Source organism: Heterocephalus glaber, unplaced genomic scaffold (assembly GCF_053883595.1).
Source record: "Heterocephalus glaber isolate CG9 unplaced genomic scaffold, H.glaber_assembly_v1.0 deba00001504, whole genome shotgun sequence".
Classification (NCBI taxonomy): Eukaryota; Metazoa; Chordata; class Mammalia; order Rodentia; family Bathyergidae; genus Heterocephalus; species Heterocephalus glaber.
This window is the reverse complement of record NW_028258324.1, coordinates 19,264,288-19,408,466: the sequence shown is the minus strand read 5'-3', so window position 1 is coordinate 19,408,466 and position 144,179 is coordinate 19,264,288. Positions and strand designations below refer to the sequence as shown.

Below are 144,179 nucleotides of genomic sequence, written 5' to 3'. Positions count from 1 at the left end.
TTCATACCAAATTACCCTTTTTGTTTATGTGAGGTCATGGGCCACATAATTTATTAGAGCCACTCTAAGAGTTCTTAAGTTTTGCTTCATTATAGAACTCAATGCCATAATAATCCACCAGTCACTAGCTTCTCTGTATCTGAGGGCTTTTGCTTACAGCTATGAAACCTAAAGCAGTTTCACTCATTCTGAATCTCTGGCTCCAGCTCACTGAACAAGCTCTTTGAGCTATTTTCTTATTAGTTTAATGGTAAACAGTTTCATTTTTGGCTTATGAGCATTGCAAAAGATGCTTGCAAACTATGAACACCCGAAGTCTAAGAATTGTTTCGAAATGTTTGTGTAAACAAGCTATATATACAATTTGCTCTTGTTGTTAAGGTTTATACTTAAGGAAGGACTTTTTAAAACATGCACTTTGCTTTGATCTTAAGTATATTTTCTAAATTCAGTGTCAAATAGGAATTATTCTGTTAGACTTGCTATAATAACAGACATCCATTCCTCGCCATTCAGAAGGCTGGGAAGTCCAAGAATAAGCTGTCGCCCAACTCGTTTCCTGATGAGGGTCTCCTTCCTGGCTTGCAGATGGCTGCTTTCTCTCTGTCGTCACATGGTTAAGAGAAAGCTCTCCCTTTTCTAGGAAAGCCATTATTTCCATCATAAGGGCCTCACCTTCACAATCTCATCTAACTCTAGTTATGTCCCAAAGGACCCTTTCTTAGAATATCACTAGATTGGAAGCTACTATTTGTTTTTGCTTTTTGTTTTTTGTGTTTTTGTTTGTTTGTTGTTTTGTTTTGTTTTGGTACTGGGGATCAATTGTTTTTTGGTTTTTTTGAGACAGGGTTGCACTAAGTAGCCCAGCCTGGCCTCAAACTCACAGTGATCCTCCTGCCTCAGCTGGGATTACAGGTGTGTACCACCACGCCTAGCTTGGAGGCTAGTATTTCAACACAGGTGTTTTAGGGAAACACAATTCATTCCATTGCAGGTATCATGTGTGCAATTATAAGGGAAAAGATATTCTGCTTCCCATCAGGCTTGGCATTTCTACTTACCCAGCAGCCAAAGCCTAATGTAACTAATAAATTCAGCATATGTTTTTTGAGAAGCTACTATCCCTAAGTTAAATCACAAACCATAGTGCATATATAGTTCCTTCCCATTCCCAATCTTCTTATAACCAATTCCTAATTCCTAGAAGTCCACATCAGTATCACCTTTGCTGTGGAGGACAAAATCCTTAAAGTTGTTTGACTCAGAAGGCACAAACCTGCTCATTCACATCAACATACTACTGACTATTTTATGTGAGGGACCAAGAAGAGCCAAGAGAACCTCAAAAGCAAAACAGTAGAAAGGCTTGCTCTTCCAGTTATCAAAACTTGGTAAAAGTCTCATCATTCAGTCTCATCAATCAGATAAATGGAATGGAATATGAAAAAAAGGAATGGAGTATAAACAAAACATGAATAAGTGCTGCTAAGAATGAGAGAATGACCGAGAAGTATCATCTCATTCCTATAAAGTTAAATAAGAGGTGAAATAAAACTATATGCTTTTGAGATATGCCAAAAGCAGTTTTTAAGAAGCAAGGAAATGCTTCCCACAAAAATCAGATCATGTTTTCCTGTGTTGTGGAAGAAAAAGCAAAGTATGATTGAGAAAGACAGACAGAGGTGTTTTGGGGAGATTCACAAAATTTTTCTTAGATAGTGGTACAAGATTATTTATCAGTATTCATTACAATGTACATTTTTGTATACTTATGTGCCATGTATTTCATAAGATAAAAGGAAAAAGAAGAAAGACAAGGAAATAACAAAGTAGAGAAAGAAGAAGGAAAGAAAGGTAAGGAAAGTCAGAAAGAAGGAAAGAGTGAAAACAAAGAAAGGAAAGAAAGAGGGAAGAGTAGGGAGTGAGAAACATTCTACTTGAAATCTGTGCAACAAAAAAACAAAGAATAAAGATGTATCCAAAATTTTAGCAAAGACAACATTTTCTAACAGCAAATAAATGGAATAACTTAAAAGTTCAAAAATAAGTATCAGTGTTTGGAGTCAATGTAACTCATACAGATGATATAATGGAACTATATTTACTAACATTATGAATCATTTAGTGTGATAGACATGGAGATGCACTTGCTGCCCAGCTGTAGGGGTGTGATCAGCAGGTCCCCTCCAGCTGTCAGCTACTTCAGGGTTGGCTTCAGCTGCAGAGGGCTCTGGAGCTCAGACAGGGTTGTGACCAACTTTGTGCAGCTAGAACAGTGCCCTACAGGATAGCAAAACAACAGATGGGAGACGAGCCTGGGACACCACCTTGTGGATGTAAACTGCTGTCATCTGAAAGCCTTTGTGTGTTATGGTATATTTGTTACTGCAGCTCTGCCTACCTAATATGGTTGTTTACATTTCGAGTCAGGAGCTTTCATATAAAAATTCAGATTTCTGACTTGTCTTGAACAATCTGGAGATCTAGAAACATTGAGTCTATATGTTCATAAAATAGTCTTCCAGAGCGGAGTAGCAATACTCATTTGGGGGAAGGGCAGATTTTTGGAAGGTAGCTTTTAAAAATCACACACAGTGTCATGGACACACATACACAGAGTTGTGGCTTGTGAGAGAATAGCGTAATATGATGGGACAAGCCCATTTCACAGATGAGGAAGCTAAAGTCCACAGAGTGACTGACAAGATCACAAGTTAAACCAGCTGTGAGCCAGGAACAGTCTTCTCAGCCAGTATCTTTCCCCCTCTGTAACTGCCAGCTGCATACTTTCAAAACATGCCCCCAGATGCCCACTCTACCTCATTTTGGATACAGTGGGTTACATTGTGGTTTTGATCACTTAATCATCTCTTCCTATTTTTATAAGAACTAAGTTGTCTTGTATTTGTTGCTGTTGTTGTTATTGTTGTTGCTTTTTAAATCTCTGACAACACTGATCTCTTGTAATGCAAGAAGTATTACCACACTCCTCGCCTATTTATAAGCAACTCTAAATCATGGCAATGGAGACGTTTCTCAGTGGTCCCTTCTGAATGTGTTACAGTGGCCATGTGAAATCATCTCTTCCCACCCTTACATTCACCCCATTTCATTCTGGAAATCAGAAAATAATCACAGAACCATTACACTATCACTGAGTCCCTGATGGGTGAGAAACCATGTCATATCATTGGCAGCTGGCAGTGCCGGCTCCCCGCTCCACCGAGAGAAATGCAGATATTTAGGCCATAAAGTCGGACTGGGCCTGGTTCACTCAGCTTGCAAAATGCAGGAGTTTCCCATATACTGGAGGCCAAACAATAGCTCAGGCTCAAAGTTTCTCAGCTTTTGTCAGTTTAAGTTAGTGCTTTAATGCAATTTTAATAGGTAGTGATTTTATTTTGTATCTAATGAATCCAATGGAGCATGAAAATAGACATCAGAATTTGAAAGATAATGAGTCTGTTAGCTCTAATGCCGGCGTAGCTGAGTGAGGTATAGTATTTAAGACACAAAGAATACACTGCTTCAGAAGAGGCTTTTATTAGCTTCATTAGGGTGGTCATCAAATGAATGATTTCATAGCAGATCTAATTAACCAAAGAACATGCAGGAGCTGCATCTTCTTCTTGCTAATTGGGAATCTAGACACCAAGGCATATTAGCTGCCTTAGAAATTCAGCGTATAGATACACTTGATAGATTCTCTGTGTGAAGGTGTTTCATGAGGGGGCATTTTGTAAGCAGAATTCTGAACAACACAAGATAAAAATCTTTTCAGACTTCTGGCTCCTGATGATGGACCCAAAGCATCCATCTACCTCAATCCCTGGCCACCAAGAAGAGCATCGTTCATCTGCAGCATACCAGAAATTTGGGGCAATCCCTAAGAAGGGTTCTCACTAAGGGGAAAGGACCTGAAAAAAAGGCAGAGGCAGATGGTAAAGCACAGGGTATAGGTCTGCCTTGGGGACCCTGGAGAAGCTGCACACTCTGTCAGCTGCTGAGGGCCACCAAGGAGCAGAGCAGCAGAGAATTCCAGACAGGCAGGGCTCTAGAGGTGCTGGAGCAGATGGGAGCTGTAACACGGAATCCCTCCACTCACAATGCAGCCCTCCTGATGCGAGCAAATGGGCTTCTGCCAGGGCCACCTGCCTGACTTTTCTTGTCAATACACCCAGGAACTTGGACTCTCTTCATCTTCCTCCACCAACATGGAAGCACAAGGCTCCTGCTTCAGGAAAAGTCGGGCCTATACATGTGAAGAAGAAACTCATGCCAGCTATGGAAAACAATCCACCAGAGGAAGAAAAGAGATCATAGCAGTTAAAATACGTATGTATGAAGCCAGGTAGAGTGTACATGTAATCACAGCTATTCTAGAGGCCATCATGGGTTAGCAAGATCCTCAAAAAAATGTGATCACCCAAATTTTTTTTTTTTAAAGAATACGGGCCAGGGATTTAGCTCAGTGGTTCTGCTGCCTGTCTTGAAAGTGCAAGGTCCCGAGTTCGATCCCCGGAACCAAAACACAAAAACAAAAAACAAAAAAGAAGAAAAAAGAAAAGGAATGGTGAGGTGGATTGAAGACCAACTTGTTCATTTTAAAGACAGAACAGAAATCTCCCAGAATATAGACCAAAAACCAAAGAAATAAGCTGGGCATGATGGCACACACCTATAATCCCAGCATTAGAGAGGCCTGGGCCACATAATGAATTCAAGGACAGCCTGAACTACGTGGTAGCACATGGCTATAATCCCAGCATTCCTGAAGGATGAGGCAAGAGTATCACAAATTCAAGCCCACGCTGGACAACTTATGACTTAGTGAGATCCTATCTCAAATTAAAAAATAAAAAAGGCTGGGGATATAGCTTAGTGCAAAGACCCTAGGATCAGTCTCCAGTATCACACACACACACACACACACACACACACACACACACAGCAGGAAAGCGGAGATGTCAGACAGTTTGACATCTATCAAATAGTAATTCCAGTAAAAGTGTACAGTCTTACTTGAAGAGAAGAAATAATCTAAATGATAAGAGGAGAAGATGCCTTGAACTTTCATGAAAAGATATTTTCAGTTTATATATCAGGGTTCACCAAGTTCTAAACAAGATGAAAGAAAAAGACACTCATCTGGATACACCCTGATAACACGCCCTGACTCCAAGGATAAAAAGAAAACCCTAAACTTCCACTAAACAGTCAGATTACTAAAATGGAACAAAAGCCAAGCTTTTCTTAAGCAGTACTAAACTCTAGAAGACAAGCCTGTAATAGATTTAAAAGTCTAAGGAAAAATTATTTTCTACTTAGAATTTTATATCCTGGAAAATATTGTCAGATAATAGAAGAAAATAAAGATATTCCCAGACAAATAAGTACTAAACAGTTACCCACATATCTTAGATGAAAGAGTTAAGCAAGTGAAATTAAATGAGATGTAACAAATTATATATTATGAAATTAAAGAATGATCATTGAATATCTTATAGAGGAGAAATAAACTGAGAAAATACATTGAGTTAAGATGATTGGAAAATTCTGCTTCAACGAGTGAGTTTTATTTTGTTTTATTTTGTTGTGTTTTGTTAGGTTATTGTGTTGAGTTCTGTTTTGTTTTGCAATGCTGGGGAGTGAATCCAGGGCCTCATGCATATTAACCAAGAATTCTACCACTGAGCTATATCTCCAGCCCTAAAAGATTCTTTAAAGGATTATGCCTTCTACTGTTTGGCTTAAATCACAGTTGCCTCTACAGTGACCAATACCCACATAATACCATCATTACAAATGCTGTTCATAGGTTTGGATTTTTAGAATTTGCCTGAAGACAGGATGGAAGGCTTAGTTATGAATACAAGAACATAATTTGGTTGTTCTGAACCATGACATTGTAACTACATCAGCCAGAAACGGAGAGGTGAAGAATGGGTGGAACGTGAGAGAATGGTGGGATGGTGGGAAGACAAAGAGAAGCAGAGAGAGAAGAGATGAAAGGAAGAGTAAGATAAAAGGAAGAATGATCTACTGAGGCAGTCGCTAAAAGTATTTGGCAACATGAACAACAAAGCAATAAGTAGTATAATTAAGCTAAAGACTTCATTCTCGATAGAGGGAAATAAAAAGTTTCCATTTAAAATTGATAAACCAAGAAACAGTTACAAACATAGAGTTGCATCCATTTATGATGGTAAGTGTTAGAAGAATCTAGCACAAAAACTATTGACAGTGGTTGTGTCTGGGGATAGACCCTGATAGTTAAAGGAGAATTTTAGTTTTGATTTTTTACTCTTTTATAAGTTTAAAATTTATTACTTTACCGTAATTTTTATGGAATTTTTAAATTTAAAAAATTCATATATATAGCATTGTATCATTCACCTCTGCTTTTAAGGCAGTTAGTAGGGCTCTCTGCAGGTAAGCCAAGCAGTGTGAATCTCCTTGGCTATGTTCCAGTTCCTGCCCATGGCACGGTGAGGTCCCAGGAGCGGCTTGGAGCCCTGCCTTCATCCGGTGCTCCACTTAGTCGCGCAGGTGCCGGCAAGGCCCAATTCCAACCACCACCACCCCCGCCTCCCCCCCCCACCTTCTGGCTCTTCTGCTACCTGGTCCCACACTACAGAAGCACAGGGGATTATACTTCATATAGTTAAATGTGAAAGATTAATAACTACCACAAATTGTCATTTTCTAAGCTACACTTGATGCTATGGTATTGCTGATTGTAACATTGTGCCTAACATGTTGTGATTGATCTAATCAGGTTTCCTTCCTGGTATAAGGAAAATAAAATAGCCTCAGAGTCATTAAAACCTCAAAATCTAAACACAAGTCATATCTGGAAGACACTTCTGAAAAGCAATCATTCCACAAGGATTTTAAACACAAGCAACAAAGATACCTGCATTAAGCAATTTTGAAATATCAACCCAGGAATTAAACCAAGGACAGTACCAAAAACAAAAATGAGAAGACATTTAAGCAAGGCACAAACACAGGCTTCCATGCCACAAAAAGGAAATTCTGGGGGAAATGAGGTGGAAAAGTTGGATAATCAACCACCTGGACACCCTGAACTGATAGCACAGGAAGTAACAAAGCAGATATATGAGGCCATAGAAAAATTCAAAGCAGAAATAATCTCCCAGATAAATACAGAGATGGTGAGTAGAGTGAAAGACATGATTAGAGGCTCTAGAGCAGAAACAAATAAGAAAATAGATGAGATCAGAAACATGCTGGAAGCCATGAATGCCCAGCATAAGAAAGAAATGGAAACCATGATCGCCCAACATAAGAAAGAAATGGAATCCATGAAACAGATTCAAACAGATATTCAGGAGATTAAAAACTCCATTGAAAGCATGAAGACAGAATATCAGATATAGAAAACAGGATCACAGTTAAGGACCATGAAAAGAGAGATTTCTTCAAGATAATAAGGGACTATGAGAAATCAATCCAACAGCTGCTAGATGATGCAAAGAAGAATAACATAAGACTGATAGGAATCCATGAAAAAACAGGAGAAAGTACAATTAAATTTAAAAAAACTGTTCACAGAAGTAATAGTAGAAAACTTCCCAGACAGAGGTGGAGAATTGGATACGCAGGTAAGTGAGGCATATAGAACTCCACCCAGCCACAATAAAAAACAATCTACACCTAGACATATAATAGTCAAGATCCCAAAAACCCAACAGAAGAACAAAATTCTATAGGCAGTTAGAGAAAAGAAACAAATCACCTACAAAGGAAAGTCCATCAGAATCACAGCAGACTTCTCAACACAAACCCTCAAATCAAGGAGAGCCTGGAGTGAAGTATTTCAAGCCCTAAAAGAAAATAACTTCCAGCCTAGACTGTTGTATCCAGCAAAATTATCTTTCAAAATCAATGGGGAAATTAGATACTTTCATGACAACACCTGAGAAATTTCTTGAACACTAAACCAGCACTCCAAACAATTTTATGCAATATCCTAGAAAAAGACAATGATGGTCACAACTCCATGAGGGCCAACAGAGAGAAGACACCACCCAAGGTAAGGCACTAAAGGGAAAGGGGAAAAATAAGAAAAGAGCCAACAACAATAAAACATCATGGCAAGAATGAGTCAATATCTCTCAATTATAACTATCAATGTTAATGGCCTCAATTCACCAATCAAAAGAAACAGACTGACAGAATGGATTAAGAAGCAAAACCCAGCAATATGCTGTATACAAGAAACACACCTAACTCAAAAGGAAATTCATAGACTGAAAGGAAAAGGATGGAAAACAGTTCTCCATGTGACAGGAACCCAGAAAAAAGCAGGGGTAGCAATCTTATTTGCAGACAAAGTAGATTTCAAACCAAAACTAATTAAGAGAGACAAAGATGGTCACTACATCCTTGTGAAGGGAAAATCCAAGAGGAAGAGATGACAGTCCTAAATATTTATGCACCAAATACGAATGCCCCCAACTATACAAAACAAATATTAATGGACATGAAAAACCAAATAAACAATAACATAATTGTAGGGGGGACCTCAACACCCCTCTATCACAAATAGATAGATCATCTAGGAAAAACATTAATAATGAAATTCTAGAACTGAACCAAGCTATTGAACAAATGGACTTAATAGATGTTTATAGAGTGTTCCACCCCACAAAATCAGAATACACATTCTTTTCAGCTGCACATGGGTTATTCTGCAAAATAGATCACATAGGGCAAATCTAAGTAAATGTAAAGTTATCCCCTGTATATTATCAGACCATAGTGCAATACAATTGGAGATCAATAACATAAGAAACTGCAAAACACCCACAAACACATGGAAATTGAATAACACTCTCTTGAACAACCAATGGGTCACAGAGGAAATTAAAGAAGAAATTAGACAGTTTCTACAAGTAAATGATAATGCCAGTACAACATACAGGAATCTGTGGGACACAATGAAAGCAGTTCTATGCGGGAAATTCATAGCAGTGAATGCCCATATTAGGACAACAGAGAGAACTCAGTTAAATAACCTAATGCCGAACCTCAAGCTCCTAGAAAAAGAAGAGCATAACAAACCCAAAGCTCATACAAGAAAGGAAATTATAAAGATCTGAGCAGAAATCAATGCAATGGCAACTAAGAGAATGATACAAAAAATCAATGAATTGAAGAGCTGGGTTTTTTAAAGAATAAATAAAATTGATAAACCTTTAGCCAACCTTATCAAAAAAAGGAAAGAAAAGGCTCAAATCCATTTTAAGAATGAAAAAGGCAAAGCCACAACAGATCCAGCAGAAATTCAGAGGATCATCAATACCTACTTTGAGAACCTGTACTCTAATAAAATGGAAAACACAGAAGAAATGGACAGATTCCTAGATACATATAAATTGCCAAAGTTAAATGAAGAAGATATGGAAATTCTAAACACCCTAATAACAATGAGTGAAATTGAAAATGTAATAAAAAATTAACCAACAAAGAAAAGCCCAGGTCCTGATGGCTTCACTGTTGAATTCTACAAGACATTTAAAGAAGAACTATCACCATTACTCTTTAAACTCATCAAGGAAATTGAAAGGGAAGCAAGGCTTCCAAATTCTTTCCTGGAAGTAAGTGTTACTTTGATTCCAAAACCAGGGAAATACCCAACCCAAAAAGAGAACTACAGGCCAATCTCCCTAATGAACATAGATGCAAAAATCCTCAACAAGATACTGGCAAACAGAATACAGAGTGTCATCAAGAAGATCATACACCCTGACCAAGTTGGATTTATCCCAGGGATGCAAGGATAGTTCAACATCCATAAATCAATAAATGTAATACACTATATTAACAGAGTCAAGGACAAAAACCACATGATCATCTCAATAGATGCAGAAAATGCATGTGACAAAATCCAACACCCATTCATGATAAAAACGCTACAGAAAATTGGAATAGAAGGTCTTTATCTCAACCCGATTAAGGCTATCTATGAAAAACCAACAGCCAACATCATACTAAATGGTCAAAAACTGAAAACTTTTACGCTAAAATCAAGAACAAGACAAGGATGCCCACTATCACCACTCCTGTACAATATAGTTCTGGAAACATTAGCCATAGCAACTAGACAAGAGAAAGAAATAAAAGGAATAAAGATAGGAAAGGAAGAAGTGAAACTGTCATTATTTGCTGATAATATGATACTTTACATAGAAGACCCAAAAAACTCAGTCAAAAGTCTTCTAGACCTAATTGACAGATTCAGTAGAGTAGCTGGATATAAGGTCAACACTCAAAAAACAATAGCCTTCTTATACGCAAATAGCAGACCCATTGAGAGGGAAATTCGGGAAATAACTCTTTTTACAATAACATCTAAAAAAATGAAATATCTAGGAATCAACCTAACAAAGGAAGCGAAAAACCTCTACACTGAAAACTACAGCTCTCTGAAGAAAGAGGTTGAAGAGGATATAAGAAAACGGAAAGATATCCCTTGTTCCTGGGTAGGAAGAATCAATATAGTGAAAATAGCCATACTTCCAAAACTACTATATAGATTCAATGCAGTACCGATTGAAATTCCAACAATATACTTCACAGAAATAGAGAAAACAATCCAAAAATTCATTTGGAAGAAGAAGAAACCTAGAATAGCAAAAGCAATTCTAGGCAACAGAGACATGGCTGGGGGTACCACAATCCCCAACTTGAAACTATACTACAAAGCTACTATGATAAAAACAGCATGGTACTGGCAAAGAAACAGACCCGAAGATCAGTGGAACAGATTACAAGATGCAGAAACAACTCCAGACATACTCAGCCACCTCATCTTTGACAATGGAACCAATTGCCCTCATTGGAGAAAAGATAGCCTGTTCAATAAATGGTGTTGGAAAAACTGGCTTTCAACCTGCCAAAGGTTAAAACTAGACCCATACCTATCACCGTGCACTAAACTAAGATCAAAGTGGATTGAAGAGCTAAATATCAAGACAGAAACAATAAACTTGCTGGAAGATAAATTAGGTGGAACTCTTAATGACAGTGGCATAGGAAAAGACTTTATGAACAAAACTTCAGTAGCACAGGAGCTAACACAAAGAATCAACAACTGGGATCACATCTTATTAAAAAGCTTCTGCACTGCAAGAGAAACTACCAGCAGAGCTAAGAGACAACCTACAATATGGGAAGAAATTTTTAGCAGCTGTACCTCAGACAAAGGTCTACTATCTAGAATATATAAAGAATTGAAAAAAATCAGAACCCCCAAATTCAAAGACCCAATTCAAAAATGGGCATCCAAAATGAACAGACATTTCTCAGATAAAGAAGTCAAAACAGCAAATAAATATATGACAACATGTTCAACATCACTGGTCATTCGAGAGATGCAGATGAAAACAACACTGAGATTCCACCTCACCCCAGAAAGAATGGCTGCTATCAAGAAATCAACCAATACCAAATGCTGGTGGGGGTGTGGAGAGAAAGGAACCCTTCTCCATTGTTGGTAGGAGTGCAGACTGGTGCAACCACTGTGGAAATCCGTAAGGAGATACCTCAAAGATCTAGGACTACAGGTCCCATTTGACCCAGCTATTCCGCTACTGGGTATCTTCCCCAAAATATTAAAAGAATCATACAACAGCGATATATGTGCACCTATGTTTATAGCAGCACAGTTTGTAATAGCTAAAGCTTGGAAACAGCCCAAGTGCCCATCAACTGGAAACTGGATAAAGATGTGTTTTTTTTATAAAATGGAGTACTATTCAGCCTTAAAGAATGAGAAACTAGAGACATTTATAGCTAAATGGATGCATATTGAGGCCATCCTCTTAAGTGAAAAAAATAGGACACACATGTATAAATACCAAATAGTATCTCTAGTGTGAGAAACTGAAAGTGTAAATAAGGATGAAAATGATTAAAATGAATAATTGATAATTTGAAATAGGAAGAGGTCCAAAGGGGTAGGGGTGGTGGAAGGGGAAGGGGAAAGGGAAGAAACGAAAGGAAAAATTATGAGAAAGAAAAATGGAAACAAAGTCTATGTAAATAAGGAAGGATGGTGGGGGTGAAGGGCACATAGGTAATGGGGGAAAAAGTAAGAACTAAGATACGTCATGTACAGGTACAAACACCCAATGATAAATGTAAATGTATTGTATACCTAAAATATACCAATTAATATATAAATTTTTTTTAAAAAGCAGTTAGTAGGAACATAGCAAACTGAACAGCTTTGTGGTCTTCACCAGATTGCAAACCCCACTTATCTTTAAAGAACTTTAATTAGCTGGATGGTAAAGTTCAAAACAAAATCTCAGCATTTTTTTTCTCTTTTTCTCTTAAAAGAAATAGCTGAGTAGCTCTTTGTGTGAGAATTCTATAGAAATATACACAATAATATACACTTTTAGGCTGATTCATAAGCATCTAGCTCCAGAACTATTAATGCTGTCCCAATATTTCCCGTTAATATTAGGGGAAAACACGTGCATTGCTTGATGCCTTTTCCTCTTTCTGAATGCCAAATTCTTCAGGAGATCAGTGGTGGCAATGAAGATAATCAATGGTGATGATGATTACATTGGGGTTGGATGGGGCAGGGGCAGGAACAAGAAGGGCGGGAAGAACAGGAAGAACCACAAACAAAATCTCAAATCTTTGTGGCTTCTAGGATCCTAGCAAAAACATCAGAAGCTCTAGTGCCAGTTCCACGTTCCTTTTGATGAAATCATTGGAATCTGGCACCTCTGTAGAGCAGCAATAAAAAGGTAGTGTCTTGCTATGTGTAGTGATTTCCTATACTGTTATATTACCACCACAGCCATCTTGAACACAGCCTGAGCTTTCTCCTATCAGAACCAGGGCTTAGACACCCTTGACACACTTTCCAGTTCTCTGGCTCCTCCCAGACCCTTGGTGTGGGCACTCAGATCTCTGATGCACACACAACCACCTCCTACTGATCACCTCCCCTGGGACAGCTAGATATGACCTCCTTAGCCCACCCCCAACCCCCACATCCTATAGGCACTGCATAGATGTGTGTGGTGACCACCCCTCAAACACTGTATGACTCCAGGGAACTTGTGCCCACCTGCTCTGAGTCCACCAATTAGAATTCTCTATGGGAAACCCACACAGGCAACACCTGCACCCCAAAAAAGGCTTTGGCCCACAGGTCCTTCATTCTCTTTCTTGCTCCCCACTCACTGGTTGAGTGCCCGTGTCCTGGACAGCTCTCTCTTCCATCTGGCCCTGACCTCTGGAATCTGTAAGTTATATGCTGCTTGTTATTTCATGTGTTTGTAAGGTTGCCTCCTCTGTCTCATCTAACTCACAGGCCTGAAGCTAACTCCCCTCCTGGTCAGGGCTCTCCCAGGAGGTGGCCATGTTGCCAGGCATAAACTCAGCCAGACAAGAGGCCTTGGCATCTGCAGTATGAATAAGTTTCCTGTGTCAGGGATATCTTCGCAGTCAGACAACTAGGAATTAGGCCATCAGCAGAAGAAAGAAATATTCCATGAAAGACACTCTATAAACAGCCATGACTAACTTCTCTGGAGCCATGTTGGGGCAGGATCATTGTTTACAGCCAGTCTCCAGAGAGAGGCCTCAAGAACAAATGCAAAAATGCAGCCCTGTTACAAGCAAGGATCTCTCCCTAGTGTCAGTGGCTTCTGACCTTTAAAACCTCAGCTCTGGAACCTAACTCCTCTTCCCAAAAGTGAAGCCAAGTTCATTTCTTCTCATTCAAAGCAACTGTTTAGCATTATTTAGTAGGCAACTGCAATCCTATATTAGGGACTGGAAGGGGAGAGTCATGTAGTTCAAAACATCTGCCTGAAAATCTAAATGTTTTATCTACTCCATTGATGGCATGCATGTGTGTTTGCAGAGAGCATCAGTCCAGCATTGGAGCTGTGGTTAGAAAAACAAAATCTTGTATTTTAGTTGGGAATGAAGGACAGCATCTGAGTGTGCTCTGTAGAAAGTTCAAGGCAAAGTGTAGTCCCAGTCATGCGTTCAAAGACCCAGGTTCTGTTGTCTAAAACCCAGTGGACCCTGAAAGCCTTCCTGGCAGCACCTCATGTGGATGGCACACTCTCTTCTCCATGGATATATGTTACCCAATACTTAACAGTGATCCTACAGAGCCAGTATCATTGTTAGTGTCCCTGTCTTTTAGATAACTGGAACACAGTTAACTGGCATACAGAGAGGAAAGTAACTTATCTGAAGTTACATAGCTGGAAAAATATGAGGTTAAGGTTTGAACCCACCCAACTACCTTCCTCTTTAAACTGTGTTTCCTCTAAAAGTAATGCTTTCACTTCCCCTCAGTGTTTTGCAGTTTGATTTTAAGACTCATAGTTTATGTCACCAGGAATTTTGGAGATTAGGTAGATTATTCAATAGTGCCCAGCCCCTCTGCATGATTCACACCCATGTCCAGGTCCTTACCCCTTTGCAATATGAAGTTGTCTCTTGCTTTGGCCAAGAGAATGCAGTTGGTGGAAGGGAAGTTATGCAGCCTCAGAGCCTAGCCCTAAAGAGAATTTATGGCTTCCAACCTCATCCTTTGTCAATGCCCTGTGACCAACATGGCATGATGAAGCCCAGAATGAAAGATTATGTGGAGGGAGAAAGCCAGCATCCCAGATGTCCCAGAATGAGCCCACATCTGCCTGATGCATCAAGGGCAAGATCAGCAAATAATAGTAGCCCAGTCAACCCATAAAACTGTGACATCATAAATCATTGTCACTTTAAGCCTCTAAACTGTGGAGTGGTCTGTTAGCAGCCATAAATAACGGATACAGAAACCAGATTGCATAACATTCTAAGTTCAAAGCTGAGAAACCAGAGGTAAAGCAATTTTCTACGTCCTTAATGACAAAATTAAGATAGGGACACTATTCTGGCCTTTGTCTTGCCGTGGACAGAACAATGTCTGTGCTAAAGAAGCCACTTGATGTTTTGAGTTTGCACTTACTGTGCCCTAGAAGAAGCTGACTCAAGGACTAGAGCCAGGTGCATAGAAGAGAATCCCAGCTTCAGCCCCCAGTGGTCAGATTGTTCCCAATCCCCAGCTTGGCAGAGGATCCAGGATAACTCAAGATTAGTGCATGGTGGTGGGCAGTGAGAAGTAGAAGAAAAAGGGCCCATGATAGATGCTGGAGGCTTTCGCACCTTGAGCATAGAGGCTGACAAAAGGGAGAGTGCAGAAAGCATCAAAGGGATTCTCTCCTGACAACCTGAGATGCACATGCCAGGCTATAGAATCACACATTCATCCCCTTGTTGGGACAAGGTGGCCTCCAAACACCTGCCACAGCCGCCACCCTGGGCTACCCAGCCAGCAAAATCAGACAAACCTTAGCTGGGATAGGAATGGTCAGGGGTCACTGAATGAGAAGGGAAGCAAAGGAAGTGAGGAAAAGTTTGGAAAACGAGAGCTAAAGATTTAAAATAACCGGCAGGGCTCCCAGAAGAGCCTTGGCTCTGCCCTGCCTCAATTGATTGCTGTAACACATGCAGTTCAAGAAGAAGGAAGATCGTCTAAGCATCTCAGAGCCATTCGGTCCCCTTCTCCAGCCTGTGCTGGACCACGCTGTGCACCTTCACACCTTGGGCCTGGCAGGAGGACGGTCTCCGTTCTGGCCACCCTCAGCCTCTCTTCTCTCTCACTCTCTCCCATCATGGTACAGAGTGAATCCAATGTCCTCTTTCCTATGAAAATGTGACAGTTCCCCATTTGCACATCACTTTTGAAATTCTTTCCCCATAACCACAGACACCTGTACTATCACTGTTTTTCTTTAAAGTGACTCACTTTTTGACTTAAATAAATGGATTTAAATCATTCTAAGCAATAATACCCATGACATTGTGGGTTTTATGTGCTGTTTATAGTTTTCTCAATGTGTGTTATAATAATTACAAAACTGAAAAAGGTAAATGTTTCTCAAGTGCCATCTAAAATCATCCCACTGGATGTGTTTCACTCTGAAACCCTATGGAAAGGATATCAGTCAGTATAGTTGTGTTGAAAGAAAAAAAAATTTTAAATGACCACCCATAAAGAGATGTTAAAAGAAAGCTGTAAGGCAGGGGTCAAGGTCGTCTCATAGAGTACAGAGTTAGAAAATCTAAGTTCGAAAAAGACAAGGCCAATAGGACTAGTCAGGAGATAGAGGGCCATGGAGAATGTGCCTCAGCTCCATCCACACACAAATACTAAGCATTGCCTGTCTTCGTATCTCTATGGTTCAAATTCCAGGGAGGGAATATGTGCCAGCCTGCCTACGTCCCTGCTCACCCCTCAGCCATCTGGTCAAGTGCATTTATAAAATGGGTACTGGACCCTCAAATACTCACTGCCCACAACAAAGGACTCTTGTGCCCCTCTCGACTGAAAGCTCTGCAATAATGTTTACAGGTGCAGTGTTTCATCAACTTCATATGGAAGGTGGAAATATGTTTGTCTTTTGGAAAGATTTGGTTCTTTAGGTGGGCATATTTAATTTATTTGATGTTGGAGCTTTTTAGTGGGAAGAGTGAGAAATAGAGGGCACTGATAGCATTATAATTGTCTAGCTTTTAAAAGCAAATCCAATTTAAATAGATGAGAAGTACTTTCATCGGCACAATCTATTGATTTCCTGGGCCCAAAAGAAATTCTTTCTAGCTCATATTCTAAGACCAGTGGGTTCTTCCTGGTTCAATTAGAAAGCTCAGAGCCAAATTTTGGCTCACTGATAGTAACCGTGGTTTTTCGCCTCATTCCATTTTTATATCCATATTTGTTTTTTCTTTTTTCAATCACTCTTGGGGTATAGCTAGGGTATAGCTCAATAGTAGAGCATTTGTTTAATATATGTGGGACCCTGAGTTCAATCCCCAGAACTGAAAACTCCCCCCACTCCTTTCCAAATTCTACCTACTTTCCTTTATTTTATATTGTTTGCTTTTAGAGCCTTGAAAGCAACCTTGAATATATACATGAAAAGTTGGTAGCTGTAGATGATAATGGTTGAGGTGGTAGTGGTGGTGGTGGTGAGGATGGTGTTGTATAAATACACATGTAATAGAATGCTAAAATGAGCTACTTTCCATATCAGTTCTGGTCAGAGCTCCGCAGGTCCAATACCAAATCAATTGTGGCAATTACTCCCACATCACACAGTGGTGAGCAGTAGTCCTATACGAGTAGTTGGACTCATATAGGGCTTACAAAATATGGGTTAAAAATTTCAATCCTTAACCCAGTGCCACCTTGAGGATATTTATGAGCCAAGTTTTAGAGGCTGGGAGGTTTCAGAGAACATTATTATTGAGATGTGAAATTTTTCCTCTCCCTCCATCTATGGGGAGAAGTAAGAGGTGGAAAAACTTTAAGGGGTTGGGGACTAGAGAAGAAAATTGGTTTCTTATGAGTTCTGAGAACTCCTTTCAACACATTTATTCTACTAACTCCCAATCTAACACACAGAGTTAAGACCACAGGAAGCAACTCTTCACACAGTGTTGGTCCCGGGGCGCCTGGATGCAAGCCTACATGATTTTCATTAGAAAACCTGTTACTAACTAAATGAAAGCCCTTGCTGGTGGTTGTACCATAGAATTATTTTAAATCTAGCAAAAAGCCACTTCATCCAGAAGCCTAAATTCCTCCTGTGGGTCTTAGGATTTTATTTCCTCGATCTTAAGAGTTTTTCATGTGTCCCCTCATTTTGTACTTGGCCAGCACTGGCCTTTTGATGCTCTAAGAACTGAACAAATTCTTCCCATGTCTCATAAAACATTTTAACAAAGGCCAAAGCCCCACGTCAGGTAGGCAGTCTGCATAAGGAATGGGTTAGTCAGAAAATCGAACGCAGACTGGTGCTGGGCCCAGGCAGCAGGGAAACCCCAAGAGCAGCATGAAGAGAGCTTGTGGAATATCTTCACTGCATTATCAAACCAGAAATCAAGCAGTGAGGCCCTTGCCTGACTTTTCAAAAAGCTAAGAGGTTAAACAGTTCTGCTTCTCCATGAAATGTCGTAGCTAAATGCAGTGCCCTCACAGGGAACCAACCCGCTTCACCTAATTGGTAAATGCTTCAAGACTGAGTCTTTCTATGTCTCCTTAATGATAGGCTGCAGTGAATGTTCAATACGTTTTAACAGATGTGGCTAGAAGAATGGATTGTGCAGTTTAAAGCAAGTGGGATGAAATTCTAGCAGATCAATGCATTCTAAATCAAATGTTTTTTATTACTACAGAAAACTTAACAGATTCAAATAATGGATTCAAAATAAGAAACTATTCCTTAGTTTTCTGAGGTTATGGGTTTAAAACATTATATTTTCTGAAAATCAAAACACACCAAATGAGATTCTTTTCTTCTTTAATTGTTTAATTATTTTTCATTCACTTCTCAGATTGTGACTGATGGCTAGAAAAGGGTTCCTCATTAATTCCACACAACAAACATTTCCAAATAACACTATATAACACACTGCTGACTATAAATATTTTAGTCTGAGAAATAAATACATTTAATGTTAAATTCATGGTTTTTCAATAAACTGGCTCTCGTTGTTTTCCAGAAATTTCCAAAGACAGATGTTGAAGAAAGGTGCTTCAGAAGGAAAATAATATTTGTTAATAAATGATCAACTCAAGAAAGTAATCACAAGATTTGAACAAACACTACCGGAAACCAGATCTGTTTCTTATATTTAGGAAACTTCCCCAAAAGAAGAGCAGAGACCACACCTGACCAGAGAAGCCAAAAGGGACTGAGACTCATATCCCCAGACTCCTCTGCAAGTAGGGGCCAGCCTAAGGTTACTCTGCAAGTAACCTCAGCCTGGCAGCTCAGCTGTGCAGAGACAGGAACAGATGAGATTCAGTCTGTTGGTGGCCGCTGGGGGTCTGGGCTGCTAGTGCCTGGGATTCTCCATTCTCTCAGCCTGGCTTGCTTCCCATTCCTGGGGTTTCCAGAAGATGCCCAATGACTCTTTTTCTCCTCAGTCAGCACAAACCAGTGATCAGTGTATGCCATATAATATTAAACCCTGTTTCATACAGCAGGGACACTGTGCTTGCATAAGATGCCAGGACTTCAAATGTGTACTTCTGTTTCCCACCTGAAATATGGTCTTACTAACACTAGCTCTATTTCACTGAATTCTTTCAAATAAACCACTTGTTTAAAAAATCTCTTAGAATTGTTAAGTAATTGGACAAAACAAATCTGTGTATATGTTTTTGTTTTGTTTCTGTTTTTTTGAGACAGGGCCTCACTATGTAATTCAAGCTGGCTTCAAACTCTCTACATAGCTCAGGCTGGCCTCATAGCAATGCTCCTGCCGCAGCCTCCTAACTGCCAGAATTAAGGTGTGTGCCATCACACCCACTGTATGTGTTTTTTGAACCAGCTTGTTTTACTAAAAGAATGCAAGTATCAGAGCCAGAGGAGAAAAAAGACTGTGCAGAAATGCACTTCCACTCCACATTCTAGTTCTTTCGGGTGGTAAATGGGAATCCAGCCCACATAAAATCCACCTGCTTGGATTTTAAGATTTATGGAGCCACCTGGGAGAAGTGAAGAATGTTTTCACAGACCAACATCCCAGGGAAAGCTCTGAAAAGCATTCCACTTAATTCTTCCACCTGTGTATCACAACTTCTAGGTGTTTCCTCCCCTGTATCTTTTTTGTGCTACTGAGACAAACACAGGATCCAGCTCTTTTAAGAATTCATCTTACAAGTTGTTTTCTTCTCATCAGCTGCAACTTCCAGTCATAGAATCTGAGGCAGAGTCTGGGGACATGGTTAATCATGTCACAGAGAATGATCCCAGATGGAGAAAAAGCTGCAAACACAAGAAACCTGAATGTCAGAGGCCTGTGCTCAGGAGAAAAGGTCACTCAAAGGAGGACAATAAAAAGAAATGAGGTAGTGTAACAAGAGTATTCCTTCATGAAGACTTTCTTTTTACTCTTACAATGTCAAGGTACTCGTAAGGGCTAGAGACCATCACATACTTACATTTGCAAATCCATCCACCAGTGTCACGCCCCTCCTCACTGCAAATATCTTGAAGATGAGCACGAAGTTGCCTCTGTGTGGGGACACAGGCAAGAAAAGGAGTCCTAGGGACTCCAGGGCATGAGACCAGAACAAGCTGCTCAGACTACGTTCACGTTTTCCTGCTTGCTTGTGTCAATTTTATTCCACCAAGCCTTTGTCATCTGCTGCCACCCACCTGCCCTTGTCATGTCACCATCAAGCATGGATGTGGCTGTGGCCAGCTCACCTAAGGACAACCCTGAGGTTCCTATCAGGGAAGATGTTATCAAAAAATATTAAAATAAGGCAGATGTGAAGGAAACCCATAGACTCCCTGCTGTCTCCAAGAACCGGCACTTCTTCCAGGGACCAGAGCAGAGAAAAAATGCCTGTGCTCTAGCTCTGCCAGGCATGTTTGTCCAACTTACTACCTCCTGGAGAGAGTGCCTACTAGTAGTACTAAAGAGCTACTCAAGTACCTGTAGAATTACGAGCTCATAACATAGCTATGGAATTACAGGGCAATCCATCTCCCATCACTCCCCATTGCACAGAAGATTCCAGTGATTCCCCCAGGCCAGCCTCAGGCATTCAGCAGGGTCAGGATGTCCCTTGGCCTGAGATAGGAGAGGCTAAGCACCTGCCATTTGCCCTCAGCCTGAATGGATTAACCCACTCATGAGTATAGCAGCCCCATGATCCAATCACCTTCCAAAAGCCCAGTCTCTGAATACATGAGACTTTAAGGGGGACATTTAAATCTAAACCACACCAAGGCATGCAGATCTGGATGCATCCACCATGCCGAGCATGTCTCTGTAACTGTCTTTCATTGAGCACCTCCACAACCCATTCCACCAAGCCACAGCCCAAAGAGCTAACTCCTCAGAGAGTTGCAAAATTTTGTGTTAGCATTTTTCAGTATTAGTCCTAGATGAGACACAACTTTATAACCATCTCAAGCTGCCCTTTTCAATTCTAATATTCTCATATTCTGTGCATCCCAAGAGGCCCCTTTCCTGACAAAGATATTTACCTTAGATATGTGTAAGTTCCGGGAGTCAAAAATATGATCATAAAGCCATTAGCTAACATAGTGACTTTTATCTTCTCTAAAGCAGAAGTCTTAATAAGTCTTTTAGGATATTCTTTGCATAGCTCTCTTTTATCCCCTTTATGTGAGGAGGACTTATTATAAACTATATCTTGGATCTACCAGGGGACCTACAGAATGAGGCCCTCATGGCATTTTATTAGCCCAATAGATTATATTCATGATGGAGAGAGAGAAAAAGCAAATTAACATCCCCTGGAGACTTGAAATGATCCAAAGGTTTTCTTTTAGACTGAAACAGAAAAGAGAAGCCCCAGCCTGAAAAAGTCAGGCTCCTAAGTTACTTCTGTCCTTGAGAAGCCAGAAAAAGTGACTTTCAGAAAATCAACTCTGAGAGGTCCCCTCTGGATTCTGGGTTATTCCAAAGACTGTGGGAACTTGAACATTTCTCAGAACCTGCCTGAAGGGCTCGCTCATTGAAATACAGATTGCTGGACCCCACCAGAATTCTGGTTCTGTAGCCCTGGGGTGGGAGTGGGGACAAGAATCTGCATTTCTAACCAGTACCTAGGAATGCTGATGCTGCTGGTTTGGAGGCTTTGCTCTAAAACCACTGGAGTCGAGGAGGAGTCACTGTTTGGGGACACTCTAAGGGAGCCAAAGTACAATAAGCTCTTGCTGGTACCTCAATCCAGCTGCCCCTGACCCTCACACTACACTGGCTGCACTGTGAGCAACACTTCCAGAGTCCAGCCCTCCCCGGAGGGGCCATAGGTCCATTTGCTGTGGTCTCAGGTCTAGGGTTGACTGTGCAGCTCCTTGCTCATGCTTGTTTCTGCCTCTGTTTTTGTCCCTGAAAGAATGGGCTACATAATTTATGGAACCTAGAGCAAAATGAAAGCTGAATCTGTTGTTCAAAAATTAAGAATTTCAATTCATGATAATAGAGCTTTAAACCAAGTATGTGCCCTTTTCCCCAGGGTGTGGTTCCCAAAGCCTATAAGTCAGATCAGGAAATCTTGATATTTTCATCCTTTCTCTGCCCTATCCTCCTATCTCCCTCATGTCTTTCTGTTTTTTTAGGTTTTGTTTTGTTTTTCCTTCTGTTGCTTTGTTTTTGTTGGTTGGTTGATTGGTTTTTCCTAGTACTGAGATGGAACTCAGGGCCTCTTGCTTGCTAGGCAGGTACTCTACCACTGAGCTACACCCCTAGCCCTCCCTCATGCCTTCATACAAGAGTCCATCCTCCCTCTACACCTTCCTCACCTCCTGACTCCACAACTCTGCCCCTCAAAAGAGGAATACCGGCATATTTGGTGAGGGAAATTTAAATACCTGTCAAAATGGTACAATGTTCTTCTTCTTCATATAGCAATTACACTCCAAAAGATTTCCTTCAGGACTTCCTTGAAGTGCTCTCACAATCTCACAGCCTATTCATTAGTACCATGTTTGTAATAAAACAAAGTAGAAACAACCTAAATGTTTGTCAGTATAGTGGTGCCTCAGTTCATCAATTCTCTCCACAATTTTGGTCTCAAACCAAATTGGACAAGAACCAAATCAAATTTCCCATAAGGTCAACATTGAGCCTAACCACTGAATTTGATTTGGTTCTCATCCAACTCCCTTGGTAATCACAATCATGGAAATAATCAAGTTTGTCAAAAGAGCATCATTGTAGTAGTTAAGAGAGCTAGGAAAATTTATAGTTAACAACAAGGAAGTACATCCAAGACATAGTTAAGTATAAAAAGCAAGTTGAAAGTGTCGGGGCAGAGCATAGAAAGGAATTCAGGAAAAATAACAAGCGTTAGCCATTAACCCTGGGAATTCTCACTTTACAGTGTATGCATCCTAAATGTTAAAAATTCCTATTACCCCTTTTACTATTTCTGAGAATGTATAGAAATTTACTTAAGATCTCCACTAAAACTATATTCTCCCAGAAACCTTGACCACCAGCCAGGCCTGCTCCCCAGCCCCCGCCCCAACCCTGCCCCCCGCAGCCCTTTACCTTTCATACAGTGACGTCTCATCCCTGTAATTCTCCACCCTGTTGCCACCAAGCTTCTCAGGTCCCTGCTCAAAACCTGACTACAGCAGAGTTTGCTGCATCTCAATATGTTCAGTTCTGCCAAAAAATAGGCTCCTAAGAAAACTCAATAAAAATATATATAAAAGAAAAGAAGAACTTATGGAATTATTTAAACCTACTGCCTTATTTATTCTGAAGTAATGAGTATATTTTATTTTCATATTGGGACTTTGAATATGAAACAGGATTCTCACCTGACACCTCAAGGTCAAAGTATATTCCAATTAATTCTGCTGAATTATAGGTCAGATTGTATCACTCCCATGCCAAGAAACCCCTGAGGTTCCTACGGAAGAAAATCTAAAATTCTCAGCCTGCCACTCCAAGTCCTCTGTAATACAGCTCTTATTTATCTTGCAACGCTAATGCTGCAGTGCCATCTCTCCTGTGAGTGCAGAATGCTGAAGTGATAAATGCCCTTAAGCAGATTCCATGAGGTATGGGTCATAGACTGGTATAGGTGCTGCCAGTCATCCAGGGGCTTCTCCCTTTCCTCCCCCTCAGCTTTGCCTCAGGTACCACCTCCTGTACAGAGAGAGAAAACCAGGGTGTGGGGTCCAGATGTTAAGAAGGGTTTGACAAAAGATGCTTTATAATACCAAGAAATACAACCCAGAGGAGTTTGTTCAAAATCTTAATCACTCAAAAACAAACCCAAATTTTCATTGATTCCCTTAGCTACCAAATTCCTTAGTATGCCAGGCTGGACAACTGTTCCCCACATCAATCCACATTGGTTGACACCACTGATGAGAGAATGAATCCAGAGTACTCCCCAGTGATGAAGTGCCTGAGAGACACAACAGGAAGATAGGAACTTCAGAAATTCCAAGCCTGTGCTTATAGCTGAAGCATTTATGAGCATGATGAAGACAAGCTTGGGTATAACCGAAGGGGAGGCAGAGTTCTGTCCACTTTTCACCCACACTGGCCCTTCTCTGCTCAGGGCTTCACATTCCTCTCCTATCCAGTTTCTGCCCAGGCAATGCCCATACTCTGGGCTGTACCTTATGCTCTGTGTCCCCTATCCTTAACCCCTGTTAATTCTTAATTACAAAAGATTGCAATCATGTAATATCACAGACTAACAGAATTTTAAAATACATCTTTAATTTGGGCACAAACTTTTGGAAAAGGAGGTAGGATAAAGAAAAGTCTCCTGGGGCCAGGGATTTAGCTCAGTGGTTCCACTGCCTGCCTCAAAAGCACAAGGTCCCAAGTTCAATTCCTGGTACCAAAAAAAAAAAAAAATTGATTTGTCGTAGAAAAGTCTCCTGTAAGTCTACTGACCTACTGTTACTGTTTTTATATACTCTGTTTTATACTTTTTCATTGCTTATTTTAATTTAATATAATAAATACAATTTTGTATCTGGCTGCATAGTCCTTCTAAGCGGCATTTAATGGTCTCATAGTATTGCTTGCAGAAAATTCTCAGCAATCCACCAAATTGATCCTCTTATTTTTAGATGTTTGAACCATGTCTAATTTTTTAGTTTGCAAATAAAGTTCTGATGCATGTATATTTTTCTCTTTTTTAAAATTATTTCCTTGAACCAGATTTCTAAAAATGGGATTTCTGGGTCAAAGTGTATTAAAGTATTCACAGTATGATATATTTGGCCAAATGCATTTTAAAAGTGTACCAATTTATAGTACAATAAGAAAAAGAAAAGAATATCAGTCATTGAAATATTTGTATTTTATACAACTATTTAAAATCATTTCAAATATATATTCACAACTTCAGTTGGCAGGAAGGGGAAAAACCCAGCATTTTGGAATGGAAAGGAATCTCACTTCTAAACTCAGTAGTTCTTAAACTTGGCTGCATATCACAATTACCCGAGGAATCTTTTAATAATATGTGTCCACTAAAGCTCCTTGGAGAAATGGCTGTTTTAGGTCTGGAGTAAAAAACATAAGATGAGCCTAAAGAATTTTTTTTCAGAAAATTAGGAACTTATGAAAAGGAGCACTGTTATCTTTCAAAATGATTTAGGAACAAACTTGAATAGGTTCTGCCACGAGCCAAAAAGAGGAATTCAAAGGTAAGAATTGTAATGGATTAAAGCATGTCCAACATATTAAAATCCATGAGGTTATAATGAGACTAAAGGTAAAAAATTTTCAGTGGCCACTTTGGAGAACAATAGTGATATTCCAGCATCAAAGTGACTTTAAAAACTAGAAACTAAAGGGAAAAAAATCAAGCATTCAAGCTGCTGTTCCTGTATTAACAGTATGTTAAAGTAGACCGACAGTAGCTGAAGGGAGCTTTCTCTATTAACCCTGCTAATCAGTGAAAAAGGAATGATAAATTGAGGATATCACCAGTTTCAACTCTAATGAATTAGTGGACTCAGGCAGTGACCATCAGTGGCTGCTAGTGTCACACACACACACACACACAAAGAGACAAGCAGGCATTATGTGGCCCTGAAGGAAATGCACACCATCTCCTGTAAAGCAGTCTTGCCAAAATGTTTGAACCTAAATCTAATCAAATGTCTAGATCAAATTACTGAATTTCAGAAAATAAACTTGGGGAGGGGTGCAGTCAGCAAAGTCCAGGCTGTGGGTAAATTTTAATGGTAAACTAGTTACTTCAAAAAAAGTAATGGGGGGAAGGGGAAGTGGGAGGGGTAGGGGAAAGGAAAGAAGGGAATGGAATTAATATGAGAAAATGAAAAAAAATGAAACAAAGTCTTTGTAAATAGGGAGTGATGGAGGGGTTGAAGGGAGGGCAGGGGAAGGGGGAAAAAATAAGAACCAAGAGAGTATGTGAAGGTGCATATCTCCAATGATGAATGTCATTATATTGTACACCTAAAATGTACCAATAAAAGGATATACAAAAAAACAGACTGTAAAAAAATTAATGGGAAAAAATGAAATTGAGGGGCATTAATAGATTAAAATTACTGAAGAGATATAATAACCAGTCGTAATGCATGAGCTCATGATTTAGGCTTCAACTGAAAAAAAAAAATGTTATAAGATAGTTGTGAAGTTGGGAACATAGACAGGATTTCTGACAATACTAAGGACCCACAGTTAATTCTTTTTCTGGTGTATAATGTTTTTCAAAGTCTGTATATTGTAGAGAAACAAACTAAAATATGAACAAATAAAATAATATGTCCAGGATTTATACAGGTTATAGTGGCTGGGGATGGAATGGGTTTACTATACTGTTATCTTTTGTACATGTTCGAATTCTCTATAATTAAAACCAAATAGATAAATATCAGGACCTAGGTTCCACCCTAGAATGCTGGACCGGAATTCAGAACTAGAGCACCAAAATTCTGACAGCCTCCTGGTGATTTATTTTTTTTAGGTAGATACTAGAGATTGTACCCAGAATCTTTGCACTGAACTATATTCCCAGCCCCCCCTTTTTCTTTGAAGTGTACACTTTTAAAATTTTTATGAAAAAAATTTCATAAGAGAATTGCAATAGTTATTACAGTGTATCATTATCTTCGAAGTAGTTACTCAGAGTATAAGACATAAACCAAAAAAATTCTAAAAAAAGAAACAAACAGTGACACAAAGCTTTCTTTACAATGAACTGAAATTAGTAGTATAAATGAAACAAATTAGCATATATATTGAAATATTTTTAAAACATGGAATATATAATTTGGGGAAGTATTTGAACTTCTCCCTACTTACTATTTATATCTGTTCTATTGTCTTTTTTTTTTTTTTTTTTTTTTTTTTTGGTACTGAGGATAGAACTCTGGTCCTTGTGCTTGTTATGCAGGCGGCAGAACCACTGAGCTAAATCCCTGGCCCTCTATTTTGCTCTTTATTTGTATAAATATATATATATGGAGAGAGAGTCCACAAAAAAAGTATACCTACTTCAGGAAAAGAAAAACTTGTAAAAATATTTTAATACACATCAGACATTGGCTCCCCGTAAATTGGCTGCCTTGTCCATATGCATGTTAGAATTTTCATGATGTCTCAATAAACTTGGTATTTGTATATTTATATGTGGGTAACTGAGACAAAATATCCATTTCTGAGACAAAATACCAGACACTCAAAGTTAAGGGCAAAAAGGGTTATTTAGCTCTTAATTTGTAGAGGTTTCAGTTCAGAGTTGGCTGGCTCCAAGGCAGGGTCACATGGCAGAAGGACATCACAGAAGAGAAACAATTCATGGCAGGCTGAAGGCGGCAAAGTAGTGAAGAAGCAACAGCACCAAGCCACAAATGACAAGTGACACCACTAGCCTTTTTGCTGTCCTATATATTTTTCCAGGCTACCTGCCCTAGGGCAGATAACACTCACCCCCAGGGTGAGGCACCCTCAATCCTCCCCAGAACTATGCCAAACCAATCACTTGACTAATTTAGTAATCACACACCCTTGATCTCAACGTCACATACTTAATCCTAGCATCATACACTGTAGATCCAGCCACATCTGAAAAGTCCCACCTATGGCTGCATGAGGCTGGGGTGGGGAGGAATCTAGATAAAATCCATAACATTGGGTTTCTCTTGATAACTGACATAACTTGGGATAAAGGACTGTGTCAATTCAGTCTTGGTGGATTATATGGACACAATGGCAAGAAAGATTGTGAGAAGCTCTGACAAGGAAAAGGAGGGAGGGTTGAGTGTCCATTTTTCTCTTGACCACTGTTTGATATGAGGACTTCTTCTTGACTTTTGGGTGTAGGTTTTAGGTTTTCCAAAAAACTGACCATTTTTGGGGAAAGGGAAAATCCACACCAAAAGCTCTGATACTCTCTGGCCCAGAGGTAGGGGTTTCTCCTCATCCATGATGAAAGAAGTAGGAAGCTTAGGAGAAATGATTTTCTCTCCCACATGGCCACACTTGACATTCAATAATATTTTCAATTCAACAAACTCAAGATAAGATTTGGAAGAATTTAAGGTTCAGTTTCTGATTAACTCCCAGTGCAGGGAGATCTCACAACATTCCATCTCAAAAGTCATTTGGGAGAAATATCTTTCTGACTATAAATCAGTATGCAGTAGAAAAATAGAAATCTGCCTGGGTTGTCTGGAAAAGGACACTGCATTGCTTGATTTTTTTTTAACTATCAGAAATGTCTCCCTTCTGTCTATCTCAATCCTCATCCTGATACACACACCTACATTGGTATATTTACAAACAAAAACTAACCTGGCAAAACTATACATAAAAATTGAAAATAGGTTAAGTCACCCAAAGACTTACATTTAAGTTATCATACATTTTCTGTCTTCTAAAAATAGCATAGTGGTTAAAAAGGGGAAAATAGGTTACAATAGATTAATATTGGGAGTCTAGCTTTTTGCCTCAGCTGTCAGAGGAAATCAGAGTGGATCTGGAGACATGGCTGCCACTCTGCATGGCTTATCCAAGTGAGACTGCTTGAGACTCACAAATTTTTCCAGATGACTAAAGCAGTTACTTCACTCAAAATCTCCCTCTCCCAAGATCTCCCTCTGTTTTATAGGTCCCAGAAATCTTCCCAGCTGGGAGCAAGTAATTTCATCCAATTTAAATTACTTTTTAAAACAATATGTCACAAATTCCTAGGGCTGGCAAAGGTGTGCTGAAATATTCATTTTCAAGTACTGGAAGTCTAAAATGGTACATACACCATATGAGCTTTAAAATGTTTATATTCTTTGACCCAATAATTCCATATCTGAGATTTACCCATAATTTTTTTTAAGTGTAGGAAAAAAAAACGTGTTAGGCATGGTAATATTCATCATAGCATTAATTTAAAAAACAATTTTTAAAGTAGAACAACTTAAGTTTCTAACAGGACACTGGCAAAATAAGTTATAGTCAGTGATCATTTGCAACCATTAAAGTTTGTAACACAGAAAGGTATATATTCATCAAGTGGTAAGTGAACCTCCAGTCAAAAGAGTTGAAGAAGGTTGAAGCTTCGATCCTTCCTGATGAGGGACAGACTGTTCCCCTCTGTGATTCTGGTTTCCTTTCTTTGCCTGCTGCTGTCTCCTCTCTTGCTGAATCTCACATCTGTCTTTCCAGGTACATTCTTAATTCTCTGAATCTTCAGAGGCGTCCGCTGGAGGCAAAAATATTTTTTTCTCAATTTAGCTAGAGATAAAGTCTCTATTGTTTTTATAAAAAGACCCTCTGAAAAAATCGTGTTGGCTAATTACAGCTCCAAAATATTTGCCGAACTACATTCAGTGGAACTTTATCCTTCTGAAATCAGTTAGGTTTCAGAAATACAGCGCATGTCTCCTGCCTGTGCATACTAATACTGTACATGCTCAAAGTTCCAAGTGAATCATCAGATTACTCATGTATGGACGATGAAGATGATAATGACTTTGATGTTTGCCATGTGAGCCAAAGTTCTTGTGACAGTGATGGAGCAAGAACTGACCAAAACAGATATAAGGAATGCAGATCTCTTTAATTTGGTTGATGAAGAAAACAGCAATATGAGTACATATTTGAAAAGTCAAAATGGTACAAAATGATCACACAACCAAATGGAACAATCCAATGTTAGAAATAGGTCTGAAAATATAGTGAGGATCTTGGCAGGGGTGAAACCTGTTGGACAGAATGCCAGCACTGCCATTCAATGTTGGAAATTGTAATAGACAAAATGCTACAAGATGTTGTGAAATGCTGAAATACAACTACAATGTTCTGTATGCACCAATAGCCATACTCAAAAATGTATTTATTATGTTACCTCACTAGCCGAATTGAAAGCATTCATAAGTCTGCTGTACTTAGCAGGACTTTCTCATGGTATTTGCAGGAATGTAAAAATCTTTTGGAGAAGTGATAGGTGTGGACTGGAGGTTTGTAGAATAACAATGACACTGAGATTTGATTTCCTTCAAAACTGCCTGAGGTTTGATGACAAAACCACCCAAGAAAGAAAAAAAACCTGATAATCTGGCTGCTATCTGCTAATTATTTGAGAGATTTGTGGTTAATTGTCAAACAATTTACACACCATCTGAATACATGACTATTGATGAACATCTTGCAGCATTTCATGGTTGCTGTAGCTTCAGACAGTATATGCCCTCCTCCACCAAAAAAAATCCTTCAAAATATGGCGTAAAAATTTATACCCTTGTAGATGTGAAGACTTAGTATGCTTTCAATTTAGAAATTTATACTGAAACTCAGCCACCAGGTCCTTATTCATATAGTAATAAATCAAATGATGTTGTGAACAGACTTGCTGCTCCCATCTCCCAAACTAATTGAAATGTGACATTTGACAATTTGTTTACCAGTTTCCAACTGATGTTACATTTGCTAACAGAGCACAAGTTGACCAGCATAGGAACTGTACAAAGGAACAAAACAGAAATTCCAAAAGAAATGTTGTAATTTGAAAACAAAGACTTGTATAGTACTATCTTTGGATTTCAGAAAGATATAATATTGGCCTTGTGTATGGCAAAGAAAAAAAAATGATACTGCTGTCGACATTGCACCATGATGGAAATATTAATAGGATAAAATAGAAGTCTGAAATGGTAACTTTCTACAAGAAAGCCAAAGGCAGTGTAGATGTTATGATGAGTTATGCAGCAACTATGATGCACTCGAAACACAAAGCATTGGCCAGTGTGTTGTGTTTTACTCGATCCTAAACACGTGTATCATAAGTAGTTTGGATAGTTTACAAAGAAAATAGCAAGTGCAAAATACCATGGAGAAATTTTCTTAGAGGATTTGGATTGGAATTCATAAAAGATCATTTACAGCACAGGAAAAACAAAATGTTTTGCCCAGGGAACTATGCAAAAAAATTGTGGAGCACACTGGTAAGCTGACAGGTGAACAGGACAGGAACAGCATCACGAAGACCTACTATGACAACAAGAAAATCAAAACAATGTCAATTGTCCACTACAAAAAAAGGACATGAAAACAAAATATACATGCTATCAGTGTAAGTGATACTTCTGTATGGAACATGCAGTTCTCAAAGTGAAGACTGCTTTAGGTGTGACAGCTGAAGCAAAGATTATTTTTGTGGCAGACTTTTGCTTGGATTTATACTGTAGTTCACATAGGGTTTTGGGGGTTTTTTTATGGCACCAGAGATTGAATCTGGAACCTCACACTTGCAAGGCAGGCGCTGGCACCACTGAGCTAAATCCTCAGCCCTACATAGGTTTTTATTTCTGATGTTATCTTTTAAGTTTTGTAACCAAGTAAACAGCTGATGTGAAAATGTTGAAGTCTATTCTAAGCATTCATTATATATTTGATATTTTATTTTATTATCTTATTTTCCTGCTAAGTGCACATTGTACAATATAGTAGTAAGCTCCTGACAAAACAGGAGGACAAGAGAGGTGATAAGATTGGCCTGCCACACAGGAAAGTAAGCACATGTGCTGTCAGTATAAGAGAAATGTGTACATGGAACATGCAGTTGTCATGTGTGAAGACTGCTTTGGGTGTGATAACTGAAGCAGATTATTTTGTTATAACATTGTATTGGTATTTTCATTGTAGTTCATATAGAAATTTATTTCTGATGTTATATTTTAGGTTTTGTAAGCAAGTACACAGAAGATGTGAAAATAATGTTTATTCTAAGCACGCAATACATATTAAGAATTTAACACTTTGTTGTATTGATATTTTATGTTCCTGTTAACTACACATTGTATTAAGAGCTTCCTGACAAAACAGCAAGACCAGTGAGATGTCAAGTATGTCCTACAAAAAGGTTAGGAAAGCAAGATATGTGCTGTCAGTTTAAATGATACATGTGGATGGAACATACTGTTGTATGAAGACTGCCTTAGGTGTGAAGTAAAATTTTTTTTTGTAGCATTCTATTGGGCATTGTCATTGTAGTTCACATAGGAATTTATTTCTTTTGTTATTTTTTAGAGTTTTTATGCTAAAAAAGTTGATACTAAAAATATTAATGCTTTTTGTAAACAAACATTAAAAATTCAAGATTTTTTATATTTTTCCAATTAAGTACGTGTTGTTTAATAAAACTCAAAATTAAAATTAATAATTCATCAATAGAAATATTCTAAAGAATAAACATGGATATTGTACACCCACAATGCATTTTATTACAAAATTGGCATTATGCCCTGCAGGAAGTGATTAAATCCCATACTTTGTAACAGGTGATAGCCAGAAGTCTTTGGGCCTTTGGAGTCCAGGCATTATGTTGTATGGTTGGTCAGGTCTTGCTGGACCACATAATTACCAAGAGCTAGGTTTGCAGGGAGGCACATGAACTACTAGAAAATTTCTGTCTCATCAAGCCCTGTAGGAGCCAATTAAAGATGATCGAGATCAGAAATTCACCTACAAAAATCGTATCCCAGGGCGGGGCATTTAGCTCAGTGGTTTCGCTGCCAGCTGCGCAAGCGCAAGGGCCTGAGTTTGATCCCCAGTACCAAAAAAAAAAAAAAAAAAAAAAAAAATCGTATCCCAGGCCAGGCGTGGTGGCACATGCCTGTAATCCTAGCACTCAAGAGTCTGAGGCAGGAGGATCGCCTTGAGTTCAAGGCCAGCCTGAACTACACTATTTAAAAAAAAAAAAAAAAAAATCTTTAAAAAAAACAAAATACCAGAGCGCAAAGGTCTTGAGGTCTGCCTGCCAGATTTAGTCATACGTGAAGTAAAGAAAGTGGTAATATAGCCCCACCAAGACGTCTGGGGGGTGTCAGGGAGGTGTTGGGCTGAAGGACTCTGGCTGCCTTGCATTGTGGGAGGTGTAGTCCCTCCTTCCTTACACTCTGTGCCCACTTGGTTAAGTGTAAAGTCCTTAAACTCCGCTTCTCAGAATGCCTGGAAGATTCCCAGGCTGCTTTGGGAAGGTATAGGGGTAAGGTGCGAATGTCAGCATGGGAGGTAATCCGGGCATTTTAATTCATATAACAAGAGGACAAAAGGAAGATGAACATTCTCTCAGGAGACTTTCTGTCAATATAAACCTAAAGCTCCTGTAATGCAAATGTGTGAATTTCAGTACGTGTCTGGCTGGGTGGTAAATCTTTGCTGAATATAGCTAGCATCGTCACTACGCAGAAGTTTTCTTTGAACATGATTTGTACTTTTTTACGAGCTACACAGTGTGCAGAAAAGCTGCACAGATCCTCTGGGAGAAGATTGTTGTTGCTGCACTTTGCGCTTAACAAAGCTTTCTTTACGACTGAGCCCAGTTTGAGATGGGGGCTTCGAGAGCAGAACAAAATGGTGCGACCTCGACCTATCTTTGAAGTCGCCCAGAAAACTATCTGGACGCCGGGACCGCAACCCCAGAAAGCAGAGGACAGCGGCAAGCAAGTGTCTGTGCACAGAAGTCAGAGAGGGGAAACCCGCTATCCCAACGACTCAGACAGTGAAAGAAGCTGGAAAAGATTTCACCTACTTAATAGTGGTACTCATTGGAATCAGCATTACAGGTGGCTTGTTTTACGTGATTTTCAAAGAACTTTTTTCTTCATCCAGTCCTAGTAAGATATATGGGAAAGCCTTGGAAAAATGCAGAACACATCCCGAGGTAATCAGTTTCTTGGGTGAGCCTGTTAAAGGCTACGGCGAGATGACAAGACGTGGTCGAAGGCGTCATGTCAGTTTTACCGAATATGTAAAAGATGGGCTGAAACACACACGTGTGAAATTCTACATTGAAGGGTCCGAACCAGGGAAGCAAGGAACAGTGCATGTGGAGGTGAAAGGGAATCCAAAGAATGTGAATATGAATTCCGGTACATATTTGTGGAAGTGAAATCCTATCCTGGAAGAACCATTATCATTGAAGATAATCGATTCCAAGATAATTAAAAGAATCAAGCAAGCATACTGTTTCCTGGTGGGTGTGAAATGGTCCAGATTCATTATGATCTTCACATCTCTCTTCCAGAATCTGTTCAGAAGAGTAAGACAGGAGTATATCACTCATAAAGGTGAATGTAATAGGATATTTGGTGCATTTAGACAAGCCTTTCCTGTGAAAAATCATGAAATAGATCATAGAACATATTTTATCAGTGAATTTTCAATTATGGCAGTATTTCTGCTCTAATATCATTCATGATGAGAATTTTTTGTTACTGAATGTTTTACAACATGTAAATAAAATAAATTTCAATATTTTGGGGTTTTTTTAATATTACATAATTACATAAAGCCAGCAGAAAAAATTAGAATTAAGAAAAATGTCAAGGGCCAGGGATTTAGCTCAGTGGCACCGTGCCTGCCTCACAAGTGAAAGGTCTTGAGTTTGATCCCCAGCACCGGAAAAAAAAAATGTCAAAAACATCTTCCATATAATTTGGAATCTCTTAAGATAACATATGAAAGTATTTGAGGACTATAATCAGTTAGATGGCAAATACATCATAGAAAGGTTGTGGAAATTGTATGACTTAGGAATCTATTTCCTGTTTCCCACTCCGTGATTGGAGGCACTGTCTACTATGGGAGAACACACTCCGCCGTCTGGTGAACTGGCTCTCACTCCATCTGTTCTAGCAGGTGTGTGGGCTGTGCAGGTCCTTCAGCCTCATCAGACCTCACCGTTCCCCGGTGGACTGGTGACTGAGATGATGGGTACAAGTGCCTTGACCATAGAGGCTCCAGGAGGTGTCCCCGGCCCCTTCAGAACTTATGCTGATACTTGACACTGCCAAGAGAGTGCCAGAAATAAGTGGGAGTTGTTCAAATGTGTGTGAGGCCCTTTTTAAAAAATATTTTAAAAATATGAACACTTTATTTGAGGTATTTGCTGGAGACCTATTAAAAAGTGGCTTTCACTTACAAGTCCTTATCACATAACTAAAGTGCTCTATGGCCCCTTATCTGTGGAGGCTTCAGAATGGGGATTCCCCAGTACTATTTCTTTGTTCTTTAGAACTGACAGTGGAGGGGTTTCTGATGAGTTTTTGAGATCATAGCATATTCAGGATAGAAAGATCTTCAGGAAATTTGTTTCCTTGCTTAGTTTATCTCCTTACTTAAGTGAGTTAAAGTTTTGGTTTAACTGCTGTCTTAAGTGTTTTATTACTTTAATTCTAAAAATTTCACACGTTTAGGAAGTACGGAAGTGTCACAGCAGAACTGTTCTCTCCCTGAGGGAACATGCTTTCAGTGATAGGGAGAACTCTTAATTTGGGTTAGGTCTCTCAGCCAGTTTTTCTGCCTTCCCAGTAGATTGTTTCTTATCAATTATACAAACTATTATTTTGTATGCATAATAAACCTTTAAAGTTTTTAAATGTGATCTGATTTTGTTTTTTGCAATACACATAGATTATCTGCATCTACCTAGCTCTACTAGTGAATCTCAATCTAGTTTGATTTTATTCAACTGCTCATTGACATAACTTTACATCCAAAGATGTAAATTATAAAAAGGTATTGCGCCTTGAGATCATAATGTTAAATGAAATAAATCAGACACAGGCTTAAATATCACATGGTTTCTCTTATGTGAAAAATCCAAAATAAAAATAAAGAGCAAAGTAAAAAACAGATAATAGGAAGTAGGGAGATAGATCTTTTTCAAACGAGAAGAGGATCAACAGATGGAAGGAGGGAGGGGAAAGGGATGGAAAAAGATTAAGATGTGTTATGTACATGTACCAACTCCCTACAATGTAATCAGCATGTACTACAAACATGTAATAATAAAAAGGCAAAAAAGTATTACTGCTTATCATTTTATAAACATTAATTGGTTATATCACAAAATTACTGAAACATGTTAGTATGACGAGAATTTAAAATCAAGGGGAAATAAGCCACCAACAACCAGAACACAAGAAAAAATACAAATAATTTATTTCTTGTCTACAGTTGTTAATGATGTTCCCTAAAACACAAAAACTTGAGATAATTATATATAAACATTAATCTACTTAAAATCACCTTAAGGAAAAATGTCTTATAGTCTACATACATGAGCAAAATAAGGTTCCTCTTGGATTTTTTTTTATCTTATTAGAAGCTTCACAAAATGACTATAAAGCAAATGAAACATTTCCCTGACAACTTAGTTTTCTACCCATAATTAATGAAGCAATTTTATATAAATCTTACAATAACAAGTATTTGTTGAGGCAATCATTTGATCAACTGCAACAATCAATGCTATGCAGAAAAGCACCTGATACTCTTGAAGCCCTGTATTTTAAATTAGTTGATTATAAGATAATTACAAAGATTTTTGTAATATGGCTTCTATATCCTTTTAAATTCTGTAAAATCTGTGGTAATGTCCTCTAAATTTTGATACTGTAATTTTAAAAATGTATAATTGATATTGTGTAATAGGAAGAAAAGGTATAAAGGAGCAGGGGAAGTGGGAGGGGTAGAGGAAAGGAAAGAAGGGAAAAATATGAGAAAAGGAAAAAAAATGGAAACAAAGTCTTTACAAATAGGGAAGGGTGGAGGGGGTGAAGGGAGGGCAAGGGAAGGGGAAAAAAATAAGAACCAAGATACTCATGTAATGGTACAAGATCCCAATGATGAATATAACTGTATTGTATACCTAAAATGCACCAATAAACTTAATGGAAAAACAAAGTGGTAATATATAGTATTTTATATCTATGTCCATCGTTCTTCTTGCAGGGCAGGGTGTGTATACATAATCAGGTAGAGAAATACCACTTTATCCAAGACCAGATAGTTTCTCATATCTACCTTATCTGCAACATATCTTGTAAGGAAAGAACTAAAAGCTGCAGAAAGTAGGGAGACAAAAAGCACTGGGAGAGGTAAGGAGGACAGGATAAGTCTTCCACTTCCTCCAAAAGTTCATTATATCCTCCATGTTCTTCAAAAAGGTCTGTCTCAACACAAGTAAACTATCTTCCTTCCAGTCTTTAGAGGAATTGCAAGGCCCTCAAGGATCCTTGAACCTTCAATAGGTGCTATGCAAGGACGCATCAAGAAAAAAATGACAAAGGACCAATGTGGGATCAGACACTAAAAATAGCACAAAGGCTATTTTCTTATAACCTGAGTTACATGAGATGTGAAGTACAAGGAAAGCTATCGGAGTGAACCATGTAGCTAAGGACTCTGAATTCTACTACAAACACTAGCACTTGAAAGGAATCATCTGAACTCTGGGTAGGGCAGTATATGTTATGATTATTAATCATGAATATTTTAAAGATAAGCTATTCTAGATAGTTCAATTCTACAACTTATGAATAGCTCTGAAATATAGTGGACAGAGTAACTCAACACCAAACCCCTCATTCCTTATACACTGTTACAGTTTTATCATATACTGATAAAATATATCGTTATAAAGTGCATGCAAATAAAAATACTGAGTTTTCTCATGTTTCATGTCAGTCATGAGAACAAGTAAGTAAAATGATAATTGCCTTTTCAAAGACTTTCTCTAATATACCTGCTTTATAAGTCAAATTAAGCATACTTTCAGGGCAGTCAATTCAGAATTAAACCAGTATTTTTAGATGTAGATGTCTCAAGAAATGCTTGATGAATGGTATTTCTGCTGTGTGGCACTTACACATATACAGTATTTGGCAGAGTTAGACATGCTGCTAATTTTCCTGGAGAGAACACGTTCTTAAAATACACTATGATGTAGCAGAAGTTGAGGGTAAGCATAATATGAAATATATAACCGAAACAATACGTGATATTGAGGCTTACAGGGTTTAGGTTCACATTAACTATATACTATGCAGTTAGAAAATATAAAAATATCTACAGTAATTAAGACACTTTCTAGTTTCTGATACCTCACTATGCCCCGAGAAAGCCTATATTAAGCCCAGAATATTTACTTACCCAAAAGTGAAGGATGTGACAGACCCTTCGACAAAACGTTAGTGTGGCCAAAAGCCAAATGAAAAGCATTTCCCTAAATGCTCTTCACAAACTGCTCATACCCAGTAGCTACTGCACAGGGCAATAAAACAAAATACACCAAAATAAGAAAAATCTTCCAATATTACTTCATGTAATAGTAATATTTAGCTAAGGTAGTCAGTCTAAAGTAGGTGTTTCTTCTTTTCAAATTCAATGTTTCTGCTATATGAAGGACTCAAATAGTGTTTTTAATCAAAGTTATGCTCCTCCAGACACTTTGCAGCTGAGAACTCCAAAGAGCTTTACAAATATCCTGAGGACATTACTACAAAGCCATTATTTCTGAATAGAATTTAAAGTATAATTTCCTTTTCAAATTCTATAGTTCCAGCTCTTTAGTCTAATAATAGTCTTAGGGTAATTTTTTACTGCTGCATAATATAAAAATATAAACCTTAAAAAAATAAACCTTAACTTGCAAATATACACAAAATGCAAGAGTTGAATTACACTCACATTTTTAAACCCACTCTCCCCCCCAGGATAGTTTTCTGTCCACTCATTTTGTGAAAATTGCTTGTTGCTCAGCCCTGGTAATCTGTATGGATTTTTTGTTTTTTACTTTGAACATGGACAAACAATCCATAAAATTCCCTATTATTCTCTAGGATCTTCCCACGTGTGTCCTATTTCAGCTGATTATGTTTTATGGGATTCCTTTCAAAACTTTGGTTAGTGAATTTCCACAATAATAAATAGCTCATAAGAAGTAGTTTTAAAAATCTACTTAAGAGTACCATGTGGTAATAAGTCCACAGTCCCAGTTACCTGGGAGGCCAAGGCTGGAGGACACCGAGAGCCCAGCAGTTCAAGGCCAGCTTGGGAAACAAACAGTGAGACTGGCTCAAATAAAACTAAAATATCAAAAACCTACTTAAAATATTTTTCTCAAAGATTAATACCTAAAGATGAGACAACAGGTTATGACATACTTAGTGTGCAATATGTCAACATACCACCAAATTTATAAAATGTTTAAAGGTATCTCTTAAAGGGATCAGTATTGCAGGATTAGTGTTTTCTTTTTAGACATGATAATAGCTTAAATAAGTACCACTATATGATAACCACGTGCCAGTATTTTGTGCTCTGCTCTCTTCTGTGGTTAATGAAGAGTGATTTCACATAACACTTCATAGCATTGGGTAAAAATACAACATCAAAGTAAATTCATTTTATAAGTGTAGTAAATTAATGTAAATGATCATACTCAAATACTTTTCTGGTTTCATTTATTGCCTGATGAAAGGAAAATTCTGGTATATAGTAAGCTTGCTTGTGTATTAATACTCATTTTTCCCAAGGGGGACCTTGTGATTTTTTTTTTAAAAATTAATTTCCAAAGTCTTAGAAAACAGTTAACAGATTTATAGAACGTTCTGATGTTTAAATGTGCTAGAACATGGTACAGTGGTAGAATAGGGAAAGCCTCGAGGCAAAGTTATACTTGGATTTGAATACTAGTGTTCCTCGAATAGGTGTGCAATCTTTTGGAATCGTATCTTCTCACTTAAATGTGGTTGTGAAAGGTTAGAAAAATGGTGAAATGTTTGGGAGCTGTTTCATAGGTACATTTTCAATTTTGCAAGATGAAAGTTCTGGAGATTGGCTGCACAACTGAATATACCCAATATCACTCAACTGTACATTTAAAAATGGTTAAGATGATAAAATTTTGTTAAAAACATTCACAATTAAATCTTTAAAAAGAACCAATGAATTATTACTTAATGTGACAATGATACTGTGGTTGTTTTTAAAACAGACACAAATAAACTGATACTGGATCCCTGTTGTACTATTCTACTTTTTGTATGTGTCTTAACATTTTCTTCAGTGAAATAACATAAGCAGCATAAAACTTCAGAATAAGAAAATGAAATTTTCGGGGCTGGGGATTTAGCTCTGGTTCCGCCGCCTGCCTCGCAAACACAAGGTCCCAAGTTCGATCCCCAGTGCCAAAAAAAAAGAAAAAGAAAAGAAAATTTTCTAGTCAAGAGAATACCAGGAAAATATGTGATTATCTGATTAGTTTGGACAGGTAAAATGTAACATTTTAGCCATGAGTGATAAATGCCACACATCACTGTTACTTTGGAGAAAGCTGCTATAAACTAGATATGGTTTCTGGGCTTCCATTAGAAGAACTATAAGAGAAAATTACATGAACAGTCTAAATTTACTATGAAAACAACATTTTTATTAAAGTAATTAAAAGTCAAAAACAACAACAAAAGGGAAATTCCACAGCCTGTTTGCAACTATATAATCTTTATGTAGAAAAAACTATAAAGTGACAGTCTGATCTGAAAAGCAGCTCCACAATAAACCTAATCCTTACATAAAAGTAACTAAACTATGGAATTAGTTCACCCAAAAGAAACTGTCTTACTGTAGAGTATTTCAGCTGAGCTGATTTCAACTATATAAATGTCTTTTCTGATATTTCAAATCGGGAGATACAACACACAAGAGCCTGTAGAATTAAAAAGATATAACATAAATACTCCAAGCACAATTACATGTGAAAATGAATGAAGGCATTTTTACCTATAGATCTGCAAAACTATACAAATTACCACTTATACATATAATCCATTTACACTGAAGTTATGTGAGGTGGTACTGAGTAAACACTGAGACATTGAATTTTCAAGTTGGACAAGGCTCACTCTGAACAGCAGCACATTCCCACCTTGCAGCCTATCATTACAGCACTTCCCCTGGGATCTGCAATCTAAGTCCCAGGAAGTTGCTAACAAAAATAGAAGATAAAAGGATAATAAGCACACTTTTAAATCTATTCCAAAATATGCATGTGAAATAAGAGACCAAGTACTTTGTAAATGTGAGATTTACATTTAACATGTTCCTTTAAACTTAAACTGGTGTCTTCACTAGTATCTGCACTGACTCTTCTATAATTAGCTTTTCCATTAAAATGTACTAGAAGAGAAAAACAAAAAAAGCTTATTTTTTCAATATACAGTCTTAGGTGATTACTAATTATTTTTAAACCCAATTTTCTCAGCTAAAGAAATCACTGTTGTAGTCATCTAGTTTAGGACATTTTTAGCAATAAATTTGTATTTGCTTTTTAAAAATAATAATGTTATTATCATAGCCATGTAACTTTTCAGAACTTATACCATGAAGGCAAGTGTATACAGAATATTTCTAAAAAATTTGACCCTGATCAAAATCTCTTTAAAATATTTTTAAGTACTGAAGAATATTAAAGTTTAGGGGAATACATGAATTATATATAAACATTTCATTCAAGATTCTTTAATTGGGAAAAAAAAGTCTCAGGGAAGCATATAGGAATGGTTACAATAAAGAAAAATTAGGTCAGTATAATTTCTCCAAACTTTAGCAGAAAAGCCAAGAACATTCCAAACCAAATAAAAGCATTCTTTTTGGACCAGGGCTATTTGTTGTGTTAGTTCTTTAATATCTTAACTTTTCAACAGGCTTCAGTTCAGATTCCCATATGCTTACTAAAAGCAATAAAATAAAATGTCAAAGAAAAGATTCACCAACGTGATCTTTTTGAGTTACAGATCTCTTGCTGTTACAAAAAAAAAAAAAAAAAAAAAGACTTACTCTCACGTGCAGAAAAGAGGCAAGTTAAATGGTATCAACCTGGTAAGAATCCCTGTGTATAAATGTTAGGTCAGAGGGTAAAGAATTTAAACTACACTCTTTTTAAGGGTAGACAATGGAAGACTTCCTCTTAAGTGTAGTGGTGGTAAAGGACAATAACCGTTTCTTACATAGCTGGAACAGTCTTTCCTTTAACTAGAATACCATAAACATTTCAGTCAACTAGAAATTATCTTATGTAAGTGTTCTTTAGATAAGAAACAGATTAATAAGCTATTATAAAAATATGGTAAAATGTCTTCTTCCTTACAATTCACCAATATCTGATCCCATAAAACTAAGCTTACTCTAGATGCTTCCTCATCAAATAAAATTGGAAAAAAATCTAACAATGCTATTCTAATTCAAGAAAACAAAAATCAAATACATACATTAACAAATCTCACAGAATATATTATTTTTGGGGCCTAAGCAATCCCCACTCACCTACAAAGAAGCCAGTTTTATCCAGGGCAATATAACCTACAACAGTTGTATCTGAACCAGATAAAGAAAACTGCTCAACCCCATTACAGTAGGAAAAGTACAGTACTACAAAAAGCACCCAAAATCAACCTAACATTTTTTACTTCCTTCTGCTCTGGGATAATTTTTTTTTAAATGAAAAAGACACAGGGCCAGGGATTTAGCTTAGTGGTTTCGCTGCCTGCTGCGCAAGAGCAAGGACCCGAGTTCAATCCCCAGTACCAAAGAAATGAAAAAGACATAAACACTCCTTGCAACTTGACTGGAAAAAATTATTAGTTGGCCAATTATTTCTAAGACTATACAAGATACTAGTGAATGGGCAATGCCAAAATCACCAGCAATTCAATACTATTATTACTGCAAAGAAAGGTAGATTCCAGGCAATGAACAGAAGAGAAAAACATGTTTTTTTAAATGACTACACTTCTAGGTTTCAAAACATTAGCACCAAATGTTCACATTTGCCCAGTTATTCTGGGCAACTTTTAGGAACTGATATTCCCTAACAAAATCAATAAACAAAAGAGTGAATGATAAGGGAATAACTTCCAAGCAATACTTGCTTCTAAGAAGCATGTAAGATAAGATGATTGGCTCATTTCCAAAGCTACTACAGATTTGCCTAGTTAGGAAGTAGCATGCCACACTGCTCAACTAATATAGCTATTTCTCAAATCATAGGTACAGAATATCTTATTTTCTGAGGGGCCAAGATTAAATAAAGCAAGTTGAAAAGGTTTTTTTTTAAACAAGGGAAATCAAAACAATCTATTATTAAAATAGTTTTCTACTTTTTCTATTAGAGGGGAAAAAACACAAAGGGCCTAAATGAAAAACTGGAAGATTGACAAATACTGTCAGTTCAATTCTCTGTAACCCTTTATTATATTTATAGCAATATTATCCTCAACATTACACAAGTTTCCTTATTTCTTCCTCAGACTGCAGCAATTTTATTCTCATAATAGAATCCAACTCTGTAAACGGTCCATATAAACTTTCTGCACCTTAATTTACAAACCATCCGGTGTTAAATTTCCTGAAAACCATTTTACTTTTTAACTTTACTTGAAACTAGAACTAAAACCAAATTTTTTTAAAAAGGTGTTTTAAACATAAATTTGTAGAAATATTGATACTAGTGTTGAAAGAGTCTACAGAAGATTATAAAAGGGCAACTATCATACAAAAGAATTTGAGAGCTAAATCTTGTTAGAAAAGTTTTTTTTTTATAAATAAACTTCTTTCATGATAAAGTCAAAAGATAGAGATTTAATTTTCTCCTAAAAATAAGTAGTTGCTCAGGACATGGGTAAAGTGTATTGAAATCATACTGCTTCTTGAAAAAAAAATGTTTTAACTAGGCATTCTATGAACAAAACACCACGCCACATCCACTTAAGTCTTTTGATCTCAAAGTACTGGCATTATCCAAGAAAACATTTTTTAAGAAATTGATTACCAAATCTATCAAGTAGGAATCTCAGGTCCCTTAATTTCAACAGTCATCTTTGTAAATATAAAACTTTAGCTACTTAAACATTGGAGATTATAAAGTGCATTATAAGAAACACAACAGTAGCGTCAAACTCAGTAGGACTTTAAGGGACTTGTATCATCAACTGGGCAAAAAAACAACATTATAGTTTTCTGTTCATATTTTATTTGAAATCTAATTCAAACTGTCAAAGCTACAAAAGGGGGAAAGACATCTGTATTATCTTTGCTAAGTCACAATATCCTAAAACAAAATACTACTACTGCCAGCAGATCCATTATACACATTTCTGATGAAATTCATTAGCACAGTAAAAATTTCATCTTGAGAAACAGCCACAATGAAAGTAATTTATACAATATAAAACAATGACAGGTCTACAGATGCAGTTACTCAAGAGTTTACACATGCATTCACCAACAACAAACAAAAAAACCAGGAATGCTCTTTCATTTGATTTTTTTGGTTTTGTTTTTTTTAAAAACAGACCATCAGGCACAAACAAAATCGCATTTCCAATAAGGGACAGCATCTTAAAAACGGATGTCAGTGTTTGTTTTTCTTTGACTTTTTATGAGACCTGTGTGGAGATCGAGACTGGGATCTGGATTTCTTCCCTGATTTTTTAGGGGATCTAGACCGTGACCGCCTAGACCTCTTAGGCGTCCTTGAACCAGATGGTGATCTGAGGAAATAACAAAATAAACCAAATTATCAAAGGTACTCATATAACCAAAACTGCTTATCTTTAATTGTTTAAAGTGATCTTTAAGAGAGCACAAGGAAAGTCACAAAAATAAAACTGTAAATTTCTCAAATGTATACTTGGCCTATTGTATGTGTACAAACACACACAGCATGAACTTATTTCATATTTACTATGTATTACATCAATGATCATTAGTAGAGCACTTGTTTGAAGTCAGATTCCAGAGCCCCCCACAGCTCTACTGAATCAAAATCTCGAGGTAGGGACTGAGAACTTGCATTTTTAACAAGCTCCTTAGTTAAATGGTACCCCAAAATTTGAACTTCTAATCTATAAGATAAATTTCAAGATGGCACCTAAGATCATTCACAAAACTTAAAAAATACAGCAGCTTTACAGCCTATCATCTTAAAAGAAAAAGTTATCAACTACAATATCCTTTAAGGACATCACTTAAAACACTGTAATTTTGTTAAGTGTTGTTCATGAAGAATTCTAAAATAAATAAATATGTACAACACATACATGCCTTCAAGCACATTTACAAAAAGTTATTTCTTATAAAGATTTCACTAAAAATACTTTATAATAAGGTGTTAGCATATAAAGCAGTCTTTAGCTCAGAAAATTTCTCTTTATTACCACATAAAACATTTTTTACATGATACATTTCTGAACCATTATAAAGCTAAAAGGAATATGACACTAAAATGAATATGATACTGAAGAAATTACATGAATTATATGAATGATATTGTCTGTTTCCACAAATCTCTATCCAGAAGCTTGCTAAACTCAATAGAAAAAAAATGTATTTGTCTTTCAGCTTTGACAAAATCTGAGAATATTAAGGACGACAATAAAAAGTAAACAATTATCCCCTTCCACAACAAAACACTAGATATGTTTAAAATTTCTGGCTGGTCTTTAACTTCTTAGGAGCCTTCTTATATTTTAGTCATGACAGAGATTGGACTAGGAATATGGGGAGGAATAACCTAAAATGAAAGTGTCTTGTAGTTTTCTAAAATCTTTTAAAAAGTATATGCCAACCAAATTATTTTCAAAAGCTTGCAAAATGATAAACTGATATTTGAAATATTATTTTAAAAGACAATTTACACATTTACCTTTTGGCTTTTTTGCTAACATCTCTAGGAGAATCTTTGTGAGATGACCTGGACCGTGAGCTTTCTTTATGAGATCTTTCTGAACGCTCTGATCGCTCCGATTTTGGTGATGGTGATTTTACTCGTCTACCACTGCTACTGCGAGATGGGCTGGGGGATGTACTGTGCCGTCTTTTCCTATGGAACAAAGCCCTCAAAACATTCCATAAGTGAGCAAAGGATTATTCATTTTCCATTTACTAAATTAGCTACTAGTTTACACTAACTTTAATCTCACTAACATGTTAATGTTATTTCCCAACAACATTTAAAGTCTTTTCTCTCAAAAACAGTCTCCGAGACAGACAACTGAATTCAACTAACCTGAATTTTCCTTTGCTATAAAAGAGATTATAGAGACAATTAACAAAATTTAGTTAAGGTTTCTGGGTTAGCTAACAATGAAGTTTTTAAAGTTATTTTTATGGTTTGACACTTCTTTTTTTTTTGATACTTTTACTGAGGTTAATTAAGAGAAAGGGGCACCATACTGGTCAATTACTCTTAAATGGAAGTAGAGTGGAAAAGGAAGAATAAAAGTAAAAATATTTTAATACTTGGGGAAATGTGGGTGAAGTATATCTAGGAATTGTTTATACTACTGCTGTAACTTTTCTATAAATCTGAAATTATGCCAAAATTAAAAGACAAAAAAGAGACACATTTTAAGCAATTGGTATAAGTAAGTATCTCTCAAGCCATAATTATTTTATTTGCTTTTTTTTTTTTTAATTTGGGAAACCTCAATTCTTTTTTTTTCTTGGTACCGGGGATCAAACTTGGGGCCTAGCGCTTACGAGGCAGGCAGCAGAACCACTGAGCTAAATCCTCAGCCCAGGGAAACCTCAATTCTGTTAAACTATTTTCTTAGGGATATTTGAATGGTGAAAATAGGAAATAAAAACTGAAACAGATATGCTTAGAATAGACTTAAAAGTAAGGAGCAAGTAACTATGGCCTATGTACACAATCTTTCTAGGTAAGACGGAGAGACTCAAGTTCACAGGTACACAGCAAAAAATGCCTATAACAGAGCCTACAAGAAGACCTAGCAAGCTGTTTTGTCATTTAAGTCTCAGATGTGATACTTAATACTGTAATTAAATTCTTACACTGAACTAAGGTTGAGGATACTGTATAAACCGTATAAAAGGATGATATCCTAGTTAATTAAACCCAGCAGCAACTCAGTACCTCATTTATCAGCTAATTTTGCCTCCTGCAGGCAGAAGTTAAACATGTTCATCATCAAAAAACACTTTCAGAAGTTTTCTGGTATCAATGATAAAAATATTATAAAACAAAGCACCATTCCAAATCTCAGAATTAGTATACATATTAAATGAGAAATACTGCACCTTTCCTTCCTTGTTGGAGTACATTCATCTTTTTCCTTCTTGTCTTTGGATCGAGATTCCAATTTTTCTTTATCTTTCTTGTCTCTTTCTCGTTCTCTTTCTAATTCTTTCTCTTTTTCCTGTTTTATTTTTTTAAAGAAAATATTTAGTTGTTTGAAAAATACCAGTCTAAGTTAACCCCACTTATATAACAATATTTTCTCTTTCACGAAACAGTATTTTAAATCACTACTTAAGGTATACTGCCATTTTCAAGAAAATATCTACCCTTCCAGGGAAACTACCCATTTCTCCCAACTTATAACTGAATAATAATACTAACAAAAGCAGCTAAATATTTATTGAATGTTTAGCATACCCTCACCAATGTACTGAACAATTTTCCATATACCATTTCATGTAATCTTTATGATACCCTAGAATAATACAATTATTCTCCTAGAGATGAAAAACAAGATTGAGAAAGATGAAATAAAATGTCCGTGGTTACACTGGATGAAGTCAGGATTTCAGTATAAGCATTAGAGCCAGACCTCTTCCTCCCCATGCCCCACCCACCAAAAAATCAGAAAAGCTAGTAATGTACCAATCTTTCCAATACATATTACAATAACTAAAAAGTGATTCCTCTCACTGCATAATAAATTGATTTAGAAGAAAAGAGCTCTTACCAAAGGAAGACTGAAAGGAGAATGAGCTATTCATAATAATCCTCCATAAAGATATTGTTGGTAAAAAGCAAGTATTATAATGGAAAATTTAAATATTAATTTATAAAAATATAATTATATAAACCAGAAAATTTGCTTATTATCTTCATATGCTATAACTACCACTTTTCATTTGAAATTCTGAATTGTGTTGATAACAGTATTATTAAGAGTGGTTATAGACATAAACCTATGAAGCCCATTTAGTTCTTCAATATCAAGAATTTCTCTATAAACTGTATGCATCAAAAAAGCTGACAGTTGACTTTTCTAATTTCTTTTAAAAATGAAAAAGGCTTATACTAGATGTAGGCAAACTTTTTTGTAGCGAGCCAGATAAATATTTTCTGCTTTGGGCTGGGGATGTAGTTTAGTGGCACCACACCTGCCTGGCAAGCGCAAGGTCCTGAGTTCGATCCTGGGTACCGCAAAAAATATATATTTATTTTTTCTACTTTGTGGGCTACATCATGTCTTTGTCACAACTACTTAACTCTGCCACTGCAGCATAAAAGTTTCCATATAGGCAATGCTTAAGGGAATGATTATGGCTGTGTTCTAATAAAATTTTATTTGAAAAAATCAAGCAAAGGCCATATTCTACTGCTCTCTGCCAAGTTCCTTCAAGAAACAAAATCTTTTCTCCCATTTACAATAGTACGCAAGGAAACTCAAGTGGTACTCATTTTGGGCTTGCTATCGTAAGGACTATGAGCATTTCAAGGTTCAGTCTTCCATGCCGGTCAATATCCTGTCACCATCCCCAAAGGGACATCCCCAAAAGGTACAGATAATTAGCATCTCTGAATATAACACAGACAGTATAAATTTAAAAAGTAGTGCTAGGAGAACCAGGCATAGTGATGCACGCTTGTAACTCAGCACTTGGGAAGCTAAGGCAGATTCATGACAAGTTTGAGCCCAGCCTGGGCTACACAGTGAGTTCAAGGTCAGCTGAACTACATAGTGAGACCCTGTCTCAAAAAACCAAAAAAGCAAAACAAACTACATAGTGAGACCCTGTCTCAAAAAAACAAAAAAAGCAAAACAAAACAAATGTGGTGCTTAGAGATTAGCTTCCTCTGATGATCTCTAAGATGCATTTTCCTGACTGATAATCAAAATTATTTCCTGACCGAAATGTGTATTTCAGAAGGCATACTAATGAACTTTTTAAATATCTTAAACACTCTAATTCAATAATAAAGAATAATTGTAGGATTCCCTAGGTCTGTGCAGAGACAGTCACTTTACTAGACTGCTCTAGATCACCTCTTTATATTAACAGCTTTGGAATAATCATAAGTTCATCTCTATAACTTTTTCCTATTTCTCTATGTAATTTCATTTATTATTACAGTTAAAACAGTAGTCCCAACAAAATTTCAGGGTTCCTTCAACAATTACCATGTGGAGTTCCTTGTTTGAAAAATTCTTTCATATTCCAAAATGTTGATATACACACAAGGATACAAAGTCCTTCAAAACTTTAGAATTCACTGATGAAGTATTCTACCACTCACTGTCCCTCCCTAGAAACAATGGGAGGAGTCCTAAATGAATTTCCCAACACCATTGTCAAACCCTGTCTCCACCTTTGTATCTGTGCCACTTCTCAGAGTTGTTTGTGTGTTACTGTCACAAATGTGACTTTGTCTACCAGTTTAGAATCATACTCTTAGCAGGATTAATCTTCCAGTCCACAGGTAGAATCCAGAGTACAATCATGTGCTGTTGCCTTAAAACCTCTTTTCCAAAATAAAATTGTTTTAAAATATCAAATTTCAAATGTTTCTAATTACCCAACAGTATTCAATATTCACACAAAGGATATAACTTAATATACTTTAAGTATGCGAATATACTAATATTCTAGGAAATCCAACAAACAGCTTTACAAAATGCATATTATTCCTTACTCGTTGAAGAAGTTTATCTCTGTAGTGCTCAACTTGCTCTTGGAAACTTTGGCCTGGTTTTTTAGGTCTTTTTCCAGATTCTAATTCATCCTGAAACTTCATAACTTTGAGCTGAGAAATAAGACATTTTCAAATTGAGTATTTTCTATTACCTATAGGTTCTGAAGCACTCTCCTATAAGCAAAGTGGTAACTGATTAGGACTCAGACAACATATAACCTCAACACAAAACTTTTATCTGAACTGAAGGCACTTGTCAGACAAACTCAACCATGCAAAATCCAAGTGATCAGACACCAGCCCACCTGCTCTATGGAAGGACTCAAAAACCATGAACTGTATGTTTCATATTTATAAGAACTTACTTATTTTTCAATAATAATGAATTTGGTATCTGACTCCAATTAAAAAGGATAGCACCTAAAGACATATTGTCATAAAAGGCTTTAAAAAAACAAAGGTGGTAGTATTCTGTTTATAGCTCGTGTAGGACTTGTGTAGGACCAAACACACAGCTGTTCAACCTGAAGATTTTACTACTTGTAACTTAAAATTGCTAGACATCAAAACACAAAGAAAAGATTAAAACATATTCAGAATGTACTTAAGACAGTAATAGACTTAAAAAAAGATCAGAATAACTTCTAATTCCACTTGTTATAATTTAGCCTTTACAATACCTATATAAAAGCTATTTTTACAAGAATATTCATTGAATAACTGTAAAGTCTTAAACTTCTGGCTAAAAATAAATAAATAAATAAATAAATAAATAAACTTCTGGCTAATCACACACAAACACATATTTGCAATGTATAAAGATGTTAAAGTGCATACAAAAACTGGTAAAATAAGTTACAGTGTGAATAGGAATAGGTGAGATTAATTTCACTTTTTACTCTGGAGATTTAAGTATTTTATTTTTTACTATTATGCAAAAATACAAAAAAGATTAAATTTATGATATATTCTGAACTTAAAGATTTCAAAAGGTGACTAATAAAAACTATTTGGAGGCTTAGAGGAGCTAAAATTATCCAAGAAATTTATAAACATGAGAATACATTTTTCTTGAACTAAGAGAAACAAAAAAAGTGAAAACCATGAGGACGTGGAGGATGTCAGAGGCAGAGGTGCAAATCTGGAGACTCTGGATGATACCACTGTGCTGCAGTCCCAAACCTGTCTAATCTTGTTTTATTTAAAGAAATGGAGTCATATCTAATGGAATTACTGCAGAGGGTAACATCTTACCCTATTTTATTCGGACACTAACACGTACTTTAAACAGGTTACACACTACTACAGCATGTTACTTATTTTAAAAAGACAGACCTCATTTGTTTTAGGCCCCCCTACTCCCCACACACACAACAAATGAAGCTTTCAACCACAATGGAAGCAAGCTACCACCTCACCAAATCAAAGTGGTATTTTTCTAATTTCAGTCTTCATGTAGAAGTTCTCCAATTTTTACCCTTTTTCTACCTAATTTCACTTATATAATCAGTTTTATAATCACAGCTATAAGGTTCTCTCCTTTCTCTTCCAAACATCTGTAGTTTTTCGTGTTTAAATGACTACATTTTAAAATTAAGCTGCAAGATTTAGAAAAAAGAAACGGGAATAGCAATGTAAATGGCTAAGCTTACCACTGTATGAAGCCTCTCATGACCAAAGTAATTCTGTTCTACAGAATGTATTTGTGCTAATCCAGAATTAAGTATCTGAGAGTTAGCCAAATTGAATGTCAATTACAGGAGACATTCCTAGAGAATCTTTGTAAAAATCATTATAATATCCCAACTTACATTTCTGTTCATATGGTCTAACTCAGGCTCAAACACAAGTCCAAGCCAGCCAGAAAAAAAAGAGAACTCAGGTCTCAATACCATAGGAAGCAGCACATGCAATGCAATGGCTCGCCAGCCAATAACACCCTGTGTTATCCTGAAACAATGGCCAGGTATCAATCACCTTCCTGTTGAAGTATTCATTCTTCCCCTAGGCACCATGGTAGAAAAGCATTTTTCTTCTCTAGCCAACACAGAAGACCCTCCATTGGAATCCTAATACATGTTGGTTTAAATGAAGACAAAAAAATAAGAAAAGACAACTCCAGCTTAGGCACTACTCTAGGAAGGATTTAAAAACTTAAAAACTAGCCCTGATCAGCTGTTTTTAGTGTTATTGCTGAGAAAGTCAGGATTCACAAATCCTTTGGTTCTGCCCACACTAAAAAATGTTTAGCTATGGGGATCTTTATTAGGACACATTTAGGGATGGGAATAGCTTTTTGAGAAAAAAAAACTATAGTATACAACTAATTAGAGAAACTAATTTAGAACTTTATTCTTTGCTTAATGGTTCTACAATAAGAGTTAACAGATTCTAAATCTAGAAACTGACACTGAAATTATGGGGCAAAGATAAGAAAAGCACCAAGATAAAGCTCAAGAGCCCTGAGTTCTAGTTCAAATTTGCCACCAACTATGGAACTTTATTCCATATGACTAAACTCAAGAGTAATGAAAAGAGAGAAGGATTAGATAATTTCTAAAATGAAGCCAAGATCTGTATCTTAAATTTGATTTACTTCATAGTCCAAATTTCACAAGAGTAAGTAAACTGGGCAAGGCAGGTACTTTGGGGGCAGAAGAAACAATCACTGAGTATTTAACAGATGGGAGAGGTCAGACTATAAAACAGCACATGTATACACATAAGGGTATACACATGTATATCCTATACATATATACAGAATGGAAATTATGTATAAAACCAGCCAAGTTAACAAAAAGCTGAATTATACAGTTTTGTTCTTTAACAATGAAACAGAACATTTAAAAAGAAACAGTGTGTTTGCATTTCTAAGGGTGGTGTGGCTTGAACTACCAAGAAAATATAATTTCACTGAACTCAGTCTTTATTTATACTCTTAATAGTTTCAATTTCATCAGGTCAGTAAGGTAGAGCACTAAGAAAGATGTAAGCAGTCTCAAAAGTTAAGAAGGTGAATGTATAGGATGAAAAAGGTCTAGAAGTTAAAAAAAAAAAAAAAGTCCAAAAGTCAATGTATATACACTATTCCCCTAAAAATCCTAATCTTATAAAATATATATATGAACACAAAGAAATGAATCAAATTTATGAATTCTGAAACTCCATAACTGACACTATATGTTGACTGTGTATAGAGTAAAAACAAAATGCTTTCTCTGTTAATATTTTGGAGAAAAGTAGACAAGAACTTGCCCAATGGTATGTGGTCTCTTCTGTACATTTCCCCTTAATGTTAAGATCCACTCAATATCTATTCCATTCCCACCATTAAACGTGCAGACATTTTAAAATAAGTCTAGTGTTATAAAAAGTAACTTGACCGAGTTCAATCCCCAGTACCAAACAAAACAAAACAAAAAAGTAACTTGAATGTGCCAGAAAATATTTTACGTTTTCCTAGTTACATATTATGTACATTCAAAATGTAATGGGCTGAACATGGCGGTGCATCCCTATAATCCCAGCACTCAGAAGGCTGAGACAGCAGGATCACTACGAGTTCGAGGCCAGTTTGGGCTGTATAGTGAGTTCAAGGCCAGTCTGAACTACATAGGGAGACCTAGTCTCAAAAAAAAAAAAGAAAGAAAAGAGAAAGAAAAAATAATCGATTTCCTACATGATCAGGTATAATCTATTAATTAGAATCCATTACTTCAGAAGATCTTCTATGTTCCATATACTAGAGATACAATCATGAACAGAAAACAGACATGGTTCTTTTCCCTCATGGAAACTACAGCCTAGTGGGAAACACAGACATTTAACAAATGAGGAAGTGAACAAAAGGACAAAACAAACATACCCATCCATACAGAAACATACACACACATGTAAAATCCTACACAGATAAACAAAAGGAAGCAAGCCTAGAAGAAAAAAATGGCTATCATGAAAGAAGGTATCCTTAAACTAAGAGGTCTGAAGGCCAGCAGGTAAGGTTTCCAAGCAGAGACAGAGAATGGCATGTACCAACATGTGATGGCATGACAGAGCTTAGTTTGGTGGAGAAAGTGAAAGGCCAGTGAAGGATAAACTTCACTGTAATACAAACCTCAATTTCACGAAGTTTTGCTCGTTTTTCCTCACTCATTTCTGAGTACTTAGAGAACTTGGACTCAGTCATTTCTTCTTTGATTGGATTAGAGTACAAATGATGTTCTTCAGATTTGGAACTTTGAGTATCTTCTTCATCTTCACTTTCTTCTTCTTGACTTTGGAAATAAGCAGAATACATTGTATACAAGTCAGCAAAACAAAATGTTACGTTTTATAGTCTGGGCATTGTTTTTTACTGCCTTAAAGTTTAAATAATGTTTTTAGCAAAACATATAAGGACTACATCTCTAAAACGTGTTTTACAAAATATCTGATGAAATAAAGATCATTTTGAAAAATTCTTTTTTCCTCCACGGAAAGTTTGAGCTTCAACATAAATCATATTTTACTAGACTCCTTATGTTAATGTCATGTGTCTTATTTTCTGCAACAAATTTTCTTTGCAGTAGTTATATGAAACAATTAGTAAGTTGCATATACTTCAGTTTAGAGTGATTTCATGAAGTTTTATGTTTAAAAAGTCAAGTGTTTACCCTTCCTTCAGCAGAGCCTATAATCTAGAAAATAAATTTGAGTTGGAATCACAGAATTACCATGAAACAATGCAGCATAATGAAAATCTCATATGATTAGCACATAACCCTAATAAATTAAATATTTAAGTATTAGTTAACATCAGTACTTATAAGAAAAAAAATTTGAATGACCACCATGAGTAAGTCACAGAGAATACAAAGATGAAAAATTCTTCTGTCCATGGGACAGGGATTTAGTACAGTGGCACTGCGCCTGCCTCACCAAGCACAAGGTCCTGAGTTTGATCTCTGTGGTACCGCAAAAAAAAAAAAAAAAAAAATTCTTCTGTCCTTCCAGGAACAATCTAGTGGGAATATACAGGCAAGGTAACTATGGATGAAGCTGGTCATGGTGCTAGACAGGATTAACAAAATGTTCTTGAAACACAAAGAATGAATGGTTTAAAAAAAAAACTTAAGGAGTTTTTTTTTTACATATATGTGTGCTATATGCAAATAAATCTGGGTAAAACAAGACATTCGTGTACAAACAAAATTTCCTACAAATAATATTGACTTGATAATTTATATTACTGAAATAGCCTAGAACATAAGCCATTTTGCCTCTAATATCTGAATTTGGTAAGCCCTTAGATGTTGATATTTGGGTACTAAAATACATTCTATGGTAAGAAAGAGAAGTCTTTTTAGGATCCATTTAAAATTATTCATAATAATATAAAGTTATAACCAAATTCTTTTGAAACAAAAATTCAATTATTTTAAGGTTTTATTAGGTTCACATGCTAAATTTAAAAATTTAAGCCAGACAGATAAAAAATGTTGGGAGTTCAGAATCAGTAAAGTTACAATACTAGGAAAAGACTACGAGGGCTGGGGATTTAGCTCAGTGGTTTCGCCGCCTGCTGCGCAAGCGCAAGGACCTAAGTTCGATCCCCAGTACCAAAAAAAAAAAAGAAAGAAAAGACTACGACATGAGCTTTTTAGTATCCTATTCAAAGGCTTCTAAAATGTATGAACTTCATATTTAAAACCCCACATATCACTAATAACATATACAGGTACAATTTAACACATTTCAACACTTAGGTAAGGAAAGAAAAGCTCAAACATTTTTGAAAATTTGTCTTTGGAAATAATCAAACTTTTTACTTAATATTTATTAATTTGTCATAAACTTCCTCTGCAGTTTTTAATTTTTGAAAACACAAAAAGTTCTTTTTACAAGTATTTACAAAACATTTTACAAGTGTTTAAAACGCTTTAAATGGTTAAAGTATATGTGTAAGTAGAGAGGCTTACCGAAGAATTACTCAAAATGGGTCAATCTAGAGGAAGTGGCTTGGCTAATTAAACTGTGGCATCTATACAGTGGAAATTACTTGACCAATTCCAGGCTTTTATCTTTTTTTTTTTTTTTTTTTTTTTGCAATTTAAAGTATTCTTTGGCATACATCCTTGTACATTTATCTGAATGTTTGCTTTTAGTCATAAATGAATACTGAACAGGTAAATATTTAGTGACATGGAATAATCACAACACTTGTGCGGAAACGGGTTACAGAACAGCGCATGTAGTAGTATTCTATCATTTATATTCATACAGACTAGCAAAGATCTAGCTTGCTGGCAATAAACACTGACCATATATTCAATATTTTAAAATGAGCTGTACTACCTTGAGAACTTTAAATACATACATATTTTTAAACTGCGATCATAATAATTTTTCAAGGCCTGAGCAATTTTAATTGGTTTTGGCTTTAGTTCTAGGATCAGATCTTACCACAGCTTCCTGTTGTACTTTTTTTAAAAAAATGGAAATTCAAACTCTAAATTCATACTGAATTCACTACAAATTAAATTCTTTGGGAATTTTTCTCCAAAGTATTAGTAATGCTCAATTAAAAAAAAATCACATTTCTACTACAAATGCAGTAATAACTAGTTATAAAAAGCAGCATTACATAAAAGGCACTTTTGAACTTAACCACTAGAGAGTAGTACTGAGGCATAAGAAAATTTCAAGGATCAGAAAATTGTACAGAATTTTTTCCTTGCCTTGTACTTTCATAAAGTTATTTTTATGATTGTTGTTTTTCGAGACAGGGTCTCGCTCTGTAATTTAGGCTGGACTTGATCTCATGGCAATCCTCCTGCTCAACCTCCCAAGTGCTGGGATTACAGGCGTGTGCCACGACACCTGGGTCATAAAGTTATTTTTATATTATGATTTATTTGGGGTTTCTAAGAAAAATCAAAAATACAAATTATGCTTCTACCAATGTACAATTATTCCAAAAATACTAAAATATTCATATTCCAACATTAGCAACTTTAAACCCCAAAAACCCTAATACTTGCAGATATAAAACCAAATGAACACTATATTTTGAGTCCTTTGATGGCTTTTATACTTTTTCTTCCCTCTAAATTAAATAACCATTTTATAAGTACAATAGGCATTTTGAAGTGGTGATTTCCTAATTATGAGATGTTACAAAGGACTATGGGCATAAAAAGGACAAAAGAAATTGAACTAAATTGTTTCTAATTCCTGTATTCTTAATCTCAGATACTCATCTCCATTTTGTAAAAATGTAATAATCACGGCTGACTTGTTCTGATCATACCAACATTTTGGAAAGACATCACTGTGACAACAGCTTTTTCTCATATCAAACTGTTTCTACAAGCTGCTAATTGATCATCATACTTCCTTAACAATCCAAAAACCTATTTATTGAATCCACATAAATACTTATACTGTGCTAAGACAAAAAGAGACTTTCTCTTTGTTCCTTCTTTCATCTGAGAACTAAAGAATACAAAAACAAAAAAGCTTTGTTTGGCATTCCTGATATGATCTCTTCCTATTTAAAAAACCAATTTCCTTTGCAGTGATTTTTAAAAAAGTGTCAAGTGCTTCCTAAAAACTACCAACATGAATTTACAAATTTTGGGAACAAAGATTCCTATACAGAGTCAAATGCAGAAACAATTTTGGAGTGATTTCAAAAGCACAAAATCAAAACTGTAACTTCTCTATACTGCAAGGAAAATGTTTCCTCCCTTTTTTCATTTTTAGTTCTAAAGAGTTTAAAGTTAACAGAATAGCTGTAATGCAATATTTTTCTTAGCAATATACTGCCCAAAAGGAAAGTATAATCTTCCCACTTACATTTTAAAAATCAGTTTTTGAGAAGCCCAAAACAATATCTGATGACAGATTTGAAAGGATAGTTGACCAATTAGTAACTAAAAAATGAGAATGTATACCTTGCAAAAGAAATAAACTCCAAAGCAAAGATGCAAGAAGACCACAAACCAGAAGCTCTTTATTCACTGCAAAAACACTAAAGAATTAAAATGATCCTCTCACAAGTTTAAGTGAAGTTTTCCTCTTCCCTATTATTTCAACTATACCTCTTAATGAAAAAAGGAGTGTACTGTACATGCAAAAGAAACTGAGTATATTCGAAACTTAGATTCTTACTTTTGATTTTCTTCTTCTTCCGATTCTTCATGCTGGTCAAATAACTCCCACTTAGAAGTTGTTACAGCTGAATAGAAGGGAAAGAGGATGTAATTTCATAAGGTAAATTAGTACTTCTGCAGTAGAAGCCCAGCTGTAGAACTGAAAGTTTATATTACAGAAGTTTTTAATCTATGTTTATTCTTTGAATAGCCAATTCTATGTGCTAAATCTTTCATTTTTCACATGTACACTGTAATTTTATTCAAATTTAAGTAACAAAAAATTTTATTCTCCCTGTGTGATCCTAAGATTTTATTTCATTATGACCTATAATATTAATAATTGAGCAACAGGATGCAAGTTCAAATGTGAAAGGCAAGTCTAAACTACATCTATTAAGACCTAGTAAGCATTATGGAAGGTCAAAGTTTGGTTTCTCTGAAACAGAACCCTTAAGTAAATTTCCAAACAGGCACAGCTTCCCATCTACATTTTCTACTGAAATGCCTTAATCTAAAAGGTTCTTAGTGATTTCTAATGTTAGTCTCAAAGCTTTCAAACCAAAGGATCTAAAACAATTATTAGAACACCAACCACAATGAAAGCTTACACTAGGCACTAAATATGATAACACTGGGCCTTAAAGCTGAAACACACAGTGTTTCATAAAACATAAAAGGAAAACACACACACACACACAGATACTCAAACATTAATTTATAAGTACTCAATTTATTAAAGCTGAATATTTACTTTTACTCACCCTGTGCTTCCAATTCAGATTCATCTACAGCTTCCCATTTTGATGGAGCAACTTTAAATATAGGCTCATTCTTCTTTGAGTCTTCAGTTGCATCCACTATTGGGAAAAGATGACCATTAAATGACTGTTATAGATGACCTAAATTAATGGGTTTAGGTTTAATTACTACGTTATTAAAAAGCAAATTAAAATGAGGTTAGTCATAGAAATACAATGAGTATATAATGAAGTAATATAATTTCATAGAAATATAATGATCCCCTCACCCATAAGGAGAAACATCCAAGATGCCTAGTGGATACCTGAACCCAGATAGTAAACCAAACACTGTTTACTATGTGTTTTCCTATACATGCATACTTATTAAAGTTATAGGTACAATAAGAGAGTAACAGATACAATCATAAAATAGGAGGACTATTTATTGTATGCATCAACTCAGAAAATACAGATTAATAACATTTTAAGCAAATGAAGGAGCTGAGAAGTAAAAAAAAAATCATAAAATACCTTTATCTAACCATTGTGTAAAATATAAAATTCATAATTTTTTTAAAACTTTAATGTAGAATTTTGGCCAACTAGGAAAACTCAGGTTGTATATTAGAAAAACTAATAAAAATACAACTGATAAAACCAGGAAGAGTACCTGGCATTGCGAATATACATGATGACAAGATTTTGCCTACAATTTCTGACAAGACAAAAAGAAACTTGCTAATATTATAGGAGGCTGACCCCGCACCCAAGAAAGGTAACCATATAAAAGCCTTTCTCTTGGCATAGTCAAATGTATTGCTCAGTATCTGAATTTTAAAGTCACAGCCAGGCATGGTGGCACATATATGTAATCCCAGCACTCTGAAAGCTGGGGACAGAAGTATCTCAAGTTCTAGCCTACCAACGTAGTAAGACTGCCTCAAATAAAAACTTAAAGAGCCAGGGATTTAGCTCAGTGGCAACACGCCTGCCTCGAAAGCGCAAGGTCTTAAGTTTGATCCCCAACACCAAAAAATAAATTTTTTTTTTAAAAAGGCAAAACTTTAAAAAGGTAGATGTTCGATCCCTGGTACACCCCCACACACACACAAAAAAAGGTAGGGATATAATTCAGTTCAAAAGCCCTGGATTTATCTCCAGTAGTACCAAAAAAAGTCACAAAAAATTTAATGACTTGACATTTCAAGCAGAAATTATAGTCTTTTTCCATATCAGCATGTGTAGAAATTAAAGGTTTTTGGTACACTATTAGCTAGATTTAATGCTTGAAATTTGGACTTACAAGGCACTCCATCCAGATCATCATCAAGACTTTTTATAGGAACACCATCAAGATCATCAATGGGAGTAGCATCAATGGGAATCCCATCCACATCCTCCAGAGGTGCACCATCAAGCTCTTCCTCAATGGGAGCACCATCAAGATCATCTGGTACATCCTATGGGAACATGTACTACTGTAACATTTTCCTTTGTTTGCTAAAGTCATATTGCTATTAGATTATTTTGCAATCCAGCACAAGCCAACTAGGGTGGATACCAACATTCTCAGATACAATGTAAGGACATAAGAATATTTTACCATCCAGTTTGCCAAAGTTATCTTTTTTTAAAATTTTTATTAGTACCTATTTACAGAACATGAAGTTTGCATTCATCTTAGGAAATAGGTACACATATTTAGCATAACTTGATTTTTTAAAAAATTTCTCTTCCCCTCCGTTTCTAGAACCCCTTTCCCCATTTTCATTATTACTGTTATTTTTAAGCAGTTATCTTTACATTTATTTATCTAATATTTGCCAAGTACTTATTGGTGTCAGGCGCTATGTGAGGCAATGAACAAACCCAGGCTTGGCTGGTCCTGGTCAGAGCTGATAGTAAAGGTATATAATCCTATCAGAGTGTTTAATAAGCAAGCCTCAGAAGGCTCCCTACAAAATCTGATGATCTGAGGTAAAGAGAAGCTTCAAAAAGAAGGAAGAACATGTGTAAAGGCCAATGGCAGGAGAAAATATGTACATTTATAAAACTGAAAGACTGAATGAGCTAGAGTAAAGAGACCAATTAGGAGGATCTTGTGGGAATAAAAGTGACAACACAATAGACTTGAAAAAGAAAATCAAGAATTATTTAGGAGATAAAAAAGCAACAGAATGGTGATGAACAGAATCTTACTACCTCTGTGCACTGTGCTGCACCTTTTCATGAACATAATATTGTCTTTAACAAAATGAAGTCACACTACATATAGATGGTCCGTAACTTACTATGTTTTGTTTGCTTTACAGGGTCTGTATGTTGCTCAAGATGTTTCTAAATTCCCCATTCTCCTGGCTCAGTCTCCTGAGTAGCCTGGACTATAGGAGTGTACTACTATGCCCTGTGATGGTTTTCCAAATTTATAATGGTGCGAAAGCAACATATATTCAGTAGAAACTGTTTTTCAAATTTTAATCTTTCCTGAGGCTAACAATATCCAGTATGATACTTTTGTGATACTGGGCAGTGGTAGCTAGCCATAGATCCCAGTCAGCCACTTGATCACGTTGAGTAAACAACCAATACTCTGTAGAGTACTATACTGCCAGCATTTCTTGAGTACAGGTATTTAATAAATTATGTGAAAAACTCAATACTTCATTTAAAAATAGGCTTTGAGGGCCAGGGATTTAGCTCAGTGGTTTCAACGGCTGCTTTGCAAGCACAGGGTCCCAAGTTCGATCCCCGGTACCAAAAAAATAAAAATAGGCTTTGTGTTAAATGACTTTGCCCAATTACAGAGCAATTTAAGTGTTCTGAGCATGTTTAAGGTAGGAGAGCTAGGTTATGATGTTCAACTGGTCAGGTATATTAATGTATTTTCAACTCACAATATAGTCAACTTCTAACGGGTTTACTGGAACCCAATCAGAAGTCAAGGAGCATCTGTATATTGCTTATATTAATAAAGTCCTTTCATGCTATCAAATAAGAAGAAACCAGCCATTAATTCTCACATAAGGACACAGAAAATTACTGCTACATGTAATTTTGACTGCGAGGTTCTAGCAATTCTAGCAATAAAAACTCATTATTTTGTGGTAAACAGAAGATATTTTTCACAAAGAAATATTACTCACATATGTAACAGAACACACCACAGTACTCTACTCCCCAAAACAAATTTCAAACACAGATAAATACAGAGCACCTACCTCTGTTTCCTTTTCTTCAATAATATTTACAAGTCCTAAGAAAATATTTTGTAGTTTGATCAAAAATGGTTCTGGATAAATTGCCCAATCTTCCCAGGCTCTGAAGCAGGTCATTACTCGTTGCTAAATAAATAGAAAATAAGACAATGAATTACTATTTTGGCTAATATGTCTCAAACTTCAATGCATAAGAATGATCATCATGATATGCTAAATTTTCTTTTAGACTGACAACCTTTTAAAATTTAAATGTTATCTTTTTTGGGGCAACACTGCAGATTAAACCTGATGAGCTACATCCCCAGCCTCTTGTAAGCCACTAAATTATCCAGGGAGGGTTTGAGCTTGAGATCCTCCTGCCTCAGCCTTCCAGAAGGCTGAGATTACAGGCATGTACCACCACACCCATTCATCACTTTATATTTTTAAAAAAATTAATGTCACTTTCCAATTAAGGGACAACAAAATCCTCAAAATAATTGGGGGTGGGGGAAGACCAGCAACTATTTCCTTTTTACCAAATAAGGTCAACTCCTATGATGTTTGTTAGTGCTAAATATGAGATACATTCTGGGAAACACAACAATACTACAAAAGCTGAAAATCAAAGTGACCAAGTTTTGACCTAAATCTCTATGGCCCAATGAAATACTTCCTGATTCTGGCTAACACTTTTCACTGCTCCTTCCCTAAACCTTTCTAGTTCTAATTTATCAACTTTTTTTTTTGTCCTGTCTCTCCCCCACCCACCATAAGGTCTCATCATGTAGTTCAGGATGGTTTTGGCCTCACTATGTTGCCCAGGCTGACCTCGAACTTGCAGCAATCCTCCTGCCTCAGCCTCCTGAGTGCTGGGATTGCAAGTGTGCACCACGTCTGGCTATGACCAAAGTCTAAGATCAAAAAAAATTTTACTGGATCTGTCTGAATCCCCTAAATGATGGAGTCACAGGTCATCTTTCCACACTGAAAAATTTTCTTAAAGTCTTCTTCCCATGAAAATATATTCATTCAGTTAAAGCAAGTTACTTTTGTGGCTTTGTTTGGCTTTTCTTAACATAGGTCTACACTACAGCTTAAGAGGTTATTAAAAATTAGAAAATGCCAGGGATTTAGCTCAGTGGTTTCACCACCCGCCTCGCAAGCGAAAGTTCCCGAGTTCGATACCCAGTACCAAAAAACAAAAAATAGAAACTGAACATACTTTCTAAACATGAATAACTAAAACGTTCCCTAATCCAGTCAACTGCATATACCATTACAAAACAGATCATCTTCTGAAAGTGTGTTGAAAAAGACTAAAACATTTAAATAAACACTTAAAACTAAAAATATATACCTAACACTAGTTAATATTTTTAATTTTCTTGTTATGTTTTTGTGATAAAGGTAAGATGGCAGAAGAAATGCAAAACAGTAATTTCTAAAGCATCCAAGGTTTTAAGCTACATCTTATTTGTCTTATGTACTTTTCTAGCCTTCCAATGCCCTCCCATCTCCATCTAATGGGGCAAAAATAGTAAAACATTTCACATACCTTAAAATTTTCAGATTGTAAATGGCCTTGAATTGTACGATAGGTAGCATTGAGGTCAGAAAATATCTGACATAACTTTGTTTCAAAACTGAAATTCAAATAATACATTCTTTAAAATGGCTGCTTAAAAATCCATACCCTCCTTAGCATGCTAGTCAATAAAAGCTCCTCTCTGACTTAAAATATTTATAAAATCACAAAATCCTTAAAAATCAAGAACTAGGTATTTAAATTCAAAAAACATTACTTAATTGCTTTAATTTCTATTATTCTGAATTTTCTTCAGTAGTGCCTTCAAGATTAAGTATTAAATCTCTTCATTAGCCAAAAACTTCAGGTATAAAATACTTTGAACCATCTAGTCCAACATCTTTGCTTTATAAAACAGGAAATTTATAAAAGTTAAGTGAACTTTCAGGGCAAACAAAACAAAACTAAACTAATAGCAGAGTTTAGAGTAGGTCCCAAATCCAAGTTTCAGAGTCAATTCCTTTTCCTGAGCCTAATCAATGAAATAAACACAAAAGGAGAACTCGAAGGAACCAAAAAAGAGTTACATATTAATTACAGCATACCAGCATAATTTTCTATTGCCTTAGAAAACATTAACAGTGAAAAACAACACACTGTTGATCAGAAGAAAACAAAGATGCTATAGTTAATGTTTTATCTTTGGTCTCTTCCTTTATATTTGCTATTTATACTTTTCAGTTTATTATACAGTAGCTATCTAGGCAATAAAAAGTTATTTTTTAATTCAACCTATCCGTTCTATTGTCAATAATTAAGAAACTGATACAACCCGAGTTCGATCCCCGGTACCAAAAAATAAAAAAACTGATATAAAATGAAAACTTTCCAAAAACTGGTAATTTAGCTTACAGATCAATAAAGCAAACCTATTTTTGAAAAAACTTCTACAAACCATGAATATATTTAAATTATTTATTAGTGGGGAATGTTGGCAAAAACAAAAAAATCCTCTTTTCTGAATACCTAACCCTTAAATATTCTGTATCAAGGGTATCAACCTACATTATCATACTTACAATTTTCTATAATATGAAGCATTGGCAACTTTGGCTGAAGAGTTGTACAAAACATCAGAAACCAAATATAACCTGGCAATCTATAATTCCAAAAAACAACACAAAATGGATTAAAAAGTAAAAAACATTAGCTAATAATATATGTAGAAAAACATTCTGTATTGTCATTTCTTGAAATCAGTGGCACACAGCTAGTGTTTAGCTGTAATTCAATAATCACTAATTAGAAGGGTTATAAGAAATTCAGTCACCACAACCATGACTTTGGCAGGGATAAAATGTTACCTCATTCACATTTCAACTTATTGATAACTTGTATATCTATGAACATAAAAGTTTCCTAGAAAGAAACAATTCCAATCCAAAGCAATGTCAACTATTAAATTCTCCCACTTTCCTAATTAAATGCTCTGAAAGAGAGATCATTTTCCATACCTTTTTAGGAAGAGGTGTCTTTAAGATAGACAATGACTCAGTAATGCAATCTACTATTTCTTCAGCAGCTTCAGCATTATTAAGACAGAAAACCATTGCATCTCCAATATCATTTTTCCTTGGAGTCAATCCTCGCAAGATTTCTTCTAATTTGTCCCTCTGTCTGAATATAAATTACTACCTTGAGTATTTAGACACAACTTTCGAATGGCATTATTAGATTCCCATTCTGAACACTGAATTGTCTATCTTTCAAAAATCCGTTACAATTTTTTTGAAGAATGTATATATGAATGAATGCTTTTCTTAGAACTAGAAGTTTTCAGTGATTTTTTAAGTTATAAGTTACATAAATTTAAAATTATCAGTATTTTTCCAGGTTTTCAAGAATGTCCCAATCCCATCCCATTACAATGAAGAACATTCACATTCTTTATTGTCCTTTGAAGGAAGTCTTATTATTTTAGCACTTCTTCATGGGATAAGGAGAGGCTAACATTTTCTATAAAGGATAAGATCATAAGTAGGCTTTGTTGGCCATCTGGTTCCTGTCACAGTTACTCTACTGTTATGGCACCAACACAGCTATAGACAACATGTAAAGAAATAGGCATGGTTGTGTTCCAATTCAATCTTATTGACAAAGCCAGAAGGCTGCCAGATATAGCCTGTGGACTGAGTTTACAGAAGCCTGAGCTAAAAGTAATGAATATATGTCTATAGAAACAGAAACAAATACACTCAAATACTATAGCAGTCCCTTAACAAATTCTCTCACAATGCATCAACGCAACAAGATTTATAGACTATGCAGTGAAGTATATAAATTTATATACTAAAAATTGTTTTAGCCACTTTATCTCCTGAGATATGCAGAACAACCTCTGAACATATAATGGGCAAATATGTTTCTGCTTTTTAAAACAAAGCTAATTGCATTTACCAGTGTTAAATACTGATAATGAAATGATTACATGACGGCCATCTCATTGCTCACCACATTAATGCCAATTCTTTAAGAAGGTTTTGCCTAATTAATGACAGACCCCACTAGCCATACAATAATTTTTCCCTCTTTAAGTTGCACTCAAAGAGGCAACAATTCTAAGGGTCCCTAGATAATTTCTGTAAGAATCTGAACTATTCTAATGCTATAGAAAGAAATCAATCATGTTTAAGAGATCATCATTAATTTTATCAGTAGGAGAAGGTCAAGGTAAACACATCAAGATGCTTAAAATTATAATGCATATGATAAATGATGTTATAATTTTAAATATTCACAAGTGAAAAACCATTTTTTTGGGTTAAAGTAATCTTTAATAAGATTATTAGTTAATTCAACCACTAAAACAACTTTTCTGAATGTACAACATAAAGGAAAAATATCTTACTCTTCTTTAAGTGCTCCCTTTTTACTAGGTTCCTCTACAAAAGCTTCTGTTTCCTGTTCTTCTGACATTCCATGAAGGTATGGATTTAATGGTGGTGGCCTCCAAAAAGATCCATTTTTGAACATACGAAAATCCTCTGTTCGCCATTTAGTTGGAGAATCTCCCTAATAAACATCCACAAAGTTATTAAAAATATGTAGTAACTCAGAATCAAAATAAACAAAGTAAATAATTCTACTTTACCTGCAGAATAGAATAAAGCTTCCACCTGTAGTAAACATGGGCTGGCGTCTGGTTTTCAAATAAGAACCTAAACAAAACACAAAAAAACCATTAAACAACATATGCTTTAAGAAAGGGCTACCTTCAATTACATATAATAAACAAATAAATGTTATTTGCCTATGCAATTCTAAAAAAACTGAAATTTCCACACACTGTCATCTACTACATACCCCTTCTGCGTCCCAGCCCCACGCTGCTTCAATAGCTAACATTAATACTCAGAGAACATGCATCTTGTTGAATCTTATGATTATTTTTAACAAACATTTACAGGTCAGATACTGTGTCTGGCAACAGAGAGATTTTCTTAACATATAATTTCAAAAGCAGTGATTTTACACTACTTAAGAACATTACTGTCTTAAATACCGTATCAATTAAGGCAATTTCCTTTCAAACTCATTTGTTCAACCTAGCATAATGAAAGCATTTTCTTCCTAGAGAATGCTAAAAGTAATGATATTTAATTATCTAAATCAAAATGTGATAGGAACACTGACCTAAGCACACTTTACTAAAACTAATTTCTCATCTCTCTGCAAAAATAATCCTGTACTTTTCTAACATTCTTGGAAATATTTTTAATTCCAAAACGTGAAGTTTGAAGCACCTTTAAATATCACACCTGAAGATAAAATATGATATATACATACAATGGAATATTATTCACCCTTAAAAAGGAAGGAAATTCTGGTGTATAGCTCCAACATGGAATGAAGACTTTTGGTAAGTAAAATAAGCTAGTCACAAAAGGACAAATATATGATTCCACTATATATCTATATGATATAGACAACAAGTTCAGCAGTAGTTGTGAAGGGCTCAGGGTAGGGAGTTCCGGTTTAATTGATAGAGAGCTTCAATTTTGAAGATTAAAAAAGTTCTCAAGATAGGATGGTTGTAGTAATAGTTACACGACAATGTAAATTTACTTACTGCCATTGAACTGTACATTAAAAATGGTTTCGGAACATTACCATAATTTTTTAAAATGCACACCTGAACATAGGATTGTTGATTTCTCTGTTCATAATCATAGCTTCAAACATCGGCCCTTCACGTACAACAAACTCTATCATTCGATGTATCAGGGCGAGCAAATTCCTACAACAACAACACAGTTAAAGAAAATGGATTCAGACCTACCACTACATAAAACTACACTGGACCTAAATTACTATAATTGTGCAGAAAAAGATTATTCTGCTGACTAATATAGAATTTAATACCAAAAAAATAACCTGGAGCATATGTTAACACCTTCTGCATTAAGAGGGAGTGGGATCATGAGGGTAGGGGAGTGGGAGGAAAGGGAAGGTGAAGAAGGGAGGGTGGGAAATGAAAACATAGCCTCATAGTAATAAAGATTTAATTTACTAAATGCCACTTAAATTTTCCAAATGCAAAACATCAAATTATGAATCACAACTAAATAGAAAGCTGTAAATATATAAAATCAGTAACTTAAGAGCTTGCATATACCCATCTAAATATTTACACACTATCTCAATTTCAAGAGAAAATATTTCTAATCCAAGTACTTTTGTAGTAGTACTGAAAATTTATAACCATGACTATAATTTATGAAAACACAAAACACTTAACAGATTTAAGGCCTGATTTAATTAAAAAAAAAAATCCATCCAATTCCTGTGCCTTTCTGGTACACATATACTAGATGGAGTTTTTATTAAATCTGACCTTTAATGAGGCAACATCCCTTTGGAACACACTTCAAACCAGTTTACAATTCATGACATATATAATTCTGCCTATATATTATGGATCATTGAAGAAATTGTATTGCCAAAGCTTAAATAAACGGAATCCTACTCTTTCCAAAGTATTCCAAAATGGAGGACATGGTGAGATGCCCTTCTCATTTTTTCATAACAATTATTTTTCGGTATTTAAGCCCCAAAAAGAATGTATGTGAATAACTTTTTAGTTACAGCCATTCTACTGGTTCAATTCACAGAAAGTTAATTTTTAAAAATTTGATGCTAAATTCTCTAGTAAGACTCAAAACACAATTTCAGACATTGAGTGTGGATTTGTCAGGCAAAAATGACTCAGTCTGCTTACAAGCTGCTTTTGATTTCTCATTTCACCAGTCCTCTAGCATACAGAATCAGCAAGTAACAATTGAAAAAAGCAAAAGGATATTGGCTCTTGGTATAAGGCATACACTAAACTGCATCTTTGCATTCCCAGCTCAAACTAAACTCATATTAATAGCTACTATATAAATATAGATATAGAGTAAGACTTTTTGGCTCTATAATGCCCTGCTTCAGAATAACTAAAAGTAAAATAATCTTACGTTGATTATAATTATTTTCTCCCAGTTTTCAAATAAACCTGCTTAAGCAGACACTAAAATCTCTACAAAGTGGAAAAAATTTAATTATAAAGGAGGTCAAAAATTATATGAAGGTTTAAGTCTTTACAAAGGGGAAGCTATACATTTTAAACTATTAATTCAATTTGTTAAAACAACATAATTTTAAATTTAAAAATTATTTTTCCCTCACAGAAATATTAATTGCTCTGCAAATGTGCAGTTCTTGGTATCCAAATGAGAATGTATTCTCACCATCCTGAGTTAATGACATTACTTTCAAGAAAGCATGACAGTGTAAAGGTAAGGTTGAATTCTAAAATTCCCATTAGTATGAGCCAAATTAAAGTCTGATATCAGAAGACTATTTACTAGGTGGACAAATGCTATACACCCAGAAACTTGTGTGAATTAAGTCAAAAGCAACTTGACTTTAGTATTAAAAGATACATGCAAAATGGTTTAGCAAGTTTAAAATCAAAGGATTCATTCTAATGGCCTGTCAAGACTTTTCAGCAAAATGTATACTCAAAATTTTGTTCAGAAATAATCTGAGCCACGTATAAAGCTACTACTGTATTTGTGTGTTTTGTATGCTACAAAAATACTTTCCTGTGAATGCTTTATCAGTGGGAAAAAAAATAACACTATAGTTTTAAACAGGCTTGTAACTTATAAAATCTATTTTTACAAAATTAAAAGTTTAAGTTTTTAAATGCTTTATGATTATTTAAAATCAAAATCTGACAATTAGTTGTTGCTAACTTGCATTCAAGATTATTAAAGAATTGTAATCACACTCTTTAAAGATTGTGTAATTTTCTTAGTTAAAAAAATGGTGACTTTTCTATCAGAATAAAACAGTGTAGTACAAAAAGATGATATATTTTAGAGTGCATTATTTTATTTTTAAATGGTAATTATCTTATTCTGGGCAACCACAACAACAACAAAAAAAAAAAATTGTCTCTCAAGCTATAATAAAACCACATTTATTGGAGTCGATCGTACCAATGTCTGGTCAAAAACTGTATACTTTCCCAATCCATCCCATGATGTTTTCCTGGTCCCCCGCTGCCGCAGACAGTTCAGCTGGTGTTGCTCACCAAGGCCAATGTCAAAGAGAATTTTGGTATCCTTTTGTGTTCATTTATTATTCAACCAGTGTTGTGTTCCTGTGTTTGGGAAAAGGCTTAGCTTGACTGAGCAAGAGCATACCTAGAGCGTGAATTCTTCTGCATTAACAGTATGTTGAAAAAGAAACAGAAAGAAAAATAAAAGAATTCCAAACACCTCTGTAATCATAAAAAAAAGTTTCTAGTATGTCCAGGGTTCATGAAAATGGGAATTTGTTCTTAAAATCAAAACTCCCTTCAGTAAGAACTCAAACCAAGGTTGTGTATTAAATGTGGACAGTTCAGAAACCAGGGGTGGGGGACAGATTAGATCAAATTACAGCATTATCTAAAATTTAAGGTACACTTTTTATTTAAAATGTCTATTTTTTCATCATAAACCATTATTATACCAACAACTCCACATTAACTCTATTAAACATTCTAACCACTGAAGCTATAAAAATTCCCTACATTAACAATAAAAACAGAAAAGATAATGACATAAAATTGCAAAGTATACTAAAATCAGTTAAATTTCACATATCCCCCCAAAAAGTACTGGGAAGGAACCATTGCTCAGTCAAGATATTACCTTTTCCTCAACACCATTTTTTTTTTTAATTCAGAAGGGGATATTGTCTATATTTAGATCAGTAATAATAAAGAAAAACATGTACCTTTCTGTTGGGATAACCACTTTGACTATGGCTTGCGACAGAGTCTGTATATGAAGTCACATCAGATAATAAACATAGAATATGTGAGTATTGTTAACAAGTAACAAGCAAAAATATACATATGCATTGAAAATACTACACATCTAATCACAAGTTTTGCAGGCAATCACTGCATTTGAAGTAATTATACACTAAGCAATTACATAAATGCAAATGGATGTGTTCAGTGAACAATAAATGTTCACCAAATGCAAAGAATCAGAACATTCCTGCCAGAATGCACATCAATGCACTGAAATAGGTACTACACTGAAAATTATCAGATAAAGATTTTAATTTGTGAAATAATTAGCTGTTTGCCTCTGACCATACAGTTTGCTACTTTGTTCCCAAGCCTTTAAAACCAGCCCTGTCATTTTAAGTGTAATTCATAATAGAACCAACAAATTCTTATAACTCAAAATTAAGTTGGTTTTATTTAATAAAAAGAATACTCACCCTTTGCATTTACTAGATTACTTGCTTTTTTAAATACCACATATGCTCTTATCAAATATTGTAATACCTCAGGCTCTGAAAACTAAATTAGCTAGTTGCGATCCAAACAATTTAACTATTTAGGTGGTCTAACTGAAAAGTCACTAAACCAGATACAAACTACCACTTTTCAGAACAAAATAAACTGAGATACTACACTTAAGCAAACCTGAATACAACACTGGACAAAAGAAAAAAAAATTTAACAAGTGGTCAAAAAAAGAATGGTAGCCACAAATAAAAATATGACCTAGTATTTCCATAAAGGGTTTCCATGGGCTAAGGCAGGGAACACATCTACTTATATAAGAGTTGCCAAACAGAATTACACACACATTTTTTATAAAATTGTTGAAAAGAAATACTACCACAGATTTAGTATTTACAAATTAGATGCGGCCCTATGTACATTTTTTAAATTACCTTCTCAAAATCCTCCTTGTTTTTAGGTGGTGGTAACATGGGAGCATTGGGGTTTTTTAACCGCTCTCTAGGCTGCGCATTAAAAGGCAGTCCGGATGGAGGTGGAGGGAGCGTATGTTCCATCATAGAAGGAGGAATGTATATTGGATGTGGCGGAATCGGTACGGCTTTACCCCAACCTAACTTCATTTCAAAAGACATAATCATTTTTCCTACAAGAAAAAAAGGTCACGTTAGTCTCAAATGAAAATAACATATTTCTGGTGGTTTTCATTAAATTCATTTTTAATCTATTTTGAGTCCAATTCCTCACCAGAGGTTTATAAATATTCTTGTGAGCCAAAAAAAAAAAGGTCTAAATTTAATAATGGACAATAAAATTTTTCTTACCATTTAAATTTTTTAAAGCTCTTTCAGCATCTCGCCTATTCATAAAGGCCACAAAGCCACAATTTCTCTCTCTTGCTCTTTCTTCATCAGTTCTAGGCCACATAATTTTCACACTAGCCAATGGCCCAAATCTTCCAAATTCTTGGCACAGCATTTCTTCATTCATCTACAACAATGCATGAGTTTTTTGACATGAAATAAAAGACAAAAAAAAAAAAAACTTCTATGCAACAGAAAGCTAAGTAGTTTTTAAAAAATGAAAAGCAACATATTGCTTTTATAAATTCCAAGTACTAAGAACTCTGTAGAAAATCCTGGCCCTCCTGGGGCATTCACAAGTATTTCTTATAAGAAAAATTCTGTTTTACTTAAAATATAAGATGCCAGGATGGGGAGTCTGGGTGGCTGTAAAACTCAAAAGAACACTTTAACTCCCTTCTTCCTGTTTCAAGACCCTGGTTTCTAAATAAGTGGTTCTATAGAGATGCTTTGTCTAGCCTTTTAAGCAGGATGTGAGGGTGACCCATTAATTGCCAGGGTTGATTCAGCTGATCTGGCTGGCAAGGCAGGTGTCCTCTTCCTCCTTCACCGCTCCATGTGTGTCCTTCTCGAAGCTGCGTGCTCGGTCGAAGAGGACAACCACCCCATAGAGGACCATTTCCTCTGTCAAGGATATACAAATAGCTGTACTCCCTTGCTAGAACCTCCAAACAAGCTCTCAAGGTCCATTTAAGCAACATTTTCCAGGCAGCCAAGGCTGGCTCATTTAAGGAGAAAGTTTTCCAGGCAGTCATCACTGGCACATTTAAGGAGGAAATATTTGTTGATGAGGAAAGAAAAATCACCTTTTCCCTTTCTAGTACCCAATTTCCAGTGTGATCAAGAGAAAATAAAATGTAAATATGCAATAAGGTCAAAGTGTTTGTACCTATAATTTTAAAAAACAATATTCTGTATAATCACTATATCCCCCGTAACATAGTTGATAATACTGAAGTGGAAAAAATAATTAAAATATAAAAGACAAAAGTACAAATACTAGTTCACTGGTACAAGGAGAAAATTAAGGAATTCCATAAGGAAGGAAGCTATGCATCAGAAGAAGATAGTTTGAAAAGAGTATTACTCATTATTGGTTATACCCTGATTGATAAACAATAAAATCAGCACCTGGCAAAACATTTCAAATTCAGAATACAGTCTAGTTACTGGAGGAAGAGACAAGGTAAACATAATCTGTAGCAAAACAATTTGGGCCATACCTATTAAGTCCCAAGTTTATGATTTTAAAGACTACCTAGTTCTATTCAAAAGCATATGGGCCAACATTCATTTTACTTTATTAATATTACCTGTGGATTAATGTTTCCAAGGTATAAATTAGTAGTACTTGGATCTCCTACATCATGTGAGCCAGGTGCATAATCATCAAGAACTACAGCAAAAAGAAAAAAAAAATTATAACCTGGCAAAGTACAAAGTGAAAAATTTATTAATTGAAGAGCAAGAAACTTTTACCACCGGATGATCTATTTCTTCTTGAAGGTGCATCCACTTAAAAGGGAGAAAAGAAAATAATTCTTAGTTTTTGAAATAATCAATCACAAATATACACATTAAAATAAATGTCACTTACTAGAACGACGCTGACCATCAGAATCTGACTGAGGAGGCTCAAATCGACTTAACCTGCCTTTTGTTTTATGTCTCTCATCACGCTCTTCTTGAATTCTGTTGAAATATTTACAGTAACTAAAAATGAGCCACATATTGCTGTTTACATTTAGTAAGACCAGAGCTCACTTAAATACCGTCTTCAAATAACTTGAAATATTGGTAATGAGAAACAAAATTTGAGCAGCCCTGTTACGACAGAGCCATAAGCAAATTTTTATCATACTAGCAGCACACACCAAAGCCCATTTTTTAAGGTAGAGGAAATTCAACATTAAAACTGCCAAATTTGTTGTTTCACATTAAATCTGATTACCCTTACCTCTACCCCCAGTATGTTTACATTTTTTAAAAATTATTATAGTAAAAGACACAATGCCATTAACCCCACACATGCACACATCAAACACATTTATCCCGTCATTCTTGCCACTTTCTGAAGTAGTTCTGGAAGTCTACTTTCAGGAGTATTTTTCAAGGTATAATAAAAAATACACAAATGTTGTTGCTAAGTACCATCCAATGAAAAGGCAAGCTTCTAAAAACATTATAGTGTGTACTCATCCACCTTATTCACCAATATGGTACTATGCAATTTCTGGCTCTTTCCTAAAGTAAAAATGACCATGAAAGGTAAACTTCTCACTCAATTCAGAACATCAAGGCAGCCACAACAATGCAACTAAAGATACCCACAAAAGAGGACCTCCCAGAACTGCTTCAGAAAGAATTCAGCAAGAATGATGGGATAAGGGTGTCGGAAATGAGGAGGGTATATTTTGAGGGGGATTAATGGCAATGTGTCTTTTACTGTAATACAACTTAAAATTTAAACTGTTATTGTGTTTTTCAATCACATCACACACTGCTTCCACTACAAAGACTGCAGACATTAAATAAGTCATTGACTTGAATCCACATACTCTAAGTAACCTACGTGCTAGACTAAATGCTGATTCATTTTCAAACACTCCATCAATATAATATCTAAAATAACCTCATGGCAAGCTAGTTAATAGTAACTAACCTGAATACTATACTCTTCATACCTACATCTCTGAGTATCAGCTCAATATACCTATGATAGTTCTCCATACTATAAAACTTACTGTTTCAATTCTTCTTTGAAGAGTTCTAAATTGCTTTTTTTCTTTTCTTTCTCCCCTTTCTTCAATGGCTATAAAGGATATGACAAGTATAGTTCAAACATAAGAAGAATAAACAATATTTTTAATTATAATTTAAAACTTTCGTGCCTCAATTAAGAAAGGGTAAAATCAAGGCAGAGTGGGAGAAAAAATTTACAAATCATATAGCCAATAAGAAACTTGACTCCAGAAGACATAAAGTACTCTTAAAATTCAACGATAAAAAGACAACCCAATTAAAACAGACTGAATAAAGATTACAAATGAACAGTAAACACATGAAAAGATATTCAACATCATTAAGCAAATAGATATCAAAACCACATCTTCACACTCTAAGATGCCTAAAATTATTTTAACAAGTGTTGATAAAAATGTGGGAAAATGGAAACCTTTATTTATTTATTATTTATTATTTATTTATGGAAACCTTTATTTACTGGGATGATAAAACAATTTGGTAAGTTCTCAAAGGTTAAACAGAATTACTATGTGACTCAAAAATTCCACTCATGGTACTTATTTCTAAAAGAATTGAAAACCTATGTCCATACAAAAGCCCATGCACAAATGTTTATAGCAGCATTTTTCATAATGGGTGAAAAATAGAAACACCCCAAACACCCATCAAGTAATGAATGGCAAAGTAATATATGGTATATCATAAAATGGAATATTTGACAACAAAAAAAGGGGCTGAACTGCTGATACATGCCACATGCTAAGTAAAAAAGCCAGACATAAAGTAACACACATTGCATAATTCCATCTGTATGAACTATCCAGAACAGGAAAATCAAAGGGATAAAGTATAAATTAGTTGTTGCCAAGAGCCAAGGGTATGAGGGAAATGGAGTTGAAAGATAATGGGTATACGGTTTCGATATGGGGTGCCAAAATGTTCTGAAGGTTCAATAGTGCTTAGATTGGTGGTTGCTGAACAACTGTGAATGCTGCAGCTAACTGTACACATTAAAAGGGTAAATTTTATGGTATGTGATGCTCACTTCAGCAGCACATGTACTAAAATTCTATGGTTTGTGAATTGTATCTGCAAAAAGCTATTGTTTAACTGCTTTCAGAGCTATTTTTAAAAGTCACACAAGAAAAATCAGTCTCACTGTTCAATAATTATTCACCAAATGTGGCTCCAAATGACACAACCCACATCCATCTACCACCTCCCATAAAAAAACCCACCCTCCAAGAATAAAAATTTTTCTACCACTGAAAATACTTAAGGTAGTCACTAGCTTCTACAATCATTCTCAAAAAGTTCCAAACTGTCCTGGGAAACATACACTACACATTGCTAATAACTTAAATACCTCAGTTCAGAATTGCTTAAAACATGATCCTATTAAATATTTTACATTAATACACAAAATATAGGATACTTCTGACTTGCAATATATGAAATGTGAGTATAACAACAAATGATCAAAAAAGAATTATCATCTATCTACTCCACTCTAATTTATTATCTATCTCTGTGAATTACTAGTTTAGAAAGCAGCAGAACTCAACATCTACTTCCAAAAAATTAAAAACAAACAAAAAAATCCAAAAATCTTGCTTACTGTGGAAGTATCATTGGTAGTGTCATCTTTAAACAAAAATATCATTACTTAAGTATGACTTACGGGTTTTTTGGTTTCTATCACCAGAAGAGATGGTGGTCTTTCATTGGATGACTGATTTGGAGGATTTTTTTGATCTGCAAATCTTGAAGATGGCTTATAGATTTTACCTCTTTTTTCATCTGTTTCATGTTCTTCTGAAATTCAAAATTCTAAGATGCAAAACTAATTTCACCTTATTTGATTCTCTTTACTATTTTAAAATACACGATAATTAATATGCCTTTAATATTACTTATCACTTTGACAAGAATGAAATTAAATTCAAGTACCACCTTACCCTCAAAATACTAATTTATTCACTTGATAGCAAAACTGATACATTAAAATTTTTGCTAAGTGCACAGCTGTCCTCAAACGTGAAAGATACTAAATATTTTCTTAATTACCTGACTTCAATTACCTCATTAATCCACATTTCACTATATATTTTGCTAATTAATATAACCACCAGAGTGCCGACAGAAAGGAAATGTGAAATTCAAAAGCAATCAAACTTCTTCCATAATTATTTACTTTTAGTCATTCAATCAAGACTTAAGAGTTTATTCAAAGACTGTAATATTCACTTACCTTTAGCTGCATTAACAACACCTCCTCGCACAAAAGTTTTTACTTTATTACCGTCACTTCCTTCAAAAGCAGCAAGAAATTCCTCATAAATCTCAGCAGCTGCCTTTTCATCTTCCTAAATACATAACAAGATGATATAATATAAAAATTACTACTGTAATACAGGGTTAAATTCATTAAGGAATAGGACAGATGAAATCTCTCCTTTCCCAAGATAGCAGTTCTAGTAAGTATATCTAGCCAGACATGTTAGCACATCCCTGTAATCTTAGCACTCAAGAGGCTGAGGCAGGCAGATTGCTGCGAGTTCAAGGCCAGCCTGAACTACAAAGTGAGACCCTGTCTGAAAAAAAAAGATCTTTAACCCTTGGTAGACAATATACATCAATTAACTCAATAACTAAACAAAGCCTTGCTCCTTTAACAGCAATTTGCAGAACCAGAAAAAACCTGTTAACAAGTAAATTTGTTTACAGACCATTCGAGAGCCACAATGTAAGAGTGTATGGAAGGATATTATGCTATTAATGTTTATGAAGTTTCCAAGCCATGATGGCTTAATTTGGTGAATATAACTTGTTTTACAAGGTACCAAAGTTATGAGTATCAGAAGTCAAAAAACAGCAACTCCTCAAACATAGTAAGAACCGTGACATGTTCAATTACAGATACTCTAAGTGTCCCTAAAACATGTATTAATGAGCAAGGGATTTAGCTCAGTGGTTCCACTGCCTGCCTCGCAAGTGCAAAGTCCCGAGTTCAATTCCTGGTACCATAAAAAACCCCCACGTATTAATAAAAAGACCAACGGGACATAACAGAAAGCAAAAGAAATAAACCCAACAAACATGTGGAAATTCACCATTCAATAAAAGGAACAACTCAAACCAGTGAGAAATACATCGACTTTTTAATAAATGATGTCAAGATAACTGGCTATTCAAAAAAAGATAAAGATGAATCAATTCTTCATGTATCAGGATAAACTACAAATGAATCAGGTTTTATTTTCTTTAAAATGAAAACATAAGTACTAGAATAAAATATGAGGACATTTCTTTATATGGTAGGGGTGGGAAAAAACAGACTAAAAAATCAGAAATCATAGGAAAAGACTGACAAATCTAATTATATGAGACTACCTTTTACAAAAGAAAAAGAAATCAATAAATGGGGGTGGGGTCGCAACTTGCACAGTATTACAAATAGTGTTAATAACTTACGAGAAAAAAATAAAAAGTGTAGAGACTGCCAGTTTAAAGAAACAACAAGAAAAACCGCTCAACTTTACACATGATAAAAGAAATGCAAACTTAAAACTACAGCCAGAAACTACATTTCATGTAGTAGATTGGCAAAATTCCTTCAATAACATTCTCTATTAACAAGACTATGGGGGGCCAGGGATTTAGCTCAGTGCCTCGCAACCACAAGGTCCTGAGTTCAAACCCAGGTACCAAAAAAAAAACCCAAAAAACAAGAATATGGGGAAACAACTACTCATACATTATTGACAAGGATCAAAATGTCCCTGTCCCTATAGAAAACAATTTGACAATATGACAAAAACAACTACTTTTATGCATTTATCATTCAGCCAAGTAATCTCACTTCTAGGAATATATACCAAAGGTTCATTAGCAAAGAAAAGAAAAAACAAAAAACATGCAAGGTGGTGCACACCAGTGATCCCAGCATTCCAAGAGTCTGGAGCACAAGGATCTCAAGTTTGAGCTCAGCAAGACTTTGACTCAAAATAAAAAATGATTAAGGATGTAGTTCAGTGTGAAGGCCCTAGGTTCAATACCCAGTACTGACAAACGCATACGAACACACACACACACACACAGCCTAACACTACCATAACAGTGTAATCTGTAATGGCAAAAGACCAAAATGCCAAATACTCACAATAGGATTTTAGATGATTGAACCATTGCATACAGCTTCAAAATGAAAATAATAATATGGACTATTTCCATATCAGAAATAATCTCTGAAATACAACATTAAATTAAAAATATGATGTGGGGAAAAGTACACTATACATAGCACTCTATCATTCACCTTAAGGAAGTGGGTACAATATATGAATACACATTTTCTCTTGCTTATACAAAAAAATACAGAAAATAACCAAAATTGTTACATAAAAAAGAGGAAACAGGTCAGAGAGCAAAGGAATAAAAGCTAGACTCTTCAAATTACACCTCATGTGATAAATTGGACTTGAAATGGAGTTGAGAACACCCAGAGGTCAAAAATCTTAAGGAAATAATGCTCTACTGCCCATATATTTACTGCTCCCTTAGACACATTTCATTTCCAAGGATAACTCGAAATACATTTTAAACATTACCTTTTTCTTTAATTCCTCTTGTTCCTTTTTACTTAAAGTTCGCTTAGCTGTACTCATTTTTCCAATACTGAATGCTTTAAGTTTGTTTTCCAGAAGAGGCTATCCAAAGAAATAAAAAGTATGTCTTTACTTACAAATTCTTAACAGCATCTATAAACTTAATACATCTCAACAATAACCAAGTCTTCAGAATAGTTTACTATTTCAAAATTTCACTGTCAGCCAGGCTTGGTAGTGTGTATGCCTGTAGTCCCAACACTCGGAAGGCTGAGGAAGGAAGACTGCCAGGGGTTTGAGGCCAGCCTAGAAAACATAGTTCAAGGCCAGCCTGAACTGTGCAAGACTGTCTCAAATAAATAATAAAAAAGTTAAAAATTTAAAATTTCACCATAAAGTAAGGCTGGGGTTACTCAAGCATCAGGTACCTGCCTTGGGACCAAAGTATGTATCTATTCATTAAAGAATGTTTTTATTTACTAGCTCAAGGTCAATAACTAAAAACAAAACAGATTCAGACAACAAAGCTTAGACCAAGAATAAAAGCAATTGAAGAGGGAAAACAGACATTTCTGGGAAAAAGTAGCAATGATAGAAAACATTCTTAAATATAAAGAAGCATTATTTCCATGGTCCAGGTATCTGCTATCTATAACCCCCATTACAGGTACTATATAAATCATATCCTTTTATAATTTTAATAAATTACCTCACTCTTTATCAATAGTACTTATTTATAAATACAATTTCATTTTCTTTGCTGTATCACAAACAGTATTTCAGATTTCAGTTCAAGTAAAACTATATGTTAATTTTGAACACACACTGAATATTCCTAATCTGAAAATCCAAAATCTGAAACTTTCTAAGCATCAACATGATGCTTAAAAAAAAATGATGCTACAAGTGGAAATTTCCACAGGAACCAGACCTCTGTGATAGGCTGCAGTCAAAATGCAGGTGCACTAAAAAATACAGTATAAAATTGCCCATAAGATATGGGTATAAAACATGTATTGAACATAAATGAATTCTATGTTTAGACTTGGGTACCATTCCCAAGATAACTCATGAATATGCAAATAGTCGCAAATGTAAAACCTGAAATCTAAAATACTTCTGGTCCCAAGCACTCTGAGTAAGGGATATCCAATCTATATAGGAAAATGTTTAAACACTCTTTACTAATATAATTTTAAAAGCAACTTCCTTCTGAAATATGGACTAAATACCCTGTAGACCTCTCATTTTTCAATCAGTTATTCATTTGATTAATCACCTTAAAAGGTAGATTGATTTATTAAGCATAGCCTAAAATATCAAAACCTGAAGGTTTCTCCCCTTCTGAAATGAAAAGTTAACAAATCACAAAATAAAGTTTATCATTTCACTAGTTATTAAACAGGCTTGTCCTTGGAAAATGCAGAATGAGTATCATTCATGCGAACTATTTTAAAGTTATATTAAAAACCCCTTTGAGAAAAATAAAGCAATTTATAACCCAAAAGCCAATAATGGATTTCAAGAATAGATTCAAAATAAAATTTTTCTCTGTAAATAGACAGAAAAATATTTTATAACCATTTAATGTCTTTGAATCAACTTCAAAAATTTAAACGAAAGGCAAACTTATGTAAAAATTCAATAAAAAATGAAATTTTATGGCTCATGGAGTGTTTACTGAAAGTAATAACAGAATTATCCATCATGAAGTTTGCTTATACAGTTTTTGCAGAAATGAAAAAATATTAGAACTGAAAATAGGAATTTTAAAATGTGTTCCTGGGCTGGGGTTTAGCTAAGTGGTGCCACACCTGCCTTGCAAGTGCAAGGTCCTGAGTTCGATCCCCGATACCAAAAAAAGTGTTCCTATGAAATGAATCTCAAAATGTATTTATGCTTAGATATATTAAACAAGAATTTAAAAATGTGTAATCAGTGGTTATTATTCACTGGTAATGACTATTTTTGTTGTATTTCCCAAATTTAGTATGACAAAAATTATTTAGAATAGGTTTAGAATTAGAGCCCAAGAACGCTGTGCAGATCTAGAAGTGAAAAAGCTCCTTCTCTTTGCTGACTGACCAGGCACTGCACTGAACACAGTGAGCAGCACCTGCTCCGTCGGCTTCCCAGGCTGAGTCCATTCGCCCTCTCAAAGACAGGAATTCTTTAATCATATGCATATTTCCAGGGACTGGTACTGGGCATTTGGTTCAATAAATAAGAAAGGAAAGATAAATCTGACCATAACTACTTTACATATAAAATACTCCTTTGCCAAAAATTGACTGAATGAGTAAATAATTAAATAGCCCCTTTGTTTTTAAGTAAAATTAAAGACAGATCAAGATCATTAGCTCTCCTTTCATATCTCCTTTCATATCTTTACCAATACTCACTCTTGAAAGATTCTGATGAGGAGAATCACAAAGGTTTTCACGGGCACTTTCATTCCTGTAATTATGTTTTCTTGGGCTCTTAGGTCTTGTCCGACTTGGCATATCACTATCTGAAGGTCCAGATGCATCCATCTTTAGCAAGAATAAAAAAAAAAACAGCTTTTAAAAAGTCACACATACAGTACTGAAAACTAGAAATAATCCACGTACTCGCAAGGGATTTAGCTCAGTGGCTTCAACACCTGCTACGCAAGCGCAAGGACCTGAGTTCAATCTCTGGTACCAAAAAAAAAAAAAAATAATCCACGTACTCAAACATTGACAAATTTCATTGTAGCCCTTAAAATACCATATTCCATAATATCCCCACTGATACCACCAGCAAAGTCCTTAAAACGGAGAAAGTCTGCAAAAATTTTAAGCGTACTTGACAGCTCCAAGACAATACTGGTAGGAGTTTCTCTTGAAGTAGCAGGTTCTTTTCTTCATTTCCAAAAAAGTACAAAATACCCAAGTCTGATTAATCATAGTTTGTATGTCAGTTTAAGTAAAAATGGTATTCCATGGAAAAAAAAAAAAAAAAGCAGCTGGTTTTGTTTAAACAATCACATTTTGGTAAGCACAATGTACCTTCTATGTGCTTCTTACTTCATCACACAGAGTATTATAAAAATACACACAAGTCAAGACTATAATTTTTACTGCTTCACCAAAAATATTCTTCAGTGAAAACAAGCATTTTTTTTACTGTGCCTGGTGGGGAAGAATACAATGACCACCAGTACATTTTGGCGTCACCTCCTTGATTATCCTAAGGTGCCAATGGGTTACCAACTGATTGCTTTTTTTTTTTCACTATCAATGCAAATGTCTACACAGTGAGAAAGACAAAACACTCCTTAGTATTATAACAAAATAGTTTTGAATTTAGAGAATCCCTGAAAGATTCTCAACAAACCATAGTGGTCTCTATACCACACTTTGAACACTGCTACAGTAACATGAAGAGGAGTATTTACTGCAATATTAAAAAATATCTATAAGTGGGCCGGGGATTTAGCTCAGTGGTGCCGCCGCTTGCCTTGCAAGCACAAGGACCAGAGTTTGATCCTCAGTACCAAAAAAAAAAAAAAATCTAAAAGCAATCAGGAGTGGAAGCACATGCCTACAATCCCAGCACCCAGGAGGCTGAGGTAGGAGGATCACTGGGAGTTCAAGGCCAGCCTACGCTACATAGTGAGGTCAAAGTCAGCCTAAACTACATAGTAAGACCCTGTCTCAAAAAACAAATAAAATCAAAACATCTAAAAGCTTTAAACAGAAAGTATACACAGCCCCCCAACAGTCATAGCTTAACAAGTAACTTACTTCTCCACTGTGAAACATTATGATACCATTAGAAAAAATGGATTAGAGTTCTGTCAAATGACTTGCAAAGATTTCAATAAGTGTTATGTGCAATGAGAAAAGTGTATGTATAATGCAATTCTATGGTCAATGTATAAGTACACACTTCTACGTGTACAGAATTTTTCAGTACAATAAAAAGGAAATATATAACTATCTATGTATTACACAAAAGCACAGGCATAGGGATATATACAAAGAAAGTTAAATTTTTATTAAAAACAAAGGTTGTCATTTATACTTACATGTGCATCTGAAGATCCAGATGAATGAACATCTGATGATCTGGTCTGCAAATATTAGAAATAATAAAAGTCAACATTTCAAAGATTAGGAAAAATCTTATTTAACTAAAAATATTTCTATTATATAAATCTAATCTTCCAACTTTTAGAAATTTCTTCTCAGCTAATAAAACTAAACAAGTGCAATTTCTAACATAAAAAGGCCAGGATCCAAAGTAAATGCACAAGTCAATGCATATTCCTAAAAATAATATAAATGCTAATGAAATATATCTGAGACATAGTTACCTTTTTACAGTATAGACTGGGAACATAACCACTATTTTTACAACAGAATTTATGTACAAAAGCTCTTCCCAAGTCATAAGACTATTTACTGCCACAACACTGCCAGGGCAGGAACTTCTTGGTACAAAACAAAGAAACATCCCTCCCAGGGTGGGGATTTAGCTCAGTGGCATGGCGCCTGCCTGACAAGCACAAGGTCCTGAGTTCGATCCTCAGTACAAAAAAAAAAAAAGGAAACATCCCTCCCCTTCTCCAATCACCCAAAGCCACATAAAGTGGACCCTCAGGCTGGGAATGCAACTCACTTTGGTACAGCATTTGTCTAGCATGCTGCACACCCTGGCTCCTGGGATCAATCCCCACCACTGGGGGAAAAAAATGTGGATTCTAACAGCAAGAAAACACATACACAATACCTAGTAAAAGGTACAAGTTATACTACAAATATAGTTCAAGAAAAGGAAAAAAACTATTATAAAATTCCCCAAATAAGCCACTATTTGAAACTTGTAAGACAACTGCTTCTATCTTAAAATACCACAAGCTGAATTAGAAGAGTTCAGTCAGAGGCCGGGGATTTAGCTCAGTGGTGCCACCACATGCCTCACAAGTGCAAGGTCCCGAGTTCGATCCTCAGTACCAAAAAAAAAAAAGAGTTCAGTCAGGGAAGTTTAGTCTTCAAATAATGGCACTTCCCAACAATGTCAACTATTAGAATCTTACCTTACAGATTACACATGGCATAAAATAATTTGTTTTTTCTTTATACATCTAGGGACAAAGACGCTGAGCTACAAGATTATTAATGAAATAATGTGCTGTATCTTTCTGAAAATCTTAAGAGACTCAGAATTTGTCACTGAGTTGTTTTTATTTTTGCAGGTATTGTTTAATTTAAGTATTAAAAGTGAAATCAAAAATCTTGAGATCACAAATATCTCAAGACCCCTACCTTCCAGTTCTAGATTTAAAAAAAAACACAAGATGTTAAAGTGTTAGAGAAAAATCAAAGATTTGTATGCTTTAGAAGAAAGCAAATATAGGAAGAGCCACATGGGTCCACACAGTATTGCTTTATCTTGTCCCAACGTAATGCTAAAAACAGCTGACCAACTCCTCTAAACTCCACTGTGGCCCTAGACAAAAACTAGCCCATGGGGCTGCCCATCTTTATTCTTTCTTTTTTTCCTGCCCTCAACTCTTTTATTGCAGCCTCTATTCATTTTCTTCTCTCAGCCATCCTTTCTTCTTGTTTTGTTTTTGTTTGTTTCGAGACAGACTCTATGTAGTCCAGGCTGGTCTTAAACTCACTATGTAGCCTAGGCCGAACTCGCTGCAATCCTGCTTCAGCCTCCCCAGAGTGCTGTGCTGGGATTTACAGGTGTGTGCCATCATACCTAATTCTTTGCGGGGTTTTTTTTGAGACATGTATGGTCCCAGGCAGCCTTTCTTATTAAAAGCACAGAAGAAATGTTTTTACATTGAAACTTAACTTTGTGAAATACACTTTGAAACACAACCTGAAATGCACACATTTGCAGTCATCTAAAAATTAGAAAATCCAAGATAATAACTGTTCACTTTTACAAATGAAATTTCAATCAACAAGCTGAATGAACTTAACAAAAAAATCAACTGCTTCCCAAAATACCAGTATTAACCTGCTACTTAACAAAAATCCTAATCATAACAGCAAGAAAAATACAGGAAAATACCTAGAAACTAATTTAAGAAATACAATGATTGCAAAGAAAACACAAACTTTATGGAAAGATTGAGACCAGACATTGATCACTGGTATGCAGCTGTAGCTACACAGCATTCAGAATGAAACTTTTTTAGACTTCAGATTAACAGAAAGATACAAATAGCAATTAATAAGACTTTTGAATGACTGACTGACTTCAAAAGTAGTTGAGGTAAACAGTAAATCTAACACCACAGAGACTGAGCCTTCTTCTCTCCATAACCATGAAATGAACTGTATTATTTGTCTTGGGTTGTTTTCCTTACCTGAAAAATACAAACTGATACTTAATTAAAGATCTGAAGTCTACAGGACAGTTCCTCAGCCAAATGAAAAGACTCAAAAGCAAGAAATGGAAAGACAGACGAAGGAAGGGAAATCTGAGGTAAAAAAGCAGCAGACAGGAGTTATCTCAGGGCAGAGAAAGCAGATAGTACAGATACGGGGAAAGATAGCAAGAAAAATCCAAAAGAATAAACTATAATTCTGATGGCTTCTAACAGGATAAAAGTAAAGACAAGTACACTAGACCTTATGGCCCTTTATCCTCCTGGGCGAAAATTAAAACTAGTATTTTTTTTCTTGCTCCTATTTAACTTCAAATGAAAGTCCCACACCTGAGTTTTCAAATTAGCAAGCTATCTATAGCAACTTTCTTCCACCACCACCATACTGCCTAGCCATTCCCTGTCTCCTACATATATTCTTTCTCCTTTCATCCTCTAAGAGCATTAATTTTCATCTCCACAAGTTTAAGAATTTTTCCCACAGGAAGCATATTAACACCTTTATTGTACTAAGATGACTTCCAATTCTTGACCTTCAATCTTGGTCATCTCTTGAGTTTCAATCCATTCTCAGTCTCCTGGACATCTTCACTTGAATGTTTGCAAGCTCCTTAAGTGTCACTTACCCAAAATTCTTTTCCAACTAGTTTCTCCTCTTACCCTTCTTATTCCTGACACCGGATAGTAACTCTCAATCACTTATAATCTAGAAATATCAAAATGTTAAGAGTACAAGCTCTGTAATCAGACTGCCTGGTTATAACACTCACTGGCTTTCTCACTGTAGGGCCTAGTTTTTTCATATGTAAAGGTGAATAGTACCTGTCTCAGGATTATTCTAACAGGAAAATATAAATGAAACACTTAGAACTAGATAACTCAGTAATTGCTCAATGCATGTTAGCCAGCAGCAGCATTATAACAGGGTCATCCTGGACGTCTTACTTATCTCCAATAAAGAGCTAGTCCAATTCATTTCAGCTCTTCCATGAGTACCCTTCTTATCCTTTCTGAAGAACCATTTATGGTTCAGATCTTTTTCTTTAACCATTTACTGGGCACCTATTAGTCCAATGTAGTGCCTTGATTAGAGATATAACATAAAATAAGACATAGCTTCTGCCTTTAAGAGCTAATAAATTTTAAAAGGCAAGTAAAACAATGTAGTTTCGCCACAGGAGTACAGAAGGCAGGCAAATCTTAATTGGGCAGAGGAAGAAGGGTTGTTAGGGAAAACGTTCCAGGAGAGGATAAGGTGAGATTTTTGAAGCAACCTTCAGTATGTGCCAGTAATAACCTAACTGGTGGTGCTAATCCTCAAATCCATCCAATAGTGTATATTCCTCTGGAATAGCATTCCTAAAGGCCTTTTCTGTCTTAAATTTCTCATGGCTCTCAAATTTTATTTCTCAGCACCCCAATGTTCCAGTCTTTGCTTCTTTTACTCCCCATGCAAGTGTCCTCTTGCACTGGCTAAACCAGACCATTTACCAATCCATTTCTCAGCAATTTAATTCTTTACCTCACCCATCTCCTTTTTCATGCTCCATTCTATACCTTTTAAAACTCTGCTCACACACAAAAGAGCCAATCATATTCCTCTATGCTCTGAAAGCTTCCTCCTGCCAATCTTCATTCAAACTAGTGTCACTTCCTTAGATACTTCTGATAGCTCTGCCTTGTACTAACGTGTGTTTTGACTTCCTTCAAGGTAGCATGCTCCCCCAAAGTGGGTATGGTCTTATTTAATGTTTCTATGACATTAAGCACAAAATCTATTAAGAGTCAAAATATACTTGCTGACTTAACCTGTTCAAACAAGTACCCACCAAACAAAATTATACTGCACACTGTGAACACACTATGCTGTCCACTCATTAACAAGCAGCAGCTACACAGCTTAATAACATTATCCTAGCCAAACAAAAATTTCCACATCTCAAAAAATTTTATAAAAGCATTAAGACATGCACTATGAAAAAAAAAAGATATGCACTATGTACAATACAAATAACAAATCTATTTTGTATTTAAACTGAGGAAGAAATTAGTTTTTTAAAAAATTAGCTCCTCAAGGAAGAGACGTCTAACATTACCAACAGTCTCAAGTGTTACTGGCAAATGTATCTTGTTTTCAAAAGAAGTTATTTCAGGGCTGAGGGTATAACTCAGTGATAGAGCACATATTTGCCACATGGAAGGCCCTGGGTTTAAACCCCAGCACCAAAAAAGAAAGTTACTTCAGCAAAATAGCTAATAAATGGCAAATGTTAAAACCACTTAAAATACCATAAGAGGCAAATAATTGTAATATTAATACCTTGCTTTAAAATTATGTAACAAGTTTTTATTTCAAAAACTATGCTCTTCATAAAAAAAAAGTTAAAAGCCAGGAGTTTTTAATATGTATACCAGATGATCTCTCATTTGCCACAAAGGCAAAAGTCTATCTTTCTTATGTTTATTTTCTAAGGAAAATAAGTTTCAGGAAGATGAATCAAAATAAAACCTGGACTTTCAGAAAACAATCAATTCTGTACAGTAAGACAAATTTTTTAAACCATATCAACAATCATATACCAGTACCAGTGCTGCAGACTTAAGTTTCTAAAAAGCACCAATCAAGAAAACAGAAGTCTCTATTTCCACCTTCCACCCTAAAATACAACCACCTTAAACCAAAAATCTATGCACCCTATATTTTAAGAGAAAAATTACAACCATACCATAACAAAGACTCAATATAAAATTAGCAAGCTATGAAGAACCTAATTTTTAAGGTTTGTGTTTTGTTTGGAGTTTTTCATATTTAAATCCTCAGATACCACAAAAAGTAATAAACACAGTATTTAAGTATTAGAAGGACTGGAAAGTACTGGAAGTAATAAATATTTAAAGACTAAAAGCCTTAAAGAGATCCTCATTCTACCTAATTGTTTAAGAGTGATACTTTTTGTTATTAAGCAAAAGCCATGAAGACAGGTCCCAAAGCAATTCAACACTGGATGTCCAAGGAAGCCAGTATTATTTCCTCTTTTATCTATTCACCTTTCTAACTCAATTTTTGATGGTATAACAAAAAAAATAGGCACTGTCACAAAGTGAAACAGCAGGGCACACAATTCCATTCTATTAGCAATATTACCAGCACAGGAGAAACAGAAGGAAAAGAAAATACCAGATTTTCTTAATACTCTCATTTAGATGAGCATGCAAACAAAACAACTCCTAAAGTCAAAATAACATTAGTTTTTATAAAATAAATTCTACAGAACTATGTTTAACAATTTTACAAGCTAACAAGTATAGGCTCAAGCTCTCACATGCTGCAAAATCAAAGGTATAATATGGCACCAAAATCCCTCCCCTATCAAGGCAATATTTTAATCTAAAGATAAACATCAATAAAATGTGCAGGAAAACTTCACTTCTAAAATAGTTACTAAATTCTACATCTGCCAAGCTTTAAATTGAAAAGTATACTGAAATAACACAGAAAATAAAATGGCATGAGTGTGTCTTCATAAGTGACAATTACACATATAGGTAAGTCATTTGACTATAAATAAAATGTAATTTTAAAGCTGGAAGGAACTCTATAGGCTACCTTATTTAAACTCTTTATTTGACAATTAGATGTTAACAATTTTGCCATTACTAACTGTAAAAATTCTGTAAACTGAACATTTTTAAATTAACATTTTTCTCGATGTCTAGAAATATGATTAATAAGTATTCCAATCCATATCAATGAAAACTTTACTACCAAAGCTGAAGGAGCTTGAGAAAGTATCTGTTCACTCTATCTGTATTGGGTAAGATAAGTGATTTATCTGCTCTTTCCAGAGGGAAATCAAAACAAAGAGATGAAAGGCCAGAAATTCTGAATATTGCAGTGCTAGCCCTTATACTTTCTCTAATAAATTCTGACGAGGTACAAATAAAATGCTATTTAGGCAGTCACATGAGAGCTCATGGCTTAAGATTCCAACTTTCAGGATTAACAGTTATCCTGACATTTTGAAAATCAAATACTTTTTATTTCCTCTAAGAACATAAAAGGAGAAGTGAACAAAAAAGGGAAGATTATGCATGTTATAAGCATTAACTCCATGTTTTATCAACCCTGTAAAAAGAAGAGATTATATCTATAGTACAAATAAAATTGAGGCTCAAGAGTTTAAGCAATCTGCCTTAATATTAATTATAAAATCAAGATATAAATCCAAATCTCTTGCTCATTATCAAAATCCACAACCTTTCCACTACATTATAGTTTCCATATTAATTGGGAAATAAAGACTAAATACTTTTGAGTCCAAATATATTCTGTTAAACATATCAACAGGTGATAATGGAAAGCAATATAAACTGGAAGATTTAATAACAGAAAAGCCAATCATTTGTCAGGAACGACCACAAATTCATAACCAAGAGAAGTACTGTTTTAGAAACCCTGAACACAGAAAGAGGGACACTTAAGACATTAAGAAACAAAGATCATGAATTACTGTGGCTATATTTATATATATGGCTAGCATTAGTAATACATAGTTCCCTAACACTATATAGAGCTGTTTTTGTCATGTGTGTGTAAAAGAGAAGAATGGGCAGGGTGAGCTACCCACCTATTAACCTCCCCACCCCAAAGGAGAGGAGGAGAAACGTACTAGGGAGGAAGGAAACTCACAGGGAGTAAAAGTTTGATATAAAGCACCCAAACTGGCCCCTTACCAGAGTTTAACTTAACTAAAGGATGTCTGGTAAGGAGGCCATTACTAATTACAAACTAAGTATTTGGTGTACATCATTCACCAAATGGCATAAATATTCAGCTTTTTTAGAAATTGAGAAACCAAGTACAAAATGGGTTATTGCATTTCTCAGAACAAGGAGCAAATACACGATTCTTCCCTTTTACCTAAATTTCATTTTCTTATAACTGACTTATAATCCTACATTTTTATGTCCCTAGAACCTTTAAGTGTTGTTACACATCTTCTTGTATCCGCATCAAGAAGCAGTAAACAACTACTTCATGGCAATACTTATTACTTTTAATATTGAGTTCCAAATGAGAAACTCAAAGCAAACAAACAAAAAGTTACCTGACCCGCCCAAGATGACACTAACCACAATTTTACTAAGGCTATACTTCCACAGCTCCTTGGTATCACAAGTCGTGCACTCCGTTCCCTGTAAACTCAAATGCAATTTATCTTGGGTACCCTTCCAGGTCTACAGATAATTCTCCCTTCACTGGAACACACCACATAGAGGCAGAGACCCTTAATCTGTGGCCCTCAAAAAGTACTCATTTTTCATAGCCGGGCGTGGTGGCGCACGCCTTTAATCCCAGAACTCGGCAAGCAAGGAGGATGGCCCAGAGTTCGAGGCCAGCCCGGGCTACAAGTGTGAGTTCAAGGCCAGGCTGAACTACATGGCAAGACCCTGTCTCAAAAAACACAACAAAAAAAGGTACTCGTTTTTCGCTTGCTGAAGGTAAACGCCACGTGCAGACTGTAACATTAACCTTGGCGACGCAACAGTGCAGAGCAGTTGCTCCCGCCTCTGCACTTCCCACCCGGCGTCCTTCCACTATTAGCCTTCCCACCATAAACTTGCGACCCTAGGGGTTATTTGGTCCCTGAAGGGGGTGAAGGAGACTCGAAGCGAGTGAGAAACAAAACCAAAGAACCAAGAAAAAAAGAAACAGGCACTGAAGCACCGGGAAGCGATTCCCGCCTCTCACGGGTGCTGTCCGGTGGCCTCTGGCCTCAGCACAGGATACAAGGGTGCGATTTCATGGCTTCCTACCTCAATGTGAAGTTCCGATTTCACCTCAATGCCAAGAAAGGGCCAAACTACTCAAGCCACCACCCCCTGGGCACGCCAGTCTCGGGAAGAATCCAGGCTGGGACTGAGGGAGATACCAGGCCTCTCAACCTGCGCACCACGATGCGGCAGGGCCCAGGCCTACTGTTGCGACCAGAACTCAGATACCCAGCCCAACCACCTCTTGTAGGCCAGATGCGTCTGCGGGCCTCAGGAGACAGTCACAGACCCACTGACTTACGAAGAGTTCTGAGAAATTACCTTCGAACTGGCCTTCTGAGATCCGCCTGGCGTTTTGTCCGCCATCTTGAGCTTTGCCCCTCCTTCGGCGGCAGCAGCAGCACGGGCAAGTCGAGCACCGAACAGTGGATCTCAGCGGAGCCCGCCAGAAGCCTATACGATTGAAAATCGACTCCCGAGATGATGGATTTAGGCAGAGCTGAGCCACGTGACTTCCGGTGTCAATAACTTCCGTGACCCTTCCCACTCCATTGGTTCCCACTCAATTGGTTTTCCTGGGAGTCTGGTTCCCGGTGGCGTTTTCGGTCCCGGGGATTTACAGAATCTCTTTTCCTGCCTTTCAGGGCCGGCTGATATTTAACCTTTTTTCTTAGAGCCAACCCTTGAAGATGCGAGCCATTTGTAATTCCTGGGCGGGAAGGGAGCCGCTCTTTCAAAGAAACTCACGGACCACATAGGGAGGAGCGTTTACTTCAGCTCGGAAAATAGGTCGGGAGCTGACTGTGATTCGGACGCTGGATCCGCAGAGACACTGTTCGTGCTACCTCGGGAGCTCACACCCTGGTGGGAAGGACAAGTTTGTAATCTGCTCATGTTAAGATGGTGACTGCTGAGATACAGCTGTGCCTGGCAACGTAAAGAGGAGCGTTTCACCCAGTCACGGTAATCCGATGGGTGACTTTCAGGGCGTCTGCAGATGGGTACACGTAGAGGCATTGAATGAGGAAAAAAATCGTAAATATAGACAGTATTCTAAATCTAGCATATATGTGAATTGTGTGTCTTTTTAAAATTACATTTTATTTTAAAATGTTGACATTCTAAGTTGCCCAGGCTGGGCTCAAACATAGGATTCTCCTGCCTCGTCCCAGTAGCTGGAATTACAGGCATGAGCCACTGCGCCCGGCCTATTTTCATTTTTTAATCATGTAAACGTTTGTCTACTTAGTACTTTTAAAAAATTCTTAATCTGGATCTGAATCTGCATTCAGAGCAGGAAAGCTTCCTTGCGGAGGTCATACTGGATCCGAGCCAGGTGAGGAAAATGGAAAGGGCTTTCCAGACAGAAGGAATGGTTGAAGTAGAAGCTACCTGTATGTAGCATGAATCAGTACAGCTGGTTGTGCAGGTCACCATAAGGAGTCCAGTTTAGTCAGGCCGGGTATGGGGAGGGACTTGGCTGGAGAAGTGGATGACGGTGAGTTCACACAGGGCCCTAAGGTGACCCGTGCGTTCATGAGTTAGAATTCTAGTCGGAGGATTAAGAGTGACCTTCAGCAGGGTTAATTGGGGCTATGAAGTCAAATTTTTATTTTAAAATACTACCCTTGCCAGGCATGGTGGCCTGCACCTATAATCCCAGATCTTAGGGGGCTGCAGCAGGAGGATTGCCAAGAGTGCAAGGCTTGCCTGGGCTACATAGTTCGAGACCAGCCTGGACTACAGAGCGAGACCCTGTCTCAAAAAAATAAAATATTGCCTTGAGGAAGAGGGGAACTTCATGGTCTTCTGTCCCTATTTATTCAAAATACTTTTGAGCCCCCATTTTGTGTATAAAATCTTGCTGAAAGTATTGTAGTACTTACGTAGACAAATATACACTGTATGGGATTTAAAACTCAGGAACGAGGGAGACAAGGAAATAGCAAACTAACACTGCATAAATTGATGCTGCAGTTAGTGAGGGAAGTCTAAAAGACATAATTACTTCTGAGAGTAGAGGAGGCATGAAAAGATGAGGATGAATTCACGAGAACAAAGTGGTTAAGCCAGCTCTGAAGGATTTTGTCTTTTGGATGGTTGGGGGAGCTGGAGTGAGGGACTTGCTTTGAACTTGATCTGACACATATCTGGCCCTCAGGAAAGGTCAAGAGCATAGGTTACGGGCACTGGGGAATCAGCAAGCTAGGCCTCCTGTTTTTTGTGAAGCCATGGGGTGGAAGAACACTAGAAACAAGCAAATGAGGAATGATTGGCAAATGACAATGGCTCCACATGAACTTAAAATAGAACAGTGCTTTTTATCCTCCAACCTAATTGAATTTATTTCCAATCACAGATTCTATCACACTTTTTCAATTCTGAGCCTCTTTTCTAATCTTTGCCTGGCCTCTAACTGAGGTCTAAATCAATTTTCTCCTCTTACTGCAGGTGGCATTTAATTCAGGAAGGCTCACAGACCCTCCTCCCCCACCAGCCTAAGTTGGACATCCTGCTTCTATTTCTAAAGGAACCTATACTTTTCTATTCAAAGCGCTTATCACCCTAGATCTTAATTGCTTTTTTCTAGGATTAGAAAGTGAACTCATCAGCTAAGAGGAAGGGAGAGAGAAAAAGACTGGGTATACCTAATGGTGTCCTGGCAATGTCACAGGCTTTGTTGCTATGAAGTGAGTATCTGCAGCTTTTTAGTCAAATACCCAAAGTCCTACTTCTTTGTAGTTTAGTTTTGTTTTGTTTTGTTCAGGTACCAAGGATGGAACTTAGGAACTTGTGCCTGCAAGGCAGGTGTGCCATTGAGCTAAATCCCCAGTCCATAAAGTCCTACTTCTTTTAAAAACAATTTTTACTAAATAGTTACTCTAAAGAATGAAAAATAATGGAATGCAGTCTTTTTTCTTTTTGGTACCCAGGATCGAACTCAGGACCTTGCGCTTGTGAGGCAGGTGTGGTGCCACTGAGCTAAATCCCCAGCCCCAGTCTTTTTTCTTTTTTAAACAATGAACCCCAAATTAAGGCAGACAGTTGTGACCTGACAAGTATGAGGCCTTTTTTAAGGCCTAATTAAGTACTCTTTAAATAGTCAAAACCATGATTATAAGCAGAGCTCTTAATGTATTAAAGTCAGGAAATCTTGGCCTGATTATTCAAATTAAAGGCAGTGACAGCATGAAAAGAGCTCAAATGAAATTTCACAGAATTGGGAATTTAGTTAGATTTGCATTTTTATTACCCAAGGACTACATATGAATAGTAATGATCACATTGTATAGCAGTTAGCATTGTCTTTTTACAATCACAAGAAAACCACACCATTTTTCTCTTCCTGATGGATAGATTCCTATTCTGCCATTTGTTTTCAAGGGTTCTCCTTGCAGTGACCATGTTCAGCAGATACAAAGTAGCGCCAGTTACACTCATGGAAGTGTTTTGTTTGGGTCAGACAGATACTGTCTTTGAATTTGAGCTGGCATTTAAAATTAGGAGGCTTTGAATAAAATGTACCTTTTTTCCCCTCCTCCCCCAATGCTGGAGATGGAATCCGGGCCGGAGGCCTTTACATTGAGCTACATCTCCAGGCCTTTTTTTTTAAGGCAGGGTCTTAAAAAATCACTAAGTCACTAAATTGCCAGGCTGAGCTTAAATTTGAAATCCTCCTGCACCAGGCTTCCAGAATGCAGGGGTTATAGATATGAGCCATTAGAAACTCAGCTTTTCTTGAAACTGAGAAACTCTGGCAGCATTGGATGACGCTTGAGTTAAGGTGAGCTACAGCAACCCTTGGGCAACAAGGCTATGCACCCCAGCTGGCCCGGCCCTCACCTGATAGCAGACACTTTCTCTATACTGGATTTCCTTGTAGACATTTTTACTTTCTACTTCGGCCATAAAGCATAGCGCTTTCCCAGGGATGATGATAGGAACATTAACAGCCGGTCCTCCGGGCACCAGGAACCAACTTATCAACTAGGGAACAGAAGGCTCAGTGTCTAGGACCCACAGTAATTTTAGAGGCTCCCTAAAATGTTTACATTTATTTTAAAATGGGGGGATGGTGGGTGGAGAGAGCATGTAATGATATAAATGTCTGTGGAGACTTCGCACACTGAGAGCTAGAGACCTGAAAAATGATTACTGAAAGCCAGAACCTGTGTTGTATGAAGGACTGCTCTCAGCTGCAGCTGCTTTCGTTCTAGAGAATTTTTAAGCAGCTTCTCGCTGCTCTCTAGGCTTCCGGATATAGAGTAGTGAATGCACAATCCCATCCATCTTTTCATTTGGCTACTGAGTTTCTGGCATGTAAAAGTCTGAAGAAAGAAGATGAAGGGATAACTAAGATCAAAGGCTCTTCCAGGAAGAGTACTAGTACTAGTAATCGGTACTAGTCAGGGAGCAGCATCCAAGGAAGGTGTGGTCTGTATGGATTTTCATTCTTCCTATGAATTTAATTCCTGCCTCACACCCACCCCAAAGTGCCTGCCTTGCAAGTTAAGGTTTCAGTAGCATCTGCAGCTTTTCCCCTTTATCTCCACCCCTATTAAAAAAAATTACCTTATTGATTATATGTATAGAATTCCTTTGACAATAGTAGGTAGCACTGGCTCTTTTTATTTTTCCTTCAGTACTAGGGATCAAACCCAGGGTGCTTTACCACTGAGCTACATCCCAAGCCCTTTTTGTTTATTTTGATACAGGGCCCAGGATAGGCTAATATTTATGATTTTTCCTGCCTCAGCCTCCCAAGTAGCTGGGATTACAGGTGTTTGCCACTGCTCAGATAGCAGGGGCACTTTTTTAAAACCCAAAATGCCTGGGAAATAAAAAATGTAAAAATGATGACAAAAAGCATATAATTCAAGAATGGGCTGGTGACATGGTTAAAGACAAGCCACTATATATATATATATATATATATATATTTTTTTTTTTTTTTTTTTTTTTTTTTTTTTTGGTGCTGGGGATTGAACTCAGGACCTTGCAATTGCATGGCAAGCATTGGAACCATTGAGCTAAATCCCTGGTCCCGACAAGCCACTATTTTAACTATGTCCTGATAAGAATAGCTTTGCAGTTACTGTATCAAGACTAAGAAAACCTTAGGATGGTCCAAATGGGATACTGAGGAAATAGTGTGTGTGTGAGACAGAGATGAAAGAGGACTCAGGGTGCATGGCAGGTCATGTGAGCCAACAGGCCGCAGCATGTGGAACCCTCTTTGCCATGGCCTGGTTTGGACCACCACAGAGAAAACCTCATTTAATCTATGAGCTCCACCCAGTGAAGAGCCCCATAAAACTGAAACTCATAAAAAAATTTAAAAGACTTGGTGGAAGAACCAGGCGTGGTGGCACACACCTATAATCCAGGCACATGGGAGGCCGAAGCAGGAGGACTGCCTTGAGTTGGAGGCCAGCTGGGGCTACACAGTGAATTCAAAGACAGCCTGAATGACAGTGAGACCCTGTCTCAAAAAAAAAAAAAAAAGGGCAGGGGGGCTTGGTGGAGAATGAAGTTATAAAGAGAAAAATAAAAATGAGACTATTTCCCTTATCAACTATACTTGGTTATTAGTAATAAGTCTAACTGCTGTGTTATTAAATATGAAAGGCTTTATTTCGATGTTGCTTCACATTTGCATATTTGCTGTTATGTTAATTCTTGGGTATTTTATCTTTTCTGTTGGTGCTATAAATAGAATAAATTTTTCCCTCACTGTACATGTCCCAAGTAATTGTTTATCATTGTTACACATTAATATGTTTATCGAATACTTTTATTATTTGTACCTTTCCAGTTTATTCTCTTGAACTTTTAGTTATATAACAGTATCACTTGCAAATAGTTACAAGTTTATTTCCTCCTGCCCCCCTTTTAAACTCTTACCTTTCTTAGGTAATTACCTTAGTAAGCCCCTCTAGAATAATGTTGAGAAAGAATGGTACTAATAGTCTTGTCTTGTTCCTGACTTTAATGAGAATGTTTCTAGTGTCCTCATGATGAAAATAACTTCTGGGTTGTACATTGAATTATAAAGTTTTTTGGAAACTATACAACTGAAAATTCAGAATTTAAAATTTATATTAAAAACACGGGGGCTGGGAGGATACACCAAAGAAGGACAATGGTCAGACAACCCTGTTGAGAAACACTGGCTTGTGTCAACGCAAATCAAGACATCTCCATGACTTGAGACCAAACAGAAACAAAGTAGAAATACCTGCTCTGTTACCAGTGAGAACAGGCAGTGTGAAAGGCAGATCAGGAGGACAGGTAGAAATTGATATGTTTCTTACTACTTTGGTAACAAATTACCACAAAGCTAGTGAGTTTTTTTGTTTTTGTGTTTTTGAGACAGAGTCTTGCTATGTAGCTCAGGCTGGCCTTGAACTCACAGTATTGCCCAGTCTGGCCTCAAACTCACAGTGATCTTCCTGCCTCAGCCTCCTAAGTGCTGGGATTACAGGCGTGTGCCACCATGCCTGGCTAAAGCTAGTGGTTTATAGCACCACACATGTATTATCCTGTTCTAGGGGTCAGAATTCTAAAATATGCTAGCAAGCCTTGCCTCACCTCATTTTGGAGGCCCTGGGGGAGAATCCTTTTCTAGCTTCTGCAGTCCACCTACATTTCTTAGCTTGAGGCCCCATCCAACATCTTCAAAGCCAGCAGTGCAGCATCTTCTCTGTGACATTTGCCTCCTTCCTTACATCTCTAAGTCTACTACCTCCCTTTTATTAGGACCTTACATTGGCCTCGCTCCAACAGTCTAGGAACATTGCTCATCTCAAGAGCTTTAACTTAGCACAGCTACAAATCTCTTTGCCATGTAAGGTAGTGTACTTGTAGGTTCAAGGGATTAACACATGGACATCTTCGAAAGGCTGTTGCTTAGCCTATAGGATCTATAAAAATTTCCATTTCTGTATTTTGTTCCTGGCCAGTGGGGCACAGCTTTGACCACCAGAGCACTGACATGAGAATGGTCCTAATAAACACAATTATCTCTAATCAAGACAGATGAGATGAGGTGGTTCTCTATTGTCAAAGGGCTCGTGGGGCATAAAGAAGACAACTATGTCAAAATAAGAGTATCACAAGTGAAGGGTAAAATTTTTTTTTGTTTTTTGGTACCAGGGATCAAACACAGGACCTCACACTTGGAAGGGCAAAATTTTTTTTCACTCCTGCATCTATAGTGCCTTGAACAGAGTAAGCACCATGTAGGCACTCAATGAATATTTGTTGGTGAATGAAACTGACATCAGAGATGGCTTTTGGAAGCACAGGAGGCAACTGACATTGCTTTAGAGGGGGCAGAAAAGACTCTATGGAGGACGTTGTAGAGCCCTCGGGGATTATGGCCAGTTCTTAATCCTTGGGACTAACTCCTGGCAATTGCTAAGCTTCTGAGGGACATGGCACAATATTGTCTCATTTTTTAAAAATTAAAATGATGTTGATTTAAAACGCACTTTAAAATTTCCCTTCATGCACGGTAATATAAATGTCTTCTCATACATTTAAATTTTTTCACAAACTGACCGATTTCTACACAACAGGCTCCATGGACCTCCATCATCCTTTACGGCTTTGCCACATGGTGGCGCTGCCGCAGCTCAGAAACAAACACACCCACCCACTGTCCTCATAGGCATCCAGTGAGCGCCAGGGAAATTACTTCCAGTGAACCTGCTGCTCTTAACACAACTTAAAATCTTTCTTGAGGCTGAGGCAGGAGGATTGCCCCAAGTTCGAGGCCAACCTGGGCTTCATAGTGAGTTCAGGTCCAAGCTGAGCTACATAGCGAGACTCTTCCAAAAAAAAAAAAAAACAAAAACATATCCTGTCATTGTCAGTCAAGCTCTCTGAGTAATTGTGCTTGTCCCGGAGCCAAAAAATACACTACCAAAAAAAAAAAAACTTAAGGAAAATTAAATGTGATAAAACCATGGTATACTGTTTTGTTCATTTAGGAGGGACCAGCCCACAAAATACTACAGAGAATAAAAGTATGAGCGATAATTAGTGACCATTTCTCTACAGTCGAGCTTACTTTGCTTCTCTAGGAGGCCAGGGGCACACTGTCTGGCAGAGTAGGCCAACAATAAGTGTTCGCCAAATAAACTGATAAACATGGACAGCTATGACTACTTACAGATCCCAACCATGCCACCCCCTTTTTACCTCTACACAAAGACTAACAAAAAGTTCCTGAGAGCAAATTCTAATTTCTCAGAGAATGTAGAATTCTCACCAGGTACACAGGGTCCCAGCTCTAGTTTGTATATTACACTAGGAAAAACTCCTGGTAAATCCAGATGAAATTAAACAAAAACTGAGCCTCATTCCATTTTTAGTTAATACAAATTAACTGCTCCAGCTTGTCCAGATTAGTAGACTCTGATATTTAGTTTTGTTCTCTTCCTTTTTTCATTAAAATTTGTGGAAAACATGCCTAAAGAAGCTGTGAATACAGTAGACAATTCTTAAATTTTGGTGTTTGTCCTGGTTACTTTCCTCATTGCTGAGACAAAATACCCAAAACCCACAAGTTAAAGGAAGAAAGGTTTATTTTGGTTCACAGTTTGTAGAGGCTTCAGTCCATAGTCAGTTGGCTCCAAGAAGGGTGGCATGGCAGAAGGGCATCGAAGAGGAGAAACAGTCTATGGCAGAGCAGCAGCAGCCTGCCATCTTTCTGTCCCTACAAGCCTCTTGAGTGGTGCCACCCACAGCCAGGGTGGGCTTCTATTATCCACACCCAGATCTATACTAAACCAATTTAGTTATCACACACCCTAATCCAGCATCACACACCCATGATTCAGCCACCTCTGAAAAGCCCCACCCATGAGCACATGAGGCTTGGAGGGACATCTAGATGCAAACCATGACAGGGTTGGAAGATAAACTGGCACAACCTGTTTTGGATGGCAGTTAGGCCACAGCTATCAAAATGTGAACTGCATATGCGTTTTGACCCAGCAACTCCACTTGTAGGCTTTTACCTACTTGGATACACTCACACTGGCAAAGAATATGTACAGCAAGTCATTGCAGCAAAAGACCAAAAATGCCCCAATGTCCACCAATACTGGACTTTAAAGTACAGCACAGCCAAATACTGCTATTCAGATGAGGTGAAATCCTACGCCACTGGTAGAAGAGGCAGTGATTTACACACACCTAAGAAACTGCTGCAAGACTCATTGCTTGGCCGACAATTTTATGCATGTATTTTAAAGGCACCTACAAATATACAGTGTACATATATGTGTGGTGAACCACTCCTATGATGGGCTGCAATGATCTCCAACCTCTGATCATGCCTGTACACAACTTCCCCCCCTTGACTGTGGGTCCAACAGCGACTGCTTCTAACAAACAGAATTTAGCAATGATTGGATGGTCTTTGGAGATTAGATTACAAAAAGACCCTTTGGCTTCTTGTCTTGCTGGCCTCTTCTGGCCCTTTTCTCTCATTTGCTCCAATGATGCCAGCTCTCATGCTGGGAGGTGCCCCAGGGAGAGGCCCATGTAGCACAAAGTAGAGGGAAAATGCAAAAACCCAGCAACGAAATGAGGTTCCTGTGAGGAACAGAACTCTGCCAACAGCCGCTCGAGCTGGGCTGTACAGGGGCCACAGCACCAGGTGACAGCTGGACTGCAGCCTTGGGAGAGACACAGAGAGTGAGGGCCAGCTCAGCTGCAGGCTCTCAGAAAATGCACCATCGTATATGTTTCTTGTTTTGAGCTAATAAGTTTTGCCGTAATTTGTTCACAACAAATTGCTTCACATGCTACAACATGTGCATTTATTTGTCTACACAAACACACAATGGATTCCTTTTAAAACTGGCAACTATGCTTTCCACTAGGGAAGGAAACAGGATTCTGGGGCCAGGGGTAATAGGAAATTTATTTTTCACTGTATATACTTTAGTCTGTTTGAAAATATTATTAAAATATTGAGTAGATACTTTGTCTTTCTTCAGATAGAGAAAAAAAGATTATTTATTAAAATACTGTGTTAGTTACTTTTCTCTTGTTGCTGAGACAAAATACTTGACACCCAAAGTTAAGGGGAGAAAGGTTTATTTGGCTTACAGTTTCATAGAAGCTTCAGTCCACAGTCAGATAGCTCCAAGGTAGGATGGCAGAGGGGCAAAAGTTTATGGCAGGGAAACACAGCAAAAGTGACAAGGGACCTTAACAGTGTATTTCTGCCCCTTATATCTTATTCAGACTATGGGATTAGGGTGGTGCCAAACCAATCACTCACATGTAGTGGTCTAGTAATCACACGCCCTTAAGCCCAGCATCTCACACTCCAGATTCAGCCACCTTCAATGGGGGTCCTCTAAACACAAGCCATAACAAATACCATTTTTTGATATGTCATGGATTCATATGAAGACAAAAGCCACAGTGAAACAAATAAACAACAACAAGAACAGCACAGCAACACAAATGTGATTACTATTTTCTACATATTGACCTGTTAATTGATTCATCAGTGGTAGTCCAGAATTGTTTATTTCTCTTATATGTGTGTTTTACTACCATTATTCATAATTCTTCATAACATTTTAATAGCCTCCAATAAACAGTGATTAGCAAGGCCCATTTCTGAAACTTGTAACTTGTTTTCTATGTTTACTTACAGTCACAAAGAAGATTTTTCGTGCTTTAACTTGGCATGTGTCCCACGGTTGCACATTTAAGAAGACCCTGTCCTTTCACTCCTCGGGAGGAGAACGAAGCAGCTTCTGCGGGCCTCTTCCTTGTCTGCCCCTTGCCTGCTCCCTAGGCTCTGTGTCCCTCACTGGCCCTGCCACTTCCACCTCTGTTGGCCCACTGCCCTCTCTCCAAGTCCTGCCCTCAGCCTACCCTTGCCCAGCTGCTCATCCTTGTACCCCACCATCTTGGCCCCTCACTGCTCTGTGCCCCTGTATTTTGTTCTTCATTCCAGACAGGTTTTCCCCCAGTGTGTTGTTGTTTTTCTCTTCCTTACCAGACCACAGACTCCACGGAGAGAGCAGGGAGATGGAAAGTGTGGGTCATGGCCTTTTCACTTTCCCATTTCCTGCAGTGCATAACCCTGCCCAGAGCAGAGTGGACCTGGGTGTCCGCACAGGCTGCTACATTCTGGACATAAACTCGTAAGAGATATGCAAGCATTTATATACGTATCACCTTTAGCTGGTTTGACAGCCACCTCCCCACTTGTGTTGCTTCAAGAATAGGAAAAGTTTATTATTCCACCATGAGACATTCAGAGGTGAGACTAATCTAGGTTTTGTTGATTCAGATACTCAGTCTCATCCAGGACTCAGGTTCTTTCCATCTCTGCCATATTCTGTGAGGTAGCCTTCTCCTCAGATTTATCCCTTTATTGTCACAAAATGGCTGCCATTGCGCCCAACATCACTTCAAAGGAAGAAGTGTTCTTTTCTCCCTGAAAGCTTGCCTACCTTTTAAATTTTTTGTTTTTAGGCTTGGGCTATAATAATCTCAGCACTTTGAGGGGCTGAGGTAGGAGGATTGAAAGTTCAAGCCCAGCCCAGGTAATTCAGTGACTTAGGGGGACCTTGTTTCAAAGTTTTAAAATGAAAAATAAAAAAGGGCTCAGAATGCAGCTCAGTGCAAAGGCCCTGGGTTCAATCCCTAGGACCACAAAAAAAGAAGAAGTAGAAGAAGAAAGAAAGGAAGAAAGGGAGGGAACTTGGGAGGGAGGGAAAGAGGGATTGCTGGAAACTATCCCAGCAGATTTTCTCCTCATGTCTCATTGGCCAAAGATGTGTAAATGTCTATGCCCAAACCAACTGAGGGTAAGAGGAGAAAGACAACAGTGAAGGGTTTATATGGAATACATACATTACCTGAATAAAATCTGGGGTCTGCTGTGAGGAAAGAGAGGGAGAAAAGTAACCTACACTATCTTTTAATATATGTGCTGCCAAAGCAAGCACACCTGCACTTTTATATTTCGAGGACCTAGTTCCCTCTCTCTTTCTCTCACTCTCCGTCTCTCTCTGTCTCTGTCTCTCTGTCTCTGTCTCTCTGTCTCTGTCTCTCTCTCTAAATCGCACATATTACAGTTAGAAAATATTATATCATTCCTAGCACCTGCAGTTCAAGTTTTTAAATTATCACATATGTGACCTAAATCCAGCACAGAACACGGTGGTCCCCCCCGCCCCCATGGTCTTGTTATCTAGGAAAGATTCAGTAGGATCTAGGAGAGAACAGGGAGGCAATGAAACCTCAGCCATGCCAGTGTTGCCCAGAAGTGGACATGATTCTTGTTCCTCCTTTTCCAGCTGGTCTGGATGCTTCGGTGAGTCTAACAACCAGGGCGTGTCACAAGATCTGAGACACAAGGCCCTGCGGCCAGACTCAGTTTAAATCCCAGATCCACCATGAATAACACCTGGACTTTGGTCAGTGAATTAATGATTTCAATTTTCCGAGCCTCTACTTCCTTATGTGTAAACTAGAGATAATAATACTGACCTTGCAGGCTTCTGAGAGGACTTCAGTGAGCATCTGGAATGGGAGCCCACAGCAGACATACCTGGAATATAAAAATAAGCTGCACATCTATAATTACACACCTATAATTCCAACACTCTGGGAAGCTGAGGCAGGAGGATAACAATTCAAGCCCAGTCAGAGTAACTTAAAAACTTAGCAAGACCCTGTCTCAAAATTTTAAAATATACATATATACATAATATATATATATCTCAAAGGCTGCAGATGTAGCTTAGTGTGAAGGCCCTAGGTTCAATCCCCCTCACAGTAAAGTAAAAAAGAAGAAAAAGAAGAATATCAAAACTCCTGTCACAGCAAAAACAAAACAACCACCACAAGATAATGTTATAATAACACAAGACCCGACTAAAAGTCCATCAGAAAGAATACAGATCTCTAATGTAGACCCATTTGCATGAGAGAACTTAATATACAATAAAGGTGTCACTGTAAAAAATGGAGGAACTGTTCAACAGACGGGGTTGGCAAAATGGACTCACTAGGAAGAGAAAGAGCGGGTGTTCTTCTAGAAAAGTCATCCATACTGATTCTGCATTGTGTTTTTCTACCAGATCTAAGTGGAATCATCAGTCACCATCATTCACATGGCCGTTACTCGCTCCAGTCTCGCTGGACAAAGGGGCCCTCAGAGGACTGCAACCCAATTCTGCATGGGCTTCCAGATCTCTGCCAAGAGAACCTGGTTTGCCGCGGCCAGGTGTCAGAGCACTTCACAAATGATGCAATTTTTGAAAAGTTTCTATGAATTTTATTACTATATAACTTACCAGAATAAATTATCCTTTCATTAACTAATTCCAGTAACTATTTCTAGAAAACTCCCGAGTTCTCACTCCGATTTTCAAAATATGCATTTTTGCCTCTTGTTACCTTTGCTACCTTGTGCGCGCCATGTTGTTTCTCCTCTGCGATGCTGTTTGCCAGCCCTGCCTCGGAGCCAGCCTATTATGGACTGAAACCTCTACAAACTGTGTGCTAAATAAACCTTTTCCCCTTTAAAAAAAAAAAATATGCATTTTTGATTTTTGAAAAAAAAACAAACAGCGACGAAAAGAAGTGTTTATTTTAACCACTAGAGGGCGATCTGCATTTGGTGTTTCCCCTTTCAACTCTGAATACTCAAAATGTGTATTTTAAGAGTATGTCAAAGAATAAGAAAGAATAAAAGAGATGCGATTTTTATGTAAATATCTTGGGAAAAACTTTCATTAGCTTAATAATAAATGTTTAAGTCTCAAAAATGGACAAAATAAAAAGGGGGAAATCAAAATCTTTGGAATCTATAACCTGGTAAATCCAGATACTGCCCTTCACAATCAAATAAATGCATGTAACTCTTTTTTTCATTATATATGAGATGAAGGAGCTATGACTCACTTGGAAATTAAGGGTTGCAGTCCCAGGGAAGAGGTGCACTGTGAGGCGAAGGCAAAGGAAGCTCTATGGAGTTGGGAGAAGAGAAAATTCCTGCTTAACAGAAGGTTTCATATTTTTTATTTAGTTTTTTTTATTGGCAATACATATGTATCACAAAAATCTTAAAAGTACAAAATATACAGTAAAAGATAAAGTCTTTCTTGTCTCTTATTCCCCCTACAATAGTTTCTCTCCTTGGAAGCCACCGTTACTAATGTCTTATATGTCCTTTAAAAAAATCCATACATTTAAAGACATTTAACTCAGCAAATATATCAAATACCCCCAAAGAAATGGCAGTGTTGTCACTTTCTTATTTTTTTTAACTTAACAATACATCTCAGAGACCCTTCTATACCTGAACATGAAGATCTGCCTGATTGTTAGCAGCTGTGTGCCCCTGAAGCCACAGTATTTTAATGAAGTTACATTATGTTCCAGTTCTACTAAAGTTATACACATAACTTATCTACTCAGTCTCCATTACTGGACATTTAAGTTTCCTCCAAAACTGCAATGAATTCCCTTTTACATACATCATATTGCTCTGTACCCATAGGATAAATACTGGGATTGAGTCAAAAGATGTGCATAATTAAAGTTCTAATAGATGCTGTCAATTTATCTTCCAGAAAGTTTGAACTTAGCATTCCCACCACCCCGTTTTCCTATACTTTGTTCACAGAGTTTGTACTTCTTTTTTCTTTTTTTAGTTATGGCCAATCTGCAAGGTAAACAATAAATCTGGTACATATTTTGCTTTACATTTCTCGTATTACAAGCGAATCGAGTATCTTAGTATGTGTTTCAGCAGAGGGATGGTCTTAATCAGACAAAACTACTATGAAAGGGGGTAGAATGTTAAGGTACTCTTAGCCAAGTTAAGACCAGGAGAGAAGTACATTTTAATGAGGGAAAAGAGAATCTGGGAAAGTTCTGAACTATCCCCATAACGAGGCCCTTCACCTCATCCGTCCACCACCCCACTCTGCCCAGCCCCCCATCTTGGCCAGGCCCCGACAACTCTTTACCTGCTGGATCCCCAGCTCTCCCTGTCAAGCTGAGATAAAACCAAAGACCAGCTGTACCAAAGGGAGACCATCAAAATGCCTCTCCTCCCTATAATACTCACCATCCCCTTCTCAGCCTTTCACTGTGCTTTTTATAATAACTCGGTCCAACAGAAATAAAATGCAAGCCATATATGCAATTGAAAGTTGTCAAGCAGCTATATTTTTAAAAAGCAGAAGTAGTTGTAATTACTTTTAATACTGTATTTTTACCACAATTATCCAAAATATTTTCACTGCAGCATGTAATCAAAGATTAGCACTGACATACTTTTCACTTTTCTATTTGTACCAAGTCTCCATAATCCAGTGTGTTTATTACACCCACAGTACGTCTCAGTTCAGATCAGACACATTTCAAAGAATCAGTCATGTGGCTGGACCAGTACTGTCACCTACCGTCACTACCCCCAGAACCCGACCCTTGACGAAGTTAATCACCCAGCCCAGCAATCTTTTTAATTCTTTTATCTACAACTAATTAACAAGTAATACACACTACACTCCTCCTGAGGACAAAGTTGAACCACACTGCTAAAGGGAAAGTCTTTCATAGTCTCCTCACTTCCATGTCTAATGTGGATACGTATGTGTTTTCTGCAGCTTGCTTGTTTTCCTTGCTCTGTCTGGCAGACTGTTTCATACCATGACCCATCAACAAGGAGGCAATAGATCTACATGCTTAAAACCTAACGGGATCGAAAGACGAACAATGACATTCTCCTCCCTATTCCTGTTCCTCATCTACACAGATCCTGCACCAGTTTCATAGGTAACCACTGTTGTTTATTTCTTACAACTAATTACTCTTCATGCATTTCAACCAAGTATGAACATAAATCTAGTCTTGTTTCTTCCCTTTATGTAAAAATTGTATGCATATTTTATGCACGGCTCACACCTTGAAGTGCCCCTAGCTACCAAACCATAGCACAAAACGTAAGTGCTCAAGAAATGTTAACTATTACATCATCACTCTGGAACTTGCTTTTGACACTCTAGGTCAATTCATGTACCTATAATTTATTCTTTGTAGGACTATATAATATTCCATAACTTGTTCGTCCATTTCCTTAAGAAACTTTCAGATTATTCTCATTTTGGTCTCCTTTTCCCTCACCAAGGGTAAAGTTTACAGAAAAAAAAAGATTCAATTAATTTCCTTATACATATATGTCATTTACTTGTCTGCACTTTTATTTCTAAGGGCTAGATTTTTCAAAAATGGGACTTCTGGGTCAAAAAGTATGTTCAAATGTTACTTTAGTTGATTCACCAACTGACTGAGCTTGCTTCTGAGGACTGCAGCAGATCACACTCTGACCAGCAGTGCTGAGGGCTACCTGATTTCCCATTCTCCAGCTAGTGCTGGGTGTGATCAATCTTATAAATTGATACATTTAAACATTTTTGTCAGTAGGATGGATTTTGAAAAGATAGCTTATTACTATTACAATTTGCATTTCCCTGACCTATTGTAGGTAAGCATGTTTTTACACATTTATTAGCTATTTGAAGTTCATTTGTAAAATGATTACTCACTTCCATTTGCCATTTTTTTCTCCTTCTATGAGAAAATAGTTTTGCCTCAGATTGTAAGAGTTTTTCATATTTTAAAGATATGAATTTCTTGTCTGTCTTCTATAGACTTTATAATTTTTATGTGTTTGAACGCATCAGGCTTTTCTTTTACAGTTGATGGGTTTCTTATCTTGCTATGTCTTTCAAGTCTGCCCCAAACTAAGATTATACAAATACCATTCCATATTTTCTTCTGTTATTTTTATCGCTGTTTTAAATTTATATTTCCAGTCCACTTGGGATTTGTTTTTATATTACGTGAGGTAATAATAATGCAAATAACAGTAATAGCTAGCATTTAATGAACAATTTCTATATGCCAGGTACTCTGTTAAACACTTTATGCCCTTCACATAGGTAAGAAGATTAATGATTAGAGCATTTAAGGAACCAATTCACATAATACCAATTCACTAATATACAAATATACACCAATTCACTAATATACAAAATTGAGATTTAAATCCAGCCAATCTTATACTGGACCTTTTCCTCTTAAATATCTAGATGAAATATATATAGCTATAGATACATCCTTTTCCACTTAATTGAAATAGGAATTTCACAATACAAGTCCTCAAACACAAGTTACTCTGTTTCCGTACATACAGTTGCAGTTATGTCACATTTACATTGGTTTTAGTTTTAGCAGTTTCATAGTGAGTTTTCTTTCTCTAGTAAGGCAAATGCTCCCTACTTTTCCAAACCTATACAGTAATTGCACATTTTATTCCATATAAATATTTAAATCATTAGTCCAGTACCAAAGAAAATATATCTGCATATTTTTATTTTAATTGCAATTAATGTGTCTATTAATTTAATAACTGGCATTTATATAGTTCAATAAAATGCTAGAGTTTTCTTTTAATATGATTCTTGTAGTCTCTTTTTTATTCCAATACTAGGGATCAAACTCAGGGACACTCTACCACTGAGCTACACCACCAGACCTTTTAATTTAATTTTTAAATTTTTGACGTGAGGTCTTGTTAAATTGCCCAAGCTGGCCTCACACTTGTGATCCTCCTGCCTCAGTCACCATGTCCAGCTGATTCTTTACTCATATGAATTTTTCTGAGTTATTTTATAATTTGGGGAATAGAGTATTTTCCCTATCTCTAACAGTAGATTATAGAAGAAAAGCTAAGGGGCATATCTTTCTTGTATTCAGCAACTGAGCTAAAATCTCTAATTGTCCCCCCACCCTGCACTGGGGTTTGAACCCAGGGCCTTCATACTGAGCTATATTCCCATCTCTTTTTCTGTTTTTTATTTTGAGATTGGATATCCTTGTCACTAAGTTGCACAGGCTAAGCTTGAACTTGCTTCAGCCTTCCACTGTTTTTTCTTGTTGGTTTTATTTTGTATGTGGCACTGGAGTCTTTATTTTTTAATGGAGTCTTCTGCATTTTCTGGGTATACAGTGCTGCAAAAAGTTTATGTTCTTTTCCAATATTTATACCAGTTGCTAAATTTATGGACAAGGAGTCATAATTATTACATTAGTTAAAACCATAAAAATTACTGGTACTAGTGAGTATGGATATTCCAGCTTTCTTCTTGATTATAATGGCAGTAACCTTAATTTTCCCCTAATATTATGTTGGATTATAATTCATAGTCTTTATTAAGTTTAGGTAGTTTCTTTCTGTTCCTATTATACTTGGAATTTTTTATTAGAAAAGCTACTTAACTGTATTAATTTTTAATGTAATGCCATACACACATAATTTTTACCTTTAAATTGATAATATTCCTAATGCGATATATTTCCTGATGCCATAAAATGTTACAATTCTGGAATAAGTTGCATGTGGCTCATGTGGTTGTATCTCAAATCACTCCAGACCTTACAAAAAGAAAGCTCTTTAGCTCACTGTATGATTTTGCCATAACCTTAATACCAAAACTTACTACAAAACATATAACAAAACTTCTAGAACAATATTACTCATGAAATTAGATGTTTAAAAAAATATAAATAAAACATTAGCAAATTAAGCCCAGCAGTGTGTTAAAAGAATGATAGCAGCTGGGTGTGGTGGCACATGCTTGTACCTCTGCCACTCTGAGAAGCTAAGGCAGGAGGATCACAAGTCCAGCCCAGCATGAGGTGGGCAATTTAGCAACTTAGCAAGAGAACCTGTCTCGAAATAAAATATAAGAAAGTGCTGGGGCCATACCTCAGTGCAAATGTCCCAGGTTCAATCCCCAGTACAAAAAAAAAAGTATACAGCAATTCAGCCAAAAAAAGAAAGAAAGAAAATTACCAATATAAAGGATTTGAAAACTGGCTAGATGCATGACACATATAAAAATCAGTAACTGTACATTTATTTTGTAATAGAAATTTTGGAAGAAAAATAATGTCCAGTGTTATTTGAGGATTTACGAAACACAATCTTGAAAATGGAAAGTCGACATGGGCGGAGCACTGCCTGGTGTCTAATGATTAATTCATGCGCGACCATTTAGAGATAGAGCTCAGGGTGCCTTGCTGACTCCACATTTCTTCCTTCCCTCAACCGAGACAAGTATACCAACCAAATTCAAAACTACCCTGTAGTTTTCCAGAAAAGTACTGATTGTTTGGTTTCACAAGAAAATTCCTGGAATTTGATTGATACTTTAACAATCTGTTAAATATTGGGTTGTCACTGTTAACTGTTTTTTAAAGCCATACGGGTAGCCTGGATAGAAAATCCTCCAAAAAGAAAAAAAATAAAAACAAAAATTGGGTTGTCTCATTTATTAGAAGTTTCCTATTTCTAGGAACACATTCGTTCATTTATGAATTTAACCAATACTTTTTGCATAGGCTGTGCTGTGCCAGCTGCTGGGGACAGAGCAGGAGCACACCAGGACAGGTCCCTGCCCTTAGGAGCTTACAGACCCGTGGGCTTTGGACAGCACCACACGGAGGGTATGACTAACTTCACTGCCTACCTTTACACCAATAGAATGAAATGCAACTGGTCAATGAAGAAGTGGTTATCTCCGTGTCTAAATAAAGAAACGGGGGGTTGGGGGGGGGGGGTTGTGTGGGTTTTTTTGGTACCGGAGATGGAACTCGGGACCTCCGAAACCACTGAGCTAAATCCCCTGGCCGGAAACAGGTTTTTTTAATCACAAAAAGGACTAATAATGACATACCCAATAATTGCAAATGTTACACACAGAAAATTCCTTTTCCAGCCCCCGTTTGTATCCTGCTCCCCTCTACTGTACAAAAGGCACACGTTCCTAAGAAGAGCGAGAAGCCACCTCTCCTCTCTGGCCTCTCTCGGGTTGAGGGCTGAAGTCAGCCTTGGGCTGAGGCCAGCATGACTCAGCAGGCCCAGCTGTGTCAAGGCTGGCCTTGCTACCGCCTTGATGCACACAGGTGGCGTGTGGACCCAGGTCCAGGGCAGAGCTGGATACAAGTCTCGTGCCTGTGGGATATGGAATATGAGACTTGCTTAGTTTTTTAGGTTTACAGGGTAGTGAGGAGAAACATCTCAGCTTTTTGTTTTTTGTTTGTTTTTCCAAAAAGAAATTGGTTAATCAAAGGATGAGCCACTGAGCTGTTCATAAATCTGAACTTCTGACCTTTTAATTCAATTTTGGGGAATTTACAGAAAGGAAAAATCTAAAAGAAAAAAAATGTCCAAAGATACTTTTACAGTAGAGCAACTGATAATCATGATGAAGTCTTAGCATCTCAAATACTTCCAACAGAGCACTATCATGTGATTTAGATGAAACATTACAAAGGTATTTCAAATGAAGATGGTGTTGCGCTATGTTATTTTATGGAAATATCTACATTAAAAATAGAATATAAGATGGAATTCACACATGGATTATAACTATATGAAACATCTGTAGGTACATTAAAAAGGATAAGAGCATTTATAATAAACCAATAGTTTAGAATGCAATTAGTTTTTTCTCACCCTAGAAATTCTTTACTTAAAAATACAACACCCCTTTATGCAAATTAGAACAAATGGCAATTGACAATTCAACATACTAGATAGAGTTATTCTTGCCAGACTTAAAAGGGAAGAGCAGAAGCAGTTGCCCACATGTTGGGATTCATCAGTATGCCCCAGCTTCAGCTTCTCTAGATCTGGAGTATGGGACCAGGCTCTGTGGTCCCCTCGCCTCCTACTAGATCACGCTGATGTCAGCTATTCAGACCGAGCATATTTCTGGTTGCCATTCCTCTTCAGCCTCCCCATCTAGATGGGGTTTCCTGAGTATGGCCTCCCTTCCCATCTGAGGCTGACCACTGCAAGATGTCTTCCTTTTGGGCAACTTCCCACAGGGGGTGATTCTCAGCATATTCAAGAGCAGCTGCTCTGAACCCTTAACTCTTCCCACTGGGCTGGATGCTTGGATGTCTACCCCATTCCTAAAGTTCATCAATCTTGATAGCCTTTCACTGTCAAGGATCCCTATTAACAGGTGAACAGTCTTGCAAGCTGTAGTATCATAAGCTGGTGTTTTGTCATAGCATGACTAGGGTTTAGTTCCTTGACTGTGAATAACAAAAATAGCTATCATTCATCAATATCTTTCTGTGGCTGGCACTATTTTCACATCAATCTTTTTTTCTTTCACATCAATCATTAACAACACCCTTGCAGGAAAGCGGCGTGGTTTGCCTTTGCAGATGACAGAGTCTAAACAACTTGCCCCAGGTCACACAGGTGGTAAGTGACAAAGTCAGACTTCAAGCCTGGGCCAGTCTGCCTTGACAGCTACTTTCAAGCATCTCTTACTGTGGATCTACGTAGTCTCAGAGAAGGCACAGGGCTGAGTGAGAGTCAGGAACCCAGCTGACTAACCTTGAACTCCACTCTTCTCTGAGCTTTGTTTCCTCATCTATAGGATGAGGGACTGGTCTTTAAAAGCTGCCCCATAAGAAGGAATATAAGGGACTAGGGAAATGGGCAAAAGGGCCCCCATTTCATGCTAAGACCACTGCTGGCATCACAGGTCTCTGCATGGCACAATTTTAGGCACTCAGCCAGTCACAGGGGAGAAGAGAGGAAGGGGCCGTGGGTGATCACCATAGTTGAATTTCCCCCAGCTGTCTCATAAAGAAATAAGCACAGGACACCTCACACACAAGAAGGAGAATCCTTCCTGACACAGCTCTCAGGTGAGGAAAGGCGAGTAAAAACATTGCTGCTGTCACTTGGTGCAGGATTTGTTAGCAGTAAGGGGCTCCTCTTGGGACAGGGCTCTAGGAGCTCTGAATTTGCAAAAATGGACAAAAGGAGGAAATACAGCTATAGTTTTGTTTTTTGGGTTTTTTTTCTATTAAGGCAGCTCTGTTCCCAAAGAAAGAAAGCAAAATGCAAATGAGAAGCTTTGCAATTGGATAGCCTCTGTCCCTTCCCCCCAAAAAAGGGTTAGGCAAATGGGCATAAATTATTCTTTTCCCAGGAACCACCCTCAGCTGCAACATTCCTGCATTGTCAAACACAGATATATAACCGCTGATCCTAAAAATGCAAGACTATATTTTCCTAAATTTCTTACTGAGTGTCTCAATTACTTTTCTCATTGCTGAGACAAAATATCCGACAACCAAAGTCAAAGGGGAAAGGTTTATTTAGCTCACAGTTTGTAGAGGTTCCAGTCCATAATCAGCTGGCTCCATGGCAGGGTGGCATGGCAGAGGGGCATTGCAGAGGAGAAAGAGTTCATGGCAGGCAAAAGGTACCAAGAAACAAGGCACAACCACAGCTCTTTCTATCCCTTATATCTTATCCAGGCTACTTAGGGAGGGTAGCACTCACACCCTTAATCCTGGTGCCCTTGAGCCTAGCATTGCACCATGAATCAATCTCAGCATCACACACTCTAGATCTGGCCACCTGTGAAAAAGCCCCACCAATGACTGCATGAGGCTTTGGGGGGACATCTAGACACAAACCATAACACTGAGTGAGCACATTGGGTCAAAGGAAATCCAACCTCAATCAAGCTGGATGCCATATAATGTTCACATTCACTCATCAGCTATTGACAGCAAACTCAAATCTTTCCCCACCTCTCATGTACCCACATTTCCCAGAGCTCTTTTCCTCCCTGAGTCTTTGCAGACAATGCTAAGCTGAGCTCAACCTTCAGCCTTTGCACTCTATGGGAGGCTATCAGGTCACTTGGCACCTGCAGGATGGAAGTCAAGGGACAGCCAGGGGCGAAGGCCTTCAATAAGCCTGGTGCCAGCCAAAGCCTGGCTGCTCCCTCTGTTCTTCTTCCCAAACTGGGTTTGCCACACAGCTAAGTGTGTGCCCGTGGGACAAGCCGCCCCAGCTGTTAGTGCCAAAAGTGGGTGCCGCCTCTGTGTAAACCAGAGTTTGTCTCTGCACTTGGCTGCACTCTCACCAGTAGGTCAAAATCAGCACGCAGTGGTCTTGAAAAGCTTTTATGACATTTGCAAAACTCCAAGAATTTTAACACCAAACTTTCAGGAGGAAGATCTATTAAGTTCTAACAGCTTAGGCCACGGGCCAAGAGGATAAATTTTTTATATCAGTATGGCACTATATCTGCCCTGATATTTGCTCCTCTACACTGCATTTCAGGAAAGGTGAAAACATGGTGAGGCAGAGTCCTAAACAGACTCTACCGAACTGCAGGGGTGCTAAATGATGCTATTAATAGAAGAGATTTGAGGAATTCTCTTTGATACAAACTACTTTGCTAGAACTGACTTTTAAAATTCAAATCAAAGCACTGCAACCCTTTCCGACCATAATGGGCCATGTTATATGTTGCTTCTTTCCAGATAAATTGCCGGTCCAACAAGTCAACATGGCTCACTCTAACAGGGAGTTGGAGTGCAGGATATGGCATGCAGCTTTTTGTTTTTTGTGTGTGTGACTGATTCTGAAGTGCAGAAACCACGCCCAAGTGACTGAGGTTAACAGCCAGCAGCCTTTGTTTTCTATTTTTGGTTTAGCATTTCTGGGTTGCAGAGGTCAGTTAATTACAGAAGATTCTGCCTCAGCAGTGTCAATACAAATATTCTGAGTTGAGCCAACTCTGGGTTTAGCTTTTGGGAAGTCTTTCATCATTCCACAATGTTCATTAAATGCCTACTATGTGCCAAGCACCCTGATAGCAGCTATGGATAGACCAGCAAGCAAAGCTCCTGCCCTTACAAAGATTATGTTTCAGTAGGAGAGAAATGAATTGCTATTTATTATACCCTACATTATAGAATTTCAGATAATGAAAATAGGAAAATAAAGCAAGGTTAGGGGGCTGAGAGGGACAGGGAATATCTTAGATAGAGCAGGCTGCAAAGTCTTCTGAGAAGTGGCAATGCTGAGCAGAGAACTAAATGAAAGGACAACGTAGGGAAAGCAGGCATTTGGGGCAGAGGGGGCAGCAAAAAAACCCAGGAACAAGGGCTCTGGAGAGCTGCCTGCCCATCAGTGAATCGGGAAAAGGTACCTCAGCTTGGGGCAGATACCACATCCCTGGGCTCACGGCATGGCTGGCAGAGCATGAGCTGCTCCTCAAGCTGCCCTTTTCCCTCAGCAGGGCCACCATGTGGGCACAGGCTGTGCACAGCCACAGGAAGCCTCCTAATGGCACATGCTTGGATTTAAAGGGACTGCAGGAAGGCTGGTGCAGGTAGGCAGAGGAGACAACTGAACAAAGGAGAGTGGAAATTAGTAATCAGTGTTTAAAAAATCCTTTTCAAATTCAAATTATGTAGTATAGGATTCAAAGACAGTCCCGCTCCTGGGTTCCACTTACATTTCCCATCAAGGGTGGGGTTTTCTGCCAACTATGAGACTCCAGTCGAATTTGAAAATCACATCAGCCTTAATGACAGTAACATTCCAATCTGGAAACTTGAGGCAGGCAGGTTCCATGTCTGTCTTACACGGAGACATTTCTCCCTCTTCAGTATTTGTCAGTCTCTCCTAGGGCAAAGCACTCTGTGTAGCTCGGTGTAAGTGTAAAATCACTAACAGTTAATATTTTTAATTACAAAAAATTTCTAGTAGAAGATATTTTCTTTATCTCCTCTTCCATGAGTTTCCCTTTCTTTGAGAGACTCTCATGTTCTGCTTTATTTCTGAATTGTTTAAAATGCTTCACAAATGTATTGCTTTGGCAACGCCACATCCAATTATTTGATATGTGAAATTTTAAAAATAATTTAATAAAATAGTGTTGTGTTTAGATCTACTAAACCTACATTAATTTGTCTCCCCTAAGTGGTTATTATAAAAGACTCTGACATCAACAGGTGTAAAGTATGTACATTGTTGGGGAGCCTGTTAGAGATGTTAATTGAGCATACTCCTGAGCTATGAGATGGAATCATAGCCCCACAAAGCTGCTCCATTTCCACTCCTTCCCCTCCCAACATACACTCAATTAAATAAGGTTAAAATAATCAAGAAGCCAACAAAAGGGGCCGGGGATTTAGCTCAGTGGTTTCGCCGCCTGCTGCACAAGCACAAGGACCCAAGTTCGATCCGTGGTACCAAAAAAAAAAGCCAACAAAATGCAGGAGTTGCCCTTCGTGCAACCTGAAGTAGAAAAGAAAGCAAAGTCCACTTTTCAGCACCCACACTAATGTGTTAATTACAAGTAAGTGTGAGTGCCTGTTGTTACTGCAAAGAAGAAATCAGAGAACATGAGATGCAAGGCAAGGGACAGACAATTCTCTAGGATTTATAGTTCTCCTAGAGATGCACAAGGGTGGATGCCACTGGGCTCCTGGTTTTACATGGTTTTGCTTGCCTCCATGTAACCCTCACCCTAACTCTGATCCCCATGGGTCAAGCACATCACTTAAATGTAAAAACATCCAAAGCTTAATGGTACTTAAGGTGGCATTAAAATGTTCCCGATTGTAACCAGTAAGTAATCACAACATGGTTGCATTAAAACACTCTGGAACCTTTTCCCCTGAGAACAAGGGTGAATCTGTTTTCACACTGCTATGTTTCAGTTTTGCTCCTCTGCTCATCCACACCTTGGGCTCCTAGTACCTGCTTTGTACATATACTGTTTATCAGTGCCTGCTAAATACAAAGCTGGGGCCTGTTCCAAATGCTCACTCTAAATTTATCCAATAATCCCTCCCCAGCACTGAGAAGTGTCTCTATGCAGGGAATTAAGTATGTGTGAGAATGGGGCATCTAGAGTTGAGATTAGTGAAGGAGGCTGGAGGACTAAGAAAGGCAGGATGAAGAGTATAACAAAATGAAATCCATTATGACCACGGACTTCCGAAAACAAAAGGATTAAAGAAAACACGCCAATAAGCATAAGCACATTCTCAGGAAAAAAAATGCCCCTTGTTCACTGTGCAGTAATGACTTAAGTGTGAGGAGGAGACACTGGTAACCCCAAATTTGCACATGAATTGAGCATAGGGTGAACACAAGGCCACTAAAATACATTTAAAAATAAATAAATATAGGAGGATCAAGTTTAAGTCCATCCTGGGCAACTTAGTGATTTAGTAGAACCTGTCTAACAGTAAAAAATTTAAAAAGGGTTGGGGATATAGCTCAGTGCTGTGTTCAATCCCCAGGACCATATGTATATATGGTATATAGGATACCGTGATATATATATCATGATTGATATATATATATATATATATGATGTAATAGTCTATTAGTTTAGTAATTGGTATCTATCTATAAATATTTTTAACAAACAGATATTGAATCTCAAAGGAAAGGAACATCATTACATTAAAACTAAATGGAACCAAGGGCAAGTGAATTTAATTGCAGCCCAAACAGAGCCCAGTGACTGAGATTCTGTCCTCTTGATGTTAAGTATGCAATACCACAGCAAAATACTTTCCTTCCTCTATTAAATAATTACTATAATCAATAACATTGTACTAAATGCAAGGATCACCTGTGAAATCATAGAATCTGCTATCTGCCTTTTGTACCTATCCAGGATTTGGCAACCTCTAGGGATGAACAGATATTATTCATTTGAAGGAAGATGCTGTTTATATTAAATGTGTCTGATCAGTATACAGCCATCACATTCCACATGTACACATGCCTTAGTGACATCATTCTTTTGGGGACTTTTTAACCAGGTCCAATTGGTGACTTTATTCGACATTCAGTAACACTTATGGCTGACCTTTGGACCAAGATGAAAGGTGCACGTTTTTCTCATTAGTTGTGCTCACTTAATTATTGACAAGATTTTCCAATAACAACAATGAAAAAACTTAAAATGGAAGAAGATAGGTCTCTTTACAGGAAATGTTCCTAGCTAGCTACACAACAGCTTCTCAGGAGGCAGTGCCCTAGAAAGGAAAGCGTAAGAAGTTTGGAAAGAAAAAGGTTTTACTCCAGCTCTACCGTCTGGCTGTTTGTCTGAGTCTGAGTCTGGTTTTGTTTGGTTGGTTGGCTTTTGTTTGTTTGTTTGTTTGTTGTCTGAAAGTGGGAATTGTGCATTTACCATGCAGAGAATTAGAGAAAATATATATAAAGTTTCTATCATGATACCTGAATATAGTATATGATCAATAAGCAAAATAATTATTATGAATCCAGAGTCAGACTAGATGACTTTAAGGATTAAGTGGCATTCCTACTCTAAGATTCTAGGGCTCTCAGTTCTAAATTTTTTGAGACTTCCCATACTGAAAAAATTTCCCAGTCACAATGTGTTGAGTGCTTACTATGTGCAAAGCACTATGTTTCAAGGAAAATTATTGATAAATAAGGGGAACCTGACAATCTATTTTACACGCTTTTATAACTGTTCCTCAAGTTAAATAAATGGAAACTACCCAAAAGGCCCTACCAAAAGCAAGCAAGAGCCTCTGACAGTTTGCTCCCCAGAAGATAACTCTGAATTAGGTTTACTATAACATGAGGCCTTTGTAGAAAGATAACACAGGTTCTCCTCAGGAAACAGGAAGTGCAGAATTGGGAGAAGTAACTCCAGAACAGAAACTGCCATCCTGGGTCAGGGAAGCCATGGATGGTGCTGAAGACCCAAGAACTTGGGCAGTTCTTTTCTGAGCTTAGGGAGTGTGTGCTGACAGATGGAGAAACCCCCAACCCACCCTCAGGGACCAGAAAGCCAGGAACAGGGAGAATACCCTGAACTTGGGAGACGGGATGGAGGCAGGCAGAGCAAACAAGGCCAATGGACGATGGAGCAGAGGTCAGTCAACAGTTGTGATCAACCACTGTTTCAGTAAAAGTGTTGATCTTCCCCATATCCCAACATATTATAACATACTATTTATAAACTACTTCCATGTACTATATGGAAGTATGTCATAAAAACCTTCACAGAGTACAGGTGTATATATTGAAAAAGATGAAACCTACTTAAACAGAAGTTGTAATATTTTACTCTTCACCTTAGCCTTCCTACGTAGCCACTTTGGAGACCATTGGTAGAAAAAAGGTGAACTTGTTCAGGTTGGGAGGTATGGGCTTGGTACCCTGTATGGATATTTAAAAGACAAAAACATCCTCAACAACTTTTCCTTAGCTTTTCTTAAAAAAAACAAAAGAACAAAAAAAACCCCAGCCTGTCACCAACTCAGTAAACAGGAACACTGCCAGATAAGAATTTGATCCTCCAGTGCTCTCTCTCCAGCTTCCAGCTCTCTCTCCTGCTGGATTTCGGATTGCCCTCTTCCTCAAAGGCTGGCAAAGACAGTCATTTCTTGAGCCATAAGGTTTTCGACCATTAGGGAGCTAAGACCCAGTTGTTTGGTTGTGACCACATCTGACCAGCAAGAGTGTGGCTTACAATATCACAGCTCTTTTTAATTTGGAAAAATGGAAGCACTTCGTTTGGAGTGTGTATTCTGAGAGAGACAACCCTACAGAGCTGTCTTTATGTAGACTGAGTAAAATTAAACACTAGGTCCATAATGAGTTTTGTTCATTTGGTTGTTGGTTTTTTGCTAAATCGACTTAAAAATACTTTCCTCTGAAAATAGGTTTATTATAATGAATAAAAGCCATGTTTTATAGAATTTTCCTTATCAAACAACATCAAATTTATTGTGGAATTTATATATATATATACATATGCTTCATTTTATTACTGTAAAGAGAAACACAAATAAACCTGTAGCTGATCTAGAAGAAATGGCCAAAGCAAACCAGACTGGGAAAAGCATTTGTTAACCCCTTTGTTCAGTATGCCACAATTACATCTCACTGCATTTTGTAGCCAGGACCCTCAGCACCCCAATGTCAGAGTTTCCACGGAACTACCAAAACCACATTTGTGGTCTCAGTTTGGAAAGCTTTCCTTTGGGAGAAATATCTGCTTTTTCTCTCTAAATGTTGGCACTCACTTTTCAGTGTACATCTGATGACTCTTGGCTGTCAAGAACTTTGTATTGGGTGAGATGCTTTATCTTCCACTGCACCTTCAGGGAATGGCAGCTGGCCTGTTGCTTCTATCTGCTTAGTCAAGCCCAGCGATGGGAAAATGGTTTTCACTGACAAGAAGTAGTTTACCAGAATTAAAACAAACTGCAAAAACCATTCTGTGTAGGATTTGGGGGACATATTTTTAGATCTCAATTTTAGAAATACAGAAATTAATTCTACAGATTAGTAGTAATTAAGGAAAAGTCACATTACTGTATGCCTCATTTTATAATGACAACACTTTATAATTATAACAGTTTTGTTGTTTCTTTAGTTCTTTTTATTTACTTTTATCAAGGTATAGTAAGGATAGCTGCCAATGGTATGAACCAGAGAGTTTCATGGACACCACTCTCACCCCATGGCATCTCAGCACACATAAGTTTTATAGGGTCAAGGATGCTTGAGAAAGGAAAAGGCAGAGACCACAAAGACTTTTGGAAAGACAAAATGCCATGGCAGAGTTTTTCATCTTATAAAATACTGACTTTTTAAAAGAATAATTTTTGCACACTCATTTACAGCCTATTCCACTATTTTTCTTGAAGTGAACTTTCTAGTATATGTTTCACAATATGTAAGTAGCTGATTATACAACTAAGAGGTTAGTGAATATAGGAATTATTATAAGAGCAACACTTTTTATGGGTTACAGCTCAGGCTGTTTGTGGAAGGAATATGAACAATTTCTTTCTGGTCTCCCCAGAATTCAAGTTTATAATTCCTTGGCTTCAATTAAACACTAAATCTTAAGTCCTTTCACAAGTTAGTATGGATCCTTAGTCCAGATGTGAAGGAAATTATATTTCACTTAAAGCAACAAGGCCACAGACAGTGGAAAATCAGAAAACACTAAAGCAAGAAAGTGAAAAACCTCTTTTTAAAAAAATCTGGTAATCAGGAATGTATGACGATTCAGAAAGGCACAAGTCCAAACTGTACCTCTGGCCTAATTGTGTAAGAGTTTGCCAAATCAATTACCAGTGAAAAACATTTCAGAGAGAAGGCTGAAACTTTTAAAAGACTGTTAATTCTAGACATTTACAATACCAAATGATATCCTAGTTATAAATAATTCTTATCCATACTTAAAATCCATCTTGAACCTCTACTAAGTCAGTCTTCCTTAACCTACTTATAGGATTTGCTATAGTGAAGGTGGCCTATCATTTTAAAAATGAAAATAAAATGAATTTAAAAATGAAAATTGAAAGCCTTTTCCTAAATCACCCTGTCCTTTCTACCAGTTTGCTTTTAGCACAGCAGGTCGTTGGATGTATGAAAGTAATAGATGAAATCTAAAGCAGCCTACCTGGGTTCAGAGGCCCCTTTGACCACTCAGGATGTGCTTTACCGCCAATGATGCCTCAATTTTCTTTTCTGTACTGTCAGAAAATAACACTTAAAAGAGTTTTAAAGCACTTAGTGTCTAACCCCTTGAAAGATGGCTCGTGTATCTATACTGCAGGTCAAAAGTGCAAGTTAGGCTCAGTCATAACCCCAGGGCATCACTGAAAACTGTGTGACGTGGTGAACATTTCAGAACACATGGATTTTTAGCCCCTCTTTTTTTTTTTTTTTTTTTTGAAGGGTCAGGGCGTATTTTCACAGCAGTGCATCATATACATTTGGATTCCTCAGTCTTCTTTTCTCCTGGGCCTCCAAGGCACCCATCGTAGTCTGCCAGGTACTTCTGGTTAATTATACTTAAGTTTTATCCAGGTCATCCCCTCCCTGTCTGTACAAAATGATCTGCATTTCTCTTCTCAGTTCTGGCCAGAACGCACCAGCTTCCTGAAGTCGTCCCTGATCAGTGTGCTCCCTGGACTCGGGAATCCTTTGCTAATAAATTCCTCAGATCGTTGAGGCTTTCCGAATCACCGTGGCATCGTCTGAAATTTTTCATTAAAATGTGGAATTTTTACATCCCTATCCCTGAGCTGTCGGAGAAAATTTTTACATACAGATACAAGAAGATGGGTGCGCTGCAGCTCCAGTAGCTGGTGTGCGCGACGAGTAGAGGCCAGCTCGGCGACGGTTCATTCGCACAGGACAAGGGCGAGGGAAATAGGATAGTGACGCACCTGAATAAGTCTGCTAGAGGAGAGGCGATAAACTAAGGCTTGATGTCGTGCAGGGAATGAGAGGCTGACACACACACACACAGCACACACAGCACACGCAGAGAGAAGCAGCGCCAGGTATCTGACAATGTCACGGCCCCAATCCAGACCGGGTCTCCCCCCTCCCATCCGCAGTGCCCCCTCCCCCGCACCTCCGGCGACGACAGTCAGCGCATCCCTCCGCTCTGGCCCGCTGGGGCGCGCCGGGTCCGCCCCTCCCCCGCGCCCGCGGCTCCCTGCCCCCCGCGAACGCGGCTCCCCAGTGTCCTCTAGAACGCCCGCGTGGCTGTTGGGTTTCGAATCCCGGCTCCGACCCTCGGCCTCGGTGCGGTGCGCTGCTGGCTCGCAGGCGAGCCTTTGGACCCCGCATCAATCATTAACGGGTCGGCCCGGGCTGCGGCAGCCCCAGCAGGGGGATGGTACGGAACTCTAGACAGGGGACAACTCTATGCCCGCGGCGGCCCGAAACCCTAGCCAGGAAGGCCCCCGCCCTTCCTCGGTGCGCCCGCCCGTCCTCCAGTGCCGCGGCGCGCACACCCCCGCCTCCCGCTCCCCGGGCGGCGGCGCAGGCACCCGCACCGCTCGATGCCCAGTCACCGCAGCGCCGCCGCCGCAGTCCGCAGCGCGGGCGGCCGCGCGCCGGGAGCCGGGAGCTTGGTGCGGGGGCCGCCGAGCCCCGCGCGCTCCTGCCGGTAGCGGCGCTGCTAATCGATAATTTAATTTATTTCTTTATTTTAGGAGCGGCTGCTCGGAGGCGCAGGTCCTGTCTTGAACCCAGAGCGACGCCCCCGGCGCGGGCACAAAGGCTCCGACGGCGGCCGGCGGGGGCTGCCCAGCGCGCAGGAACCGGCGCCAGAGGTCGCCTGTGTGCGTCCTAGCCGAGCCCCGGGCACCATGCCGCGGCGCCTGCAGCCCCGGGGCACGGGCACAAAGGGCACGGCCGCGGCAGCTTCGGGGGCCGCCCGGCACTCCCATCCCGCAGTACCCGAGGATCCCCCAGCGTCGGCCAAGCCGCTGCTGCGTTGGGACGAAGTGCCCGACGACTTCGTGGAGTGCTTCATCCTGTCGGGCTACCGGCGCCTGCCGTGCACGGCGCAGGAGTGCCTGGCCTCGGTGCTGAAGCCTACCAATGAGACGCTCAACTTCTGGACGCACTTCATCCCGCTGATACTATTCCTGAGCAAGTTCTGCCGCCTGTTCTTCCTGAGCGGCTGCGATGTGCCCTTCCACCATCCGTGGTTGCTGCCACTGTGGTGCTACGCGTCCGGAGTGCTGCTGACCTTCGCCATGAGCTGCACTGCGCACGTGTTCAGCTGCCTGTCACTGCGCCTGCGCGCCGCCTTCTTCTACTTGGACTACGCATCCATAAGCTACTATGGCTTTGGGAGCACGGTGGCCTACTACTACTACCTGCTGCCTGGCCTGAGCTTGCTGGACGCCAGAGTCATGACCCCGTATGTACAGCAGCGCCTGGGCTGGCACGTGGATTGCACGCGCCTCATAGCCACCTACCGCGCACTGGTGCTGCCAGTGGCCTTCATGCTGGCGGTGGCCTGCACCGTGGCCTGCTGCAAGAGCCGCACCGACTGGTGCGCCTACCCGTTCGCCTTGCGTACCTTTGTCTTCATCATGCCCCTCAGCATGGCCTGCCCCATTATGCTGGAGAGCTGGCTCTTCGACCTGCGTGGCGAGAACCCCACACTCTTTGTGCACTTCTACCGCCGCTACTTCTGGCTAGTGGTGGCTGCCTTCTTCAACGTAAGCAAGATCCCGGAGCGCATCCAGCCAGGCCTCTTTGACATCATTGGTCACAGTCACCAGCTTTTCCACATCTTCACTTTCCTCAGCATCTATGACCAGGTGTACTACGTGGAGGAGGGTCTGCGCCAGTTTCTCCAGGCACCGCCTGCAGCGCCCACCTTCTCAGGCACCGTGGGCTACATGTTGCTGCTGGTAGTTTGCCTGGGGTTGGTCATCAGGAAGTTCCTCAACAACACCGAATTCTGCAGTAAAAAGTGAGCCTCCACCACGCAAGAGGTCACTGGTTTGCCCATCTGTTTGTTTGGAGTTTCTGTTGTTGCTATTGGTTTGTTTTCAAGTTTTGTTGTGTTTCCTTCTTGCTGGAGGAGGGTGCTGCAAAACCACAAGGGAAAGTTTCACTGCTACTAGGGAATACCAGTCCACTTGGAGATTTAAGAGCAGGGGAAATCAACCGAGAGAGGGCCACTGATTCTTGCTCCCTGAAAACAAAAATCAGGTAATGTCTCTGATATCCAGGGATTTTACAAAGGCATAAATAAAATCCCAAATAACATCCCCAAACAGTTTGATTTTCCATTTGTTTTCTGTGTCAGCAGTAATCACAAGCAGCCCTTGTGAGGTCAGGTATGCAGTTAAGAGGATAAATAGTCAGAAATCCCTGGGTACTTCCATTTCAGCGAGGAAAGCTTGGATTTGTCAAAAGAATGGAGCTTTGTAGGAAACCGGTACAAGACACAAACCCAGGGCTTAACCTGCTAGAAAATGCATGGAATGTGAACACAAGTTAATTATTCCAAAATGTTTCTTAGATGTTATTTAAATAGTAATATATATGATGATTTTTCATAATTTATAAAAGCCTGTGATATGCACTGAATTTTCTTTGTCATATAGTTTTGAATTTTACAGCCTTCTGCATTGCACACACTTGAACTGGACATCAGGGAAAGCTGCTTAAAAGTTCTCTACTTTTTAAAAACAGTATTTTCTGAAGGCTTATGAGTGTCATGGTACAACTGTGAATAACTTTTTACCTTAGGGATTCTGGTTAGTCTACTGGTGAAGAGCTCACGTGGTTTGTATAGGTCCCAGATTCCTATTTACTTTAATGTATTCCACATAACTCATCCTGATTTTTTGTTTGTTTTGTCTTTAATCTTATTCTTTGCTTCTCTACTAAAATTGCCACTGGAATAAATGTGCCTTTTGAAGCAATGCCCAAACGACTGACCTCAGACAGTTTCTTGCATGGGGAGAGCAACAGGAATAAGCTTTTCTTACTTTACTGCATGTCAGGAAGGAAGATGGTGTTGGTTTTAAGTTTTTTGATTGGACCAGAATGCAAGACATTTGGCTTCTCTACCAGGACAAGGCGCCAACCCAGCAGTATGGCTGTGGTCCCTAGTGCAGCCATGGTAGAGGGTGAAAGGACACTGGAGCCATCTATCTTTGCTAAAAATTTACAATACAATGTTCAGGTGTAAATGAGGCAGTGAATATTATGAGAACCAGAAGCATATTAACTTGGGATGTAACTGAAATTTATGAATTAAATAAGATTATGTATGCCCAGTTAAACACAGAACTGTTATTTGGGTCAAGACTATGGAAATGATTGGCAGTCACACTGAATCCTTGAAAACTTAGCAAACACATCCCAAGATGCTTAATTTTTTTGTGGTCAGGGTCTGGCTATACAGTCCAAGTTGGCCTTGAACTCCCTCTGTATCCCAGGTTGGGCTTTAATTTATAATCCTCCTGCCTCAGCCTTCCAAATGCTGGTATTAAAGATAGTCACCAACATGCCTGCCTCCCAAGATGCTTTCTAATCACCACATTGGCCAGTGTTACCTAGACATATCTTATAAATGCTAGCCTGTAATTGGAAACTCTTGATGAACACAGACCTCTGAAGTAGCTAATTGAAATATCACACTTAGTAAGTCGTTTGGTTAAGAGCCAAAGAAAGTCCATAAATGGTAAGTCTTGACTTGAGGGTGTAATTTTGATCAAGCGCATAAAGCAGATGAGCACTTACCTCAGCACTGGTAAAAAGATGGCTCGCTTTTTTTTTCTTGTACTTTTAATCACTACTGTATTTGTAAACAGAGAGGCTCAGCACAATTCCCTGGAGGAACCAGTATCCTTGTGTGTGCTAATTTGCACACAGAAGTTAAATTTATGTATGTCTGTATTTAATTTAGGACCATGTAATGGGATCATAAATACACTTTGCACAATTCCTGACAAGTGTCAGTGTCTCGTCCTTTGCTAAGTACAAGGAGATTCCTGTTAGGTTACGGAAGCTGTCCCTTTGTGCTTACCACAGATGTTACTCCTCAGCTGTAACTTGACTCACTATATGTGTCTAAGGACAACTGTGGAAATCAGGATATTTCCACATGGAGACTTATTTGCATATCATTAATATCTCTTCTAGAGCTCCAAAGAATTTTGGTTCAGAAGTTAGGGAAACAGCTTGAACAGTATTTTGCAGCTTTCTTGTCAAATGGGAACTCCCTTTCAGGAGGAACTTTGAAGAAGGGGACTTCCAAAAAGGATCAACAGGTTTGAGAATAAGAACTAAATCCCAGTATTTGTCATTTTAAATTTTTGCTGGAGATCTCCTGAGTCCACAAAAAAGTCTCTTCTTGTTCTGTGTCTTTGTCCTTAAGCAGAGGCCACTTAAGGATAAAATTTTACCCACATCATTTTCAAGTGATTCTGATGGGTGAGCCAGTGAGATGACACACTTTTCCCTGGGAAGGTTTAGCCACCCAGTATGTTCCAAGGAGAATAAGGACTCACTCTCTTTTTCCCTTTGCCTTTTGCTTCCTCCACTTTCCTTTCCCTTTAGTATTATATACCACAAATAACATGAACAAGAGGACATTCTAGTTGAAAACAATGGTTTGGCTTTATTTCATGTTTGCAAACAGGTATCACATCTACTACGATCAGGGATGACTTAACTAGATAAACTATTTGCTAAATTATATCAGATTTTTTGTCAAGACAATGCCATTTTAGAAACAGTCACTTACTATCTACACATTTGCATAGAACCATCAGGCTTTTTAAACATTTCAGAGATAAGGCCACAATCAGAGTAAAATACCTTTGGAAATGTTTTTTCACACTTCATTTTGTCACATCCATTAAAATTTGGTTTTCCTTTATTATGTTCTATTATTTGAAATCTAGGACAACTTATAAATAAGAATTCACTCCATTATCTTCGAACCATCTATTTTGGCAGTAAAATTTTGAAGCATATTATGTAATACATTTTATTTTTACTTGTTAATCATGATCTAGGTGACATCTCAAGAAGTGGCACCATGGAGTTATGCCTGGGAAATGAGGGTGTTTGACTGCAGTGCCTGTCACCCGTGGGTTAGTCCCTGGGGCTGACTCAGGCTAAAGTAGTTAGTTAAAGGGGTTTCTTCCTTCCCTGCCTTCCTTGCAGCTCAGGTGACCTTCCCAAAGAGAGGAAGTAGAGCTCTTTGGTCATGTCATTACTGGCTTATAAAAATAAATGTGATCTTTTCCACTGGCCACACACTTTCTATAAATAGCCGAGGGAGAAAGTATGGAGCTAGAAAGCTGGCCAGAGTGGCCTTCCCATGTTTCCATTCATAAAGCTTGCCTGTAAGTTCTTACAGTCAAAAAACCATTTAGTCTCATTCATCATGGTACTTTATGGGAATCATTTCTAAGAATGTAAAATTTGGGGAATAGAGGTGATTTTCATTATTTCTTTTCCGGATGTGGTGCTGAACTGGAGGGCTGAGAGCAATAATAGGGAATTTTATCTTTAAATCTCATAACTTTAATCTGCAAAAAGCTGTATTAGGAGACAGGTATGGTAGAAGTTAACTCCATTTCAAGGTTTTACCATTGGTCCAAGGTAACAGACTTAAGTTTTCCTATTGGCATTATAATGTGGGGATAATTGTGCACTCAATTGTGAGCATCTGTGGGTTATGTGCAACTATGATACGTGGCTGAGCCCCACAGATACATTGTACATGTATATGATATATGGATATATATATATTCCTTTAATTGACTATAATTTTTAAATAGAGCAAAGAGATGGCTATCTTTTTTTTTTTTTTTTTTTTTTAGTATCAGGGATTGAACTCAGGACCTTGTGCTTGCAAGCCAGGCACCAGAACCACTGAGCTAAATCCCCAGCCAAAGATGGCTATCTTTAATACTAGATTATAAAATCTTATTAAACATGTTATCAGCCACTTAAATGGTTTTTATCATCTTGTTCATCTACTGAAGTCTCATACTGCTGACTTCATTGTCAAGGTCCTTGAGTCAGCGTTCATCCATCCACCTGTGTAATCCCTTTAATGATCACTGAGCACCTACTGTATGTAAGACCTTTGAGCAAGAATCTGTCCATTCTGTTGCAGCCATTACTTTTTTGCCTTGTGGTGGAACAAAGAAGACTGGGTCTTTTCATCTATTAGTAGAAGAGCAGTACATAGAATCTTATTTCAATCAACATGTTAATTTATCTGCAATTTCTTTTCTATTCTTTTATATTCCTGGCTCTATGGTTAAAAATAACTTTCAATTTTAAAGTACAAGTCAGGTAAAGGGATGGTGGGAATATGTGCAAAACTGGAAACATTTATCACCTATTAACAATGATAATAGTTATTGAGAGGTTAGTAGTATTTATATAATAATGAAATATGGTTTATTCAAAGTCCTAAGTTTTGATGTCATTAAGTGAACTTCACAGGCAGTATAATAAAGTAAAAAAACAAAAACTTTCACACACGTGAATTTAAATGCTTAAATCTCCAAAATTAAAACTACGACTAATGTGCTAGCTTTTTTTTTCTTTTAAGATTTTTGTGTTGTAACTTAAAGAGCATATCTGAGAGAAAATAAATCTGGAGGAAATCATATTTTTAAAATATCAGATGTAAAAAAAAAAAAGTAGGAAGAGAGCATGGGAAACCAAGAACAAAGAGAACTGGATTCAGACACCAAAATGGGCAGTTTTGTTCAGTTTTGCTTGAGTTTTAAATTTTATCCCTAGAAAAGCATGTGAATTCCCAGGGTCTTAGTGTTTAAATAGGTAGGCAAGGAATTCTATTTGGCTTATCCTGTAGCTTTTAACCTGAGCATGAGGTGCCTGAGTATATTTTGAGTATCACATTTATCCCCTGGCTTAACGTCCCTAATTTGCTTCCACAAAATTAGGGCATAGGTCAAAAGGGAATTAGGGGATAGCAGCAGTCAATTGTAAAGCAAGCTTTGAATCATTCTCTTCAAGGAACACCAATATTCACTGGCATACATTACCTGACAAAAAGTGAGAGAGCCTAGACACACTGGAAAAGGAAGCATTCGGTAGGTGAAGCTGAGCACAGGTGTATTCCCTTTTGAGAAGCTACATGCCTTCCTACTGAAGATCTGACTTCTTCAGTATTATGAATAATTATTTCCTAGTTGTGGAAATGGGTATCAGTTCATCTTAGTCACCATTCCAAAAAACTAACACAAATTTCTGTTGTCCTTTCAAAAATACAAATGTATTGCATTTCTGGATTACAAATTTCTAACCACTATATAGGCTTTTTTGTTTTAGAACAACTTAAGAGTCTGTAAGCAAGTTGCAGAATTAGTGTTTATTTATAGGTCAGGGGCCAAGAATCCTCACTTAGCTGTTAATTATGGCAGGATGTGACTTTTGAGAGAGCTGAATATACATCTGTGTGCAACAAAATGCTTATTTATTTGCTCTTTAACTCAGTGGGAAAGCAGCCTTTATTTTGAGCTTTTGAAAATATTCCTAATGCACTGTTCCTCTAAGTGTAATTCAGGAGCTTTATGGCTTTGGGTTCTCAACCTCTGAAAGCTATTCCAAACATGGCATTTCTCAAGAAAAATTTCTTGAGTGTGCAAAATTATTTTTGACTGTATAAAAGTGGCAGGTCACCTTTCTCATGCCTTACAGCTCCACCTAAAATATGCAATAAGCGGTCAAGGCTGAGTGGGGCAGGATCTGCAATTGGTTACTTAGCCATATGATGAAAATGGCCCTGCTTCCCATGGTTTACGGTAATGTCAAGAAAGGGCACCATGTAAATAAACCCTCATTTTTGGATGAAATATGGGCCACACTAATTTCATTTCTTCTTTTAGTTCCATCTCTAGTTAGAAAGGATAATCTGTTTTTAATATGGTGGAAGCAAAAAGAAAATTCGTGGGAAAAATTTTTAAAGAAGTATTTTAATTTTATATTCTAAAAGTTTGTAGTAGCAATTTGTTTGTTAAAAAAAAAAAAAAAACAGGCCTTAGCATAGGTGAGAACCAGTGCTTTTTGGAAAGCCTCATCTCTGTCCTGGAGGTTTGATCAACTTTGAGCTCTTACCCAAATGATAAAGGCCTTGTAAGTCTTTAAAAATGTAAATACTATGTAGTTTAAAGAAGGATAAAAATCTTTTTTAAAAAAGGAAGAAAACATGTCAAATAGGTTCTAGGTAAGTAATGAGGCTAAATTTTAAAATCTTTAAAACTTTTTGGTTAGAAACTATTAAATTGCCTCTCCCAGGAAGGCTTAGTACAAAAGGTCTACTTTTCCGCCAGGTTGGTTTTTGTTTCTGGGGGCTCTGAGCAAAATTATTCTAACCAAGCAACTGGGTACACAGACAGTAAACAGGTGAGGTGCGTTTCACTCTGATGAGGTTGTGATCACAGTGAATGGCAGCCAGTAAGAAATGCACAGCCCTGGACATTGTCCCTTCTTTCTTTGAAGTGGAAAGAAGCAGCACCATGTCAGTGCTCCACGGACCAGGAAGAGCTTTCTGTGTTCCAGGGCTGGGGGAAGATTCTGTGCCTGCTTTTCCAAGCATGTGGTAGCTCTGAACTTCCTCCATTTCAGCCTTGACCCAGACCATTTCTGCCACCCTTGAAGCCTTCACTTTTCACAAATACAGCCTTGAAGACAAAAAATTTCTAAAAAGATTCAATATGTAGTTAGGCCTTCTCCAACCATCTGCCTTATGAGGTGCATCTGTTTCTAACCTAAGGATTTAAACTAGATAGCTGTACACAGGTTACAAGAATGTACAACCAGCAGGTCCCCTTTTGAAGTAAAGGGGATTACTTGAAGGGTCATCCTCATGTTTTTCCTCAGGTCAGAGGCAGAGGGATGGTTTAATAGTGATCAAATAGAAACCTTGTGTCTGTTGTTCTGTTTAAGCTCACTTAATGTTGATAATGGGGGAAGAAGGGAGTAGAGTTACGCAGGCATAAAGAAAGAATTTTTCCCAGTGCCTGCTAAATGAATTATTATTATGCTACCCTGACTCCAGTCCTCACCTACATCTTAAAGAGCTGTCTCATCTAACCAGAAGAGGGCTTCTCAGGAGACACACATTTCCATACCTGAACTACAGTGTGGTTTTGGATCAATGGTATATTCCAACAGAAGAGCATTATTTTATAATTTCAGATTTTAAGATCAATTAAGCAAAACAACCCATAACATAGATATAATTTTGGTCAATCCTGTGCATGTAACTAAACAAATTGTGACTCGTTTCTGTTGTATAGTTTGATTTCAGCTTTCTGACACTCTGTTCCCTCTACAGTGTCTTGAATATGGAATTCTGTACAGTAATGTAACTATGCATTTTTTTGCTGAAAAACAAATGTATGAAATAATAAATTATTTGTAAGCACAGTGTTTAGGACTGCATTTGTATGCCTCCATGCATGTTCAGGAGACATCCTTCAGCAAACAAATACTGTAACACTAATGCACATGATAAGAAAAAATTATTCTTATCAAAATCAGCAGGCAGAAAAGTAGAGTATAAGTTTTTTCTCAAGAATAATCTTTATATATTACTTTTTACAATACTAGTTCAATGAAAAAGATTTGTGAATTACTAGGAAGCCATATATTCTAAGAAAAGAATTGTATAACCTGGGTTATAAAACTTTTCCTTCCCCCTCCCTGTTTCCCAAGAGATATGTGGCCCATGGGTTTCTGTGATACAGCTTCCCCCACAGCCCTGGTGATCAGTGTGAGTTTACAGTATCTTTGTCCTAAATAACCTGGCAAGGAATATCCAGTTCAGTTAAGCTCTGTGGTTGCTGTTATGTCTTTAAATCATATTGACTCTTCATTCAGTTAGAGGTTTTTAATCAGAGTTCTCAGGAACAGAAACTGTCCTCTTGATGAAGCAAGAAAAGATTTACAGGAAGAATACTGGGGAGATGCCAATGTACAAAGCTGAGCACCCATGTCCCAGGAAGGAAGGATCCAGGCAATGCCAGAGACCCCAGCAGGGAGCCCCTGCCATTCTTCAGGACAGCTCTTGAGGGAACTGCTACTGTGGGTGCCAGCTCCAGCTGCTTTCTGGCCCAGTCATGTATGCTCAATTTCAGTTCCTGGTTAAGAGTATCTGATCTCACAGCCCTTCCCAAAACCACAAGAAGAGTGGAGCTTAGTTCTCCTTAGGAAGTAATGATGGGCAGATAAAAGCAACTATCCCCTTCACCCAACCCTTGGCTGTTTGGGACCCACACATATCACTAATCTCTACTCTTGGGGAGCATGAGGACAAGGATTACAGGAGACTGAGAGTTTGGGCCTGTGGGTGCTATGCAAAGCCAAGTGTCATAGCAATGTGGGGTCCCTGGTGAAGGTTCAGAGCATCTGGTTATAGAAGGAGGGAGAAAAAGTGTGTTACTAGCCCAAAATGGCCCAGGCCCCAGCTGGTTTACATGTACCCTCCTTTCCATATACTGTATACTTTCCTTAACATAATATAACTGTTTTGCATACAATATAAGGTCATAGCCTAGCCCCTTCCCAAAGACAAACCAAAATTCTGACTTAAAACTGCAACTAGCTCCTAACTCCCAGGATCTCCACCTCATATGAATTGCCTTCATTCAGGTAGGGATTTATTCAGTAAGACACTCAACACTTCCCAACTCACCGTAAAGTGGCAGAGAAGATCTAGACCACTGAGAGGCACATTCCCTCTCACAGTAGTATAACACCTCTAATAGCACATGGGCAGCCATCACTTACTGTGCTCCAAAAAGAACGAGGCCTCCTCAACCTGTGGTGGGCTGAGCTCCTCAGGTTCTGTGTGCTGTGAGAATCTCCATGTGCCTAATCCAAGCCACTCTTAGGAGTTTCCAGTCACTCCATCCTGGTTGCCCATATTTCTTATTCCTGTTCCATACATCTGTCTGTTTGCCTTCAGATCAATTTCCCCACTCTCTCTGTATTGAAGCTGATTATATAAGTTCCATTGCACTTTGGTATTTTGTTTTGTTTTGGTTTAGTTTGGTTGGATCCTATGAATAGGAAATATGGTGGAAGATTAGATTGGAAAGAAGGGGTCAGAAGGTAAGCATTTTTCTCCTCCCTATACTCCCCATTCTTCCAGTTTTCTCCTGATATCCTCAACCCTGGTTGCTACTAGAAGTCACTGTGTAACTGGGAAGGATGACAAGAATAAAACCAGCATTATGGAGGGACCAAATAGAGTAAGTCACAAAGGAAGCCTTGATCAGTCTGTGCCTGAAACCTACACACATTTGGACTTTTTCTTATGTGAGCCAATACATTCCCTTCATTGTATGATTATATGTTATATTTACTGCTTGTAATAAAAAAGACGTAAGCCCCACCTTGGGTGCAGGTAGCATCAACCAATAGGCTTGTAGCCCAGATGGAATAAAATGAGAAAGCCAGGCTCACTGCTGTTGCTTCCTGTCTGTCCTTCCATGGACTATTTCTCCTCTGCCATGCCACGCTGTCTTGGAGCCAGCTAACTATGGACTGAAACTTCTACAAATTGCAAGCTAAAATAAACTTTTACTCCTTTAACTTGTGAGTACCCAGTATTTTGTCCCAGCAACAAAAAAGTAACTAAGACATGGATACTGTCTTTATTTTCTTACCTCCCACTCTCTTCTTTACCCATTGTGCCTTGGGTTCTTTAGTCTCACTAGAATGACTCTTGTTGAAATTTCTAACAACCTCCTTGTGACTAATAAATATTTCTTGGATCTTTTTTCATTTCCTTCTCCTTGAGACGCCTTGCCCTTGGTCTCTATGACTCTGCTACTCTTACACAATTTCCTTTACTGATTTATCTTTCCCTCATGATCCCTGCTGTTTTCTCCAAATGTAAGCACAGGCCATTTACATCAGTATAGTTTGAGGACTTGGTCAGCAGCCTTCTTATTCTGCTGCTTGCTGTCAGCTTTCCTGTTCATAGCAGAGGCAATGTAATATTTGTTCAAGAAGCTCAACTTTTATTCTATGCCTCGAATCCTTCCAGTGTTTGTAAACCAGCCAGTGTCTACTAATAAATCCCAACTAGCTTGAGTACATTCTGTTGTCTACTATTGATCTCACATTGATTATGCCAGGTAAATAGAAAGAGATGGTGGTTAGACATGCTGCAAATGGGAATCCATAGTTCTTGATTCCCTAAACCACTGGCAAATAGGCTATTGGGCCTCTGCTTTTTTTCTCCTTTACTTTCCGTGGGAAGACAAAGCAGGTTCTGGATCAGGCAGCTTCTTCAGAGAGTTTGCTTCTATTTCAAAGCAAAAAAGAAAGATTAGGAAGATAAATACCTACGAATTTTTTTTCTGTTAATAGTAACCTAAAATGAGTGAGAGGAAATACAACAGAGATACTTACAATATATGTCAAATTAAAGAATCTAAAATAACAAATCCTATAAATAATAAGTGGTGTTCCCATGTATCAAAGTGGTTTATAAAATGTTCATGTCAAGATTATCCCTTAATAATAAAAATTCCATTACATGTAAAAATGTACATAATTCTAATATTAGATAGGAATTCCATTAGTTTTTGAAATAAAATACTAACTGTGGGCCTCTATGCCACTGGGGAGTGGCCATGAATGTTAGGATTTCAGAAGCTGTTTGTGTTTTTTTTGCCTCTGGACAAAGGTGCTTATCCCTGTGATGCAACCCTTTGCTTCCATTAAAAGTACCCTAGATTTCCTTTGAGGAAGAATCTCTACCTCTGAACCTTACTGGGACTTCTCTACCAGGCCATCAGTAGGCATGTGACCGGTAGGTCTGAAATCAGCATTTCTCTCTGTTCTGTACTTTCCATTATTCACCTGCCCAGGTCGTCATGCAATTCTGCGAGCTAACCCATTAGCTTTCCAATAATTTCTTTCTTCTTTGTTTGATTTTTTTTCCTTCCTTAAGTTAGCTAAAAGGTTTTTATTTCCTATGATTAAGGAATATTGACTGAAGGCCTCCAGTTTCCAGTAAGGCATATAAGGAATTTGGAAGTTGTCACTTTAAATAATAAGTAAAAAGATAACAACAAGCTGAACTGAGAATCCAAAAACTCTTCCTAGATATATTGGATAAATGAGATCATAGAGCAAACTATGCCCTCAAATTGGAGAGACAGACAGGTAGATAACAGAGAAATGCTGATAAGGAAATAATGCACAATATGGCAGGCCTTTGTCTGCTCCCAAGTCCTCCCCCCATGTTTTTGCCAGGAATCATAAGATATTTTGTTAAAACCATCTATGCTGAAAATGTAACTGTTCAAGCAATGTAATTGTTCAAGCATCCTAACTGCAAATGTAACTGTTAAAGGTGCAAGATGTTCCTAACCATTGTTTCAAGATATTTTGTTAACTCCACCCTCCCACTTCTGTAAATATGCTTGCCAAGCACATGAACCCAAACCCCTACCCCATAGATCTCTATATAAAGTCGCTTCCATTTCTGTTCAGGGATCAGACTTTGGAGTGTGAACTCCTCTGGGCCTGCCAGTATAATAAAAGGTTCCCTCCATCTCTCTGAGTGTCACTTGGTTTCTTCACCTGTGGAGACATTCTGATGGCTGTTACACTTGGCTGTAATGCTGTGCTGTCACACTTCACTGTAATATTACATCTTACCAGAGCAGAAACTCACAAGAAGAAATCTTTGCAGGAATCAATAATGAGTTTTGTTTTGTTTTGCTTTCCTCCAGAACACATGCTTAACTTTCAACAACAACAACAACAAATCACAAGGTTTACTAAAAGAGAAAGCACTGAAGCCATTTAAAATCATTATGCTAAGGATTCTAATGGGAAAAGCAGATGACATACAAGAACAGAGATAACATACAAAGAGATGGAAATTTTAAGAATCAAACACAAATGCAGACACAAGCTTCCAAAATTGAAAACACAAAGAGGGAAAAACACTGGGTAAAAATCAGAGATACCCAAGAACTATGGAACAATTACAGAAGGTATAACATATGCATAATGGGAATATCAGAAGGAGCATAGGGAATGGAACATAAGAATAGGAAGAGAAGCAGGACCAAGGTTTTAGCTCAGTGGTTCCATCACCTGTCCCACAAGCACAAGGACCAGAGTTCAATACTCGGTACCAAAAAAAAACCCAACCAAACAAACAAACAGAATAGGAAGAGAAGAAAATTCTACACATAGACATGACATGACATGAATCTAATACTAAATGAATTCTAAATTCTAATTCTAAATAATTTCTTTCTCTCAAAAGTTTATATCAGTTTCCGACCTCCAAATTTTTTTTCTTAAAAGTGAAGGAATTCTTAAAAGAAGGTGGAGATTTGAGGAAATTATTTGTAACTTATAAATACTTTTTAAAACATTAGGATTATTAAGAGAGACTCCACATCATACTGGCTCACGTAATTTTCACCCTTCCTACCTTGATCTTCTACAGCTGTAAAAATATATGTGGAAAGTTGAAACATGGAGAGAAGTCATGTGGACATTTATCAGTACAAAATGTAATTCTCTAAGAGTTACATTATTATTTTTAAATGACCCAAATAGGTTTTTACTCTGGCTCTTCTTAACTCAGTGATTGACCATTGGTTGGTTCACCTTTATCCCACTATAAATCTGTTACAAATATCAGTTTAGAGTCCTTTCATATTCTTATTTTTATTCACAGAAATGTCATAAAGTATAAAAATAAATGATTTTAAGGAAATAAATATCTCAACTAGGTATGGTGGCAACATGTTTATAATCCCAGCCCTCTGGGAGGCTGAAGAAGGAGAATTACAAGTTTGAGTCCAATCTTGGCAACTTAGCAACTTACCTAGAACTGCCTAAAATTTTTTTTAAAAGGCAGGGAGTCTGGGGATCTGGCTCAGGACAAAGGCCTTGAGGGGTTGTACAATCCTCAATACTGCAAAAAAGTATATATATATATATATATATATATATATATATATATATATATATATTCTTATATATATATATTCTTATATATATATTAGATACAAGAATATCATGATCATGTTCCATGTTTCTTCTGTCATTGCACTTTTGGCTTGACTTTTTGTTATGATTCAATCTTTTTTGTTTTGATTTGTTTTGTTTTGTTTTGTTTTTTGTCAATTTTAACTCCTAAAGAAAGGGTCAAACATAAAAGATGACAGCAGTGAAATCCTGCCAAATCTCATTTTGGTTTGTGATGTTACTTCTTGCCAAATGTAAAGGTTATTAGCATATAGATGTCAGTTTATCACATAAATACATAAGGGGATCAAGGGCAGGTGGTGTAAATCATGGTGCCACACCATGAAATCTGGCTAAAAATAAGTTAAAGAGAGTTGAAAAGAAAAAGTTGTTTGTTCTAAGCATCAGGTGGCAAATCTATGCCTTCTCCACATCCCACTGATTCATAGAATCATCTTAGCCCCAAGGCCATCATTTGCTCTATTGTGGGAGGAGATGCTGCCCTGGTAGGATGAGTCATCCTGTGAGTCACCATGGTGAAGTCAAGGCTCTTTCTTCTCGGGCATAATTTGATGGGGCTTGTCATATAAATACCAGGGCATCTTTAAAACATAAACCATTCTCTCCCCTCTATGTCCAGTCCTGTACATGGTTTTGACAAAAACATCTGTTAAGCTACAATGTGGCTGGGTTCCTCCCACGAGTACAGGTGACCTTCCACAACCTCTCCTGAGAAATCTCAAAGAAGAAACAAGTGCCATCCTGAAAAGTGAGAGCCCACCCAGGTTGTTTGGGGTATCTTAGGCATGGTCTTGTGTCTGGTGCATTGTTCCTCCATCCTTGAAGGCAGTGTGAATGAAATTCCTTACAAGAGGGAAGGAAAAAGCTGGACCCCAAGTTGGTTGGGGATGGGGTTCCACTGATCACAGAGAGAGAGAGAGAGAAATACCCTGGACTGGGCTGGGAATTTAGCCCAGTGGCACAGCCCCTGCCTTGCAAGCAAAATCTCCTGAGTTCGTTCCCTGGTACAAAAAAAAAGGAATACCCCGGACACTGTATAAGCATTTTGAGCACCCAGAGGAATGCGGGGTGTTCTTGTGTCATGGGAGATGTCACAGAAGCAGAGGTTTTTGGGGGGTGCTGTCAGGTGAGGTGGTAGCACTACCTGAAAAACAGACCAAAGGACCCTGGTGCGGATACCTGGGTCACCTCGGGGAAGTCAGCACCTCGGCTTCTGCTTCCTAGACCTGCAGGGAGGCCGGTCTGCTTGGGCTCTGCAACCTCAGACTGGCAGCCAGCAGTTGGGCACCTGGTGGTTGGCCAAGGCGACAGGAACTCCATGTGTCAGCCTTGCTGGGGTCGCCTTGGTACTAAACTCCTGCCTTCCTCTTCCTTCCATCTTGCCTCTTGAGTCTGTAGACTTGCATTGGGTTTGACTTCTCACACCATTATTTCCTAGACCTGTCCCCTTAGACTAGATGCTTTGCCCTGGGGACCTCCATTTCTTCAGCTATAACCTTGGGCTGGAAATATTTCTTACTTCACAGTAGTGCAAGAAATCAAAGAATAAACATGATGCGGTTTCACTCAGTGCATGGCATCCCCCTAACTGCTCAGTTTTAGCCCTGTATTAGTTCAAACTCCTTATTATTTTATTTTTTACTAGTACATAATTGTAGTACATAGTAATCACATTCCTAGTGGGAAGCGGTACATGTATAAAACACATCTTTAATTTTTTAATTCCCTTCTAGAATGCTTTATACACTCAGTCTATGAGGTTTCTGGGAGCCTGTGTGCAGGCTAGGGAAAAGTAAGACTTGAATTAAGACTTTCTATATCATTGTTGTTCAATAGAAATATAATGCAAGCTATGTATGCAATTTTTTATTTTCTAGTGGCCACATTAAAAAGGTAAACAAAATCAAATGGATTAACTTTAATAATATGCTTTATTTAACCCACTATAACCAAAATATTATCATTTCAACATGTGATACTATCCTGACATTTCAAGAGCTTTAATTGTCTCTCCATGTGCTGGACAGCACAGTACTAGGAACACCTTGCCTCAGATCTATATATGGCAGACTCCTTCCCACCTTTTGGATCTCAGCTCAAATATTACCACCATGTTTGACTCTCTAGAGTAGTTACTCCTCCCTCCTCCACCCGAACACATGTTCTCCTTGGCTTCACTGTTTCATTTTCTACATACTGCTTATCACCACATGAAATTAGCTTGTTTATTGGAACCTAAGGTCTAAGACTATGACGGGACTCTCAGCACCCAGCACTGTGTCTAGCTGAACTGCAAACACTTATTTAATACTTGATGAATGCATGAATTAATAAATGAACAAATGCTTGAGTGGCTAGATGTGGTAATCCTTGCTGGTGGAAAGTAGTTTGACATAATTGACTCTTAGCTTCTAAAAATGAAAATTAGCAAGAGGAAAGGGCAACTTTAGTTTCTATATATGCCATACTACCCCAGGAACAGCTAAAAATCAATGATCAGAGAGTCTGCTTTACCTTCTGTGTGTGCTTCTGAGTGAGGAAAAGAAGTGGTTTTTCTTTCTCACAAGTGAACAAAATTAGAGGCATTTGTGTTTGCACATTGCTGGTGACATTAAATTCTCAAGTCCCTATTAATAAGAGTAATATGAAAACACAGAGACGGATATTCTCAGACCTTAAAATAAAACCCCCAGTTGATACTAGATCTGTATTCCTGGCAATGATGAGGCATTTGTTTACTGAAAGTTACACTGGTTCCTATCTTGCCAAATATAGAACGGAACAAGAACATGTCTACCTGTTCTACAGACAGAACTACCTAATTTCGACCAAGAAGACATCTCAGCACCCTGAGAAGAATAATATTATACTTGAACAACTCAAAGGATGCCAAATACTCATAGGGATATTAAAACAATCTTTTATAAATGTGATGATTAACCAGGCAATAACAAATGACTCAGCTATCTTCAGGCCTATGGTTATTAATTTGACTCAATTGTAGTGACAGAAATATCAGATGTTCTTTAATAGTCATTTATTTTAAAAACAGTCATTTATTAACTTCATAGATTATCTGAAATGTATATCAACTCAAAGATTTAATATTTTGAAAAATTTTCAATAGTTTTAAGAAAAAGTTTTAACATATGAAAATATTAAGCTGAGTCCAATGTGAAGAGCCGGGTTAATATACATGGGTCAACTCTTACTTATAAGAGAATAAATGGATTAACTCAAGAGTGCGTGCATTCTTGATAAAATTAAACTTTTGACCTAAAAGGCAATCATAATCATTAGAACCTATTTCTGGGCAAGCAATATGATTAAGGCAATTAATGTAATTGTGGTACCAGTTCAAATGGATTCATTCACTGACATAAAATGATTAGTAAAATAGTGATTTCCAAACCTAGTTGCACAAAATTTCCTGGGAGCTTTGTAAGGCAGTTGATTCCTGGGCTCTATCCTCAGAAATTCCAATTCAAGTAGTCGGTCAGGGCCTTGGAACCTGAAGTTTAAAAAGTCCTCATGGTGACTCCACTGATCAGCCAGGTCTGAGAACCTATGCAGTGGAATCTGCCATGTTGCAAGAGGCAACTGACCAGGATTCCAAAGAGGCTCAGTGTTTTGCCTGGATCTCTTCAGTGCAGTGTACATAATTTTATAAGTGTAATTTTACATTCCTTTTCTCAAAGACGGTTCCCCTAATTGTAAGGAATTCAGTCCCCGCAAAACCTAGGTCTACTCCTGGCCAGAAACTGTACTGTAATTAGAAAACTATAGCCACAGGGCAAATACAGCCCTCTGCCAGTTTTTGTACAGCCCACAAACTAAGAATACTTTTTACATATTTAAATGGTTGTAAAAAAAATTAAATGAAGAGTAATGCTTCATAACATGTGAAAATTACATGAAACTCTCTTTTCGGTGTCCCTAAAAAAGTTGTATTTGCTCACAGCCACACTCATTCATTTACATATCACCATATGGCTCCTTGAAGAGCTAGAATAGAGCTGAGTAGTAGCAATGGAGATGGTCTGTCCTGCAAAGCTTAAATATTTATCTGACTCTTTAAAGAGAAAGTTTGTGGACCCCTGACCTGTACTATCAAATGGTAACATTATAAACACAACAGAAAAAATTGATTTGAAAGTATTGTTTTATTTAATGTGAAAAGCATGATGGAGGGATTATTTGTATAAACAATTTATAAACATTCTCAATCCCAGTTGTGAGAGATTTATTTTATGAAAGTCTACATGATTAAATTTAGACATGAATACCAAAGACTTAATAGTACCACAGCATTTTATTCAAGATCATTTACAGCAAGCTATGCTTAGTCTTTAGGTTAGAAGCAATGATTGTGATACAGAAGAGTTTGTGGATGAGTCAGTAAAAACTTTCTCAAGTAAAAAATAGTATATGGGAAAAATCTTAGAGGACAGTTACAAAAAATGTGTGCAATTAGACTAGTAAACACACAATAGTATTGGTTTAGGTTATGAAAAAGTATAGTAAAATGTTGCAAAAGTTACACATCAAAGTTCGACTCTCAGAGGTGGATTAGTAAACCAGTTAAAACAATTCTAGAAATAGCACAAAAAAAGAGTTTTAACAATAATGATTGGGTGTATTGGGTAAGAATTGTGACAGATCATCGAATTGTGGCAGCAAATCCAATTAAAAATTGATTTATCTGTCTCTCTTCATAGAAGTATGACAAAAACATATGCAGAACTATGAGGGTCATTGTGGAGGTCTGGGACCTCAGAGAAGCCATTAGGAGGAAAGTCTGCCAAAGGACAGTCAATGTGGCACTTGGGTTAGTGTGAATACTGACAAGCCAGTTTCTGTAGATGTAGCAGATTTCCCAATCAGGCAAACAGTGGGTGGAAAATCAGACCAAAGAAAAAATCAACTAGGTAGATTAGTCAGTTAAGATAATATTAGGTTGCAAGGTTAGATAAAGGCAGAAGCTTTTTTCGTTAGTCAGTTGACTTTGCAGAGCTCCTGACTGGATTGCACAAAAGAGAACAAGGGTCTTCCTCAAATGATTTAGTGGCCTGGTGCTTTGAAGATTCATATGGTCTGCTACTTTGGCTTCTGTTGGAATCCTGAATGTGTGAAGCTGATTCGTTCTGTTTTTTGAAGTAGCACAGTTCCTTGTGTTCTAAAAATCACCTGGGACTGATATTCCAACAGTAGTTGAGTTTTTCCCTTTTTACATGAGAAGAAATTTAAGAGCTGGATGGTATGAGAATCGTGGGGTTCACTTGAAGGATGAGCGATTTACTAGACAGAAGGAAAAGAGGAAGGAAAGTAATATTTGGGAGCATACACTGTAAGCCAGGTACTTTGCACAGTTACCTCCCTCCACACTCCCTCAATATAATTATCATTGATTACCCTTTATTGAGGAAACAGAGGGTGTTGAGTTCCATGTTCACAGTCAGCCAACAGCAACTGTGCACTGCTGAGCTACTGAATTAATTAATGTGAATGCTGAAATGAGAACACAAGTCTGTCTGCCTGGTCCCCATTCTTACTCCTACTCGTCATCCTGCCCCAGGCGAGTTCTCCAAGCAGAGAAAGCAGTCACTAAAAAAGTAGTGTCAAATGTGTTTCCCCACTTTAAAAAGCAGTGTCACAAATGTGTTTCCCCACTTTCAAGGACTACCAAGACATTTCTTAATTTTTTAGAGCTATAAACATAAGCTAATATCCTTCATTAATTAATAATACTGTCTCTAAGGCAGAAGGTCACATTGCTAGCCCGTTTTTCTTAAAAAAAAATGTCAAACAAAACATTTTATCGGCTGGAAGATGAAATAGGTAAAACTCTTGAACACATAAGTACAGGAAAGGACTTTCTAAACAGAACCCCAAATGCACAAGAAATACCATCAATAATCAACAAGTGGGATTATATCAAATTAAAAAGCTTCTGCACAGCAAAGGAAACCACAACAGAATGAAGGGACAACCCACGGAATAGGAAAATTTTTTCTAGCTACTCCTCTGACAGAGGACTAATATCTGGCACTTACAAAGAACCAAAAAAAATCAGACCCCCCCCCAATAAAAGACCCAACCAAAAAATTGGGCAACTGAAAGGAATAGACACTTTCCAGAAGAAGTCCAAATGACCAATAAATACATGAAAAAATGCTCAATGTCTCTAACTATTAGAGAAGTACAAATTAAAACAACACAGATTCCATTTTATTCCAAAAAGAATGGCTTACATTAAAAAATTAAACAATAGAAAACACCAGAGAGGCTGCACACCTTTCTACATTGTTGGTGGGAAAGCAAACCAATACCACTACTATGGAGATTAGCACGAAGATTCCTCAAAAAACTAAATTCCATTCAACCCAGCTATTCCCTTTCTAGGTAACTTCCCCAAAAAGTTAAAGACATCATATCACAGTGATACATGCTTGCCCATGTTT

At 37.5% G+C, this 144,179-nt stretch overlaps 3 protein-coding genes and 1 pseudogene across 6 annotated transcripts; 3 read left to right on the top strand and 1 right to left on the bottom strand.

The window, feature by feature from the left end:
• The first annotated feature begins 33,156 nt into the window (after window positions 1-33,156).
• Window positions 33,157-34,176, top strand: LOC101706278 (mitochondrial import inner membrane translocase subunit Tim21 pseudogene; annotated as a pseudogene).
• Window positions 34,177-43,904: 9,728 nt separating this feature from the next.
• U2surp (U2 snRNP associated SURP domain containing) lies at window positions 43,905-91,925 on the bottom strand. Of its 3 annotated transcripts, none has more exons than XM_004834389.3 (28): window positions 91,770-91,925; window positions 83,352-83,396; window positions 81,700-81,831; window positions 79,301-79,399; window positions 76,942-77,056; window positions 76,372-76,505; window positions 74,690-74,757; window positions 73,543-73,637; window positions 73,425-73,460; window positions 73,259-73,341; window positions 71,907-72,072; window positions 71,517-71,728; window positions 70,557-70,600; window positions 67,420-67,524; window positions 66,379-66,445; window positions 66,136-66,299; window positions 64,742-64,904; window positions 64,307-64,386; window positions 63,258-63,345; window positions 61,721-61,843; window positions 59,806-59,962; window positions 58,524-58,619; window positions 57,779-57,845; window positions 53,742-53,901; window positions 49,628-49,738; window positions 46,999-47,117; window positions 45,602-45,778; window positions 43,905-44,447 (listed from the first exon to the last, which is right to left on the bottom strand). In XM_004834389.3, exons 1-28 carry the CDS (start codon window positions 91,812-91,814, stop codon window positions 44,309-44,311), a joined length of 3,090 nt encoding a protein of 1,029 aa, XP_004834446.1. In that variant the 5' UTR covers window positions 91,815-91,925; the 3' UTR covers window positions 43,905-44,308. The 3 variants fall into 3 exon arrangements, with proteins under 3 accessions (XP_004834446.1, XP_004834447.1, XP_021108362.1); XM_004834390.3 differs by having other exon boundaries at window positions 73,428-73,460; XM_021252703.2 differs by lacking the exons at window positions 70,557-70,600; window positions 73,259-73,341; window positions 73,425-73,460; ... (6 more) ...; window positions 83,352-83,396; window positions 91,770-91,925.
• Window positions 91,926-92,348: 423 nt separating this feature from the next.
• Window positions 92,349-104,923, top strand: LOC101705188 (uncharacterized). The gene is made up of 4 exons (XM_087185977.1): window positions 92,349-92,383; window positions 92,741-92,784; window positions 102,133-102,628; window positions 104,576-104,923. Exons 1-4 carry the CDS (start codon window positions 92,349-92,351, stop codon window positions 104,742-104,744), a joined length of 744 nt encoding a protein of 247 aa, XP_087042103.1. The 3' UTR covers window positions 104,745-104,923.
• Window positions 104,924-122,912: 17,989 nt separating this feature from the next.
• Window positions 122,913-124,688, top strand: Paqr9 (progestin and adipoQ receptor family member 9). 2 transcript variants are annotated; one of them, XM_004834387.3, is made up of 2 exons: window positions 122,913-123,052; window positions 123,372-124,688. In XM_004834387.3, exons 1-2 carry the CDS (start codon window positions 123,050-123,052, stop codon window positions 124,650-124,652), a joined length of 1,284 nt encoding a protein of 427 aa, XP_004834444.1. In that variant the 5' UTR covers window positions 122,913-123,049; the 3' UTR covers window positions 124,653-124,688. The 2 variants fall into 2 exon arrangements, with proteins under 2 accessions (XP_004834444.1, XP_087042425.1); XM_087186299.1 differs by lacking the exon at window positions 122,913-123,052 and adding an exon at window positions 123,067-123,132.
• The last annotated feature ends 19,491 nt before the right edge of the window (window positions 124,689-144,179 follow it).

What these genes read in the sequence shown, in the direction of transcription:
- U2surp (XM_004834389.3), bottom strand. Translation starts at nt 91,814, where the DNA reads ATGGCGGACAAAACGCCAGGCGGATCTCAGAAGGCCAGTTCGAAG. An exon ending in TTGGAAACATTAATCCACAG is followed by an intron (nt 72,073 to 73,258) that starts GTAATATTAATA and finishes GCATTGTTGTAG; the next exon opens with ATGAATGAAGAAATGCTGTG. An exon ending in TACAATCTGAAAATTTTAAG is followed by an intron (nt 61,844 to 63,257) that starts GTATGTGAAATG and finishes CTATTTATTTAG; the next exon opens with CAACGAGTAATGACCTGCTT.
- LOC101705188 (XM_087185977.1), top strand. Translation starts at nt 92,349, where the DNA reads ATGGTGACTGCTGAGATACAGCTGTGCCTGGCAAC. An exon ending in ATACAGCTGTGCCTGGCAAC is followed by an intron (nt 92,384 to 92,740) that starts GTAAAGAGGAGC and finishes ATCTGCATTCAG; the next exon opens with AGCAGGAAAGCTTCCTTGCG. An exon ending in TCATACTGGATCCGAGCCAG is followed by an intron (nt 92,785 to 102,132) that starts GTGAGGAAAATG and finishes GTTTACTTACAG; the next exon opens with TCACAAAGAAGATTTTTCGT.
- Paqr9 (XM_087186299.1), top strand. Translation starts at nt 123,082, where the DNA reads ATGCCCGCGGCGGCCCGAAACCCTAGCCAGGAAGGCCCCCGCCCTTCC. An exon ending in AAGGCCCCCGCCCTTCCTCG is followed by an intron (nt 123,133 to 123,371) that starts GTGCGCCCGCCC and finishes TCTTTATTTTAG; the next exon opens with GAGCGGCTGCTCGGAGGCGC.